The following is a 144,179-nucleotide window of genomic DNA, read 5'->3' as shown; positions in this document are numbered from 1 at the left end:
TTGTTTATATGAGTCTTCCAGGAGGGTGATTCTATCACTTCCTCTATACTTCCCCCCTTGATTAACAGTTCACGGCAGCGTGCAGCTGCGGAAGTTCACAAGATAAAGAACTACATTTTTTCGAAACACATGTTGTGACTCTCTACTTTGGATAAACACCCATCAACAACTTACTACCAATTCAAGAATGGCTGACCTAGGATTAGCTATTTGGGACCAATCGATCTTGAAGGTTTTGTGGTCCAGAAAAATGAATGGTTCGTTGCGTACTATGAGACCATTTACCAAAAGATGGCAAACTGATGACCACTACCCACTTCAAAGAAACATCAAAAAACTGCCTGCTAATGTACCAAAGCTTCCACCCCAAACACCTGCGGGACAATTTACCATATGGCCAATTTCTGCGGCTACGTAGAAATTGCACCGAGATCAGCAATTTCAAAACTCAATCAAAGGATCTCAAGAAAAAACTGGAAGCTCGCCAATATCCAAAGAGAATCATTGAACAGGCCTACAAAAGGGCAAGGAATAACTGCAGAGAAAGTCTCCTCGAAGATAAAATCCAAAAAGAGGAAGAGATAAGACCTATTTGTGTCACCACATTCAACACAAGCTCCAATCAGGTGACAAAAATAATAAACAAGAACTGGAAAATCTTGAACAGTGGCAATCTACAAATACCGAAACCGATTTTCCTGCACAAAAAGGCCCAGAGCATCCGAGACATGCTAGCCCACACTAGACCTAGGACTACTACCAGCAATCAAGCCAGAAATGTGAACTTTGTACATGGTCACCATCCCTGTGGTAATTGCAAAGTATGTTGTCTAACAAAAAAGAGCACATCCATCACATTCAACGATGGCACAGTGTAGGAGCAAAGAAACTTCAGTAACTGCAACAGCTCGAATGCCCTATATCTGATAAAATGTCCATGTAATATGGAGTACGTAGGAATGACCAGCAGAGCCATCAAGACAAGGATAGGTGAGCACAAGAGCACCGTCAAATGCAAAAAATCAAGCACAAAACTGACCAACCACTTCCTTGAAATGGGCCACAAACCTGAAGAAATGTCATGGACAGTAATTGAATTGGTCGCCAGAGAAGAACAACTATTGGAGAAAGAAAAAAGATGGGTTTTCAGAATCAAATCCCATAAGAACGGCCTCAATGATGACATACCCTGGGGCCGACTGTGATGCATTATTGAAAAACTAATGATCTCTCCCTCGAGAATCTGTTTAAAAAAACCCTTTCCATACATCCTAGCCAATGTCTTTTACCAACCTCTAACCCAAAAAAACACTTCCGGTCCAAAAAGGAAATGTTCCAAAAACAAGCGGCCATTTTGAGTTAGCAGACTAGTGGTTGAAAATAATACATACGCCGATGACAGTGCATTACCGGCATATGTATAAATAGACGAAGGTAAGGTGAAGCTGATGTTCTCCTTGGAGCGGCACGGGGGTAGGAATAAGGCACTGTCGAGCAGCAGTTACGTAAGTAAGATCAACTACGAACCATCAGCCGAGGCTGACAGACCTTCAGAATCAAAAAGGTAAAACAAGCTCCCACGAACTAAGCAATCTAACGAGAGTATGCGGTTCTATCTATCCCCCCTATCTTTAGTTGACCGCACCGAAAAACCCTCGTATCTGCCGGCTCATGAGGCACGCTTTCTAAACCGAGAAAGTATGTATACCATCCAAATATATATCTCTGTGCCTTTCCTATCATTTGCAATCGCAACTCAGAAAACGAGTAAACCAATTGCACAAATTTCCTACCAGTCAAGAGAACAGACACATTGGCAGAAATGGGTGTTAGTCCTTCTCTGTGAGTCACTGTTATATGTGTGTTGAGACTTTATGTATGTTTGTCTTAAAAAGAAACCAAGCTCTGCAACCAGAAGCACACTTAACAAAAGTTATCTTCAAAAATTTTTTTTGCTAGATATATATGTACTGTGAAAAATTCAATGACAAAATTGAGTCTAACCATGTGCTATGAATATTGTTACTTCAATCTGTTTTTTTCCTTTCTTTTGCAGAGACCATTGCGTCTTTTTTCTTCTTTTTTCACGCTTCACCATGAGCCAACTCAAGCTCCGAAGCACACACTGTTAGCCGATTTTTGCTATCAGTCTGTAGGACTCTAGTCTATACTACTTAGAACTGAGTACCTCCAAGTAGGGACCACCACTGGTCCTGATGATCAGACAGTAGGGGACTGTCTGTGAAACATGTCGACCCGGTAGTTGCTAAATAGCCCTACCACACAACCCCTTCCTAACATTCCCAGCTAGGGAAGCGAATAAAATTATTTTTTCCACTAGCCAGGGAATTTTTTAAAACCCCTTTTTTAATCACTTCTTTAGGTCCCTACACCTCACCACCTCCACTGTCACTGCACATATACATAGTCTTCCACCACAAAACTATAGTGCTCCCGCGTAGCTTGTAGGTCGCAGCACGCCCCTCCCCGTAGAGGGACGGGAAGACCCCCATGATGAAGCATGACACTAAGGGACTCTTAGTGTGTGAGGGGTATTTTAAAAGCACATAGTGCCTTCATCCCATCTGGTAGATGAAGAGCCAATCTCCCTTTCAAAAAAATAGAAACCCTTAAAAATAAACACTTGCACTTTTTTCTTGATAGAATCTCTTTGTTTATATATGTTCTTGTGACACCCCTGCACCCTTGAAAATATTCCCAAATTGCGATTAGCAAATTGCTAATCGCAAATTTCCCATTCATTCCTATGGGCCTCCTGGCCCATAGGAATGAATGGGAAATTTGCGATTAGCAATTTGCTAATCGCAATTTAGGAATGTTAAGGAATCGCTAAAAATAAGCGGTTTCCTACATACATACCATTTTGCGATTTCTAAATGGCGATTCCTTAAAAATCGCTATTTAAAAATCGCAAATTGGCATGATGATACATATGGCCCCAAGTTCGAAAACCATTAGAGTGTTATCTGACTTGAGGGTGTAGGACTGATACGAAAATGAACCTCCTTTTAAAATTACTTATATCACAGGTGCAATTTCTGTGGCAAACTTTTTTTGAGATCAGGTAATCTGCAGATTCCTCAAAAAAGGTATGATCTGCAGCAAAGCAAAGTTTGCGGCACTGTTCCCTTGATTGTGTATTTCTTTACTTTTGAGGACCATCATTCGTGGCATAGACCTACAGAAGCTTGTCTCTGAATGACAGGTCAATGACATCTTCAATGAATTTACCACAACATCGATCACTAATAGTCTGTCGGGAGACTTCCCGTTGCTCACTTAAACCAACTCTAGAGGTCTTCACACCGCCGACCTCCATGACAGAGCTGATAAACACGGTAAAATCGGGATCCCCTTTGGACCCCTGCCCCCCGCGCATCATTAAATCAGTCTCTGACCTAATAGCCCCAGTACTCACTAACATCTGCAGAGCCATATTTCAGACAGGCATATTTCCCGAAATTTGGAAAAAGTCTACTGTAACACCCCTCTTGAAAAAACCCTCACTAAATCCCCTAGAGCCCAAAAACTATCGTCCAATTGCCTCCCTCCCTTACCCTTCCAAAATTATTGAAAAGGCGATGAATCAACAGCTGTCAACCTTTATCGACCAGAATGACCTGCTGGACAATACGCAGTTCGGGTTCCGGAAGGGTCACGGGACGGAGACGGCCCTGATCAAAGCAGCTGAGGAGGTCAGGACTATCATGGACAAGGGTGGTACAGCGATTCTAATACTACTGGACCTATCCGCCGCATTCGACACGGTCGATCACTCTACTTTGATCGACCGTGTCACCGCCCTTGGCATCCAGGGCAGGGCCAGAGCAACGCTTGCTTCCTTCGTGGCCAATAGGATACAATCCGTGAAGATGGGAAACTTCAGTTCCCCTGACTTCACTCTTCCGTGCCGTGTCCCCCAGGGCTCCTCGCTAAGTCCGACACTCTTCAACATTTATGTGTCGGACTTGGCGAGGGTAATAAAGTCATTCGGCATAGGGCTCACATCGTACGCCGATGACACACAGCTGATCCTGGAGATACATAAAAACGGAGAAGCTGTGGCAGCTAACTTTCAGGCAGGCATGAAGGCAATCAGTACATGGATGAATCGGAACTGCTTAAAGCTAAATTCCGACAAAACGGAGGTATTGGTTTTTGGCGAACTAACTCCGTCTTGGTCTCCGGTCTGGTGGCCTTCTGAACTGGGTACACCTCCACTGCCAGTCGCCAAGGTGAAAAACTTGGGCGTGCTTTTCGACAGTAAGCTGACGTTCCTTGGCCATGCTAACGCCGTGGTCTCGGCCTCTTTTTTCACCTTTAGAATGGTGAAGAAACTGCTCCCGTTTCTCCCTCCCACTGCTGGCAAAACTCTGATGTCCTCCCTGGTATTATCCAAGGTGGATTATTGTAATGGCTTACTGCTTAATGCACAGGAACAAGTGGTGAATAAGCTACAGCTTGTTCAAAATGCTGCTGCAAGGGTCCTCTTGGGGATACCAAAATACGCCTCTATCTCCCCTATAATTAGAGAGCTTCACTGGCTACCCTCAAGAAGCAGGATAAAGTTCAAGGCCATGTGTATAACCTACAAGGCCTTGAACAATAACTGTCCTGACTTCTTCAAAAACGCCTTCAAAATTTACAAACCCAGTCGAACTCTGCGCTCATCCACAGCTCAACAGCTCCAAATTCCCCCAACAAAAAAGGTAACTTGGGGAGACAGACGATTTGTAGTGGCTGCATCCAAACTGTGGAACCAGATCCCTTCTCAGATCAAGGAACATACTTCGCTGTTTTCCTTTCGAAAACATCTTAAAACATGGCTTTTTAACCAGTAACATCTTCTCACAACCATGTAATCTGTACACACTAGCGCTGAGACACCGGAAGGTATTTGCGCGCTCTAGAAATTTTAAAAATAAATAAACAGCTACCTTTCCCATAATTTCTATTCTTTTATTGAGCTCCCTTCTGAATGTGTTTAGGCTCTAATGCATGCAATATACAATGTAAGCTGTAAAGGTCATTTAAGCTGAATCCTACACTGCTCTAGTGTGGGAACTGTAGAATCAGTTTTACATATTGAAAGTAATAGGGCTTGGGTATTGCTGTGCACGGGCGACACCTACAAAACTTTAGTGTGTGTCTGTGTAGTGCTTTGAGGTTGCTAGCCCCAAACGTGTTGTGCACTGCAACACTAGTCAACCCCAGGCTGTACGGTCATTCACGGAGAACAGTTGTGTAGTAGTTATATGGGTAAAACATTTAGCAGATAGTTATGAAGTGTAATGATTTATTAATATTAACCTAAAAACTTTGCAAAATAAACTTACTGCTCGTACTACTTGAGATGAGATCCAAAGTTTGTATCAAACATCGTTTAAAATAAGAAATGTGCATCACTACAGAATTGTGTTTGGGGGAGTGAAACTTTCTTTCAGCTGTGCAATTGTGATTAGAACCAAAATGGAACTTTTGTAAGATCTTTGTGTGACTTATGTTCAAGTAGCCGAAAAGTTTTAAGAGAAAACAACTTTTATCTGTTTTATCTTAAACTTGTTGGTTTCCAGACTATGTGAAATGTAAATGTTGGATTTAGATCTTCCTGTGAGTTATTCATTAATTATTTTGCAAACAAATCAGGAGTCTTACTAGACCATAAATTATTTTGCTTAGGAATCTAAAAATAATGAAGCCTATATGAAGAAGAAAAGCGGTTATTTAATTGCTATGTTTTCGCACTGGACATGTCCAGGGTTATTTTAAATGCACTTTTTCTATTAGGTTCATTTCTAATCCTGTGTTGTGAGTGTACATGCATGTCTACATGTATGTCTAAATTTATAGAGTCCAATCCTATTTTATAGGGTCTGAAAGATTTAGTAAAACCAGAAAAAAGAGGAGTGATGATTATATAACTGCAAGGCAATATAATGCCTTGCTAGTGTAGCTAATTTAAAATAGCTTATATGTCATGTTTAGCTTCTACCTTCAGAAGATTGTAATCCTGCACTTGGGGCTCACTCCTTAAGGGAACGACATGTGAAAGTGTATTTTCTATCTCACCCGCTTAATTTCTTTACATGACTGGAGGCTATTTTAAAAGTCCGCTTACTTTTTTACCTGAGTTCTTCAGGCACTAAGGAGGAAACATGGCAATATTATTACCTCCTCAGTTTTATGTGAATCTCTTTGTTAAGACTGGAGGCCATGTAAAACAATTATGTCACAAACATCAGAAAAATGCAGCCAGAATGTTGCCTTAATTTTGTGTGGTATGCCCACTTCAATCGGTATATTGTTTAGGTAAATTTCCCACTATATGTTCTTTCAAGATTCTAGTGAACTGTCATCACCTCTGCTGTGCTTGCCTGTAGTGCAATTCATGGATTGTATGTGTGTTCATATTGTGCAGGTCCAGTAGGAAGTATTTCTAAAAAAGGTAATTTCTATGACTTATTGATTGTCAACTGTAATCTGACAATACTTAATTCAGTAAGTGTGTTACATGTAGAAGTGTAAAAATGTGTATGTTAGCACACTGTCACAAATCCCAGCCAGCATGTGAAATGTGACAGGTAAATCTGGCATTATTGAGAAAAATATCTACTGACATTATGTGATATATGGGGTAATCGACCACCAAACTATGTCTGGTGTAGTTGATGCCTCAAAGAGACTTCTAGGTCTCAGTACAGTACCTATTCATCTACAAACTGTGTAGGTCGAAAAGGTTAACAGTTCCCAGTATGGGAACTATATCATCAAACTCCCAAACGTCACTCAAAAGTGAAAGTATTTGGAAGTGAAAATGCAGCAAATGCATTTACAAATATTTCAAAGAGGTATTCAGTGTGTGTGCAATCACCCTCTCTTCCTGTAAGGAACACATCTAGCAAAGAGGTACGTGTGTGACTCCTGAAATGACTCCTATCGCAATAGAAGTTACTTGTGCCATGTAAGCAAACTGATTCAATAAACATGAGATTCATACTCAGAAGTCAAATGGGAAATAACAATTCATTAGTCAAGTGCATAACAAACCTATACTAAATGTGGTGCTCCGTATTTAACAAGTAGGAGGTACCACAACTATTTCGCCAAATGGTCACGACATACATTTTTAATCACAAAATTGGCCTTTTGAGTGAGCAATAAGACACTACTAAAATGTCAAGAAAATTGGACCGCTGAATGCCAAATGTTTTCCAAACCCAGGGCCTCATTTACAATGAATTGGCAAATAGCAGTGCCGCAAGTCTTTTTGCTGCGTTGCCCTACGCCAATACGAAAAAGAAGGATTGCACCGTATTTATAAGTTACACTGCATTCACATCTTTTCTGCTACGCCGAAAACTTTGGTACCTAGCTTCAATGCAAACACCCTTGCACCATGGTGCAAGTGTTTCTGCGTTGTTGGCAAGATTGATTTTATGCAGTAAGGGTACCTTAGGTACCTTACTGAAGAAAAACAATTTTTATGTGTGCTGCAAAATGGAAAAGGATTAGGTCAAGTCTTTGCTATTTATGTGGATTGGAATGTGAGCCCAGGGCTCAACTGAGACAGAAAATAGGCAAAGACACAAAATAAAAGTGGCTTCCATTAGAACATAAGATTGTTAATACAGTGGTCCAAGTTTGCATATAGGGCATTAACATTGTACAAGGTGACTGCATGCATTTTGGCTTGCTACAGTCAATATTTGTGGTTATACCAGATAAATCAAGGATGCAACCCTGACCACCATTGTAAGTTCGGGCTGGACTGTTCCTATTTGACACTGGGTCAAGACTGATTTGCATATGGCTGGGTCCAAACTGGAATCTCATAGTGAGCAAAAAAAAATTATTTAGTCCCATATCTCTGTACGGGGGGTGAATGTATGACATTATTCTGCATTCTGTCCATCAATTGTTCTTTTTGCATTTGTCACTGGTATGCCCAGACGTTGGTCTCATGCTCTCCATGCCACTGGAGTCAAGCTATCCTGGCTGATGAGGGCTGAAAGCCCAAAACTGGTCCTAGGATGCTTGTTTCCAGTCCAGGGGAACCTGTACTGGTAGTTCGGGCTGGCCTGCTCCCACTGGGCGCAGGGTCAAGACTCATTAGCATATGGCTGGGTCCAAACGGAATTGCATGTTGAGTAAAAAAATGATGGATTTAGGCCCAGATCTCTGTACTGGTGTGAATGTATGACATTGTTCTGCATTCTGTCTATCAATTGTTCTTTTTGCATATGTCACCCGAGTGGGACGGGTATGCCCAGACGAGGGTCCCATGCTCTCCATGCCACAGGACTCAAGCTATCCTGACTTGATCAAGGTCACCTCATCCCAGTTGTTGATGGAGGGATCAACCACACTTCATCCTGTTGCCCTTTCAGCATCAGGATCATCCTTTCCCTGCATCCATCAGCATGAGGACCACTCCATTGAAGTCTGTGGCGGTCATCCTGTACAGATGAGAACTTGCTTATGAAATGCTCTGGTGGCCAGGTAACTGTACAAAGTAGCAATACTAGACCTGTGCCCTGCCAGAATTGGTTGCCCAACCCAGGTTGAAGTTTCTGAACTGTTTCAAACTTTTCAAAAGTTTGCACAGTTTTAGTCGACCAATGATTGTCTGTGGTTGCATTTAAAAATACTTATCCTTAAAAGAATTTGTAACTTTGGAACCTTCTGGTCGATTTTGATGGTCAAGGACTCTACAAATTAATCAAATTGCTCTGTCTCTTTCTTGTTGTGTGCCTTTCTTATTTCATTGTTTGGTGCTGGTAAATGTATCACATTAACTTAATTTGCCCAGCCTTACTTCTCTCAGCCCCAGATACCCATGGTTGAGCTAAGGTTGTGTAAATGATACTGACTTGACCCAAATGTATCTATGAATGTAGTCCATGATAAGGCCCCACAGCCATTTTAGATACTACACCTAGATCATCACAACCAGCTGATAAAATAGATCTACAAACATCCATAAAAACAGTCCACACACTCACCTATGAGCCCAGCCTCTCAGCCACTGCCTGATTAAACTATAGGTGTGTGCCTGACTAGTGTTTTTTGCAACACATTTCAGCCATAAAAAGTGGACTGATCATTTGTGGTCCTTTCTCATGACTTCGAGAAGTTACCATTTGGAGAGGTCCCATATGTTGACAATCCAAATGTTTCTGTTTCTGGATTGCACTATTTAGGAGTGTTTGTGACATGAATAGTTGCTTTACTTGAGAACAATGTGTGCTGCCTGGGTATGCAGCTTGTCCCATTATCAGTGTTTTTATTTTGCTATTTCATTTTGGGTTTTGCTGGATGTGGAATATATTAGTTTACAAATTTACATTTGATTGCTAGTGCCTAACACAGGTGTCTGCCACACTTTTGAGCTGCTATATGTTTTAAATAGGTGAAGAGCCAGACTAGTGCTGTTCACCACCATAGATAGTGGCAAATGGTTGCTTGTCATAAGAACGTGAAAGGCATATGTTGCATTTGGTTGGAAATGTAGCACCAATATTTGACATTTCTGAATTAAATAACAGAGTATCAAAAAAAATTATGCATTAATGTACACAAAGCAACATAACAATACAATTAAAACATACTGGGGCATAAAGAGTCTTTTCAGTAAAACGTGAAACAAAATAGTTAAAATACATGTGTGATATTAACGTCAAGACTGAAATGAAAAAATATGTTTAAAATTGTGCCAAATGTAGTAACTAACTACACTTACATGTTCTAGGCTTCAAACCTGTTTAAATCAATCAATAAATCGATCAATCAATCAGATTGTTTGTAAAGCGTGCTACTCAACGGTGAGGGTCTCAAGGCGCTGCTACTGTTTGAAGAGCCAGGTATTGAGTAGCCCCCTGAAGGTTAGTAGGTCCTAGGTCTGCCAAAGGAGGATGGGGAGGGTGTTCCAGGTCTTGGCGGGGAGGTGGAGAACGATTTGCCACTGGTGGTCGTTTTTCAGATGCAGGGGACGGTGGCGAGGGCGAGGTCGGCGGAACGGAACTGGCAGTTCGGGTCATAGAAGGTGAGTCGTCTGTTGAGGTATGCCGGTCCGGTGTTGTGGAGTGCTTTGTGTGCGTGGGTGAGCAGATTGAAGGTGATTCTTTTGTTGACGGGAAGCCATAGAGGGCGTTACTGTAGTGTTGTAGTGTAGTTCCTATATTCCCAATAGGCTCTGCCCATTGGAATAACATAAACAGCAGTGTAGACGTAGGACTGAGGTCATCTAGGTCTCTACTGACTATGTTAGACTTAATTAGTTTTGCCAGCTAGCTCAGAGGTCACTAGAAACTTTCTTGAATGTTCAGGAAAGGGTTAACCGTCCTGATTTAGACAAGAAGGGATTAGTTTCTGACAACCGCATAAACATGACAACTTTGCTCCCTCAGAATAAAGAGTGTATCTCTAGAGTCGTGTTAAAACAATAGACATGTATTTCACTCAGTCAATCGTGCATGCTTAATTTCACAAGAGTGCAGAGAAATTGAGAGACGGGCGGTTTCAATAAAAAGGTGTTATTTTATTGAGCAGTCTTCTTTCTCATGCAAGAGAAATGAATTGCCACAATTGCAATACTTGTTATAAAGTAAAGTGCGTACAGTAAAAGTAGTATTATGAAATAATACTGTAAAAGCATTTATATGGTTTCTTAGCCATATGATACTTTACAAAGGATAAAATATGTACATACATAAAAACATTGACAAACAGACTCAACTGATGCTTCTAAGATATGCCTACCCCGGTGTACCTGACCTAAGCCTAATACGTGGGAAGGAGTAAGTAAGTTGCAGTTTTAAGTTAAGTTAGTTTTTTTTCCAAGTATCGGAATAAAGAATTCTCTCTAAGGTTTTAATCAGCTCCGTACCTTGGTTATAGAATGAAGGAGGTCTTGTATGTCACTTCTCAGGACTCAATCTCCCAGCAACCCGCGAGGGTGACTTGGGAACGCCGGAGTTGGATTTCTCGGTGTGAGAAAGGCAGCTTCTCCAGCGCGTCAAAAAGGGAGGGGCGGCTTCCTTCGGCTCTGGCAACAGCTGGGCTCTCGGACAAGTAGAACGTCGCTCTGCTCCCAACCACCGTGTGTTTGCTTAAGGCAACGTTGGTATATTTATACCTGAAAGGTGCCGGGTTTGACGTAAGGTTGGACAAAAGACGTCACTAAGAACTAACAGTTCTTTCTGGACTTCAGGAGTTCTTGTGCAAATCAAAACAAAGGCAGGGGGAATTCCCGGGCTGCTGGAGGCTTGGTTTGTTTAAAGAACACGTTGTGCTTTCTAGGAGTCTATGGGAGTAGCCTTGCCGTGCTTTGGACTGCATTGGCTATTACTAAATATGGATATGATTCTTATGCCTTTATACGTATATTATTTATTATAACCACATAAGGGCATGAATCGGGAATATCGAATTAGGGTCCTAGATAGAAATACAACAGTGTAACCTGCTGCTGACGAGGACCTGGGTGATCATTCTTCTTGTTTCGGTGGGGATCCACCTGTAGATTTTGCAAAGTATGCAGAGGGTGTTGAAGCAGGAAGACGAGACGGCATTGACTTGCTTGGTCATGGCGTGTGTAGAGTTGAGGATGAACCCTAGGTTGTGTACGTGGTCAGTGGGTGTTAGTGCTGCTAATTGGTGAGGTGGGAGATAACGTTTGTAGGGTTTTATTTCACACACAATAAAGACATTAGGTCAACTAATGTATCTATGGCACTTACACACAACATATGAGGAGTAATTGAAAGCATAATTTGAAAACTACAGGGGTGGGTGTTTGGATAACGTTTAATCTAGATTAGTGAAAAAATACACACAGGCTAGGGACACAAAATACTGTTATGCCTGCATCCAATTACCATAATCAGCTTCAGAAAAGGTTACTTATCACTGTCAAATTATCCATTGCCATACATACATATTCATAAGCAATCACATCTAGTATTTTGCTTACATAAGTATACAGACAAGACGCTATTTTTATTCAAATTATGACTCAGTGCTTACTAGAGTACTGTTGCAACAAAGCGTGAATTTACATCCCCAGGCAAAAGAAACGAACACAGCTTGGTATTATTTTAGACCACCTAAGCCTATAGATAGGGTTAAGGCTTATGAAAACATTCTAAACTGCTTAATAAGGCCTATAGAGAAAGTATTCATCATGGCATTAGAGGGAAGATACACTATCATTATTCGTAGTAAGAATAGGTTGGAAGAAGTTTGAGAAATGTTTGCAAGTAGATAAGCTTCGGAACAAAATTGTTCTACCAAAGCTAAAATTTCATAAAAGACAAATGGATAACATATGTATTTATACATGAAGAACACACACAGTAGAATCAGACAGGTGGAAATTGGAAGTTCTGAACACAGATTTGAAACTATGGGAGGTACATGGCAAATTTTACAAGGAGAAGAAACAGCCATTCCAGAAGTTTCTTTTGTTTTTACACAGGATGCTTAACGCCAGTTACTTGCTAATTAGGAGGGTATCTGTTATTTAGCTATATTGTTTCCTAAGATGTATCATTTATATAGTTCAGATGCTTTAACAATGGCACTATCACCCAGACACACGCCTAGTGCAGTAGATGAAACTCAATAAGTGGGAGATGTTGTTAATGCAATTATACCACTGGTAGGGACCATAATAAATGATGAATAGATTGGAGGACTTTCAACGAATGTCAACAAGCAAGGGAACATCACTTCTAGAGCTTTTTTAGTTGTGAACACAGAATAAGTAGCTATTAATCCATGGTTTTTCAAAATCATTTAGCATTAGACATGTTGCTCACCAAGAAAGTTCAGCATTGCTGTACATTTATTCCAGACAAAAGTAAGAACATACAGTAATTTGTACAGAACATATCTGATTCAAAACCTGAATTAGAACTATTAAAAACACATAGTACTTTACAAAATGTGGAAAGGGAATTCCAACCATTGGAACTGCTTGAGGAGGAATAGTGTATGCTATGTTAATGCCAATATTAATAATAGGGTGGTACTTAATGTTCTTGTTTGCTTTATTTAAAAGCTGTATATATTGCATTAATAGACAAAAGAGTAGACACATTTGTGAAAGATTAGAGAGCAAGATTACATTAAATGATTGCATAATGAAAAAAACAGAAAATCAAAACAGCATAAAAGTTTAGAAAGGGAAAGAGAAGACTCAGCTGAAGATGAAAGTGACTGTTTGCGGTTCCATATATGTAAATGTGATGGTTGAGATAGCCATCAGACGGGGATGAACCCCTAGCCTGCTGCACCAATTCTCCCACTGTGCTGGTGAATTAACGATTGGGCGGGATTTGGAAGGCCCCCGCCTGTCCTCCGTGCACATACACCATGACGCCGGACAGAGGGGGCCGTCGGCTGCAATAAAGGGGTTAAAGAGGCTTCTTAGCTAAACGCAAAATAATGTAGTTAAAGTGTATGTGTGATCTTAACATACAGACTTAAATGAGCACAATACATTTAAAAATGTGCCAAAATATAGCAACCAGTTATACTTACATGTACTAGGCTTCCAACCTGTTTAAAGCACCTTTGTTTGGAAGTAGCTTGATCATGTTTTATTAAATAAAAGTTTCACATTCCTATGCATCAAGTTTCTTCCTATAGCAATGGAGGGGCCGATTCACAGAACTAGCTTACAACAAAATCCTAAACTTACTACTTTTGGTATTCACAGAGGGCATTTAGTAGTTTTAAATTGGGATTTTATCTTAAATTGGGATTTTCTCCTAAATTAGGATTTTGTCTCAAATTAGGATTTTGTCCTAAATTAGGATTTTGTCATAAATTACGATTTGGTCCTAAATTCGGATTTTGAGTGAAAGTTAAGTTTAATTTAAGGCAAAATCCCAATTTAAGACAAAATCCTAATTTAGGACAAAATCCTAATTTGAGACAAAATCCTAATTTAGGACAAAATCCTAATTTAAGACAAAATCCTAATTTAAGACAACTAAATGCCTTCTGGGAATACCAAAAGTAGTACGTTTAGGATTTTGTCGTAAGTAAGTTCTGTGAATCGGGCCCGGAGAGTTTAAAATTCTTGTTTAGAATTTTTTATTTAGTAAACAATTATCAAGAATAATCACTTAAAAATGAAAGCACATCAACTAAACTTGACCTCTTTTTACATGCCTGTTTTATTCCCAAAGATTGGACCTGTGAAAATATTGTTCTTTTGTTACTTCAGATGTTCTGATTTTTACGTAGCCCATTATTAGCTAACTTATCATTTGCTTTATTAGAAGGTTTGAAATGTAGTTTCAATCGTGGGAAAGGGTGCTTGGAATGGAAAAGCCACATGCATATTTTAGACAAAAAAAACAAAGTTGCACACTGGAAGATTACTGTCTGTACACCATTGCATTCATATGAGAAGACAAGGAGTGAACCTGTTCCCAGGAAGAACTCAGAAATATGATTGGACAAGAGGAGGAGAAGATGCAACATTTACTGCAACATTAGTTTTGACTGTTTATAATTGTACACATTCCTAGAGTAGACACACACAGTGCTAAATACATTTTCCCACCGATTTCCACACTGATTCTCCGGTTGCTATTCTTACTGCACACTTCACCTGTCTTATTACTTATTGCTTTGAGACTCTACTTAGTTTCAGGAACCTCCTCTTTACAGGAGGTTCTGCTTTGACTGATTGTTGACTTTTGAATATTTTGAGCTTTTTTGATTTATCTCACTCTCTTCTGGATATGAACTCTTTATGTGTTTCCTACTCACAATTTTTGCCCAATTAAGAGAATAGAGATTTTCTTCCTTAATGGAACACAGTTAATGCATTGTATTTTGATTGAATTAACCATCATTTCTTTAGCAAATCTGTAAAAAATTGATTAATTGGAAAATAATAAGAATACATATTATGATTCTGAATAAAGATGATTTATTAAAACTTAAAATAATGAAACCCTTAAAACCTTTACAAATAAAAATTATTGACTTAACTTAGGTGAAATTGTGAGCATTTATTTGCTCCTGATCTTTACAACTGCAATGGGAAAAGGTCAGTTGACCAGACTAGCCAACAGCACCGAAGCAGTATCACCCCTGGGTGTGGTTGATGGTAAACTGAGTTTTGTTTAAACTGATTCCCGCAAAAGAAGGCGCAACACAACATAACACTCAAACCGTGACCCCAAACCACAGCTGTAGTTCAACTCGACAACATTGTATTGCAATAATGCAGCTCAAAAGCACAACGGCATAAAAAGCAAAACAGCACATCACCACCACAATAAAATTCTAACAAAAAATGTGTACAAACATTCTAGTCACACACTAGCACATCAAGAAATTTGCACTCCTACTATAGTGGCAAAGGGTAATAGTACCAATCACTGCATTAATTTCCACCAAAGACATAAACTACCACCAATCAAATTGTTCCTTTGAGATCCGACCCTCTGTCTTAAAACATCTTTGCTCATGTCATTTTACATGCCTGACATTTTTAAGGACTCTAAAAGAAGGGTGAGGTTTTAAATGGAAGGCCCTGATTTACAAAGGTTTTATATCAGATATAAGTTATGTTTTTTTATCGCAGACATGAGGCAAAAAGCTTGAATTGTGAACCAGGATAAGGAGAAGGTTGAATTGGGGTTAGAGACCTAGCTGGTTCAGTACTCTTTGTACATAGTTAATGTGATAACATTTCCTTATCTCTTACATAATTCTGAAAGCAGAATGCAGAATCACTCTGGCGGATACCAAAATAGTGTCTGTCAGTTTCTTCAGTGTAGCATTCGAGTAGTGAGTTTAAGAAATGATCAGTTCTTGAGCAATCAAACAAAACTCTTAGATGTTGAAGTAGGTTTTAGAAGCAAATCTTGATTATTTCAGTTTAGGGTCAATATGTGGGAGAATGGTTAGCTGGAAATGTACCTAAAAACAAAGGTCAGAAAAACAGAAGTTTCCCTAGGATCTACTACTGACGTAGATGTGGTCTAAAGGAATTGGTTACCCACCATAATTGCTTAATGGCACAGCCACCACACACACCTAAGATGTCTTCCTTTTTTTAAAAATAATTTTTATTGGAAATTTTAATACAGTTTTACCCCCTCCACCCCCCTCCCCCACAGGACATTTCGATTTCATTACGGACAGGAACAGACATTATAAACATCTCATTAAAGTACAAATCGCTTAAAATAACACTTCAATGAGAAAATAAATATAAAGAATAAAAAGGAAAATAAGGGAGAAACAAAATACTAAATAGACCGTAGGGGGAAGCAGTAGGCTATAAGCAAGAACAAATAGGAATAAAACGGACAGATTTCTACCCAAAGAGAAAAGGGAAGAAAAAAAAACATTTTTAAAAATGTTATTTTAGCCCACCCCTTCCCTCCATTTAAGTATTGGGGCCCATATCTGCTGCCCCTTTACTCTCCCTTTTTTACCCCGCCTGGCATAGATCGCGTTTTCTAAATTACAGCTATGCAGCAGCCTGGCTACCCATTGCTGCATTGATGGTGGTATTCTATCTTTCCAGGCTGTCGCTATACATAGACAGAAGACTGCCATAGCTACAAATAGAAAATATTCTTGGCTCCGGCAAGGAGTCTCGCTTGAGACCCCTAACATAACTAGCAATGGGGTTAGCCTAACTTGCAATTTCAGTGCCCTATCCAAAAATACCTCCATAGCTTCTATTAAAGGTTGCAACTCTGGACAGGTAGCAAACATATGCATTATATTGGCCTCATTACTATCACACCGGGGGCAAGTAATTCCCTGCGTTCCCCCCCATTGAGCTATTTTTGCAGGGGTATAGTACAGTGTGTACAGAGTGTTGTAATGCTGTGCTTGCAAAGTTGACGAACAAAGAATTTCACATCCTTACCTTAGAGATTCTCAAACACCCCCGCTCTATCCCCAATCTGTTTATCCATTTCAGCTCTACCTTTTCTAGATCATCATCTCTATTCTTAATTAATTCTGCATTCAATCTGCCAATTGTACAGTCTTGCCCCTCCTCAATAATCTGCAATATTAAATTATTATCAAAACCTCTAGCTCCACCTTTCTTATCTAACAAAAAACTTCTTGCCTGCAAATATTTAAAGAAACTTCTTGAGCTCAGCCCAAATACCCCTTGAAGTACCGAGAATTGCGGCATACTCTCAGAACCCATAATGTCCCCCACCTTCTTAATCCCGAGCCTTACCCACTCCCCGAAGATTACATCCCCAAATATATCCTGTGGGAGAGTGGGATTGCTCGCCAATCTAGTGTGGGCATTGAATCTACCCAAGCGAAAGCTCTTCTTAAACGCCTTCCAGATCTTGTATGCCGCGTCTACTGTTTTGGATTTGTTTTTTTTATAGAAGCTCGGCTCCGTTTGTTTCAGAAGGACATTCTCTGCCTCCTCTCCTAATATCAAACCGTAAATCTCCTTGGACCCTGTATGTTGTATTGCTTCCATTTCAGCCCCTCCCAGTAGACTTGATATTTGTTGTAACGCTGCTGCCCAAAAATACAACTTCAAATCGGGCATGGCCCAGCCCCCTCGTTCCCGTGGCAGTGACATAAATCTCAGCGCCCTCCTGGTTTTACCATGGGCCCAAATAAAACGATTAAACATTTGCTCTATTAATCTAAACCAACCAACATTCAAAAATAAGGGAATTGATCTAAATAGATACAAAAACTTTGGGAGGAGGTTCATTTTAACAAAATTCACTCGGCCTACTATTGACTTATGAATATTATGCACCCTATCCAAATCTTTTTTAGCCTTACTTATTATTGGGCTAATATTTATTTCAACCAATTGGTCTAGGTTTGCAGTGATAGATACTCCCAGATACACCCCCTCTGTCACCACCCGGGAATCTGTGCATTCTGTATTTCTATTATGTATAATTTGTGTATTTGCTTTGTTTAAAGCGTACCCCGCAACCCGTCCGAACTTATCTGCTTCAGATTCTATCTCCCTAATGGCCTCTGTTGGCGTTGGTGTAATAACTGCCAAGTCATCCGCATATGCTAATACTTTACATGGACCCATCTTTGTTACCAGAGGTTGTATCTGTGCATTGTGTTCTAGCTTATCAATTAGTGGGTCAATATACAAGGTGCTCAACAGGGGGGAGCACGGACACCCCTGCCTGGTGCCGCGCGAGATATCAATTGATCTTGACCGTTCTGCGTTCACCCTTATACATGCCGTTGGGTTCTTATACAATGATTGTATCGATTTCAAAAACCTTTCCCCACATCCTACTTTCCTCCTTACTGCCCACAAGAACTCCCAAGCCACGCGGTTGAAAGCCTTCTCAGCGTCTAATAGGAGGACTGCCATGGGTCCCCATACCCCCTCTTGTGCTATCCCCTGGGCATCAAATAAAGTAATTACTTTTCAAATATGCTGTGTCGTCCCCCTATTTGGGATGAACCATGCTGGTTCCTGCTAACTAATCCTCCAATTACACTTGATAACCTAATAGCTAGTGATTTTGAATAAATTTTAACGTCCGAGTTGGTTAGAGTTATTGGATGATATGACCCAGGGTCACTCAGTATTTTACCCTTCTTGAGAATTATAATTATATCAGCCCCCACCCAACTTGCAGGGATTGATGCTCCTTCCTGAGCCGCAGCTATGAAATTCATTAGATCTGTTTTAAGTGTCCTAAAAAAAACCTTATAAAATTCTCCTGGAATCATATCCGGCCCTGCAGCTTTACCAGAGGGCAGGCTAAGCATAGCCTCCAAAATTTCCTCTTCACCCAGTGGGGCCCCCATCGCCTCCTTGTCTTCCTCTGATAATACTCTACTTGGTATATCCCCTAAGTAACCACTTATGTCCTCCGGTAACCTAACCTGTTCCTCTGTATACAATCTGGTATAAAATTGTCCAAAGACCTCTAAGATCTCTTTCTCTTCCGAAACTATATTACCACTTGTATCCTTTATTTCCCTGATTTTCCCTCTTGCAACTCTCTGCCTTGTTCTAACTGCAAGAGTGTGGCCCACTTTTTCGTTGTATTCGTAGCAGTTTTCCCTTCTCATGTTAAAGATCTTGGCAGCCCTCTTTGCTAGGCTCTCTTCTGCTGCCGCCTTAACTAACATAACCTTTAAAACCTGCTGTTCAAGATCTTGTCTATCCATAATGGCCTGTACCAATTCCTGCTCTGCTTCTAACACTGCTATGTTTAATTGATCTGAAGTTTCCTTTTCTTTTTTCTGTTTAGCCAAGCTGTAGCTCAGGGTCTCGCCGCGAATCCCTGCTTTAAAAGCATCCCATGCATTCCCTATTGCAGTACTACTCCTATTGATGTCCCAAAAATCCCTAATCCATACATGCATACGATCTACATAAACTGGATCTACCAGGAGCTCTCTTTCAAACGACCAAGCCCTATTTTTTTCTCCTAAAGCCATCTCCACAAACTGTCATGGTAAGAGGGTTATGGTCAGATACTATGCGTGGTAATCTCTCAATATGCAGGTTAGTGTGAGAAAAGCCGGCTGTGAAATAATAGTCTAATCTAACACAAATCTTATGTGGAGCTGAATAATAGGTATATCCAGGTTCCGAGCATTTTAACTGTCCCCATACATCACATAATGAATTATTACCAACCATCCTGCGAATTGCACGCAGACTCTTTTTTTCCTACCTACATAATGACCATTTGTGCCCAAACCTAACCCGTCAGCACCATTTATATTAAACTCACCGGCTAAGATTATTTTCGGTGCCCAGTTTGCCAACTCTATATCCAAGAAATCGAATACCTCCGGATCATCCTGAGTGGAGCCATATACTGATCCTAATGTGACCCACTCATCCCCAATCCAGTATTCTATCAAAGCCCACCTACCCCACTGATCTTCTAGTTTCTTCCTAGTCTGTGTCTCAAACCTCTTTGTAAGAATGGCCACCCCCCTTTTCTCAACTCCCTGGTTGGAGTAAGCTAACACACAAAACCCTAATTGCTCCAGTAAAAACAGCTTATTCCCTTCTATATGGGTCTCCTGCAAAAAAATAAAGTCTGCCCTAGTCTCTTTAAGCAACACAGCAACTTTTTGCCTTTTGCATTTATCATTGAGACCACACACGTTGAGTGTGACTAACTTGATATCCGTGTTGTTTATAGTGCTAGTACCCATAACAGCTACTGATATTCACAATAATCCTGCTTTCCCATGCATCTCCTATTGCATTCTTAATTACTCTCTTAGATGTCTTCCTAAATAAAAACATTCCATGTATGTAGGAAACCTCAAATAGATAACAACATGCAATTTGAACACTCACTAGAAGATGGTGCTATTTGGACTTGTGACAGCCTGTAAAAATACTGCAACAAATACATTTATGGCAAAACTGTATTATAGAATTAAACATAAATTTATTGCACTTCATAGGTTTTTAAAATAAATACATAAAATTACTTTGCAATACACAAAACATGATTACACAGAATACAATATGTTACACAATAAATAAAAAATTGTTCTTGAGAACAAGAGTCGACGCGGCGTTTCGGTAAAAAAACCTTCTTCAGGACAGTTTCTATAAAGAAACACAGAATTACTAAATCATAATAAAATGTAATGATGCGTACAGTACCTATGAACATACATTGATTTATCAATCTGTCACAAGTTTCATTCAGAAAAGATACAAATTACCCCATGGAACTTTATTGGCTAAAGGTTCTAGCAGTCCCTATGTACATTGATAATAAACAAACTTTATTTAATCTAACATTCATCCATGTTGAATAGCATGAGGTAAAACATGTTTTTATATATCTATGGCCTTCACTGGATCTATTGTATGCATGCATTAGTGTTTGCAGAATTGTTATAATTCTGCCCTCTACTTTATTGTGGCGGTTGTGCCAGAAATCACGTGGGGCTTTTTGGCACCAAAAATGTATTTGTTGTAGTATTTTTACAGGCTGTCACAAGTCCAAATAGCACAATCTTCTAGTGAGTGTTCAAATTGCATGTTGTTATCTATTTGAGGTTTCCTACATACATGGAATGTTTTTATTTAGGATGACATCTTAGGTGTGTGTGGTGGCTGTGCCATTAAACAATTACGGTGGGTAACCAATTTCTTTAGACCACATCTACGTCAGTAGTAGATCCTAGGGGCACTTCGGTTTTTCTGACCTTACTCCCCTGGTCCCAGATCTTTAAAATTAGGGGGCCTCCTTGATTTTCTTTCGCCTAAAAGCAAGGGAACTTTATTTAACAGGAAAGTTGAGATAAAGCTCTCAATGTGTATGTTTATTTTTGAAGTGTACTATCACACACAAGTGTATACAGGCACTGTACAGGTGTGTGTACTTAGCCCTGCCTATGGAGGGTTGGGTAATTGAAAAGCAAGGTTTTTAGCTTGAATTTAAGAAGAGAGGAGAGGGCTCTGATGTTGAGTGGGAGGTCATTCCATGCTCTGAGAGTGGTGTGACAGAACGTAAATGTCCCCCAATCTGGTTCAGTGTATGCTTGGGATAGGCATGAATAGGAGTCCTGTGGATGGTTACTGGAAGAAAATGTGAATGTTCAGGTAGATGGAGTCAAAGTTGTATAGTGCCTGGAATGTGTGTGTAAGGAGAAGCTTTCACTTTGACACTGAAGAGTGTGGCAATTGTTTTGTGTGTGCATACAATAAAATATCTAGTTTGTTTGGAAGAGAACATTATAAAAAAGGCATTTAGGGTCAATTTATGTGCATCGTTCCAAACAATTATAAATTATATCTTACCTGTTGAGACAGTGGTGCATTTCTTGGCTCAGCACGTAAGAGGGTATTGTTAATTTAGGAGACCTATTCTTTAAGAACGCACATCTGAAAGTTATTTCCTATAATAACTATGTTAGTTTGTAAATTAGCCAATGACTTATCACATCAAAGTGCATGGACATGTAGTAAAACACCAGCAATATACTAATGGCTAACATGTATGTGGTTTGACATTTGCAGCTAAAAGGTCATGGCAAATTAAAATCTACTTCCCAGGTTTCATTACAACAACTCTGTTTTATTTTATATAGTTTCTTTATTTGTTGTATCTGCATGTATATACCCTTCCAGATGGTCATTTTGCAATATATATACTAAAAGTAAGGTAATGTGCAGTGTCATCAAAATACCATTGTGTCCTGCCAGTGCTTTATAGGAGACAGCACAGATGTACCACAATCTCCCATCAACAAGGCTCTTCGATAAATCAGGATGGGCATAACCCTCAAGTGGTATGCCACATCATCTTCCTCTAAATATTGCTACAGATGCATCAAATATGTATGAACTTGTATATAATTTGTGGCTGTGCCCCTCACTGTAGGAGGCGTTGACTGCACTGATCTAGCAAATAAAAATACATCAGAAGCCCTTTTGTTTACAACTGCAAAGGATACATTATCTTCAACATCCTTTTCACAAGTGGTGTACATCTGTACTGTATCATATTCTTTGAACTCTTACCATGTTCCTGGCATCACTGCCCCATTAAGGAAACAAATGGAAATATTGGTTGGCTCCGTAGTAGAAAATGTATATGATTCCATGGTATGTCAGATAGGTACCTCACATTGAAGTGATATGAAGGAGAATATTGTAAGTTCCAAGGACAATTACTTTGATACATTTGTAATCTATTTAAAGATAACATTTGGTGTGGAACATAATGAAATTCAGAAACATAGATTCCGATTTGGGGTTCCTGATGGTGACATCATTTTCAAAGCTGGTCTCTCTGTGCCACCGGAATCAAGCTATCCTGGCTGAAGAGGGGTGAATCCCCGAAACTGGTCCTAGGATGCTTGCTTTCGGTCCAGGGAGGACCTGGTTTGGCAGTTGCTCCGTTGATTGGTTCAGATGCTCCGTCCATCACCGCCCCCTTTTGTACCGCTTTTTCGCCAAAAGTTGGCAGGGTATGCTCAGATGTGAGTCCCTTGCTCACTTTGCCACTGGATTCAAGCAGGCCTGGCTGAAGACGGCTGTAATGCCAGAAACTGGTGTAGGAAGCTTGTGTCCAGTCCTGGGAAGGCATGGCTTGGCAGATCTGGCTGGACCGTTCCCAAGAGTCACAGGGTCAGACTGATTTATTTATTTATTTATGGAGCTTATAGAGCGCGCAGCTACCTCCGAAGGAGGTGTCCCGGCGCTAATTTGCATATGGCCATGTCTGAACTGGGATGGCAGAGTCGGCTAAAGAACGGTGATGGTTTAAACCAAGATCTGTTGACTGGTTGTGAGTGTTTGATTGGTTCAGATGCTCCGTCCATCACCAGCCCCTGTTGTACCGCTTTGTTCGCCATAAGTTGGCAGGGTATGCTCAGACGTGAGTCCCTTGCTCACTTTGCCACTGGATTCCAGCAAGCATGGATGAAGACGGCAGTAATGCCAGAAACCGGTCCTAGGATGCTTGTTTCTGTTCCAGGGAAGGCATGGCTTGGCAGTTTGGGCTGGACTGTTCCCATGAGGCACAGCGTCAGACTGATTTGCATATGGCCATGTCTGAACTGGAGTGGCAGAGTGGGCTAAAGAACAGTGACTGATTAAACCCAGATATGTTGACTGGGTGTGAGTGTTTGATTGGTTCAGATGCTCCGTCCATCACCACCCCCTTTTGTACCGCTTTGTTTGCCTAAAGTTGGCAGGGTATGCTCAGACATGAGTCCCTTGCTCACTTTGCCACTGGATTCCAGCAAGCATGGCTGAAGATGGCAGTAATGCCAGAAACCGGTCCTAGGATGCTTGTTTCCGTTCCAGGGAAGGCATGGCTTGGTAGTTTGGGCTGGACTGTTCCCATGAGGCACAGGGTCAAACTGATTTGCATATGGCCATGTCTGAACTGGGGTGGTAGAGTGGGCTAAAGAACGGTGATGGATTAAACCCAGATCTGTTGACTGGGTGTGAGTGTTTGATTGGTTCAGATGCTCCGTCCATCACCACCCCCTGTTGTACCACACACATATTAGGCACATGTGTAGAACTTACCTGCATCTTTCTAAAATACCTCACATCTGTCCCACACTAAGTTGAGCTATGCTGCAGACATTTTTGGTACATTATACCCCTTCCATAGACAGAGGGTACTGTGCTTTTATGATTAGCTATTTTGTAACGTTCAGGAGCATAGTATCGGGTGAGTCAATTTTTAGTGAACACATTGATAAAAATGGCAGGGTATGCTCAGACATGAGTCCCTTGCTCACTTTGCCACTGGATTCAAAGAAGCCTGGCCGAAGACGGCTGTAATGCCAGAAACCGGTTCTAGGAAGCTTCTTTTCGGTCCAGGGAAGGCATGGCTTGGCAGTTCGGGCTGGACTGTTCCCATGAGGGACAGGGTCAGACTGATTTGCATATGGCCATGTCTGAACTGGGGTGGCAGAGTGGGCTAAAGAATGATGATGGATTAAACCCAGATCTGTTGACTGGGTGTGAGTATTTGATTGGTTCAGATACTCTGTCCATCACCACCCCCTTTTGTACCGCTTTGTTTGCCATGAGTTGGCAGGGTATGCTCGGACATGAGTCCCTTTCCCCCTTTGCCACCGGATTCAAGCAAGCCTGGCTGAAGACAGCTGTAATGCCAGAAACCGGTCCTAGGAAGCTTGTTTCCGGTCCAGGGAAGGCATGGCTTGGCAGTTCAGGCTGGACTGTTCCTATGATGCACAGGGCCAGACTGCTTTGCAATTGCTATGTCTGAACTGGGGTGGCAGAGTGGGCTAAAGAATGATGATGGATTAAACCCAGATCTGTTGACTGGGTGTGAGTATTTGATTGGTTCAGATACTTTGTCCATCACCACCCCCTTTTGTACCGCTTTGTTTGCCATGAGTTGGCAGGGTATGCTCAGACATGAGTCCCTTTCCCCCTTTGCCACCGGATTCAAGCAAGCCTGGCTGAAGACAGCTGTAATGCCAGAAACCGGTCCTAGGAAGCTTGTTTCCGGTCCAGGGAAGGCATGGCTTGGCAGTTCAGGCTGGACTGTTCCTATGATGCACAGGGCCAGACTGCTTTGCAATTGCTATGTCTGAACTGGGGTGGCAGAGTGGGCTAAAGAACGGTGATGGATTAAACCCAGATATGTTGATTGGGTGTGAGTGTTTGATTGGTTCAGATGCTCCGTCCATCACCATCCCCTTTTGTACCGCTTTGTTTGCCAAAAGTTGGCAGGGTGTGCTCAGACATGAGTCCCTTGCTCACTTTGCCACTTGATTCAAGCAAGCCTGGCTGAAGACAGCTGTAATGCCAGAAACTGGTACTAGGAAGCTTGTTTTCGGTCCATTGAAGGCATGGCTTGCAGTTCGGGCTGGACTCTTCCCATGAGGCACAGGGTCAGACTGATTTGCATATGGCCACGTCTGAACTAGGGTGGCGGAGTGGGCTAAAGAACGGTGATGGATTAAACCCACATTGGTTGACTGGGTGTTAGTGTTTAATTGGTTCAGATGCTCATTCCATCACCACCCCCTTTTGTACCGCTTTGTTCGCCATAAGTTGGCAGGGTATGCTCAGACATGAGTCCCTTGCTCACTTTGCCACTTGATTCAAGCAAGTCTGGCTGAGGACGGCTGTAATGCCAGAAACCGGTCCTAGGAAGCTTGTTTCCGGTCCAGGGAGGACCTGGTTTGGCAGTTGCTCCGTTGATTGGTTCAGATGCTCCGTCCATCACCGCCCCCTTTTGTACCGCTTTTTCTCCAAAAGTTGGCAGGGTATGCTCAGACGTGAGTCCCTTGCTCACTTTGCCACTGGATTCAAGCAGGCCTGGCTGAAGACGGCTGTAATGCCAGAAACTAGTGTAGGAAGCTTGTGTCCGGTCCTGGGAAGGCATGGCTTGGCAGATCTGGCTGGACCGTTCCCAAGAGTCACAGGGTCAGACTGATTTGCATATGGCCATGTCTGAACTGGGATGGCAGAGTCGGCTAAAGAACGGTGATGGTTTAAACCAAGATCTGTTGACTGGTTGTGAGTGTTTGATTGGTTCAGATTCTCCGTCCATCACCACCCCCTTTTGTACCGCTTTGTTCGCCATAAGTTGGCAGGGTATGCTCAGACATGAGTCCCTTGCTCACTTTGCCACTGGATTCAGGCAAGCCTGGCTGAACACGGCAGTAATGCCAGAATCCGGTCCTAGGAAGCCTGTTTCCGGTCCAGGGAAGGCATGGCTTGGCAGTTCGGGCTCGACTCTTCCCATAAGGCACAGGGTCAGACTGATTTGCATATGGCCATGTCTGAACTGAGGTGGCAGAGTGGGCTAAGGAATGATGATGGATTAAACCCAGATGTGTTGATTGGGTGTGAGTGTTTGATTAGTTCAGATGCTCCGTCCATCACCGCCCCCTTTTGTACCGCTTTTTCACCATAAGTTGGCAGGTTATGCTCAGACGTGAGTCCATTGCTCACTTTGCCACTGGATTCAAGCAAGCCTGGCTGAAGACGGCTGTAATGCCAGAAACTGGTCTAGGAAGCTTGTGTCCGGTCCTGGGAAGGCATGGCTTGGCAGTTCTGGCTGGACCGTTCCCAAGAGTCACAGGGTCAGACTGATTTGCATATGGCCATGTCTGAACTGGGGGGCAGAGGCGGCTAAAGAACGGTGATGGTTTAAACCAAGATCTGTTGACTGGTTGTGAGTGTTTGATTGGTTCAGATGCTCCGTCCATCACCACCCCCTGTTGTACCGCTTTGTTTGCCATAAGTTGGCAGGGTATGCTCAGACGTGAGTCCCTTGCTCACTTTGCCACTGGATTCCAGCAAGCATGGATGAAGACGGCAGTAATGCCAGAAACCGGTCCTAGGATGCTTGTTTCTGTTCCAGGGAAGGCATGGCTTGGCAGTTTGGGCTGGACTGTTCCCATGAGGCACAGCGTCAGACTGATTTGCATATGGCCATGTCTGAACTGGAGTGGCAGAGTGGGCTAAACAACGGTGACTGATTAAACCCAGATATGTTGACTGGGTGTGAGTGTTTGATTGGTTCAGATGCTCCGTCCATCACCACCCCCTTTTGTACCGCTTTGTTCGCCTAAAGTTGGCAGGGTATGCTCAGACATGAGTCCCTTGCTCACTTTGCCACTGGATTCCAGCAAGCATGGCTGAAGATGGCAGTAATGCCAGAAACCGGTCCTAGGATGCTTGTTTCCGTTCCAGGGAAGGCATGGCTTGGTAGTTTGGGCTGGACTGTTCCCATGAGGCACAGGGTCAAACTGATTTGCATATGGCCATGTCTGAACTGGGGTGGTAGAGTGGGCTAAAGAACGGTGATGGATTAAACCCAGATCTGTTGACTGGGTGTGAGTGTTTGATTGGTTCAGATGCTCCGTCCATCACCACCCCCTGTTGTACCACACACATATTAGGCACATGTGTAGAACTTACCTGCATCTTTCTAAAATACCTCACATCTGTCCCACACTAAGTTGAGCTATGCTGCAGACATTTTTGGTACATTATACCCCTTCCATAGACAGAGGGTACTGTGCTTTTATGATTAGCTATTTTGTAACGTTCAGGAGCATAGTATCGGGTGAGTCAATTTTTAGTGAACACATTGATAAAAATGGCAGGGTATGCTCAGACATGAGTCCCTTGCTCACTTTGCCACTGGATTCAAAGAAGCCTGGCCGAAGACGGCTGTAATGCCAGAAACCGGTTCTAGGAAGCTTCTTTTCGGTCCAGGGAAGGCATGGCTTGGCAGTTCGGGCTGGACTGTTCCCATGAGGGACAGGGTCAGACTGATTTGCATATGGCCATGTCTGAACTGGGGTGGCAGAGTGGGCTAAAGAATGATGATGGATTAAACCCAGATCTGTTGACTGGGTGTGAGTATTTGATTGGTTCAGATGCTCCGTCCATCACCATCCCCTTTTGTACCGCTTTGTTTGCCATGAGTTGGCAGGGTATGCTCAGACATGAGTCCCTTTCCCCCTTTGCCACCGGATTCAAGCGAACCTGGCTGAAGACAGCTGTAATGCCAGAAACCGGTCCTAGGAAGCTTGTTTCCGGTCCAGGGAAGGCATGGCTTGGCAGTTCAGGCTGGACTGTTCCTATGATGCACAGGGCCAGACTGCTTTGCAATTGCTATGTCTGAACTGGGGTGGCAGAGTGGGCTAAAGAACGGTGATGGATTAAACCCAGATATGTTGATTGGGTGTGAGTGTTTGATTGGTTCAGATGCTCCGTCCATCACCATCCCCTTTTGTACCGCTTTGTTTGCCAAAAGTTGGCAGGGTGTGCTCAGACATGAGTCCCTTGCTCACTTTGCCACTGGATTCCAGCAAGCATGGCTGAAGATGGCAGTAATGCCAGAAACCAGTCCTAGGATGCTTGTTTCCGTTCCAGTGAAGGCATGGCTTGGCAGTTTGGGCTGGACTGTTCCCATGAGGCACAGGGTCAGACTGATTTGCATATGGCCATGTCTGAACTGGAGTGGCAGAGTGGGCTAAAGAACGGTGACTGATTAAACCCAGATATGTTGACTGGGTGTGAGTGTTTGATTGGTTCAGATGCTCCGTCCATCACCACCCCCTTTTGTACCGCTTTGTTTGCCTAAAGTTGGCAGGGTATGCTCAGACATGAGTCCCTTGCTCACTTTGCCACTGGATTCCAGCAAGCATGGCTGAAGACGGCAGTAATGCCAGAAACCGGTCCTAGGATGCTTGTTTCCGTTCCAGGGAAAGCATGGCTTGGTAGTTTGGGCTGGACTGTTCCCATGAAGCACAGGGTCAAACTGATTTGCATATGGCCATGTCTGAACTGGGGTGGCAGAGTGGGCTAAAGAACGGTGATGGATTAAACCCAGATCTGTTGACTGGGTGTGAGTGTTTGATTGGTTCAGATGCTCCGTCCATCACCACCCCCTGTTGTACCACACACATATTAGGCACATGTGTAGAACTTACCTGCATCTTTCTAAAATACCTCACATCTGTCCCACACTAAGTTGAGCTATGCTGCAGACATTTTTGGTACATTATACCCCTTCCATAGACAGAGGGTACTGTGCTTTTATGATTAGCTATTTTGTAAAGTTCAGGAGCATAGTATCGGGTGAGTCAATTTTTAGTGAATACATTGATAAAAATGGCAGGGTATGCTCAGACATGAGTCCCTTGCTCACTTTGCCACTGGATTCAAAGAAGCCTGGCCGAAGACGGCTGTAATGCCAGAAACCGGTTCTAGGAAGCTTCTTTTCGGTCCAGGGAAGGCATGGCTTGGCAGTTCGGGCTGGACTGTTCCCATGAGGGACAGGGTCAGACTGATTTGCATATGGCGATGTCTGAACTGGGGTGGCAGAGTGGGCTAAAGAATGATGATGGATTAAACCCAGATCTGTTGACTGGGTGTGAGTATTTGATTGGTTCAGATACTCTGTCCATCACCACCCCCTTTTGTACCGCTTTGTTTGCCATGAGTTGGCAGGGTATGCTCAGACATGAGCCCCTTTCCCCCTTTGCCACCGGATTCAAGCAACCCTGGCTGAAGACAGCTAAAATGCCAGAAACCGGTCCTAGGAAGCTTGTTTCCGGTCTAGGGAAGGCATGGCTTGGCAGTTCAGGCTGGACTGTTCCTATGATGCACAGGGCCAGACTGCTTTGCAATTGCTATGTCTGAACTGGGGTGGCAGAGTGGGCTAAAGAACGGTGATGGATTAAACCCAGATATGTTGATTGGGTGTGAGTGTTTGATTGGTTCAGATGCTCCGTCCATCACCATCCCCTTTTGTACCGCTTTGTTTGCCAAAAGTTGGCAGGGTGTGCTCAGACATGAGTGTCTTGCTCACTTTGCCACTTGATTCAAGCAAGCCTGGCTGAAGACAGCTGTAATGCCAGAAACTGGTACTAGGAAGCTTGTTTTCGGTCCATTGAAGGCATGGCTTGCAGTTCGGGCTGGACTGTTCCCATGAGGCACAGGGTCAGACTGATTTGCATATGGCCACGTCTGAACTAGGGTGGCAGAGTGGGCTAAAGAACGGTGATGGATTAAACCCACATTGGTTGACTGGGTGTTAGTGTTTAATTGGTTCAGATGCTCATTCCATCACCACCCCCTTTTGTACCGCTTTGTTCGCCATAAGTTGGCAGGGTATGCTCAGACATGAGTCCCTTGCTCACTTTGCCACTTGATTCAAGCAAGTCTGGCTGAGGACGACTGTAATGCCAGAAACCGGTCCTAGGAAGCTTGTTTCCGGTCCAGGAAAGGCATGGCTTGGCAGTTAGGGCTGGACTGTTCCTTTGAGGCACAGGGTCAGACTGATTTGCATATTGCCATGTCTGAACTGGGGTGGCAGAGTGGGCTAAAGAACGGTGTTGGATTAAACCCAGATGTGTTAACTGGGTGTGAGTGTTTGATTGGTTCAGATGCTCCGTCCATCACCACCCCCTTTTGTACCGCTTTGTTTGCCATAAGTTGGCAGGGTATGCTCAGACGTGAGTTCCTTGCTCACTTTGCCACTGGATTCAAGAAAGCCTAGCTGAAGACGGCTGTAATGCCCGAAACTGGTCCTAGGAAGCTTGTTTCCGGTCCATTGAAGGCATGGCTTGCAGTTCGGGCTTGACTGTTCCCATGAGGCACAGGGTCAGACTGATGTGCATATGACTATGTCTGAACTAGGGTGGCAGAGTGGGCTAAAGAACGGTGATGGATTAAACCCACATCGGTTGACTGGGTGTTAGTGTTTGATTGGTTCAGATGGGTGCCGCTCGCAGTCGGACTTTTGAGGACACTGCTGTTGCTTTGAAGCCTGCCTAATTGTGCCCTTCCCATGACTTGGGAGCCCGTGTGCTCAGTCACCACTCGGGCCAAGGGAATCAAGATCAGAGACCCGGAGCGGGACTGCGAGGACCAGGAGCGCTTGCGGCAACATCATTCCGCGCACCTGGTGCCTCTTCCCGCCCCCTCCTCCCAGCGAGCTCTTAACGACTTGCAGCCCCCCCTTCGCGGGAGCCGCTCGCAGTCGGACTTTTGAGGACACTGCTGTTGCCCTGAAGCCTGCCTACTTGTGCCCTTCCCGTGACTTGGGAGCCCGTGTGCTCAGTCACCACTTGGACCAAGGGAATCAAGATCAGAGACCCGGAGCGGGACTGCGAGGACCAGGAGCGCTTGCGGCAACATCATTCCGCGCACCTGGTGCCTCTTCCCGCCCCCTCCTCCCAGCGAGCTCTTAACGACTCGCAGCCCCGCTTCGCGGGGGCCGCTCGCAGTCGGACTTTTGAGGACACTGCTGTTGCCCTGAAGCCTGCCTAATTGTGCCCTTCCCGTGACTTGGGAGCCCGTGTGCTCAGTCACCACTCGGACCAAGGGAATCAAGATCAGAGACCCGGAGCGGGACTGTGAGGACCAGGAGCGCTTGCAGCAACATCATTCCGCGCACCTGGTGCCTCTTCCCGCCCCCTTCTCCCAGCGAGCTCTTAACAACTCGCGGCCCCCACTTCGCGGGTGCTGCTCGCATTCGGACTTTTGAGGACACTGCGTTGCCCTGAATCCTGCCTAATTGTGCCCTTCCCGTGACTTGGGAGCCCGTGTGTTCAGTCACCACTCGGACCAAGGGAATCAAGATCAGAGACCCGGAGCGGGACTGCGAGGACCAGGAGCGCTTGCGGCAACATCATTCCGCGCACCTGGTGCCTCTTCCCGCCCCCTCCTCCTATAAAGCCCAGCCCCCGTACGCGAACGCGGGACGCGCGCGTACGAAGGCGCGGGCGAAGACCGGGCAAAGAGCGGGCCGTTTGAGGCCGTTCGAGTACGTGAGAGTCCGGTCCGGGCCCTGTCTCTTTTTCTTCCACATTAAGGTCGCTTAACCACCAGTGAAATGTGCACCAGGGAAACCAGAAGTAAAACATCCTCCCTAGCCGCGGCCGGAGCAGTCAAAGGTCCTATTGACACCTACTTTGCCAAAGCTGGCTCTCTCCTGATTGAGGAAATCGAGGTCCTGGAGCGAAGAATCTCCCAAGAAATAGACTGGGTAAGGAGATCCTCCATGGGCCCAATGGCCCAAGCCAGAACCCCAGAAGATAGATCCTGTTTACCAACTAGCGGTATTACTGACCAAGCAACATGTTCACTCCCTGGCACTTCAACTACCAATCCAGAGTTTACCATTGAGGTCCCGAGTGACTTTGAGGACATGAGCCTAATGGCTCCACCCAATACCCAAATCCCCCAACCGACACCAACAGAGAATACTGAGGCAGCTAAAGTCATGGAACCTAACACAGATAGAGATAGGGGGGCCAGAGAATGGGCTATACAAAAAAAGAAGCGGGGGCCCCAAAACAAAGAAGATAATAGGATTAAATCCCCCAAACCCAAACAACCTAGAGGTAAAGGGGGGAAAGGAGCCACCTCTGTTACCATGCTAGAGAAGTCGGGAATGACAACTCCCCCTAGAACTACTAACACAACCTCATTACCACAGTCTACCAACATCACGCCAGTGGATATTACCTCTGACGATATCACACTGGAGAACATAGGCACACTCCTTAGGTCCCTATTGAGTCCCCTCGAAGCTAGACTGATTAAGATCGAAGCTAGATTAGTTATCATCGAGAAAGCAACTGTGCAACTTGCCGATTCGAGGAAACTCGATAATAGTGGAACTAAAACAGTAAAAGAGGGACTGGGACCAAAGTCCACTAAGGGTAACGGACCACCTATAGCCACAAACAATAAGCTTCCACCCACAAACCCCAAAACTTCACAATCCTTACCAAATAATACTCCGCAACCCCCAAATGCCAACAAGGCCCCAATCCAGCAAACAGTAACTGCCTCTCCTAAAATAATCCCCCCACCGAAAGACAATGCTCTGCCTTCGACTAATGCCAAGGGTGACCCACCACTTACTGGAGAGAAATTAAACCCCAACCGCAGACAAAAGCCTGTAAACCTCCCCCCAGAAGCAGAACCCTACACCTTAGTTCTGGCGGGGGTCCCGGAATTAAAATCCTCTACATTTGAATCCACTACCTCACTTAGGAACAAAGTTATTAACTGGCTCTCCGTAAATAGACCACTCCCGAGAGGAACAACCAGTGATATCTCCATGGCCAGGAGGGCAACGTGGGTGGGTTACACCAGGAAATCCATTAGGGGAGACTGTATTCTGGTCACCTTCAGAGACCCGAATACAGCCGCATACATCTGCACCTGGGCTTCCGATGAGGATTTTGGCAGTAACATCCAACCACTTCCTCTTTCATTTTTTTACCCCTCAAGCCTTTATAACTTAGAGGACCAGAGATGGGGGCACCATCAAGAGCTGCTGGAGGACTGGGAAAACTGCCCTAGGGAGAGTAACGTTCCCCAACACCATAGGGGAAGACTAATAGATCAGTTCCCTCCGTATGGGGATGAGGCTGGCTGGGAAACTGTCACAAGGAGGAGGGGCGGGGGTGGAGGTTATAGGAGAGGAATCCCAGGGCCTCACAGAACACACTACCCAGCCTATCTACCCACCCATAATAGATACAGTAGTCTGGAAATGGTAGACTGACAGGCGGATGAAGAGGGGAGTGTTCTACTAGTATCTCCCAGGATTGAGATCAATACACTCCCAGCCCCAGATACATATACTAGGGCAATTAATATAGCTGAACTTAGTCTGGCTCCAAGTATGACGGACCCTACTGTGACCCCTTCTAATATAACATCCGACACGAATTACTCCCCCATAAGCCAATTGGCGCCCATAGAGCTCAACCCCAACAACTCTGTCTCTATATGCCTAGCCACTACCCAACTGTCTCATATAACTGTGATCTCTTGGAACGTGGCAGGCCTAGCCAATAAAATAGACTCCATAGAGTGGGGTTCTTACATCAGCTCCAAAAACATACTCCTTTTCCAGGAGACTTGGGCGCGCGAGGAAATATCATTTCCGGGCTTTGCCTCTTTTTCCAAACCCGCTAAGTGGGGGGGAAGGGGTAGGCCGTCGGGAGGACTCACAACCTGGGTAGCAACGGACCTAGGTTGTCACGCTACCTACTTAGAGACCGCCTCAGATGACATATTGGCTGTCTTACTTGAGTGGCCAGACTCTACGAAGTTGTTAGTTATTAACATTTATTCAAGGCCGGTACCTATGCATAAAGAATCTGGCACCATAGATGAATTAGCTGGGCTCCTAGAAGGCATTCCATGTGAACTCGCCTGCTTGGTGGGAGGTGATCTTAATTCACAGTACGAACCACTACCTGGACTACGCGATGGCCCTTCCTACGAGGAAGACTCATGTTGGTTTGTCCCAGAGACGGTGGCACCACCCCCTGGGGCCTGGACTCCTTTGGCCTTGCAGATAACTGCCCTTACTCTTAATCAAGGTCTAAGGGCGTGCAATGGCCGCTGCAAATCAGATATCCCTAGCATCCATACCTACAACAAAACAGGTAGCGAATCTAGACTGGACTATATTATGGTTAAACTGTTCATGTGGCCATTAATAGTCGATTTCAAAGTCACTGAAAGAATGGACAATGACCATAACGCCTTGGAATTGACTTATTCCCTGCCTGGGTGTGAGGTCACATCTTATGGAACGGATAAAGATAAGGCGGGGCTCCTACTTGAAAATAATCGGAGGAAAGTCAAGTGGGAGAAATTGGCCAATAGTCTAAATAGAATACCGCAGTTATATGCAAGGATCATCCCATTTTTGGAGAGAGCCTTCCAGATAGGAAATGAGGTGCAAGATGATGGTAACAGAGGAAAGCTTGCACAAATACACGCAGACATAATTAATACCTTAGAGCAGGATCTGTTTTCATCCTCAGGGAAAAGGAAAGGCCCCTTGTCCAAGACGTCCTGGTATAACGCCGCTTGCAGGGAAGCCAAGGCCCATTTGTTACTTGCTATAAAAGGACGCCATAGCAAGGAAGAAATCCGAGCCAGGAGAAGATCCTATAAAAAGCTCCTGGAGAATGCACGGGCGGAATGGCACCATGATTACTGGGAAAACCTTGTTAGAGCACTAACCAACAGAGACTCGCGCAAATTTTGGCGCTTAGTCGCCAATGGTACAGAGGATTTATCCTCAGCAATAGAGCCCAACATAGCCCCTATGATATGGCAGAGCCACTTCGAGGCGTTGTATGCTGAGGGAGGGGGGGACCAAAATAGAGCTGGTGGCACAAAGACATCTAGTCCCACGGGGGTTCCCTTTACTGAAAAAGAGGTGAGGGAGGCCATCACAGGTCTAGCTGCTGGAAAAGCCCCGGGACTCGATGGGGTGCCCGGGGACTTGTTCAAGCAGGAACCAGGGATATGGGTCCCTTATCTTACATTGATATTCAACGCCATTCTGGGGGGAATGGAGGTACCTGATACTTGGATGGGAGCAGAGGTGATTCCAATCTACAAAAAGGGATCCCCTCTGCTCCCAGCCAACTATCGTCCTATCAGTATTATCGACATATCCCAAAAACTCTTCGGAAGACTGATTTTGAACCGGCTTCAGGCCTGGATAGAAGAGATGGACATCCTGTCCCCCTATCAGGCGGGTTTCAGACAGGGTGTATCGACTATAGACCAAATTTTCAGGCTGAATCTCCTTTATTGGAGAACAGCTGTAATCGAGGGCGTTACTTTGTACACTATTTTTGTAGACTTACGTGCCGCCTTCGATTTGGTACCCAGAGCGAGGCTGTGGAGAGTTATGGAAGAGCTGAACGTCCCTGGTGATATCTTGGCAATCCTGATGAGACTACACTATAACAACTACGCCCGCGTAAGGTGTGGCAAAGGTGGCAAGTTAACCGAAAGGTTCCCCGTTCGCAGAGGGGTTAGACAGGGTTGTGTGCTTGCACCGACCCTGTTTTGCCTCTTTGTGAACGGGGTTGTTGCTCACCTGAACAGGATTGCCAACTCTGATGCCCCCAAGTTGACAGGCAGCAGGGTGCCTGCAATTATGTTTGCAGACAACACCCTGCTGTTGTTTAAATCCCCTATGGGGATCCAACGCATCTTGGATGGTTTTTTAGAGTTCTGCTCTGAACGAGGTTTGGAAATCAACCCACAGAAAACTAAATTCATGATTTTGAATCCCAACCCCCATAACCGAGCCCCACTTAGGCTAGGCACAGTCCAACTAGAATGTGTGCATGATATTGAATATTTGGGGATCACTCTAAATGAACATCTAACGTGGACGTCCCACCAGACTAAAGTGACCATCAAACTGGCTCAGTTGGCGGGTGGCACTATGCGTCTGGCGAATAAATCTTCCTATCGCCCACTAACCCCAATCATTCATATCTACAAAACTCAAGCCTGTGCGGGTGTCACATATGGGGGTGAGCTGTGGGGACACACTCAACTGTCTAAATTACAGTCAACTGAAAATAAATTTCTGAGACAGGTCGTTGCCCTCCCCCAGAGCACTCCACTACTTCCCCTTAGATTAGACTTGGGAATTTGACCGATAACGGAGGAGTTAGGTCTTAATCCCCTGACATTCTGGAGGCGTTTGTGGTGTAGCCCAGATCTAATAAACTACAGAGAGGAGCTACAGGAATTCCTGGAGTTACGGAACGCCAAGAGAATTCCGTGGATGACGTATGTCAAGGGAATGCTAGAGGAGATTGGTTACCCGGAACTATGGACGGATCCTTCAAACACCTGTCCAAAGACTCCAAAAAAGGTACTTGTGAGAGCATACCAAGAACTGAAGCTCACCAAAGCTATTGATGCCACTCGAGAAGGATCTTTGACCCATTTGTTCCTAAAAGCAAAAGAATCCTACCATCTCGAAAGTACTCTAGACGCCATGTCTCCTGTATCAACGAGGAAATTATTTTTGCAATGGAGATACGGAATTCTCCCTCTAGCATCATTCACAGCATCCTGGTCATGCCGCTCCTCCATAGAAACTTGCCCAGTGTGTGCACATCCGAAGGAGGATGACGTCCACGTTGTCTTCTTCTGCAAGGGCTATGAGAGGAGCAGGAAATACTGGTTAGCCCCTCTACTCAGGAAACTGGGTTTTAGATCTTTCCAACCTGCTTATAGAGTTTTAAAGACAGACCTCTCTCCCACTGTAGTCTTTGCCCTCTCGAAATTTTTAACCTCCATGTGGTACACTCGAAGCCGATGGGTTAAAAGACTTGTATAAAAAGACTCCTCGAAAGTTACAGACTGATCTTTCAGCACCCTTTTTTAACATGTTTTAATTATTGGATCACACTGTGTTTAATTCGTTTTTAATTTTGTATAAATTTCATGCATCTTTTATGATCTGTGATCGAAATAAAGATTTTTGGAATGGAATGGCATATGGCCATGTCTGAACTGTGGTGGCAGAGTGGGCTAAAGAACGGTGAACGATTAAACCCAGATCTGTTGACTGGGTGTGAGTGTTGGATTGGTACACATGCTCCGTCCATCACCACCCCATTTTGTACTGCTTTGTTCGCTATAAGTTGGCAGGGTATGCTCAGATGTGAGTCCCTTGCCCACATTGCCACTGGATTCAAGCAAGCCTGGCTGAAGACAGTTGTAATGCCAGAAACCGGTCCTAGGAAGCTTGTTTCCGGTCCAGGGAAGGCATGGCTTGGCAGTTCAGACTGGACAGTTCCTCTGATGCACAGGGTCAGACTGATTTGCATATTGCCATTTCTGAACTGGGGTGGCAGAGTGGGCTAAAGAACGGTGATGGATTAAACCCAGATCTGTTGACTGTGTGTGAATATTTGAATGGTTCACATGCTCCGTCCATCACCACCCCTTTTGTATCACTTTGTTTGCCATAAGTTGGCAGGGTATGCTCAGACGTGAGCCCCTCTCTCACTTTGCCACTGGATTCAAGCAAGCCTGGCTGAAGACGGCTTGAATTCCAGAAACCAGTCCTAGGAAGCTTGTTTCCGGTCCAGGGAAGGCATGGCTTGGCAGTTCGGCCTGGACTGTTCCCATGAGGCACAGGGTCAGACTGATTTGCATATGGCCATGTCTGAACTGGGATGGCAGAGTGGGCTAAAGAACGGGGATGGATTAAACCCAGAAATGTTGACTGGGTGTGAGTGTTTGATTGGTTCAGATGTTCAGTCCATCAACACCCCCTTTTATACCGCTTTGTTCGCCATAAGTTGGCAGGGTGTGCTCAGACGTGAGTCCCTTGCTCACTTTGCCACTGGATTCAAGCAAGCCTGGCTGAAGACGGCTGTAATGCCAGAAACAGGTCCTAGGAAGCTTGTTTCCGGTCCAGGGAAGGCATTGCTTGGCAGTTCGGGCTGGACTGTTCCCATGAGGCACAGGGTCAGACTGATTTGCATATGGCCATGTCTGAACTAGGGTGGCGGAGTGGGCTAAAGAACGGTGATGGATTAAACCCACATTGGTTGACTGGGTGTTAGTGTTTGATTGGTTCAGATGCTCCGTCCATCACCACCCGCTTTTGTACCGCTTTGTTCGCCATAAGTTGGCAGGGTATGCTCAGACATGAGTCCCTTGCTCACTTTGCCACTTGATTCAAGCAAGTCTGGCTGAAGACGGCTGTAATGCAGAAACCGGTCCTGGGAAGCTTGTTTCCGGTCCAGGGAAGGTATGGCTTGGCAGTTTGGGCTGGACTGTTCCTTTGAGGCACAGGGTCAGACTGATTTGCATATTGCCATGTCTGAACTGGGGTGGCAGAGTGGGCTAAAGAACGGTGTTGGATTAAACCCAGATGTGTTAACTGGGTGTGAGTGTTGGATTGGTTCAGATGCTCCGTCTATCACCACCCCCTTTTGTACCGCTTTGTTTGCCATAAGTTGGCAGGGTATGCTCAGACGTGAGTCCCTTGCTCACTTTGCCACTGGATTCAAGAAAGCCTAGCTGAAGACGGCTGTAATGCCAGAAACTGGTCCTAGGAAGCTTGTTTCCGGTCCATTGAAGGCATGGCTTGCAGTTCGGGCTGGACTGTTCCCATGAGGCACAGGGTCAGGCTGATTTGCGTATGGCCATGTCTGAACTGGGGTGGCAGAGTGGGCTAAAGAACGGTGATGGATTAAACCCAGATCTGTTGACTGGGTGTGAGTGTTTGATTGGTACACATGCTCCGTCCATCTCCAACCCATTTTGTACTGCTTTGTTCGCTATAAATTGGCAGGGTATGCTTAGATGTGAGTCCCTTGCCCACATTGCCACTGGATTCAAGCAAGCCTGGCTGAAGACAGCTGTAATGCCAGAAACCGGTCCTAGGAAGCTTGTTTCCGGTCCAGGGAAGGCATGGCTTGGCAGTTCAGACTGGACCGTTCCTATGATGCACAGGGTCAGACTGATTTGCATATTGCCATTTCTGAACTGGGGTGGCAGAGTGGGCTAAAGAACGGTGATGGATTAAACCCAGATCTGTTGACTGTGTGTGAATGTTTGAATGGTTCACATGCTCCGTCCATCACCACCCCTTTTGTATCACTTTGTTTGCCATAAGTTGGCAGGGTATGCTCAGATGTGAGCCCCTCTCTCACTTTGCCACTGGATTCAAGCAAGCCTGGCTGAAGACGGCTTGAATTCCATAAACCAGTCCTAGGAAGCTTGTTTCCGGTCCAGGGAAGGCATGGCTTGGCAGTTCGGCCTGTACTGTTCCCATGAGGCACAGGGTCAGACTGATTTGCATATGGCCATGTCTGAACTGGGATGGCAGAGTGGGCTAAAGAACGGGGATGGATTAAACCCAGAAATGTTGACTGGGTGTGAGTGTTTGATTGGTTCAGATGCTCCGTCCATCACCACCCCCTTTTGTACCGCTTTGTTTGCCAAAAGTTGGCAGGGTATGCTCAGACATGAGTCCCTTGCTCACTTTGCCACTTGATTCAAGCAAGCCTGGCTGAAGACAGCTGTAATGCCAGAAACTGGTCCTAGGAAGCTTGTTTCCGGTCCAGGGAAGGCATGGCTTGGCAGTTCGGCTGGACTGTTCCCATGAGGCACAGGGTCAAACTGATTTGCATAGGGCCATGTCTGAATTGGGGTGGCAGAGGGGGCTAAAAAACGGTGATGGATTAAACCCAGATCTGTTGACTGGGTGTGAGTGTTGGATTGGTACACATGCTCCGTCCATCACCACCCCATTTTGTACTGCTTTGTTCGCTATAAGTTGGCAGGGTATGCTCAGATGTGAGTCCCTTGCCCACATTGCCACTGGATTCAAGCAAGCCTGGCTGAAGACAGTTGTAATGCCAGAAACCGGTCCTAGGAAGCTTGTTTCCGGTCCAGGGAAGGCATGGCTTGGCAGTTCAGACTGGACAGTTCCTCTGATGCACAGGGTCAGACTGATTTGCATATTGCCATTTCTGAACTGGGGTGGCAGAGTGGGCTAAAGAACGGTGATGGATTAAACCCAGATCTGTTGACTGTGTGTGAATGTTTGAATGGTTCACATGCTCCGTCCATCACCACCCCTTTTGTATCACTTTGTTTGCCATAAGTTGGCAGGGTATGCTCAGACGTGAGCCCCTCTCTCACTTTGCCACTGGATTCAAGCAAGCCTGGCTGAAGACGGCTTGAATTCCAGAAACCAGTCCTAGGAAGCTTGTTTCCGGTCCAGGGAAGGCATGGCTTGGCAGTTCGGCCTGGACTGTTCCCATGAGGCACAGGGTCAGACTGATTTGCATATGGCCATGTCTGAACTGGGATGGCAGAGTGGGCTAAAGAACGGGGATGGATTAAACCCAGAAATGTTGACTGGGTGTGAGTGTTTGATTGGTTCAGATGTTCAGTCCATCAACACCCCCTTTTATACCGCTTTGTTCGCCATAAGTTGGCAGGGTGTGCTCAGGCGTGAGTCCCTTGCTCACTTTGCCACTGGATTCAAGCAAGCCTGGCTGAAGACGGCTGTAATGCCAGAAACAGGTCCTAGGAAGCTTGTTTCCGGTCCAGGGAAGGCATTGCTTGGCAGTTCGGGCTGGACTGTTCCCATGAGGCACAGGGTCAGACTGATTTGCATATGGCCATGTCTGAACTAGGGTGGCGGAGTGGGCTAAAGAACGGTGATGGATTAAACCCACATTGGTTGACTGGGTGTTAGTGTTTGATTGGTTCAGATGCTCCGTCCATCACCACCCGCTTTTGTACCGCTTTGTTCGCCATAAGTTGGCAGGGTATGCTCAGACATGAGTCCCTTGCTCACTTTGCCACTTGATTCAAGCAAGTCTGGCTGAAGACGGCTGTAATGCAGAAACCGGTCCTGAGAAGCTTGTTTCCGGTCCAGGGAAGGTATGGCTTGGCAGTTTGGGCTGGACTGTTCCTTTGAGGCACAGGGTCAGACTGATTTGCATATTGCCATGTCTGAACTGGGGTGGCAGAGTGGGCTAAAGAACGGTGTTGGATTAAACCCAGATGTGTTAACTGGGTGTGAGTGTTGGATTGGTTCAGATGCTCCGTCCATCACCACCCCCTTTTGTACCGCTTTGTTTGCCATAAGTTGGCAGGGTATGCTCAGACGTGAGTCCCTTGCTCACTTTGCCACTGGATTCAAGAAAGCCTAGCTGAAGACGGCTATAATGCCAGAAACTGGTCCTAGGAAGCTTGTTTCCAGTCCATTGAAGGCATGGCTTGCAGTTCGGGCTGGACTGTTCCCATGAGGCACAGGGTCAGGCTGATTTGCGTATGGCCATGTCTGAACTGGGGTGGCAGAGTGGGCTAAAGAACGGTGATGGATTAAACCCAGATCTGTTGACTGGGTGTGAGTGTTTGATTGGTACACATGCTCCGTCCATCACCACCCCATTTTGTACTGCTTTGTTCGCTATAAATTGGCAGGGTATGCTTAGATGTGAGTCCCTTGCCCACATTGCCACTGGATTCAAGCAAGCCTGGCTGAAGACAGCTGTAATGCCAGAAACCGGTCCTAGGAAGCTTGTTTCCGGTCCAGGGAAGGCATGGCTTGGCAGTTCAGACTGGACCGTTCCTATGATGCACAGGGTCAGACTGATTTGCATATTGCCATTTCTGAACTGGGGTGGCAGAGTGGGCTAAAGAACGGTGATGGATTAAACCCAGATCTGTTGACTGTGTGTGAATGTTTGAATGGTTCACATGCTCCGTCCATCACCACCCCTTTTGTATCACTTTGTTTGCCATAAGTTGGCAGGGTATGCTCAGACGTAAGCCCCTCTCTCACTTTGCCACTGGATTCAAGCAAGCCTGGCTGAAGACGGCTTGAATTCCATAAACCAGTCCTAGGAAGCTTGTTTCCGGTCCAGGGAAGGCATGGCTTGGCAGTTCGGCCTGGACTGTTCCCATGAGGCACAGGGTCAGACTGATTTGCATATGGCCATGTCTGAACTGGGATGGCAGAGTGGGCTAAAGAACGGGGATGGATTAAACCCAGAAATGTTGACTGGGTGTGAGTGTTTGATTGGTTCAGATGCTCCGTCCATCACCACCCCCTTTTGTACCGCTGTGTTTGCCAAAAGTTGGCAGGGTATGCTCAGACATGAGTCCTTTGCTCACTTTGCCACTTGATTCAAGCAAGCCTGGCTGAAGACAGCTGTAATGCCAGAAACTGGTCCTAGGAAGCTTGTTTCTGGTCCAGGGAAGGCATCGCTTGGCAGTTCGGCTGGACTGTTCCCATGAGGCACAGGGTCAAACTGATTTGCATAGGGCCATGTCTGAACTGGGGTGGCAGAGGGGGCTAAAAAACGGTGATGGATTAAACCCAGATCTGTTGACTGGGTGTGAGTGTTTGATTGGTTCAGATGTTCAGTCCATCAACACCCCCTTTTGTACCGCTTTGTTTGCCATAAGTTGGAAGGGTATGCTCAGACGTGAGGCCCTTGCTCACTTTGCCACTGGATTCAAGCAAGCCTGGCTGAAGACGGCTGTAATGCCAGGAAAAGGTCCTAGGAAGCTTGTTTCCGGTCCAGGGAAGGCATTGCTTGGCAGTTCGGGCTGGACTGTTCCCATGAGGCACAGGGTCAGACTGATTTGCATATGGCTATGTCTGAACTAGGGTGGCAGAGTGGGCTAAAGAACGGTGATGGATTAAACCCACATCGGTTGACTGGGTGTTAGTATTTGATTGGTTCAGATGCTCCGTCCATCACCACCCCCTTTTGTACCGCTATGTTCGGCATAAGTTGGCAGGGTATGCTCAGACATGAGTCCCTTGCTCACTTTGCCACTTGATTCAAGCAAGTCTGGCTGAAGACAGCTGTAATTCCAGAAACCGGTCCTAGGAAGATTGTTTCGGTCCAGGGAAGGCATGGCTTGGCAGTTTGGGCTGGACTGTTCCTTTGAGGCACACGGTCAGACTGATTTGCATATTGCCATGTCTGAACTGGGGTGGCAGAGTGGGCTAAAGAACGGTGTTGGATTAAACCCAGTTCTGTTAACTGGGTGTAAGTGTTTGATTGGTTCAGATGCTCCGTCCATCACCACCCCCTTTTGTACCGCTTTGTTTGCCATAAGTTGGCAGGGTATGCTCAGACGTGAGTCCCTTGCTCACTTTGCCACTGGATTCCAAAAAGCCTAGCTGAAGACGGCTGTAATGCCAGAAACCGGTCCTAGGAAGCTTGTTTCCGGTCCATTGAAGGCATGGCTTGCAGTTTGGGCTGGACTGTTCCCATGAGGCACAGGGTCAGACTGATTTGCATATGGCCATGTCTGAACTGGGGTGGCAGAGAGGGCCAAAGAACGGTGATGGATTAAACCCAGATCTGTTGACTGGGTGTGAGTGTTTGATTGATTCAGATGCTACGTCCATCACCACCTCCTTTTGTACCGCTTTGTTCACCATAAGTTGGCAGGGTATGCTCAGACGCGAGTCCCTTGCTCATTTTGACACTGGATTCAAGCAAGCCTGGCTGAAGATGCCTGTAATGCCAGAAACCGGTCCTAGGAAGCTTGTTTCCAGTCCAGGGAAGGCATGGCATGGCAGTTCGGGCTGGACTGTTCCCATGAGGCACAGGGTCAGACTGATTTGCCTATGGCCATGTCTGAACTTGGGTGGCAGAGTGGGCTAAAGAACAGTGATGGATTAAACCCAGATCTGTTGACTGGGTGTGAGTGTTTGATTGGTTCAGATACTCCGTCCCTCACCACCCCCTTTTGTACCGCTTTGTTCGCCCTAAGTTGGCAGGGTATGCTCAGACGTGAGTCCCTTGCTCACTTTGCCACTGGATTCAAGCAAGCCTGGCTGAAGACGGCTGTAATGCCATAATCCGGTCCTAGGAAGCTTGTTTCTAGTCCAGGGAAGGCATGGCTTGGCAGTTCGGGATGGACTGTTCCCATGAGTCACAGGGTCAGACTGATTTGTATATGGCCATGTCTGAACTGGGGTTGCAGAGTGGGCTAAAGAACGGTGATGGTTTAAACCCAGATCTGCTGACTGGGTTTGAGTGTTTGATTGGTTCAGATGCTCCGTCCATCACCACCCCCTTTTGTACCACTTTGTGCGCCATAAGTTGGCAGGGTATGCTCAGACATGAGTCCCTTGCTCACTTTGCCACTTGATTCAAGCAAGCTTGGCTAAAGACAGCTGTAATGCAAGAAACCAGTCCTAGGAATCTTGTTTCTGGTCCAGGGAAGGCATGGCTTGGCAGTTTGGGCTAGACTGTTCCCATGAGGCACAGGGTCAGACTGATTTGCATATGGCCATGTCTGAACTGGGGTGGCAGCGTGGGCTAAAGAACGGTGTTGGATTAAACCCAGATCTGTTGACTGGGTGCGAGTGTTTGATTGGTTCATATGCTCAGTCCATCACCACCCCCTTTTCTACCGCTTTTTTCACCATAAGTTTGCAGGGTATGCTCAGAAGTGAGTCCCTTGCTCACTTTGCCACTGGATTCAAGCAAGCCTGGCTGAAGACGGCTGTAATGCCAGAAACCGGTCCTAGGAAGCTTGTTTCTGGTCCAGGGAAGCCATGGCTTGGCAGTTCGGGCTGGACTGTTCCTATGAGGCACAGGGTTAGACTGATTTGCATATTGCCATGTCTGAACTGGGGTAGCTGAGTGGGCTAAAGAACGGTGATGAATAAACCCAGATCTGTTGACTGGGTGTGAGTGTTTGATTGGTTCAGATGCTCCGTCCATCACCAGCCCCTTTTTTACCGCTTTATTTGCCATAAGTTGGCAGGGTATGCTCAGACGTGAGTCTCTTGCTCACTTTGCCACTGGGTTCAAGCAAGCCTGGCTGAAGACTGCTGTAATGCCAGAAACCGGTCCTAGGAAGCTTGTTTCCGGTCCAGGGAAGGCATGGCTTGGCAGTTCGGTCTGGACTGTTCCCATGAGGCACAGGGTCAGACTTATTTGCATATGGCCATGTCTGAACTGGGGTGGCAGAATGGGCTAAAGAACGGTGATGGATTAAACCCAGATCTGTTGACTGGGTGTAAGTGTTTGATTGGTTCAGATGCTCAGTCCATCACCACCCCCTTTTGTACCGCTTTGTTTTCCATAAGTTGGCAGGGTATGCTCAGACGTGAGTCCCTTGCTCACTTTGCCACTGGATTCAAGAAAGCCTAGCTGAAGACTGCTGTAATGCCAGAAACCGTTCCTAGGAAGTTGGTTCCGTTCCATTGAAGGCATGGCTTGCAGTTCGGGCTGGACTGTTCCCATGAGGCACAGGGCCGATCTGATTTGCATATGGCCATGTCTGAACTGGGATGGCAGAGTGGGCTAAAGAACGGTGATGGATTAAACCAGGAGCAAAGTATCGGGTTAGTCAATTTTTAGTGTACACATTGATGAAAATGTGTTGCTGGATTTGAGTATCTTGAATATTTAGTGTTCAGTGGCCAAGTTTGTTACTGCGTGAGTGATCCTTAATCTTTTAGAAAAAAGCTGGGAAGGTGTAAGGTCATCTACGTCAGATTTATTACCATTAACCTTCCTTAGATTGTACTTATCACTTAACCTGCTCTTGCTCTGACCCCAACCTCCTATTTACTGCATTGTTTGTGGAATATATGAGGTCTTTGTAGCTTTAGTTTCATTTCCAGGGCTGGAAGTTAGGGTCTTTATCAAACTATGTAGATGAAAGAACATTATATTTGTAAGCCTTTTTAGTGCAAATGTAGTAGTCTTGGACACACATGGAACATATTACACAAGTGTCCCTAAAAGAGTAAGAGGCAGTTTAATAGCAATAAATGGTAAATAGCCAAGAACATATTTAACATAACCAGGTGATTTATAATTCCATGTAGATTCCAGATGGCAGTTCATATGGCATGTCATTTAAATTATTTAAATAGTTTCATGGAGGATTATTTCATTTTCTGATGGCAATATTCTTAACAGTTGCATTAAAATATGTGGGCAATCCCTTGTGGACATTTTTAGGTCTCGCGACCTATCGATGCGCGCAAGCGCATCGAGCGTAGCGAGAATTCATGTGGCGAAAACATCTTCAAACCAAAGGGCTTTCAGCCCCGCGGTTTTCATGCAGTGCCCGTGTACATGCACGCGCATCGCATGCAAGCCCAGCCTCTCCCGCCCCCATCCGGCATCAGGCTTCTCCTCCCCTAGCAGCACTCCTCCCACACCAGCAACTCCCCCCTCCCACACCAGCACCTCCCCTTTCTCTCCACGCAATCACAGCCTCCCCCTCCCACACCAGCACCTCCCCCCTCCCCCCTCCCACACCAGCACCTCCCCTCTCTTTCCACGCAATCACAGCCTCTCCCCTCCCACACCAGCACCTCCCCCCTCCCACACCAGCACCTCCCCTCTCTCTCCACGCAATCACAGCCTCCCCCTCCCACACCAGCACCTCCCCTCTCTCTCCACGCAATCACAACCATGCTGCACTGCCGAGCCTGGGCTTTTCCAGCTCTTCCCTCCCACTCTCTCACTCTCCCGCCCCAACCCGACTTGTTCTTGTTCTTAACTGCAGATGTACGAAGCGCCGAGCCAACTGCACAGAAAGAGCCAGTCTCTTTGAATAACAGTCAAAAAGAGCCACAAATGAAAAACAGATCCCTTGAGTCATCTGATCACGTGCAGACGAATGACCGCTTTGGTTTGAATGACCTCGCTTTTTTTGTTGTTCTTTTTGTGCGTAAATATTTGAAACAAAACAATGAAGCAATGGGAAATGGGGGAGAATTCATGTGCTCCATCGGATAGTCAAACCACCGCTTTTTTCCGTGGCGTTTTCTTCGAGTGCACGTACAGGCACGCGCATTTGGCCCATACACTTTCATGGCCATCTGTTCCTGTTCCTAATGGCCCTCCCCCCTCCCCCAGCACAGCGTGTACTTCTTCCTGTGTTGCTGTCTCCCTCGTGCTTTTCCCCCACCACTCGTGTTGCTCTCTCCCTTGTGAACCCAACCCACCCCCCCGCCGCTTGCATTTCCCGTACTTGTTTTTATTTTTGACTAAGAAGTCCACGAGAGTGCATGTGCTTGCCTGATGTCTCCCTTGTGTGCATCTCTCCTGTTCCTCCGTATTGCGCTCTCTCGTATGTCTACGTCTCTGCCCCCATTCTTTCCTTCACAACCAAATGCTTCTCTCCCCTACGCTGTGATGTTCTCTTGACTGTTGCTGTCTGCCATGTCTGAATTTTGCCCACTCCCTGTGTTGCTGCCTCCTTCGTGTACTTCTTCCTGTGTTGCTGGCATTTGGCCCATACACTTTCATGGCCATCTGTTCCTGTTCCTAATGGCCCTCCCCCCTCCCCCAGCACAGCGTGTACTTCTTCCTTTGTTGCTGTCTCCCTCGTGGTTTTCCCCCACCACTCGTGTTGTTCTCTCCCTTGTGAACCCAACCCACCCCCCCCCGCCGCTTGCATTTCCCGTACTTGTCTTTATTTTTGACTAAGAAGTCCACGAGAGTGCATGTGCTTGCCTGATGTCTCCCTTGTGTGCTTCTCTCCTGTTCCTCCGTATTGCGCTCTCTCGTATGTCTGCGTCTCTGCCCCCACTCTGGACTGCGCACTTCGAAGATCCTTTGCAGAGTGTAAACGAAAATACTTCAAACCACCGCTTTTTTCCGTGGCGTTTTCTTCGAGTGCATGTACAGGCACGCGCATTTGGCCCATACACTTTCATGGCCATCTGTTCCTGCTCCTAATGGCCCTCCCCCCTCCCCCAGCACAGCGTGTACTTCTTCCTGTGTTGCTGTCTCCCTCGTGCTTTTCCCCCACCACTCGTGTTGCTCTCTCCCTTGTGAACCCAACCCACCCCCCCGCCGCTTGCATTTCCCGTACTTGTTTTTATTTTTGACTAAGAAGTCCACGAGAGTGCATGTGCTTGCCTGATGTCTCCCTTGTGTGCATCTCTCCTGTTCCTCAGTATTGCGCTCTCTCGTATGTCTGCGTCTCTGCCCCCATTCTCTCCTTCACAACCAAATGCTTCTCTCCCCTACGCTGTGATGTTCTCTTGACTGTTGCTGTCTGCCATTTCTGAATTTTGCCCACTCCCTGTGTTGCTGCCTCCTTCGTGTACTTCTTCCTGTGTTGCTGGCATTTGGCCCATACACTTTCATGGCCATCTGTTCCTGTTCCTAATGGCCCTCCCCCCTCCCCCAGCACAGCGTGTACTTCTTCCTGTGTTGCTGTCTCCCTCGTGGTTTTCCCCCACCACTCGTGTTGTTCTCTCCCTTGTGAACCCAATCCCACCCCCCCCCCCGCCGCTTGCATTTCCCGTACTTGTCTTTATTTTTGACTAAGAAGTCCACGAGAGTGCATGTGCTTGCCTGATGTCTCCCTTGTGTGCTTCTCTCCTGTTCCTCCGTATTGCGCTCTCTCGTATGTCTGCGTCTCTGCCCCCAATCTGGACTGCGCAATTCGAAGATCCTTTGCAGAGTGTAAACGAAAATACTGCATTGTTTAAATGCATTATTTTCACATCATAGCAATACGGTACAGCACCATTAAAAGCGCATAGCAGGCTGGGATAGCTTGTTTTTTACTTGGGCAGCGTTACTTTCATTTTGCAGGTTTCAACAAGCATTCCCATAGCCAATACGACTCGCATTAGGAAAGTGTAAGCTATTGGCTTTGTAAATAACAATGCTATTAATTTCTATATTTTCAATGCCAACACATATTAAAAAAATAATTGTCATTTACAATACCAATAGCTCACACTTTCCTAATGCGAGACCTATTGGCAACGCCAGTGCTTGTTAGTGAATGCTAGCATGTATTATCCAGCAAGAACTAAAATGAGATGCCACTTTCAACAGAAAGTGTATGTACAATGCCTGTTTGAAATATGGCTCTTAAATATTTACTGTATGGTTCCATGATTGCAACAAAAGGGTGCACATACAGAGAAAAAGTCTTGCCTGGACAGTGACAACATGTAGCACACAGCACAATTGCTCACAAAATGTTTATGGGAGATAAAATCCATACTAATATAACAAAGAGAGAGTCCAAACATTTGAGGCGGGTAATCTCAGGAACCACAGCACCAATCACAACACCCAATACGGCGTTGGAAAGGGCAGTTTTAGCAGAAGGACATAGGCTATGCAGACACCCACCATATACATTTAAAAGGTAAAAGAACCGTGCCAGCAAAGTAGTCCCTTGTGGGCGTGTCTGCATTGTGCTGTGGGCGTGTGTTGGGGCCGTGACAAACGCTGGGGGCGTATGGTACGTTATGCCTTCATGCCATGTTTCATATCGGTTGCTAATCCCACCCTGCTCCCTTTAAATATCCCTGCACCCCATAATCATAACCCACACTTACTCCTTAAAATACCCCAACACCCTTAAACACATACCCTGTACCCCAAAACCCAAACCTATCCCTAAACCCTAAAAATACCCCTGTACCCCAAAACCCAAACCTAGCCCTGAACCCTATAAATACCCCTGTGCCTCAAAAGCCAAACCTACCCCTGAACCCTAAAAATACCCCTGTACCCCAAAACTTAAACCTACTCCTGAACCCGAAAAATACCCCTGTACCCCAAAACCCAAACCTAGCCCTGAACCCTAAAAATAACCATATGCCCCAAAACCCAAACCTACCCCTGAACCCTAAAATACCCCTGTACCCCAAAACACAAACCTAGCCCTAAACCCTAAAAATACCCCTGTACCCCAAAACCCAAACCTAGCCCTGAACCCTTAAAATACCCCTGTACCCCAAAACCCAAACCTACCCCTGAACCCTAAAAATACCCCTATACTCCAAAACCCAAACCTAGCCCTGAACCCTAAAAATACCCCTGTACCCCAAAACCGATACCTATCCCTAAACACTAAAATTACCCCTGTACCCCATAACCCAAAACTGTATCTGAACCCTTAAAATACCCAAACACCCCAAAACATATACCTCAGTACCCCAAAACATATACCCCTATACCCATACTTACCTTATCCAAACATTAAAAAAATACATGCTTTTACCATTCATGCATTTACAACTAATTTCGTTGTAAATGTATGCGGGTAAAAGCATATAAAATGTAATGCCATGCATTATAATGGCATTGCGAAGTCATGGTACTTTTGTAATGAAAGTATGCGGAGTGATGGTATGCGGAAAGAAAGTTGCGGAATAATGGGTGTTTACCCTCCCCCGGTAATTACATTGGTGGCACGGCGGCCCACTTCTCCAGCAACATACTCATATTTTTTCACCACCCATTTGAAAAATGCACAGGTCTCTCTCATTGATGGCCAGCACCGACATACACTTTTAGACACACCTCCGTTCGAATCTCAGCATCAGCTCAACATCCTGTGATTCCAGGCAAATTGCTTTGTCTCCCCATGCCTACCACAAATCAATGTGTTCTTCTGTAATGTAAATTGTGCTCATGCCATGTTGTCGAGTTCGCGCTATATAATATTGCAAGGAAAAATAAAGTAGGGAAACTTGAGTTCACACACTACTGAACGCGCACTCTTAAGTGCATCAGCAGTGCACTGTGAATCGGAGCGTTTCACAGGCCTGTCACAGATAAGAAATGCTATCAAACGAAATCCTACAAAACAATATACTACTGGCCGGCAGCTATTCATACCCGGACAACGTCGGGACGGGCTGCTAGTGAAATATATAAGGAAGGATGTGTGAATTACTGAAAGACATTAGAAGGTCCGTTTGTTCGCTGTGTGTTTTTTTGGCTGAGAGAATATAGTATAGACCTAGTATTTAGCACCTGGGTCTTGTCATTACACACTGTACCTACATAATAGGAGGCACACCTTTGTTTCAAGTGTTTTGGCATAGTATACAGTGTTCAAAATAGCATTTGTTTGGATATGCTAAGGTGAGAAGTTGCTTAGGCTTTGTTTGACAATAAATATGCATTTGGATCTTGTTGCCATAGCATCTAAAGGGTTTAAGCAAATGATCAAAAGGATGGCCTTAACAAAATTGAATGCTTTCAGTTTTTGGTGAAACCTATTCTTTATTATAGAATACCATATAGGCAGCTGTAGTAATTGGGTTTCACCGAATCAGAACAGCTGGATGTTGTTGCTTTTGAATCACCCAGTTTTGAACTTCTTACTCAGTGTGAGTCTCACTGTATGTTTTCATATCCACACACCTAGGTACACATGTGCAAGCTTTGAATGGGAGGCTGCTGTCGTACGCAGGCTGGTAACCGTGCACAGGTAGCCTCGTATCGAGGAGACTCTGCAGGATTAGATATGACCTAAAGTAGACCTTGATAGGTTATTATACACTCACAGGGAAAGTCAGTGTAGTTTACTGCCTTATCTGCAGTGACATTGTATTACACACATAGGGGTTAACTGCTTTGAACTGCAGTTTCACTTCCCTTTACCTTACCAAGTCCAGTGACATTTAAAAATGGGGTGGAACAAGTATGAGATAAACAAACTTGAGAATTCTGAAAGGATATCTGTAACTCTATTGGGTCATCCAGGATTGACATATTTCTCTGGCTCAGGTCAGGGCCTTTTGTCACCCTGTTCGACCAAGTTAATTACATTTCTCTCCAGCAGATGGAACAAAGGCTGCCCCATACAGGATGAGTAATTAACAGTGGTTCCCTCAGTTCCTGAGCAGCAAAGTTTGGAGAGGAAAATCTACATTTGTTAATTATTTGTCACATTGTATCAAGGCTGGGAACAGAGCACACTCACTGAACAGAGGGCAACCTTTTAAAGGGAACAGCCCTGGCAGCATCAGAGTAGGGCAGAGCTGAGATCACAGGAGCAGATATGACCAGTGACTCCTGGATGACATCATCTTGACTTGTCCTCCCATGCTGTGCAGGAGGCTTGAGACAGGAGCTGAGAGGTGAGGTGGCACCAGAGGATTGACCAGGGATGCCTGACTTGTAGAACGTTCTTCCCCATCTAAAAAGACTTGCACAAGGGGTAGACTCCCTCATGTTTGGTGCTGTTTGAGCATTTTTTTGCTGGACCCTGAGACTGCAACAGTGATGGAGAACTGGAAGGAGAAACCCCTAATTCCCAAAAATGACTAGTGACTCTAGCCCATTCGACCCCGGACCAGTGGGTTTCCCAAGGAGCCATTGAGGACGGCCTCCAAACAACTCACAAGGACTAGTTGAGGTCTGGTCTTCTGAATACAGAGACACAGACTAGAAGAAAAACTGTGTCAAGGGGCCCAGTGGAACCAACTACCTGTATAAACGACTTTGGGTTGTGGAGCTCTGCTAAAACTGCTACTGGTTGCTGGAGCTTGCCCCTAGGAGTAAAATTAGACCAAGATCGTCCAAATCGGCCCATTGAGGCACGAGTTAAAGCCCTTCAAAGGTTGGTGACTGTTGGACCCGGCCCTTTTGGCAGGTTCACCCTGAAACTTTTTGCTTTTTCCTAGCCTGTTTCTGTGACCTGGTGTTGGTGATTTTAGACCTCTGCGCACTTTTTCACTGTGGTACAGTGTAAAGTGCGTGAGCTCTCTGTGTATGAGTGGTGAGTGACCTGCCCTCCCATAGGAATGAATGGGAAATATGTATGCCCATGGTAGTTCCTGATGTGTGGGAAGTGCAGGGTCGAGTTTGGTATGTGCGAACTCGTGAGATTGAATGCTGCGCAATGGTATATGCGGCATGATTGTATCTAGTGTAGAAGTGCCACTTCTAGAAGTTGGCATATTTGTGTAATTTGTGTCTGGCGTGTGATTGGCTGAGGCTGGCTGGTGAGCCTGGCTCCAAGAGTCTGGGAGGGTCTGCCCCGGTGGTGAATGGAGTGTTTAGCATGCTGATGTGAGAAGAGGAGTAAGCCTGGGCCTGCTTGTGGATTGACCGTCTGGTTTGAGGGTCCTGAATGAGGCTGGGTTTTCCCCACACAATGCTGGCTCCACCCCCTGGGGTGCGTCTGATGTTCCTAGCCTGGCCAGTGAAAGGAGTTCCCTATAAACAGTTGTAGCTGGTTCTCACACTGCCTGCACCCTGATAGACAAAGGATTTCTCTGTATAAAAAGGGGCTGTGTCCCCTTACAAAATGTTCTTGTTTCTGACTTGAATCCTGCCAGGGGAGTGCTGCTGTTTGGGCTCAGGGGAAGGCTTGCCTCCCTGGGCCCTGCCCAGTCCCTGGATGCCTGATGGACTTGGAGGCTGGAGGACTTTCCTTTTCATGGAAGCTGCTTTTTGCTCTACCTTAATCCCTCCAGGATTGCTGGAACCATTTTGCTGGGCTGCTTGTAGCCCTAGGGACCTGGGGGGGGGGAGGGCGCTGCCCCAGCACCTTGGGAGTGCTGCCGTTGTTTTGAGATGCCCCAGGGTCTCTCTCTGTGCACTGGAGCGCTTTATTCTCATTTTCTGGCAGAGCGCTGTGGTTACCCCAGGGGGGAAGCGCTCCTGCCCTTTATGTCACCCGAGTGCCTCGTGTGCACTTTATTTTTATAAATTCGGGTGCTACCCCGTGTATGGTGCCTCAGCGAGTGCCCACCTTGCGTGTACATTTATTTTGTTAACTGAGGGTGCCCACCCCTCATTGCAGCCGTTAAAACACAGAGATCGCCGCGGCCTGCCTGGTTGTGGGCGGGGCCTGAGACGGAAGCGGAAGTGCGGCCGTGAGGAAAAGAGGAAGTGTGGGCTATTTCGGGGCTCCCGTGTGCTGAGGGAGCCCCGGGAAAAGAAGGGTCGCGGTTGCATTGGGCACCGGGGCAGGCAGGAGCCTACTCCGTGCCCCGGTGCACTGACCCAGAAGAAGAGAGGGGCAGAGGTGGCTGAAGAAGCAGGCGGGGCTCCGGTGTGAGAAGTAGAGCCCTGCACTGCTTGAACAGGGAGACCGGAGATGTGCCCGGAGATGCTGGTTGCCGCCTCCTCAAGCCCCCCGAGAAGAAGTGGCACCCTCTTGCGGCCCTGGGATCCCGGGAAGTGGTGAGAGCCCCTGGGCCTCCAACAGAGATGAGCGGAGGTGTTGCAGGGCTCCCGTGTCCTGGAGGGAGCCCCGGCAGTGAAGTCCCACACCGCCGACCAGAGGAGCCTCCCCCGCAGTGAATGGCCCGGTGAGTAGAAACAGGCTGGGGGCTCCAGGCGGGTGCGAGTGCCAACAAATGGCACCGTGTCTCGGTGTCATGTAGGGCGGTCCCGAATGGCAGTGGGCCGCCCCACCAGTACCAGAGCTGGGGGCATGTTTCTTTCCAGAGCCCACGAGAGGCTCAGGGGCTATTTGGTTCACGAGCCCCGAGAGGCTCACAGCGCCCCAGTTGTCGAGGAGCCCCCGAGGGGCTCAGGCGCCACAGTTGTTGAAGAGCCCACGAGGGGCTCAAGTGCCACGTTTGTTAAGGAGCTCACGAGGGGATCAGGCATTAATTAGTTTTAGAGCCCAACGAGGCTCTTGAGGGCCTTTTATATTTAGGCTCACCGCCCACATGATGTTAGAGCCCGGTGAGGCTCTTGGGGGACACAAGTGTTTTCAGAGCCTGTGTGGCTTCAACGTTCTGCGCAGTGTTGTGTCAGAGCCTGTGTGGCTCCAACAATTGGGCACAGTACTGTTCTAGGGTCAGTGAGGACCCTGTTACAGTTTTGATTCCCAGCTGCCCAGCAATTAGCGGGCAGCTGCACCGTTTAGGTCTTGTGATTGTTCCCAGGTGCCCAGCAAGTAGTGGGCACCTGCAACGTTTATGTTTTGCGCCGGTGGCGCACCCCTGACTGGCGCTGCATTGGCAGCGCTCCCTGACATTCTGGACACAGGGCTCTTTAGTCCCTTTATTAGATGGGGGCTGATATGTGATTTTATTTAGGCGCAATGTGATTATCTATGTGATGGTAATTGCCTAATGTGAGTTTTGCGCAATGTGATGTGGTGCTAGGAAATGTAATGCATTTAATATGATTACGCAACTTGATCTTACACCTCTGAATGTTTTTGGGCATCATGTGTTTTTGGCGCTATTGAGTTGTGGTCTGGCACCTCTGTATGTTTTTATGCATCATGTGTCGGTGTCTTCCTTGTTCTTACACCTCTGAATGTGTTTTTGATGCATCATGTGCCATGTTCTTACACCGCTGAATGTATGTTTTATGCATCATGTGTTTTCCTTCCCTACACCTCTGAATGTTGTGATTCATCATGTGTAATGTGTTCTTGCTAATACCCCTAATTGTATTGTGATACTTAGGTGGTTGTTCTTTCCAGTACAGGTGGTCGTAGTGAGGTCCTGGTTCCCTGCGTGACATTCTCCTAAGGTGTTTAGGGTTGCGTAGGTGGTACTTACCTGTTACCAGTAGTTGCTGGTTGTGAATTATATTTTCTAATTTGTGCTACAGTGATTTTATATCCTATATTCTATTTTCTACTAAGTGCTGATTCTGACAGGCGCCCACGTGGCCCTGTCCTGTGTAAATAATCCCTTGTGAATATTGCCAGTGCCAGTTGGCACAATGTACATGTGTGATTCTATCTGATGTGTTTTGACAATACAGAAGTTATTTTTATATAACCTTGTGTGGAGTTCCTTTTGTGGTGTGCCTAGGATGTTGTTGCTGTTGTGTGCTGGCGCAAATGCTTTACACATTGCCTCCGGGATAAGCTTGTCTGCTCGTGCCAAGCTTCCAAGGGGGTGAGCAGGGGTTATCTTGGCGTGTGACTCCCTTGCCCTGACTAGAATGGTGGTTTCTGCCTTGCTTTGGCGTCAGCCTTAGCCAACCAGAAATAGCCAGTTCTAACAGTGACATTTCACCTTTTTTATGAACCATAACAAAAAAACACACTGGTCCCTAGTAACAATACGTTAGATACAAAGAACCAAATGGTGACTAAAATGTAGTCAAACGAATTAATGAAAAACAATATCACAACACATATTGGTGCAAAATAAGCGTTATTGGTGCTCCCATTACAGCAAGTTCTCAACAATCATATAGTATCTGTGTTTTTAAGGCATTTTGATCCACATAAAAATGGCAGGATCATCATCAGAATTCGGGAGGCTACAATGACCCAGAGGGAGCTAAAATAATTATAGAGGAAATGTGATCAGAGTGAGACTAACAAAAAATACAAGTGAGCCAGTACAAGGCATAGGCAATACTTTTTAGACCATACTTACATTATGAAAGGTAATGCAGTTGCTAAATGAGGGGGTCCCCGGTGACAAGCCTTAGTAACAGGGTGGGCTGGAAGAGAAGAGAAGAGAAGAGAAGAGAAGAGAAGAGAAGAGAAGAGAAGAGAAGAGAAGAGAAGAGATGAGAAGAGAAGATGATTGAAACCCTGGAAAAGGGTAGAACTGGCGAGGAGAGATTGCACAGTAGTATGAGAGGTACTGACTGAAGCTGAAAACATGCTGGATATCAATAGGGAGCTCCAATAAGCCTGCAGTGGGAAGCACATGGGTGGGCTGGGTCTCAAGGTTGAGTGCAAGGTTCCTTCACTGGGCTCAAATCAGCTCAAAAATGGCAATGCATTGGTAGCGCTGACTGGTAGCATGGAGTCCTTTCAGTACAATGAGATCTTAAACTGGAGTTTGAGAGGGCAGCCTGCTGTTGAAAGTAGGCAATAAAAAGAGAAAAGGGACCAAGAAATGAAAATTAGGAAACTTTTCTAATATTTATATTTTATGTATCCTGGAAGTGTTGTTTTCTGGGGGTATATATATATGTATTTTATGTTTTATAGAACATCTCTATTCCGTTGATGTTCTTTATCAAAGTGTCTCGCGACTAGATATGCCTCTTCGCCTTTAGCTATCACCCTCATATGTTCTAGGACTCTGATTTGTCTGTCTTATAAAATCCTGAGTGCAGGCATACGAAGACATATAAGTAAATTCTTGACATGTGAAACACCGTATGTAGTCTACTGTCTCGTTTGCCCATGCGGCCTACGATATGTTGTCAGCACAATCCATCCTGCCAAAATTAGAGTCCTAGAACATATGAGGGCGATAGCTAAAGGCAATGAGGCATATCCAGTCGTGAGACACTTTGATAAAGAACATCAACGAGATAGAGATGCTCTAGCCTATTTCTGATTAGATCATGTCCCCGATAATCCCAGGGGTGGTGACAGGATTATAAGGCTTAGGAGGTCAGAGATGCATTATTTAATTGATCTGCAAACTAAGACTCCTCATGGTCTTAACAGTAGTGAAGAACTGGCCATAGATCTGGGTGAATAGGAGGAGTCTTTGGTATCTGCATTCGATGATCTTAAGTGTCTGGATCCTTTAACTGTTAATGTTTGATGATTTTAACTTTGTGATACATCTTCTGTGGTTCGTCCTCTTGTCTATGTTCTAATTTCTATTTCTTTTCTTCTCTTATCCCCTCTGAATTTTAGTTGAGTTGCATTTCAATGTTATCAATGGTGGAATGTGTCCTAATTGAAATATTTGTGATGATCTGGATTTTGTTGAGAGGCTCTAAACATTCTGCATTTATTCAACTGTGGATATATGCCCATCAAGGGCTTGATTGGTTTACATGAATTTAATAATGATCGCCCATCTTGGGCTTCATTGATTTTCTAAATTAATTCTCGGATGAATTATGCATGCGATAGTTAATCAGTTAGTCATTTAAAGATGGCGCTGGTTTAGAGGTACTATCAAGATAAATGTTAGTCCTCTTTTAATGTTCATGTAGGGGGGTGAAAATGTTTAAATACTGTGAATGCACAGCGCTTCGGTTAACATAGAGAAAGGTTTACTCCGAAACGCGTCTGTTTACTTGATACTTTGTTGCTGAAATGAATTCATGTTGACAAGTCCTTGCGAGTGCGATTCTTTCCTGGAGGAAGCTGTGGTGGAGAGAGAGTGGAGCTGCAATATTTATGCGGGAGCACCCCCACATGTATTCGCAACGCCTGAGAGTGCGCTTAATTGTTTTGGTGCTGTGGAACGTATATATATATATATATTCACAGAAAAAACCATAGGTTATAGTGGATATATAGTTAGGAATTTGCATTTACAAAACCTTGAAAATTCAATGAAAAAACCATTGGTTTTAGGCCATATATAGTTAGGGATTTGCATTTACAAAACCTTATTTTACTCGCATAAAACCATTGAAATTCCATATATAGTTATAAGCGCTAACTATATATCGCGCACCCGCAATCCACTGCTGATGATGTCACATATTACATCATTCATGACATGGTTAGTGACATCACTGATGACATCACTGATGACATCTCAAATGACATCACTGATGACATCACTGATGACATCATCCAGTGACTGTATGTTTCTGTAAAGTTAAAATATCTCTTACATATTGAAGAATGAGTGGATATATAAGTGTCTGGATGAAGGATTTAGTAGGTGCATGACTGACTGTATGAGTGAGTGATTAAATGTGTCTCACTGAGTGCATGGGTTAGTGACTAAACTGTCTTAATTTGTGCATCATTATGTCTGTTGTTCTGTAAACTGTTGCATGTGTTGATAAGTAGCTATATGAGTAACTATATGGGTTATTGATTGGTTGCCCAAGTATTTGTATGGGATATTGAGTGTGTGTGTGGGTGGCTGGGAGGTGTGTGAGTCTGTGCATAGATCTGTAAGCAGTTGATTCACTAGATGTATGGTTTCAAAAGTGCATGTGGAAACAGCTGTATGGGCGGTTGACTGTGTGCATGAGTGTATTGGTGAGTGAATGGATATCTCAGTGCTACATGTCAAAGTAAGTACATATGTAAAACACAGTACATGTGAGAGTTGACATATATAAATAACTGTGCATAAGAGCCAGTGAATGTGTGAGTGGCTGTATGGATCATTGTGAACTTGTATCAGGGATTGTATAAGAGAGTAAATATGTGTTAGTATATGTTTGAATAAGTAAAGTTTGTATAACTGTATATTTGAGGAAATGGAGGTGTGATTGATTCTTTGCATGACTGACTAGGTGTGTGAGTAACTCCATGGATGAGTGACAGTCTGTGAGTGTCTGTTTACACTGATTGTATCTAAGGTTATATTAGAGTCTGAAAAGGTTCATCGTATTATCACATGAATGATATCATCAGTGATGTTATCGGTCATGACAAATGAGATGTTTTCAGTGATGTCATCAGTGATGTCATTTGAGATGTCATCAGTGATGTCATCAGTGATGTCACTAACCATGTCATGAATGATGTAATATGTGACATCATCAGCAGTGGATTGCGGGTGCGCGATATATAGTTAGCGCTTATAACTATATATGGAATTTCAATGGTTTTATGCGAGTAAAATAAGGTTTTGTAAATGCAAATCCCTAACTATATATGGCCTAAAACCAATGGTTTTTTCCTTGAATTTTCAAGGTTTTGTAAATGCAAATTCCTAACTATATATCCACTATAACCTATGTTTTTTTCTGTGAATTTCATTGTTTTTTTAATAGCAAATATGAAAAGCTTTAAAATGTCAAGTACGTGATAGATAAAAACATTTTTGTATTTATGCACGCTGATGTGCTTTGAACGCTGCACCCCCCCCCTCCCCTCTTTTGTCTTAGTAGTACTCTCTCTTTGCAGATACTGAAGGGTAGTTAACGCAGGCCTTTACCCCCATTGTAATCCGTCGTGCCTGCTTGTCTCTCCATTTGATTGATTGTTGTCCAAGCATTTACTGTTTTAGAATTGGTTCTCTTTGGATCATTCTCTATTTACAAACAAGCACAAAGTCGCAATACTCTGTTTAGTCTTTGCAGATAGTGAAAAATCGTGTAAAAAAATAAAAGTAATCGAGCAAAATCAGTAGGCCACTAATTGGATCTCTTTTTGACCTCGCTAAAATAGAAATATTAGGAACAACCCTTCATGAGAAATACGAAAATAGTGAGATGAACTGAGCTCCACACCATGAGGGCTGCAAGACAGCTCGGCTCCGTCACCCATCCCGCCCAAAATAACGACAAACCCTATGCAAATATTAAAAATATAGACAACACACCAGCAAAGAAACAGGGTAAAACATTTTATTAAAAAACTATTTACATAACGTTGGTTTATAAGATGATGTCAGTAGTGGACCGATGTGTGAATAGGTCGAAAGCAGCACAAGGCTCCAAGATCCGGATGGCAAGCTCCTGGATGTTGGGTGCCATAGTTCAAAGTTCTGACTTTGAGCCTTTTTCAATGCCTGTGCTTTGTTGAATCAAAATGGCGGCTTGACACAAAGCTGACTCAAGCGTTGCTACTGATGCTATGCAGACCAAAACTGGTTTTCAGTTTGTACATTTTTCTAGATTTTTCAATCCAAGTTTGGTTGACTTTGTAGAACGATGGCTTCAAATTTTCAACATACGGTGTGGTGGCGCTGACTGGGAGGGGGCGCTTCGCTCCTGCCCCCTCCCCAAGTAAGATTTTCATACGTGAAAGTACGTTAATGGTTTTGGTCCCTGAGTTGCTTCGATGTCACTGCCATTCTCAAATGGCATAAGTTCTGGATGTTGGGTGCCATAGTTAAGAGTTCTGAGCAGCGCTTGTAACACTGTCTGAAGCTTATTTCCACCAACTGCAACTTCACTATTCTCAAAGTAAGTGAGTGTCGTTTGTGGACCTGACTGCATTAGAAAACAATGTGATATGTTACCTTCCTAAACAGCTTGACGGAGGCCCCTGAGGGGCGGTGTGATGGCCATGGACTCGGAGAAGACGCTTGGCTCCGACACCCTCCCCAAGTCTTATAGCACTGGTGTAGCCTGAGATCGCCCCCGAAATAGGCGGCCGGCTCCCGGGGTCCGGCGGAACTTTTTGCCTTATGATGACTCTTCAATTCTGAACCTTGTCCCATCCAGCTGAGTTGCGCCCACTCTTGCGGCTACAGCGTCTTGCCCACCATCCAGCTGAATTGCGCCCACTCTTGCGGTGCAGCGATAGGCGGCTGCCACAGGACTCTCAAAATGGCGGCCGGCTCTTCGGTTTTGGGCCTGGTCCACTAAAATGGCCCTGGGACACCTTTGAACTCGGACGCTTCCCTGATAGGGCTTGGGTCCCATTCTCGAAAAGCGTCCCCTCAGCCGTGAAGATTCTACAAAAGTCTTGGGGGCCCCCGACTCCCACAGGTTTCTGGTGGGGAGCGGCTGCCATGTCTGCTCGTGGAATGGCCACGACGGAGCTACGAGATGGTAGTGGTCTCATGCTGACGCCAGCTTTAGTCTGAAACATCCAGAAACACTGTAGACTACCAATTCAATCAGTTCCGGTAGCGCCCCAACATGACCCGGAAGAGAAGAACTTGCCCTCCCCTCTTTGACTGATGGTTCTTGTTGCCTGTCCCCTCTGTTGTCATTTAACAGAACTTTTTGGACTGCTGAAAGGAGTTGTGTTCCGAACGCTGGTTGGTGGAGACATTTTGACTATATTCTTGACCTACGTTGTCGCGTAATGCGTTATATGACACGCCGCGTTACCGCACCCGGAAGTGATCCGAGGCGCGGCGCGCAGCGCGTAACGTAAGCATAACAGGTCATGTGACTTGTTAATAAAACTTTTCATTGGTTCATTTTACTTTTGTTAATTTAATGATGAAAAGCTTGGTCATATGACCTAAAAATTACGCTTTTTATTGTTTTCGAACAATATTTTTTTTTCAAACATATGTTATAATATTCCAGGCTAATGTACTTTCCCGGAAAATTTACAACTGTCTTGTAAGTAAAATATATTCCTTTTTCGAGAAAAAGGGCGTTTCTTCCTTCCATGACGGAGCCGTTGAGTAAAAGAGATTCGGCCTGCTGTCTTAGTCGCCGATACGCCTGATTATCAGATTCTTATCGATCACTTTTGGAAAGGGGCGACCACTCGGTCCCCCCGAACGTATGGCAGAGTGCCTCGATCCCCCCGGGAAGCCATTTTTGGGCGGGAGGCGTGTCACGGCTGGTATGCCCGAAGCGGCGTAGCCGGGGCGCGCCTTTTCCCGCCCTAGAGTGGGCTGGCCTAGACACCGACGTAGCCAGCCCCGCCCTAGGGGCAGGCAGGGGCGGGTTCTCGCCCGCCCTGAAGACGGATAAAAAGAGACGCAAGACCAGAAGACGTCCTCTTGTTCTTGTGCTCCGAAGCTGCACCTCCTCGCTACTCGTGAGCTCGGGACAGAACGAAGAGCCAATTTTGAGCGTTTTGATCTTTTCTCTTTGTCTTTTAGATACTTCGTCGGAGAGATGCCCAAGAAAGGCGCAAAGAGAATGACGACCGACCAGATGGTGCGGGCTCTTTGCAAAGAGGTGTCCGACATAAAGAAACGGTTGGCGGAGCGAGACGGGGAGGAGGGTTCGGGCTCTGCGCCGGCTGAAGGTAGACCAAAGAGGCCGAGAAAGGTTCCAGCCGGTGGAGACGTCCCGGTTCCCTCTGCCCCGCTCGAGGCGCCGACCCCAGTACCGAGGGAGGGGAATCCAATCCCCGTTGTCGTCACCCCGACATCCAAGGAAGACATGCCCCCCGAGCTGGCAGCACAGCTTGCAGCTTGGTTGGGGGATAGTAGTGATGGCGCCACGGCCGCCGAGGCACAGGCATTGATAAAAGGGCTTCGTGAGAAGAGAGATGCAGCTAAAGGGGCTGCGCCGTCGGCAGAAGCTGCGTCCGGTGCAGGTAAGCGGCCATTGCCGATTGCAAGGGACGAGTCAGCACCCTCTCGTAGAGAGAGATTGGGTCAACATGTGCCTTTAGCTATAAAGGAAAAGATTTGGGCTGGGGAATACGTGAATATTTTCGCCTTGCTTGTTGATCATTATGAGGTGGAGAATGTTAGAAGTCAAAAGGACCTAATGCATCCGAGTGTTTGGCGCGCAAAAATGGCCGCCTTTAAGATACATGAGAATATTGGCAACTGGGGCAATGCGTGGGGAATTTTTACATCAATTCTGGGGGAACGTAGGCCCGAGTTGCTGCCTGAGTTTCCCATTTATCAATCAAGAATTATGGGTTACTCGACAGCGTATCAAGGTAACCATTGGTTTTGTTATGACAATCTGTTCAGAAAAGAAAAGGAACATAACAAAGGTTTGACTTGGGATTGTTACGATTCGGTAACATGGGATAAGATGAAAGAATCAGGAATGTTAAAGATGCCATTGGTTGGGAGCAATGTTGTAGATTACTCCCGCCAAAACGTGGGGACGCCCTTTCGACCAAGTACGAGCACCGACGATCAGTCGAGGCCCGCAGGTAATACAGGGAGGAAGGGTTTCTGCTTTAATTTCAACAAAGGGAAATGTACCAGACCTCCGGGAACGTGTAAATTCAAGCATGAGTGTAGTACGTGTGGGTCGTCCCATCCTGAGTCAGCGTGCAGAGCCAGAACGGGTGAGAACGGGGGTAAGGGAGGCGCCAAACAGGTCTAAACTAGTCCGAGGGGCGCCTTTACCAACCCCGATTGATACCTTGGCAATGATTCCCTGGCTCAGTGAATACCCGGATCGTACTTCTGCTGGGGTGCTACGGAACGGTTTTTCACATGGTTTCCGCATCCCGGTAGGGGACTTTCAGGGTGTAGGGTTTTGCAAAAATCAACTTTCTGTGTTACAACATACGTCTGTGGTGCAAGAAAAAATTCTGAAAGAGGTTAGCCGGGGACGGGTCGCTGGCCCGTTTAGTGTACCCCCGGTACCGGATTTTGTATGTTCTCCGTTAGGGGTGGTCCCCAAGAAGGACCCAGGTGAGTTTCGTTTGATCCATAACTTGTCGGCTCCACACGGCCTTTCAGTGAATGACGCAATTGATCCAGAGGTTTGTTCGGTGCGATACGCATCATTTGATGAGGCAGTAGCCATCTTGAATCGCCTGGGGCCCGGGACGTTGATGGCGAAATCAGATATCGAGTCAGCGTTCCGGTTGCTCCCGGTACACCCAGACGATCAGCGTCTTTTGGGATTCGGGTTCCAGGGGTCAATTTACATGGATAGGTGTATGCCGATGGGATGCTCTATATCATGTGCTTATTTTGAGCAATTCAGTACTTTCCTGCAATGGGTGTTCACGAAGAAAACGGGTTTCCGAAATGTAATGCACTACCTTGACGACTTTTTGTTCCTTGGTCCCGCCGGAAGTCCCGAATGTGCTCAGGCCTTAGCAGAATTCTGTGTGTTGATGGGTCATTTTGGCGTGCCATTGGCACCGGGTAAAACTATGGGTCCCACGACTTGCCTCGAGTTTTTGGGGATCGAGTTGGACTCAAGGGAGGGGTGTTTCCGTTTGCCAGATAGTAAAGTGTTGAAATTCAGGGCAACCCTCCAAGTATGTTTGAATGCATCTAAGGTTACACTGCATCAGTTGCAACAATTAGTGGGGAAGTTGAACTTTGCCTTGAGGGTGATCCCAATGGCTCGCCCTTTTTCCCGCTCAATTGCCCAGGCGATGGTTGGCCTAAAAGAGGGTCATCATCGCACGAGATTATCGGCTGAGGTCCGCCAGGACATGCGGATTTGGTTAGCATTTTTGGCGGACTTCAATGGCCGAGTCGTCTGGAACAAGCCAGCCGTGTCCTCAGAAGAGCTCGGGCTATGGACAGATTCAGCAGGAAGCATAGGCTTTGGCGCCATCTTCGGCACAAAGTGGTCTGCTCAAAGGTGGCCCCTATGGTGGCACGAGAAGGGGCTAACGAGTAATATTGCTTTCCTTGAACTATTTCCCATTCTGGTGGCCCTGAGAACCTGGCCAGAAGGGTTCAGAGATCATTCTGTCGTGTTCTGGTCCGACAATATGACCGTAGTAGAATGCATCAATAGTCAGGCAGCCCATTGTAAATTGATTTTGAGGCTGCTCAAAGAAATTGTCCTACTGTGTATGCAACTGAACGTGGTATTCAGAGCAAGACATGTCCCAGGGGTGAAGAATCAGGCTGCTGATGCACTGTCTCGTTTTCACATGCAGGCTTTCTCGGGTTTCCTTCCGTCAGCGGACCCGGAGCCGGCACCCTTCCCCGAAGCTCTCTGGTCTCTCGGTGCCCCGAACTTCGTCACCTCGTGGGAGAGAGTCTAGCACCCAGGACAAGGAAGGCATATGAAGGGGCGTTCCAGGCCTATTTAGCCTTTTTGGGGGCAGAGAGAGGGGGACTTTGGGGGCAGGAAGAGTGGGTTGTACTTTTTCTGTTGTCCTTACGTAAGGCTGGGAAGTCGGTGGCTACCGCCCAAAGGCATCGTGCCGCCATTTCTTTTGTTGCCAGGGCCCATGGCATCCTGGACCCAACAGCGTCTTTTACAGTTCAGAAAGCGCTGCGTGGGTGGCAACGCCTGGAGGGTCGCAGAGTAGACGTACGACGACCGATAGGTTTAGACAGATTGTCCCAGTTACTGGCCACACTCCCTAACACGTGCTCGTCCCATTTCGATACCTGTTTGTTCCGGACTGCATTTACGCTGGCATTTCACGGGGCTATGAGAGTTAGTGAGCTAGTTGCAAGGAACAAACGGGATGTGACGGGGGGCTTGTGCAGGGGACATGTTCAGATCAGGGGTGATGCGATGATTGTCTCCTTTCTCAGGTCCAAGACCGACCAAGATGGGAGAGGGGACTGCACGATCATTCGCAGAAACCCCGAGTCATCCATGTGTCCGGTACAGTGCTTAGAAGATTACCTAGCACGAAGGGCGGCATCATGGGGGGGGACATTGTTGAGGCATGCAGACGCTACCCCACTGACGAGGTTTCAGTTTCAGCGGGTGCTTGCAATGGCCATTGCCGCAGCGGGCTTGGACCCGGGCGAATTTGGGACCCATTCCTTTCGAATAGGGGCTGCCACTGAAGCTACAGCCAGGGGTCTTAATGTAGAACAAGTGAAACGTGTGGGGCGTTGGTCCTCCAATTGTTATAAGAGGTACGTGCGATTGCACATGTTGTGAAGCTGTAATCATGTACTCACGCTTCTTGTCTTTTGTTTGTTTGCAGTTGCGCAAGCCTACGCGGCAGGGCGAACTGTGCAGTCGACCCTACACCAGGCCAGCGGTCGCACGTCACCGGCTGTGAAGAAGGAGGTGTGGGTCGTGGGCCACTCATACGTGAGACGGGCCGCAGACGTATTCAAAGCAGGTGACATGATTCACGTACCTGGGGAATACGGGTACAGAGTGTCCTTCTACGGAAGGGGCGGTCTCTGTATTGACCAGTTTCAGGAATTTTTTGAGGGTTTGTTAGAGCGGATGAGGTCACCGCCGTCCATAGTCATAGTGCATTTAGGGGGCAATGATTTGGTCACCACCGGTAGACGACTTCTCCTGGAGGCTATGCTTTCCACAGTAAGTTGGTTAGCGAGGAAAGTTCCGGGGTGCATAATTGCGTGGTCTCACATGATCCCACGAAAAGTGTGGCGGGGGGCTATCTCGATCCCTGCTTTGAATCATTCTGTTAGAAAATTGAATAATAAAGTGAGTAGGTTATTCCGTTCCAAGACATTGCATTCGATCTCGCATAGTTGTATTAATGATGACAGTATGTATCTGGGGGATGGTGTGCATTTGTCAAGGGTGGGGAATGAGTTACTCATGGGTGACTTCTTAGCTTGGTTAAAATCGTTAAAACATGACCTTTAGGTAGGAGTTTTTTGTGGGGGGTCCGGATAGCCGGTCAACTATCCGGACCTGTGGCGGTAAGGTCATGATCGGTGAGCACTAATTGGTAGATCCCTATGAGTGGGCGTCACCCAACACGGATGGGAGCGCTCGGGAGAGGTGGCCATTGGCCCCTCAGTGGGGAGGCGGTCCCGTCTAAGGGCGGGTCGCCGGAAGTAAAGGAAAGGCGGTCAAGGCCCCTTCCTTTGTAGGAGGGGTTACAGTCCCCTCCTGGGGGAATTTCCCGGGGCCAGTGTCATCTGCGACGGCAGATGCGGTAAGTGTGTGGGGTGGGGGGAGGTCCACGATACCTTCTAGATACCACACACAAGTCTTCGAACGACCTTTAAATGGCGTCGAGTCTTAAGTGCCCCCGTCAAGTCAAGGGAAATTGTTTGTAGTTGCACTTGAGGTAAGCCTCTGTGCTGTCGCCCCTCCCAAGTGGGAGGGGTAAGTCTGGTTAGGGATCTTGACACCGGTTATGACCTTGCCGTTGGCCCTTAAACGTTAGGATGTACAATTTCAGTGTTTTTAGAGAATGTTTTTGTAGGATGCTAGTTCGGCTAGGAGAACCTCTGTATTAGAGAATATGTTAAGGTTAGCCAAACATCGCAATGTGATAATGAAATTGTACATAACATGAAACGTTTAATGTTTTAATTTTTTGTTTTAATAAATACGGCCGCGGGAGGGTCACTCCCTCCCACATCCAAAAACTTTAAGAACTGTTTCCGGTTTCCCTCCTTTTGGGGATTGTGTTGAGAGGGGGTGGCGGGTATCTCAGCCATATGGAAAGGGGCGACCACTCGGTCCCCCCGAACGTATGGCAGAGTGCCTCGATCCCCCCGGGAAGCCATTTTTGGGCGGGAGGCGTGTCACGGCTGGTATGCCCGAAGCGGCGTAGCCGGGGCGCGCCTTTTCCCGCCCTAGAGTGGGCTGGCCTAGACACCGACGTAGCCAGCCCCGCCCTAGGGGCAGGCAGGGGCGGGTTCTCGCCCGCCCTGAAGACGGATAAAAAGAGACGCAAGACCAGAAGACGTCCTCTTGTTCTTGTGCTCCGAAGCTGCACCTCCTCGCTACTCGTGAGCTCGGGACAGAACGAAGAGCCAATTTTGACCCACCCACCAGCCCCTGAGGACAGCAAGTCATCGTGCAATAAAGTGAATTTTATAAATTTGTTCTCGTTTCGTTTACAGGCTGTGAAAGTATCAGTTTGTTGTTGTTCCTAATAAAGTATGGTGAATATTGTGAAGTTGATACGATTAAAATGATTTGAGATAGTGTTGCATTTTTAAGCATGTTCTTTCGGTCGTAGCGACCAATGTTTTTCTTAGGTTTGAGTAAGAATTGTCGTATTTATTTTTTGGTAGGCGGTAAGGTCATGATCGGTGAGCACTAATTGGTAGATCCCTATGAGTGGGCGTCACCCAACACGGATGGGAGCGCTCGGGAGAGGTGGCCATTGGCCCCTCAGTGGGGAGGCGGTCCCGTCTAAGGGCGGGTCGCCGGAAGTAAAGGAAAGGCGGTCAAGGCCCCTTCCTTTGTAGGAGGGGTTACAGTCCCCTCCTGGGGGAATTTCCCGGGGCCAGTGTCATCTGCGACGGCAGATGCGGTAAGTGTGTGGGGTGGGGGGAGGTCCACGATACCTTCTAGATACCACACACAAGTCTTCGAACGACCTTTAAATGGCGTCGAGTCTTAAGTGCCCCCGTCAAGTCAAGGGAAATTGTTTGTAGTTGCACTTGAGGTAAGCCTCTGTGCTGTCGCCCCTCCCAAGTGGGAGGGGTAAGTCTGGTTAGGGATCTTGACACCGGTTATGACCTTGCCGTTGGCCCTTAAACGTTAGGATGTACAATTTCAGTGTTTTTAGAGAATGTTTTTGTAGGATGCTAGTTCGGCTAGGAGAACCTCTGTATTAGAGAATATGTTAAGGTTAGCCAAACATCGCAATGTGATAATGAAATTGTACATAACATGAAACGTTTAATGTTTTAATTTTTTGTTTTAATAAATACGGCCGCGGGAGGGTCACTCCCTCCCACATCCAAAAACTTTAAGAACTGTTTCCGGTTTCCCTCCTTTTGGGGATTGTGTTGAGAGGGGGTGGCGGGTATCTCAGCCATAATATTGCAGACATGAAAAACACAACTGCCCTTAAGCATTTATCTTTACTGCGTTCCTACATATTATACCTTTTATCCGTCATGTAATTGGACTGCTTTATTTCACTTGCCTTTACTGATTCGAAAACAGTGACTAAAAGTAAAAACTTTACCAATGTAAATACTACTACCGTGTTTTGTTTTAAAAACCTTTATTGTGAAAATGTCAGTATACAAATACGGGCCTATAACCACGTGGGCCGGCCACGGAGCAAACTGAAATCGTATATGAAGAGGAGACATTTACACTGTAGAATTTAATTAACGAAGCACAAAATGGCGAATTCCCGTTTCGCTACCAGTTTGCGGCCCAGTTCGCGGCCCGTGAAGCGCTTCTACCGTGAAAAATCATTTTTTTTTCTTTTCCCCACGGGACCCTTTAATAACCCCAACAACATTCCTAGGGGGTCAAGAAGGGGATACCTTACCCCCTTTCATTAAATTCCCCCTTCGTTTTTCACCTCTTCTTCTCTCTCGATCCTACCGAGAGACAAGATGGCGGCCGCTCCGGACTGTTTAGAATGTTGACAGACACCGGAGAGCCAATCAGCTTTCTGCGCGCAAAGTTCCGAAACGCGAAAAGTAAGCGGACCGGATCGCTGCCCGGAGCGCTGTTACAGATATATATCTTGATTTAAACGTTAATTTCTCAAAATCCACTGAAGCACATATATTGAGACCTAGCAAAGGCACATCGGGCTAACAGTCCCTACAATTTTACCAAGTTTCGTGCAAATCCATTCAGCCGTTCGAGCTAAAAGTGAGTCCAACCGCCCTATGGAAATTAACATGGGAAAAACGCGTTTTGGGACCCCCCTTTTTTCTCGGCCCCCCCTTGACGAAACCCCCCCAGATTTTATGGGGCTGCTCAGAAACAAAATGTGCCATTTTCCTGAAAATTTCAGCCGATTCCGTCCACAAACGCCAAAGTTATTAGACATAGAATTTTCAGAAATGCCATAGGGAATTAATCCTAACTATATATACCTACTGGCGATAGCCAGTAGGTAATATATATATATATATATATATATATATATATATATATATATATATATATATATATATATATATATATATATATATATTCACTGTAAAAACCATAGGTTATAGACCATATATAGTTAGGGATTAGCATTTAAAAAACCTTATTTTATTTGCACAAAACCATTGAAATTCCATATATAGTTAGTTGCACTAACTATATATCGCGGACCCGCAATCCACTGCTAATGATGTCACATATTACATCATTCATGACATGGTCAGTGACATCACTGATGACATCACTGATGACATCTCAAATGACATCACTGATGACATCACTGATGACATCACTGATGACAACACCCAGTGACTGTATGTTTCTGTAAAGTTAAAATATGTCTTACATATTGAAGAATGAGTGGATGTATAAGTGTCTGGATGAAGGATTTAGTAGGTGCATGACTGACTGTATGAGAGAATGATTAAATGTGTCTCACTGAGTGCATGGGTTAGTGATTAAAGTGTCTTAATTTGGCAATCATTATTTATGTTGTTCTGTAAACTGCTGCATGTTTAAATCAGTAGCTATATCAGTAACTATATGGGTTATTGAATGGTTGCCCAAGTATTTGTATAGGAGACTGAGTATGTGTGTGGGTGGCTGGGAGGTGTATAACTCTGTGCATAGATGTGTGAGCAGTTGATTCCCTAGGTGTATGGGTTCAAAAGTGCATGTAGAAACAGCTGTATGGACAGTTGACTGTGTGCATGAGTATATTGGTGAGTGAATGGATATCTCAGTGCTACATGTCAAAGTAAGTACATATGTAAAACACACTCCATGTGAGAGTTGACATATATAAATAACTGAACATAAGAGCCAGTGAATGTGAGAGTGGCTGTATGAATCATTGTGAACTTGTATCAAGGATTGTATAAGAGAGTAAATATGTGTTAGTATATGTTTGAATAAGTAAGGTGTGTATAACTGTATAGTTGAGTAAATGGAGATGTGATTGATTCTTTGCATGACTGACATGGGGCCCGATTCACAGAATGAACTTAAGACTCAATCCTAAACTTACTACTATTTTGGTATTCACAGAATGCACTTACTCATTTCGGTATTCACAGAATGCACTTACTCATTTCGGTATTCACAGAAGGCACTTACTCATTTCGGTATTCACAGAAGTTAGTAGTCCTAACTTTAGGACTCCTAAATGCCTTCTGTGAATACCGAAAGTCTTAAAATTAGGATTTTTCTCAATTTAGTAGTAGTAAAGTTAGTAGTCCTAACTTTAGGACTCCTAAATGCCTTCTGTGAATAACAAAAGTCTTAAAATTAGGATTTTTCTCAATTTAGTAGTAGTAAAGTTAGTAGTCCTAACTTTAGGACTCCTAAATGCCTTCTGTGAATAACGAAAGTCTTAAAATTAGGATTTTTCTCAATTTAGTAGTAGTAAAGTCAGTAGTCCTAACTTTAGGACTCCTAAATGCCTTCTGTGAATACCGAAAGTCTTAAAATTAAGATTTTTCTCAATTTAGTAGTAGTAAAGTTAGGACTCCTAACTTTAGGACTCCTAAATGGAGAAAAATCCTAATTTTAATACTTTCGGTATTCACAGAAGGCATTTAGGAGTCCTAAAGTTAGGAGTCCTAACTTTACTGCTACTAAACTGAGAAAAATCCTAATTTTAAGACTTTCGGTATTCACAGAAGGCATTTAGGAGTCCTAAAGTTAGGACTACTAACTTCTGTGAATACCGAAATGAGTAAGTGCCTTCTGTGAATACCGAAATGAGTAAGTGCCTTCTGTGAATACCAAAATGAGTAAGTGCATTCTGTGAATACCGAAATGAGTAAGTGCATTCTGTGAATACCAAAATAGTAGTAAGTTTAGGATTGAGTCTTAAGTTCATTCTGTGAATCGGGCCCTAGGTGTATGAGTAACTCCATGGATGTGTGACAGTCTGTGAGTGCCTTTTTACACTGAGTGTATCTAAGGTTATATTAGAGTCTGAAGATGTATTATCACATAAATGATATCATCAGTGATGTAATCATTAATGTCAAATGAGATGTCAGTGATGTCATCAGTGATGTCATTTGAGATGTCATCAGTGATGTCATCAGTGATGTCATTTGAGATGTCATCAGTGATGTCATCAGTGATGTCACTGACCATGTCATGAATGATGTAATATGTGACATCATTAGCAGTGGATTGCGGGTCCGCGATATATAGTTAGTGCAACTAACTATATATGGAATTTCAATGGTTTTGTGCAAATAAAATAAGGTTTTTTAAATGCTAATCCCTAACCATATATGGTCTATAACCTATGGTTTTTTCAGTGAATTTTCAAGGTTTTGTAAATGCAAATTCCTAACTATATATGGTCTATAACCTATGTGAATTTCATTTCATTGGTTTTTTAAAAGCTAATATCTATAGCTGTAAAATATATTCTTTATTAAGTGACGTATCACGTAGCCCGTGAGACGCCTCATGATGCATCGCATAACCGTGACGTATCGTCCCTGCAGCGCAAACCAAACCCAAAACGTAAGCGCGCCAGAACACGCTTAAAGATATATATATATTTTTTTAACCTTAATTAGACAAAATCCACACGTGCACATATCACAAACGTTCAAAAAACACAATATGTCGGACTCCCGTTACGCTGCCGGTTAGCTGCCCGGTTAACGTACCAGGAAGCACCTTTACCGCGAAAAATCGCAATTTTTGTTTTTTTTTTCACCCCCCAGGGAACTTTAATAGCCCCCTCATCAATCCTAGGGGTTCAGGAGGGGTCTGCCTTACCCCTTTCATTCATTTACACCTTTTTTTTTTCCACCTCTTGTCTCTCGATCCCACAGAGAGACAAGATGGCGGCCGCTCCAGACTGTTTACAATGATAACAGCCAATCAGCTTCTCCTCAGACTCCCGTTACATTGCCGGTTAGCTTCCCCGTTAGCTGCCCGGTTAGCTGCCCGGTTCGCGTACCAAGACGCGTCTCTACGGCGAAAAAATTGGATTTTTTTAATTTTTTTTTTTGGGCCCCGCGTGGCTTTATAATATCCCCCTCATCAATCCTAGGGGGTCAGAAGGGGTCTACCTTGCCCTCTTTCCTTCATTTCCCCCTTTGTTTTGGCCTCCTCTTGTCTCTCGATCCTACCGAGAGACAAGATGGCGGCCGCTCCAGATTGTTTACAATGTTGACAGCCAATCAGCTACTCCTCAGACTCCCGTTACACTGCTGGTTAGCTTCCCAGTTAGCTGCCCGGTTAGCTGCCCGGTTCGCGTACCAAGACGCGTTTTTACGGCGAAAAAATCGGAATTTTTTTTTTTTTTTTGGGCCCCCCGTGGCTCTATAATATCCCCCTCATCAATCCTAGGGGGTCAGAAGGGGTCTACCTTGCCCCCTTTCCTTCATTTCCCCCTTTGTTTTGGCCTCCTCTTGTCTCTCGATCCTACCGAGAGACAAGATGGCGGCCGCTCCGGACTGTTTAGAATGTTGACAGACACCGGAGAGCCAATCAGCTTAGCATCGCAAAGTTCCGTTACGCGAAAAGTACGCGAACCGGAGCGCTGCCCGGAGCGCTGTTACAGATATATATCTTATTTTAAACGTTAATTTCTCAAAATCCACTGAAGCACATATATTGAGACCTAGCAAAGGCACATCGGGCTAACAGTCCCTACAATTTTGCCAAGTTTCGTGCAAATCCATTCAGCCGTTCGAGCTAAAAGTGAGGCCAACCGCCCTATGGAAAAATGAATGGGAAAAACGCGTTTTGGGACCTCCCTTTTTTCTCGGCCCCCCCTTGACGACCCCCCCAAATTTTCCGGGGCTGTTCAGAAACAAAATGTGCCATGTTCCTGAAAATTTCAGCCAATTCCGTCCACAAACGCCAAAGTTATTAGGCATAGAATTTTCAAAAGTTCCATAGAGAAAAAATCCCAACTATATATACCTACTGGCTATCGCCAGTAGGTAATATATATATATATATATATATATATATATATATATATATATATATATATATATATATATATATATATATATATATATATATATATATTACCTACTGGCGGTCGCCAGTAGGTAGTTATAGTTAGGATTTTTTTCAATGTTAAATCTCAAAATTCTATTTGGAATAACTTTGGCACCGGTTGACGAATCTGCCTGAAAATTTCTTGAAAATGGCCTCGTCGAGCTCCGGTCCTTCCCTGAAAGTTTGGGGGGGATACGTCAAGCGGGGGCCGAGATAAAAGGGGGGTCCCAAAACGCATTTTCCCCATGTTAATTTCCATAGGGCGGTCAATTTCACTTTTAGCCCGAACGGCTGAATGGATTTACACCAAACTTGGCAAAATTGTAGGGACTGGTAGCCCGATGTGCCTTTGCTATGTCTCAAGATATGTGCTCCAGTGGATTTTGAGTAATTTAGGTTCAAAAAAATATATATATCTATAGGCGCTCTCCGGTGTGCGCACTTGAGTGCGCTCCTGGCGCGACACGCGACTTGCGCGCAGAAAGCTGATTGGCTCTTTGGTGTCTGTAAACATTCTAAACAGTCTGGAGCGGCCGCCATCTTGTGTCTCGGTAAAATCGAGACACAAGGGGTTTGAAAAAAAAAGGGGCAAATGACCATAAGGGGGAAGAGTAGACCCCCTCTGACCCCCTAGGTTTGATGTAGGGACTAAAATAGGGTCCTGCAGGGCATTAAATTTTTTTTTTCGTTTTGCGCGGGGGAAGCGCATGGTATGCGCACCGGCGAAGCACGGGGAAAATCCAGGACCATATTTATGAAGGCCTTGCGCTGTTAGTTTTGCGCCTCCTGTGCGTCAATTTTTGTGACGCACCAGCGGTGTAAAAAAATGCGCATTGTTATGCAATATTTAAAAAGTGACGCATCTATCTAGATGCGTCACTTTTTAAATATAGTGCAACGAGGCACATTTTATTAAACTGCTGGTGTTATGCGTCACTTTTCTGTGCGCACTCCTTATGACATTCCAGATGTGTCATATTTAATGTATGACGAATCATGTTGCAAGGAGTTACAGATACGTCAGTATTTCTGACATATCTCTAAACATAAAAGTGATGCGAGGCAGGTGCAAGATTTTGACGCAACAGCATCCTAAAAGTGACGCAGAGAAATCTTATAGATTTCAGTACGTCGTTATTACCAAGCTTTTTGCGGAGGAATGCCCCCTTTGCATACATTATACCTGACGCAGATATAATGTGGCGCAGAGTTTTAAAAAGTGACCCATGTACCTAGATGCGTCACTTTTTAAAAATAGCGTCAGGTATAATGCATGCAGAGGGGGTGTTCTCCCGCAAAAAGCTTTGTAATAGCGACGCAGTGAAATCTTTGAGATTTCACTGCGTCAGTTTTAGGATGCTGTTGCGTCAAAATCTTGTGCCTGCTTTACAGCAGGTGTTAGACTGAGGCAAGACCTTTCACATGCTGCTTTCCCCATTTGAAAGGACGCATTACTGGAGTTGCGTCACTTTTGTGACGCACTCCAGCAATGCGTTACTTGGAATGTCATAAGGAGTGCGCACAGAAAAGTGACGCATCGCACCAGTGGTGTAAAAAAATGTGCCTCGTTGCGTTATATTTAAAAAGTGACGTATCTAGGTAGATGGGTCACTTTTTAAAATCAAGCGCCACATTATATCTGCGTGAGGTATAATGCATGCAGAGGGGGTGTTCCCCCACAAAAAGCTTTGTAATAGCGACGCAGTGAAATGTTTGAGATTTCACTGCGTCACTTTTAGGATGCTGTTGCATCCTTTAAATATAGTGCAACGAGGCACATTTTATTACACTGCTGGTGTGATGCGTCACTTTTCTGTCCACAGTCCTTATGACATTCCAGATGTGTCATATTTAATGTATGATGAATCATGTTGCAAGGAGTTACAGATACGTCAGTATTTCTCACATATCTGTAAACATGAAAGTGACGCGAGGCAGGCGCAAGATTTTGACGCAACAGCATCCTAAAAGTGACGCAGAGAAATCTCATAGATTTCAGTACGTCGTTATTACCAAGCTTTTTGCGAGGGATTGCCCCCTCTGCATACATTATACCTGATGCAGATACAATGTGGCGCAGAGTTTTAAAAAGTGACCCATGTACCTAGATGCGTCACTTTTTAAAAAATAGTGTCAGGTATAATGCATGCAGAGGGGGTGTTCCTTGCAAAAAGCTTGGTAATAATGACGCAGTGCGTCACTTTTAGGATGCTGTTGCGCCAAAATCTTGCGCCTGCTTCACAGCAAACCTTTCACATGGTGCTTTTTCCATGTGAAAGGACACATTACTGGAGTTGCGTCACTTTTGTGACGCACTCCTGCAATGCGTTACTTTTGTGTTTACAGATACGTCAGAAATACTGACATATCTGTAAATCCTTGCGAATTGATTAGTCATATATTAAATATGACATATCTAGAATGTCATAAGGAGTGCGTCCAGAAAAGTGACGCATTGCTGTTTTCACGTAGCGATGCGTCACTTTTCAGAAATGAGGCCTCCAGTTTATTCACTGTGTCATAACTTTCTTTTCTAACACTCACCTTCTTTCATTCCTCATACTTCACTTCCTTTCACCTCTCATACCTTTCTGTTCTTTCTTACTCATTCTCCTTTCAATTATCAATGCACTATATTTCACTTACTCTTCATTTTTTAAGAATATAGCTCTTTGATGAGAATTGGAGGTAGTTCTGAAAAGAACTTTTGGTTTTCTTCTTTGAACTGAACAGGAACAAAAACAGGGAATGGAAACTGCTCAACAGGAGCAAAAAGAAAAGAAAAAAATTAGGGGTGGGAAGGGCAGCGATGGTTCTCCAATGCTCGAACCATGAGCAGGACACTTTGCTCCCCATAGGTGAGGAGTTGATTGCAGTATCTGCATTTGACGACCCCATGGTTAAATGCAGGTTGTATGTTTGCTACCTGCTCCTGTGATTGTTCTCTCCCAGAAGAAGTTGCTCCTCCTGTTGATGTAGAGGCCCCATCTCTGGGAACCTCTTGTGCCAGAGCCCTGACACTTTCCCGGGCAAAATTCTGGGGGTGCCTCCTCTCCACATGGCGAATCATGGTGAAGTTGCCAAAAGAGTATTTTTTTGGGGGGTTACCCCATGACAGGACCTGTTTGCAGATCCTGCATTCTACTTTTGGTGCATTCACCTTCTTCTGGTCTGCTGGAAACTTAAAAAATTTCCAGATGAAATGTTCTTTGACCTTCGGCTGAGGAGGCTCTTCATCAATGAAATCATTGGAGTCATCTTCACTGCTGGATGGTCTGGCAGCCATGATTAATCAAGGAATATGGAACAGCAAAAAAGGCAGGTCTTTCAGTCACAAAAGTGAAAGAAGAAGTGAAGGAAATGGGTGGGGATTTCATTCATTGTAAAAAAAAACTGTTAGCAACCAATGAAAAGTGTTATTTTAGGGTCACATGACCCGACGCGTTTACGCTGCGCGCTCCGGAGCACTTCCGGTGCGTTTACGCAGCGCGATCGTAGGCGCTTCCGGGGCGCAAACGTGGCGCGATCGTAGGCGCTTTTGCATGCGTTTATGCGCCGCGAACGTAGGCGCTTCCGAGGGCACTTACGTTGCGCGCCGAAGTGACGTCATCAATCTTTTATAGAAATGCATAATCATTTTCCTTATTAAAAAAAACTAATTTTATTTGTATGGTACGAAATGTTTTGCATTATTATTAACTTTTCATTCATATTTTTTTTCACGAACGACAGTTGCGCTCTGGGTGCGCTTTCAGATGAGCTCTCGGAAAAGCTTACCGGAGAGCTTAGCTGAAAGCTTCCCGGAGAGCGCACCCAGAGCGCAAAAGAAAAAAATTATATTAAAAAAATGAATACTTAAAAAAAAACAGCAAATTGTAAAAAAAAAAAAAGGTTAGAAACTCGATATACAAAGGAATTAGCATTTAAAAAACCTATGAAATTCACTGAAAAAACCATAGGTTTCACACCAGTTATAGTTAGGAATTAGCATTTAAAAAACCTATTAAATTCACTGAAAAAACCATAGGTTTCACACCAGTTATAGTTAGCTGGAAATTTTACTGATATAAAACCATTGAAATTCCCACGTTATAGTTAGATGGACTCACTATAACTTGCGCGTGCAATGCACTGCTGATGATGTCTTATTAAGCCAGTTAACCAATCAATTTTTAAAAACCATCCATTTAGACACTTATTTAAACATTTATTCTTCCATCAACTTTTACATATACATATATAAAATATATTTATTTTTCAGAAAGACACACATTCACTGGATGGTGTCATCAGTGATGTCATGAGTGATGTCACTGACCATGTCATGAGTGATGTAATATGTGATGCCATCAGCAGTGCATTGCACGCGCAAGTTATAGTGAGTCCATCTAACTATAACGTGGGAATTTCAATGGTTTTATATCAGTAAAATTTCCAGCTAACTATAACTGGTGTGAAACCTATGGTTTTTTCAGTGAATATATATATATATATAATCTTTATTGTTTGATTAACAAAAATCATTGCAATCAAAGCATCTTCACATCACATAATATTTAAAAACTGTACCACATATACTATTTAAAATGTGCCAATGCAATCATAATAGTATCCACACAAAAAAACACAAATCAAATCACCATACATCATAAATTACAACAACATAATATTGCACATTTTACAGTTTAAAGTGACAGTGTGCACAACATAGATTTTTCCCTGTATCTAAGAATAAAATATATTAAAAAGAATACTTTAGTTTCTACAGCAGAATATTACACATGTTGCATTTTAAAGTGCTAACGTGCAGTAATTGCAATGCCCATTATATTAAAACAATGATAAAGCTCATCAAACCTTACTGTAAAGGTGATACGTCTATTGTTTAATTTCTAGTTATCACCCTGGCAGCATACTCATTAAGAGATGCAGGATATAAGCAGTATGTAAACTATTAGGTTCCAGAGCCATTAAATAACGAAGCTCAAGCTAATTATATCAGACATTTTTCAGCAGCACTTAAAAATGTTACCAATTGACATAATAACGGAATCGATTCTCAAGATAGTGACATAACTAAAGCCTGACTAGCTGTTCTAACCCGGCTCCTGAAAAAATGTGGTTTCAGAACAGTAGGTCGAATGTTAAACAGCTTGGAGCACACACACACTATATGTACTAATGTTTCTTGTGGCCATCCAGATAGTCTACAATTATAGTTTGGCCACAGCTTGATCCATGATTGCGTGCCCTCTTTTGTTGAATTTATTCCCATACGTAACCTTAAAAAAATATTTTTAATCTTTGCTGAGAAATAAGCAGTCAAATAGTGCTGAATGCGTAGGGATTGGTATGACTTTATCACATACCAAGCATCTTTTTTCCCTACTAATGCATTTTTGTCCAGCTTGAGTGATTCAGCTTTGATAAGTTTTTTTTGTTTAATTAACTTATAATGGGGCATTTTCGGATCTTGCAGTTCGATTTGCAGACAAATATCGCCTAGGGAGGTTACAATATAAGATCTCTATTTAGCAGCATAGCAGACTTATCTATTTCTAACAAACAAATGTAACCTAAGGATGCAGGGGGTCGTGTAGACAAAGCAACTATACATTTCAGAAATGTTCCTTTTGATACCAGGCACTTTCTCTGGAGACCAAACTCTAATGTTAGTCCTGATTGGCACACTGAATTGGCAATCCCAAAGGTTGCTTTGAAGACCTTGACTACCAATAGATCCAGGACCTTCGCATCTTTCCCTCTAGTAATGGGTAAGCCATACAGGAGGGTTGGTTGTAATGTAGCTTTGATTACTTTAAGAATAAAATCATTTGATTGACACAATTCAGTGATTTTTTTTAAACAATTAAAAGCATGAATCAAGGTCACAGTTTTAGCCTTTAGGTCCTTAAGATGGAATTTGAAGGATACTCATTTATCGAGCACTAAAAATCTATACATTATAACAACTTCAATTGGGCCTGCTCTGGCCTTCCATGAATTGAACTTCTGTTTAACAGAACCAATTTTCATGACTTTGTTTTTTTTTTACATTCAGTTCAAGGCTATTCTGTTGTGTATAATCATCAAAGGCGCTAAGAAGTCTTTGTACGTCAATAGGAGTATGGCTCACAAGGATAGTATCATCAGCATATTGAAGGTAGCTGATTTGTACCCCAGTCATCCTAGGAACATGTGCATGAATAGAATTCAAGTGCTGAGAAAGATCTGAAAAAAATAAATGAAAAAGGCAGGGAGCAAGAACGCAGCCTTGCTTTAGATCATTATATGTTCAGATTTTCCTTGATCAGGAACTACCATAACCAACCTGACGTGAACCCAAGAATCCATATACAAAAGCATAATAGCCTTCAACAGTTCCCCTGGAATGCCCTGATCTAACCATTCTTTCCTTAACAGATTCCAAGGCATAGAGTCAAAGGCTGCCTTTAAATCAATAAAAGCAATGTATACATTTTGTTTATTTAAGACAGCCCACTCGGTGAGTCATGTTAGAGCCAACAGGTTGGTAGTGGTGGATTGGCCTTTCCAAAAAACAGTTTGATTAAATGGAATAATGCTTTCCTGCGTTGCCCAATTTTCCAATTCCATTAGCAGAATGGAAGCAAACAACTTTGCATCAACATCAGTCAACAAAATTAATCGATAATTGGCAGGATTGGCGAACGGGCCAATTTTATAAATGGGCTGCAATATGCTACCTTGACATGATTCAGGCACAATCTCCAATGTCAACACTTCACCGAATAATTTATACAAAATACCAGCCCACATACCAACATTGGCATGGACCTGGGCATTAGTTAGACTATTAGGTCCAGGAGCACCATTTGCATGAAGCCCACGTAATACAGTCAATACTTGATTACAACTTAAACCTTCTAAATCAAGGTTTGGGTCAAGACTAGAATAATTGATTTGGGCTGTGGTAGTCAAACCCGGACACTCACCATTCCCCAAATCAATTGTTGATATGCTATTTTCCTCATAGCCAAACAATAGGTCTGGTTGGTTTACCATCTGGTCCGATGAGCCATAAAACCTAGCAATAAAAGTTACCCAACTGGCTTCTGATATATTTACACAAAAAGCCCTACAGCCTCCCCTTTCAAGCTTATTAATTACTGCCTACATTTTCTTGGCATTATTTTGCTTTGAGGTGGATAATAAACTATTCCAAAGCCCAGATTGATATTTAAGTTAAGCTTTCCAGACATCTTGTATGAAAATCCTTTTAAGGTCCCTCAAATTTTCTTTACACACAGAATAGGTCTGATAAATCTATGAGCATACGCCACCTGAACAACTCTATTAAGCGATTTCTTTAACTTAAATAGCTTAGGGGAGAACCATATGCTCAGAGGGTTCAAATGGTTATTAATTTTTCTAGTCTGGCGGGCTACAAATTTCCCCACCATTTAACAATCATATTCCCATCCCCCTACACACACTGCTCACATTCCTTAATTAGTGCTTTGGATGCTTGTGTAATTTCCTCCTCTTTAGCTAAATGCCACACTAACCTTTTCAGATTATATGCAGAATGGGCCAAATTGGGAAGTTCGTTAGGTCTCGAATGACACTTCACCAAAAAGTTAAATGTTACAATTTGGGGGTTATGATCACTTTCAGGACAAGCGATTACCGTATATTCAGACATTTTTGATCTTAAGTTGTCTGATATAAATGTATAATAAATAATTGATCCTTGTTTCAAATTTTTTAACGTGGGAGTGAAAATAGTGTTTTCTTTTAACTGGCTGAATCCAGCCTCAGACATAATATTGCAACATTCTTTTGCAAGTCCATCAGTCTTACACTTTGCACCGGAAAAACTAATTAGTTGCAAATTAAAGTCACCTGAAATTACTATGCCAGCATCTGGGTGCTGGATTATTTATGTGCTTAAAACATCTCAAAGTATATACAACTGTGAAGAGTTATTTTCTCTGGCACTTAGATACACGTTGATGATAATTAAACTCGAATCAGTATTGTTTACCACAAGACATTGTAGCCAACCCAGATTAAAGTCTACCACATCCACTATTAAATTTAAGTCAACCGTAATGTAGCACATCAGCCCACATATTTCACGGCCTGATTTATTAATTCTTACTGCCGGGATACTATATTTATTAAACCCAAGTAAAGGAGCCATTTGTTTGCTCCATGTTTCTTGAAATATTAAAAATGTAAAGGAATTTAAAATATTATAGTATTGGGGCAATACTGTAAATGGTTCATTCCATGAACATTCAAGGAGCATAGTCTCATTTGATTTGCATTAGCATCCGTAGCTACGGATATTCAATTACTATCTCCTCGGGACACCTTTGCCAAAGTAGCTGGAAGCCATTTGCACATTATTTTTAGGTAGCCACTCACAGAGTTGACTCCCTGCTTGGAAATTGGTAATCAGCAGGCCAGGCCAGACCTGCAAGATTGATTAGCCGATGGGCTAAGTACTGGATTTGGCTTCTTCCTTTCAACTGTTTTGCCACCCCTATTCGCTTTAAGTGGAAATACCTCCAGTATCAGGGGATAATGTACACTGGTCCAGATCTCAACCTTAATGCCGCATTCCATAAAATACAGACTTGATCCTAAGGTCTAAGTAACAACATCATTTGAGGACCAAGTTGTAATAGTAGACTCTCTGTTTGGCTGTTCATGTTTAACCTCATGCACGCTAGCGGAATTCCGCTCCTGCGCTGAGATTTTTTAAATCGCATGTTACGTGACGAGCTGGGCTCGTCTCAAGCATGCGAGGAGGCTACGCCATGACGAGCCCAGCTCGTCATCAGCGTGGAAGGGGTTAAACTGTACTGACACGAAATCAGTTGATTTAATAAATGCTAATTCAGGAATAGTTGACATTATTTTCAAAATTAGACTCCGATTGAGACTATCATAGGACCCCTGAGATTCATACAGGGGATGCATTACTAGTTGTTTATCCCAATATTTAGAACTATTGTCCTGTCTGTAACTTAGAGAGCTTAATGGACCTGGTTTACTATATATCTTGAGCACCATTCTGAGTTAAACATTTCCTAATAGCTGGTATAAAAATCAGATCATACTCCTTAGGTTTAACTGCTTTTGGTACTGAAGGGACTGACCTCCTAGCCATATTCCGAGCTTGCCGCAATCTTTTCCTTGCTCGTTTGGATAGCGGGGGACTATCACTAGGACACCAGAGCATTGAACATGAGGGTTTAGCAATCATTGTTGACTTGAGTTTCTTGATTTAAACTCAGATACTTTGCTTACAAGTTGTTTTGTGTCCTTGATGTAGGAAGGCACATTTCAAACAAAATTGTTGCAGGTATATATCCTCTAAAAAAAATTCTGTCTGTGACCCTATGCCTGGTATAATAGGCCCACCTGGGGGAAAGGCAACTCGATGCACCAGGCAGGTTTCTTTCACTTAACTCTGTTCTATTTCTAAATGTATCTCACCTTACAAACTATATTTGTGTGTCCCTGCAGTGCATACTGTTGCTCTTTGGGTGTCAAACATCTGCATAAACTAAATTAACAACTCACACTCAGGGAAGCACTGCATGGTTGAATTTTCACATGCTCCCTTGAGTATTTCATTTTATTCTCCATGATAGGGAGTTCTTATTTAGGCAATAATTTGGTACACTGGACACTACTAATGACAAATTTGCTTTTTCTTTACACTATGTAAAATGTGTATTAGCACATTCTAAACAGGCCCCCGTGATACAATGACGATTGTTTTTCCTTCCTCTAATGCTCCCATCCTGTCATTGGTCCTTTTTTGCTTTCCATGACTTTTGGTAGCTATGTAAGTCGGTGCTGTTAGGCACATGTACAGGGGTTCCAGGTAAGCGCCGTGAGCACTTAGGCTTTTATTTATGTATACTTTGTTTTAGAATTAAATTGATTTTACTAGCAGAACGCATAGCATGAAAATACAGTACATTGGGGGGGCGGAGCTTGCCAGCAACCGCAATGGCCGCCTGAGCCTTGAGCTCCGCCGAATAGTGCACTATATCCTGAATTATCCTGACTGGTATGCGGATCCCGTGGGACACACACGGTCTCCTGTCGTGCAGAGGAGCGGTGGGCTTCCCGGCGAGCGGATTTGGTCTATCCAGAGTGCCCGGAGCTAGATAACAGCTTGCCCGAGAGTGGAGCATCGGAGGGCTGTGAAGCAGCGGGCTAAAGTAGCTGGCCGGCCCGCGTTACGTCGCTCTACGTGCAGCGTGCGTGGCGGACCGGCGCTGGAGAGGGCTGAGTCAGGTCCTGGGCGCGAAAGAGCCTTGAGAGGTGAGCCACGTCGGGCGGCTATAGACTGCCCCCTACTCTCTCCCCCCTCTGGTCCTGGCAGGGGAGCTTTTGGGTGGATTGAGACCTGCCCCCCTGGAGTTACGGGGTCACACCTGCTGAGGCCCGTTTTCGCCATTGGCAGCTATCTAATTTGACCCCTGAGGCACGGGCAACGTGGAGGACGGCTGTCCTAGGTGCGCTCACCTAGGGGCACAGAAGAGAAGCAGCAGGGTCCTTCCTGGGCCTCCAATCAACTAGGCGCACAGACTGTGGCCCCCAATTGCGCCTCACAGGTACACAAGATGGGCTGCTGTGGAGCCCAATTGAAGATTGGAAGACTAAAACGAGGGTGCTTGAGAGGCTGCAGATCGGACAGCGAGGGCACTGGGTGGAAGTCACCTGCCCCGTGCGCCGTCATTACTTTCGGTGCTCCGCCATTTTGGATATCCCCTGCCTCAGGGACAGCCCGCAACAGGGCAGCAGCATTTGGGGATGCTAAGACATTGGAGTGGGCTAAAGTATTTCTTTGTAAGAGGCTTCTCTGGTGTAATCCGGGCAAGAGAGGTCTGACTAAAAGCACCGCCACCCGGCCGCGTCATCTTGGGGGCACCAGAGTTGTGCGGTAGCCTCCGGTGCGGGGTCCCGGCCGGAGATGGGACCACGCATACCTGACTAATCCCGTCATACAGACCCAGAGGGGTGCCCTGGGTGGCAAGTGTCGCTTATCAGCCGCCCCACATGTGTTAGCTGAGTTGGGAGAGACTGAACCTGGTGGCATTCACAGTGAAATATGGGACGCAATGATAGAACACAACCCAAACTATCCTTCGAGCAAAAGCGCTCAAAATCTCATGACACGTCAGGAATGGCGCAGGACTCTGCACATGCGACTCCTCCAGGGGAACCCGGCTCGGACATCAAAAGCTTGCTCATTGCTATGGAGAAGGGCTTGCAGACTAGTATGGCGTCATTGGGCACCAAAATAGATGCGCTCACATCTAGGATGGACAGAATGGCGGAGCGCCTCGATAAACATGCTGAAAGACTGGACATGTCTGAGAGAAGACTCACCGAGGTTGAAAAGGCCCACACAGAGCTGGATTCAGGGCAACTCGGTAAACTGATGCAAACTCTACAAGACAAGACCGAGGACCTAAAAGCACGCTCGCGGAGATGTAACATACGCATTACGGGCCTGCCGGAGACAATTGCCACGGGGAGCATGGAACTGTTTATCGAGAAGCTATTGGTCACCTTATTGGGTGAAGGCGTCTTCTCTCCGATGTTCGTAGTGGAGCGGGTGCAGCGCTCGCTGGGGCCCATACCATGGCCGGGTGCTCTCCCACGCCCCATTATCTCGAAGTTATTAAATTACAGAGAAAGAGATGTTTCTCTACGCCTGGGGCGCGAGAAGAAGATGCTGCATTATGAGGGGTCCGAGATCTCGCTGTATCTGGACTTCACTACCAGGGTCCAGGAGGCCAGGAAGCACTTTGTCCCACACAAGCGGCAGCTGCGAGAACTAGGCCTGAACTACGCCATGCTGTACCCGGCCCGACTGAGAGTTAACCATCAGGGGAAATCGCAGTTGTTCACTGATCCGAAAGCATTGCAGCAAGCCCTCAAGGAATGGTCGAAAGCACACCGCAGAGAGTCCGCCTCTGCACCATCGGAGGAAGAGCAGGATGGGCACCTGGATGAATAGGACTGAGCCCTGCCACTTTGCGGCAGGGGTGGCAGCAGGTGGTAAGATGAGGGACGAGTCTGAGATCAGATATTTGATTATGGGATTATGACCACGATGTCGCGCTACACTGGCTAAGGGCTGGCTGGTACTTGACGTTGTTTGCCCAAGCGGTCCAATAAAGCGGGGGAGCGGGGATTGGCTACCATGTTCCTCTAATGGCACAATGGCAAAGAGACGATGAACCTTAAGGGATGCACGCAACTTGCTGCAAAGGGCCCTGGTTTAATATAGCTTGGGGCTGCTGTGAAATGTGCGCCCAATGACACTGAATAGCCAGGTGGAGGACAGTGGAAGGAACAACGGGATCGCAACGAGGCACAGATTATTGCACTATGTAGGCGGGGTGGAGGAGTAACAGGCATTTCCAAACAGGTTTAGTCTCGACTTGCTGTCAAACAACCGCTGCCCTTGAGTGCTGTGCACCTATTTCGTCCCCGTTCGGGATGAATTGCTCTTGCGGGATATGGAGGGGGAGAGGGGGGATCATTGTTACTGTCTGACCAGGTTGGGGGGGGTCAGCTGTGGGAGGGGGGAGGAAAGCTTGGTGATGAGGGAGTTTTGTCCAGAAGTTGGGGAGGGGGCCTAAAGACACACACACACAGCTTAGAGTACACACGAGCAGACGATTGTTGACCGTATCACATAGTGACTGCAGAAATGGCGGCATGGGCTAAAGTGGAACGCCCCGGTCATGAGCACGAACTCGGGGATGTCATGATGACTTGCCAGGGGCACAATGGTAATGACGGGTAAAGCAGCAGCCCCAAGAACACTAGACACATTTAGGGCACTCACGTGGAATGTCCGAGGTCTTAATGATCATCGGAAGCTTTGCAAAGTCCTGAGTTATCTACAATGACAGCAGGTTGATGTGGCGCTCCTGCAGGAGAGATGTTTAATCAAAGATTTATCATTTTCTTTAGTTATAACAATTCATAGAAATCGGTTTTCCAATATGTTTTTCAAAATGTTTTTAAGTTCGATCCAGAACCATCCTTAGAGGTGATTTTCGATAATGCTCCAATGCATTTCGGGCATGAATTGCCCTTTTTCAAGGAGCTCTGTGAACACAATAGCACGCATTTACTGTTTGAACCATAACTCAAATAAAACAACAAATCAGTTACTTAACATTACCTCAATGTGCAGCAGCATGCATGGAGGGCGTGTGTGGGTTCGGGAAGGGTTTGGTTACCTTATAGACCTGAGCGGGTGGCTGGGATATGAGGGAGGGTAACGGATTGCGAAACGGGAAAAAAAGTTTCGGGAGGCACTTACGTGTATGGCTCTAGAGAGTGGAATTGTCTGTGATAACAAAGACAGGTAGAAGAGCGGTGGAGTCTGTCTCTACATGACGAATCAATGGATGTGCCCAATGTCAAGGATGCGTTTACACCCCGTAACGCACTCAACCAGTAATTACCTACGACGTACTTGGACAGTTACGTCACTTGTTGGAGCACCCAAAACTTTAATTAATCTTTAAAAACTACATAAAAAATCTCTAAAAAATCTCAAACAAATACCAGCTGTGCACCACGCCATCAACCACTGCTCCTGTAGGAGACCCATATTCCTTCAACTAGCCCAATGCTGGGATGTAGGGCACTCACAGGTAACATTGCATCGGCGGGGTTTACGTCACATGCTAGGGGGGTACTGACATGTGTGAACCCCAAATCGCAATACACACTTGACTTGCTGAGCGTTGACACAGCAGGTCGCTTTGTCATATCCCGATGTAAAGGATATGGGATGGAACTAGTGCTGATTAATGTGTATGGGCCAAATGTTTATTGTCCGGAATTTTACAAAACACTAGAGACCATCGCTGGCGCTTACCGCCATGTGCACCTCAGATGGGGTGGGGACTTTAATCATGTACTAAACCCAGGGTTGGATAGGTCGACAGGACCCATCCGCAGACCCTCTGCTGCCGCGCGCCAGATAGACTGCACCATTACCAGCTGTGACCTTGAGAACGACTGGAGAGCGAGACACCCGGAACAAGGGGGTATACTCATTATTCAGCCTTCCATAATATCCATACCCGAATAGATTACTGGCTTACTTCCTCCTCGCTGATGGGCCAACTGAAGTGCTGTAAGGTCCTCCCGCGAACGCTATCGGACCACTCGCCGCTCCTGTTGGAGCTGGCTACCCTCAGGAGGGTGATTCAGCCTTTCACTGTGCGCTTCCCACCCTACTCTTTACTTGATCCACTGTTTCGAGGGGAATTAGCGGAGGCAATAGACACGTTCTTCAAAAAGAATGTGGGCTCAGTGGATAGCTTCCAGACCATATGGGAGGCATTTAAGGCCTACATTAGGGGCGTGGCAATGTCCAAACACTCGGGGGTACTCCGGTCCATTAGGCAACGCTTGTCCGACCTCGAGAGGCGGCTGGGTCAATTAGAGGAGCGGCAGAGGAGGACCGCAGACGAGGAGACAGGGCAGGAGATCATATCACTCCTCGCTCAGTATAACGAGGAAGCAGATAGAGAGGTGAAACATATGGGAAAGTATGCAACGGCGCGAACATATGGCGAGGGCGACAGGCCTGGCTCGGTTCTAGCAAGGATACTCAAGGAGGAGGCGGAAATCGCACACAGATTCAGTCAGTACTACAAAGATCTATACTCTTCAAAGAGTGGGGACATCGACAAGGAGATATTAGATTACCTAGAACATATAGAACTCAACACGCTTACGAACACACACAGGGAATTCCTGATGTGCCCTATAGAGAAGGACGAAATAATGGAGGCATTGACGAGCATGAGGGCCAGCAGTGCTCCGGGGGCAGATGGACTAACGTGGGGTTCTATAAAGCATTTCTGAACGTCCTGCTTCCTCACTTGCAGGCACTGTTTGACGATTTATGCGAGTCGGGTTGTATGCCGCAGACGATGAGGGAGGCAGTCCTGGTGGTGATCCCCAAGCCGGGCAAGGCGCTGGATGAGTGTAGCTCGTACAGGCCCCTTTCCCTGCTGAACGTCGACACAAAGATTTATGCTAAGGTGCTGGCAACTCGTCTATCACTCCTCGCCCTGACGCTGGTTGCCCCGGAACAGGCGGGGTTCATTCCGGAGAGGAACCTCACATACAATATTTGCACGATTCTAGGTGTGATGCAACATGTCAAGCAGGATGTTAGTGCAGTGGCAGTGTTCTTACACATGGAGAAGACCTTCGACTCAGTGGTTCGGCACTTCATGAGGCACTTGTTGACTAGGATGGGACCAGGGGCACCTTTTTTACAAATGATTGATAGACCCATAGCAAGAGTCCGCCTGGGTGACCTGGTGACAGACTCATTCCCCATAGGCAGAGGGACGCGTCAGGGGTGCCCTCTGTCTCCCCTACTGTATGCTCTTCTGGCGGAGCCACTGGTCTACGCTTTGCGAGAATACCAAAGCCAGGAAGTTATCAGATTCCCCCCCTACAGGATAGTGGTCTCCATGTATGCAGACGACGCGTTCCTGTATGTCCGCGAGCCCGAACAAAACCTGGGTGTGGTACTGCGCTAAATGGTGCATTTTGGTGCTCTTTCTGGTGTTCGGGTAAACTGGTCAAAGTCCCTGGTCTTTCCACTGACCCCCGCTACGCAGGAGTGCGAAGTCGACTACCCCCTGCAGTGGACAGCAGAACCCATCAGGTACTTGGGTATACGGTTGCACACTGATTCGGTCACGGTAATCCGAGAGAACTACGGCGTGGCTGTAAGTAAACTGGAGGATGACGTAGAGGCCTGGTGTTAGCTCGTCCTGTCTCTGATAGACCGAGTCTAGATAATGAAAATGGTGGTGTTGCCAAGACTGTTGTTTCTATTCACTAACCTTCCCATACTGCTGCCCCGCACGTTCTTCCAAAGACAGAATCAGTTGATGGTTAAGCTGGCTTGGGCGGGCAGACAGCCACGAGTAAAATGGAAGACGTTCTCACCCTCCCGTACAGCATGGGTGGTCTGGGTGCCCCAGACTCAGAACTCTACTACAGAGTAGCACAGGCGTCTCATCTCCATGCATGGATACATGGCAACCCGCAGATCCCGCACTTAAGAATGGAGAAACTGTTTGCGGCTCCACTCCCACTACCTATGACAATTTTTCAAATGGTTGATCGCAGAACGGGGATTAAAGATTCTATTGCATCTACTAACCATGCATGGCATAGTCTTCTGCGGCATCAGGGCGGGGCCTTGCTATGCACACCATGTATGCCGGTCGAATGGGCATGCTGGCTGACCCCCTGCAAGAATAAGGGAGTGGTCGCAGTGTTGCATCAGCTAGGTATCCTTAAGGCTGGGGATCTTTTCCAGGATGAAAAAGTCAAAACATGGGACCAGGGCGTGGTGCCGAAGGTACAGAAACAGTGCTGCAGCGATTTCAATTCCACAGGGTTCGGAGAGCCCTATTGGGGCTACTGGGAGAAGACCTAGCGGAGCCTCCCGAGGTTCCCGAGCTAACCTTTGTGGTACGAACTGAAACGCCGCCCAAGTTAGTTACCCAGTTATACAAGATTGCAATGTCTATAGATGATGACATGTGGCGATACTGCTGCGAGAATACCAGGTGTATATCCCTTAACGGCAAACACAGGCTGATTCATTTTAAATTCTTAAACAGGGTGTATTACACGCCTGAGCGCCGGCAAAGATACGGACTCCGCGAGGCGACGGAGTGTGAGCGATGCCACGCGCCGTTTGTGGACTTCCTGCATCTCGTTTGGCTGTGCCCAAGTGTACAGTCCTTTTGGGAATCAGTGTTTGCGGAGCTTAGCAGCATCATGGAGGCGGAGCTGAGTCCTGCCCCAGCGTTTGCGCTCTTGGGATACACGAAAGAGTTGCCTAGGTCAGCACGCAAATTGGTTGGAATGGGAATGCTAATGGCGAAGCGAGAAGTGGCTCTGTGCTGGTTGAGGGGGCCAACCCCCACGGTCCAGCGCTGGAGGCATGATATGCAGTACTGCTGCACACAAACCAAGGTTTATAATGAGCTGTTGCCACCTGGGAGCCGCCCGAAAAACTTCTGGGGGCTGTTTCAAACCTATATGGATAACAAAAGGAGGGGGAGCGAGGATGAGACCAGTGCCAGGGTAGAGGAAGACACTATCATAGAAGATATGGGGTGAATGCTACCTACCTGGGAACCTGAAAGCAGAACCACTATTGTAAAGGGATGCCCGATCTTTCTTACTGCTAGGGACGGCACTGCTCGCCGCCTGCCCGGCTCGTGGGTTGTTGGCTAAATGGCTGTGTAACCCAGGTAATGGGTGCTGTAAGGATGCAAAATTGAAATCTTGCACTGTGTGTGTGTGGGAGGAGAGGTCGGGGGGTTTGTTGCACATGGGAAGTTGATTATTTTTTCATATTTGTAAAACGCAATAAAATGTTTAATGAAAAAAAAAATTAAAAATACAGTACATTGTTGCCTACAACCCCTCGGGCCGGCTACATCAGGATTAAAAAGAAAGAAATGGAGCTTGTAGTTCATGAGCTGTCTGTGTGGCTAAGTAGCACAGCATGTCGCCTACTTCCCATCTTGGGCCGGCAGCGTTTGGAAAAAAATAACATTAAACAGTCAATGGCTCTATGAGAAAGAAACGAGAAAACTCTATTGCACGACAAGTATATATGAGACAATGCAACAGGGACACTCTATGGCCAACTTGAGACGACGAAGTCTGCATTTTAAAAACAGAAAAGGAAAAAAACCATATAACCCCAACTCATGAACCCTGTACTGGCCCCTTCCCCCACCCCTCCTCTCTCACAGCGAGTCAAAAATTACACTCAGACATACGGGTATAGCCCTACATTATAGTTGCTAATTCCTTTGTGACCCAACGAGCCTGTCGGGTACCGCCCACGCTGGCCTCCCTCTCGGCTCTCAGGTATAAGCTTCAAAATCCGCAAATAGGCAGGGCAGGATACAATTGAGATAAAAGGGGCCAGACCTTAGCATATTCAGATTTGTTCCCCAGAGTGGCCATAGACAATCACTCCATACCCATGAGGGACCAGAGTTGTGCAACCATTGAGTGTGATCTGGGGTTCTGTCCGTCCTACAACCCATCAGTAAAACCCGGTATGCAGCATTCAAAGCCAGGGCGATCTGCTTGCCTTTGATTGAACGCAAAGGGAATGTCAATGCATTGGGAAGTCCTAGGATAGTGTAAGTGAAGAATCTCGGATGGCAGTGTCAAAGGCCTTATCAATCTCATTGAGGTTCCTGTCCCAGTATCTTGTGAGCTTCAGGCAGTTCCATAGCAAGTGAAGGAGAGTACCTGGACTCCCACAGCAACGGCAGCAGAGGCCGTCGCACTGAGAATTCCACTTGGTTGAACGAGCCGAGATTTATTACCAGTAGGATATCATTTTAAATTCAGTCTCCTTGTGGCCCATGGAATGTGCAAAATGAGGGTACATATAGAAAATACCCTCTCATTCCTTATCTGAAAGGGTGCAACATATTTCTGCCTCCCACCATCTCTGTCCCGCAGTACGAGCTCCCTTAGCGCCCAACATAGGGAATGTATATATGGTCATCATTTTTCAAGAAAAGCCACTTCTCAAACGGAGTACAGTTAACAGGAGTATGACCCATATACCTGATTAGGACTGGGTAGGAAGGTATAAATAAAAAACAATGTCCCAATAGGAAATAATAAACAGTCAATTAATTATGCATGCACATTGCATTGCTAGCAAGGGAAAAAGGAGACTCTCTAATAAACTTTCAGGCAAGGTAGTAAATCATCTTGTTTTATGGTGAAATGTATGGTCGGAATAATACAGTTATAAGCAGCACTGCATATATTCAAATTAGATGACAACCAATGCGCCTATTAATAAGCTGTGTAGTCACAGCTTATTAATAGGCGCATTCTCTATATTGTGGTTCTTAAAAACAAAAATTGGAAATATAACATTGTATCTGTGATTTCACTGTGTCACATGATCCGAACCACTCACTGTAGATAATTTGCACCCTCTCACAGTGCGCCGTTTCTGCTGTTTCACTTCTTCACTTGCGTCGCCACCTGCACCACAGTCACTTTTTGTAGAGCACCAAGTTTCTTTTTGGTTGTCATCTAATTTGAATATATGCAGTGCTGCTTATAACTGTATTATTCCGACCATACATTTCACCATAAAACAAGATTATTTACTACCTTGCCTGAAAGTTTATTAGAGAGTCTCCTTTTTCCCTTGCTAGCAATGCAATGTGCATGCATAATTAATTGACTGTTTATTATTTCCTATTGGGACATTGTTTTTTATTTATAACTTCTCAAACGGAAGCATCGGTCAGCTGACCAGAGGATGCACCAGAGGACCAGAGGTCCAGTGCATCATGTGCATGTGAAGGAATAGGTCTGAACCTGCCAGCTTATAGTTCTCCCGGAGCTCCTCAAAGGGAATATGGCCCTGAAGGTCGAACAGTTGCCCTATGCACTTACATCCACCCACTGCGAGCCTGTGCCTTTATCCATCCCTGGAGGGAAATCAGAATTTGAAAAGATTGGAGACATGGGAGAGGGGAAAGTGGTAAGGTTGGCCCATTTAGACACCCTGTCGCAAACTAGCATAGTGGGGTGAGTGACCTTCGAGGATTAGAGTCCCCAGGAGTGCAGTGACCTAGGTAGCCAGGCTTCCCTTCAGATGTAGCGACCGGCCACTGTCTGATCCATGAATACCCAGTGTTTCTCCATCCTAGAACAGTTCCATTCCACTAGGTTATGCAACATCGAAGCCTGGAAATAGCGAACAAAGTTGGGAAAGGCCAGACCACCCTCCGTCTTGGTGTGCTGCAATAGAGTTTTCTGCAACTGGGGTGAGATCGGGCCCCAAATGAAGCGTTCAATCTCAGTTTGAATGTGCAAGAGCATATTCGATGGAGGCAGTAGGGGAAGGCTTTAAAAAAGATACAGGCCCCAAGGGAGGACATTTATTTTTATCAGGGCCAATCTCCTGAGCCATGACAGGGGCAGACGCCACCATTGGGCAAGATCTGTCCAGATGCAAGAAAGAAGAGTAGCATGATTCACCTCCACTTTCTTATCCAGACTGCTCTGGAGGACCAACCCCAAATGTGTTATGCCCCAGTCACCCAGTCAAAATCGAATTGGGCACGCAATGCATCCACTGGTTTGCAGTCAGGTTCAGTACTTGTGATTTCTGCAGGTTTATTTTAAACCCAGAAACCTGACTAAAAACCGGCAGGTCTATCATGATGGCCAGCATGGAAGTCAAGGGACGTGCAAACTAGAAAATTACATCATCGGCTTAAAGGCTAATTAGGTGGCAGTTGGCCCCAAACGGGACAACCTGTGCCTGTTGATTGTCCAAAAGCCGCTGGGCAAGGGCTCCAAATACAAGGTAAAGAGTAAGGGGGAGGGAGGGCAACCTTGTCTGGTGCCCCCTCTACACCGCAAAATCACCCTAGAGTACACCATTGACCCTAACAGCTGCAGATGGGGCCCTATTATTGCTTGCCCCCCACTTGCGATACCTGAACCCCACACCGAAGTGCTCTAGGGTGGCAAACAGGTACAGCCAGTGCACTCGGTCAAAGGCCTTCTCTGCGTCAACTGCCGGCAGTAGAGTCTCCTCCTTGGACCTGTGCACCTTGTCAATTAGATGGCAAATCCATTTGGTATTGTCTGCGCACTGCCTAATCAGCAGAAAGCCCGACTGATCCGGGTCCACTAAACTGGACATGTGAGGGTTTAGTCTATGAACTAAAATGCTAGAGAACAGTTTTGTATCAATGTCAAGCAGGGAAATCGGCCGGTAGGAGCTACTGAACACCAGATCCTTCCCTGGTTTGGAGATAACAGAAATTGTTGCCTGAAGCAAAGAAGCTGTGAGGGTGCCCTTTTCCGCAAAATAGTTGAATAATCGTGTGAGCAGTGGAGCCAGTTCCACGCAGTAGGTCTTGTAGAATAGGACGCTGAAGCTAACCGGGCCTGGTTCTTTTAGGGGCTTCAGACGGGAGATGGGGGAAATTACTTCTTCGATCCGAATGGGAGATTCTAGCCCATCCGCTTCGCTATGCAGAAGAGGAGTGACCGCTGCCCTCGTAGGTACTCACAAGGGTCCGCAAGAGTGGTGGGTTCAGTGGTATAGAAATTCACACAGAAGGACTGAAAAGTCAATGCTATACCAGGGTCGTCCGTCACTTCAGACCCCTGGACCCCGCACCGCCTTTGCCGCCTGGGCCTGTCATTGACTACGGAGTCAGTGTGCCAGCATGCGACCCCCTTTATTAGATCCCAAGTAATATTTATGTTTCAGCTGCAACACTGCATATTCAGCCCTATCATGGTCCAATCGCTTCAGCTGGAGAAGCTCTTTCTCCAACTGGCCCCATATTGCGGAAGTACCGGTTAGTTTGTGGATGGCCTTGAGTTCCCTGACTTTGTCCTCAAGATCTTTTCGCCTGGACTGCCTAGTTTTGTTGTTGTGAGCCACTTTGGCAATGAGAGCTTCTCTCGCAACTAATTTAAGAGCCTCCCAAATGGATGCCAGAGGTGTGGTGCCGTCGTCATTGAGTGCTAAATAATCAGTCAGTGTACGACGAATTTCCTCCACTACTTGCAGGGACCGCAAATGTGAGTCCCGTAGGTGCCAGTGTGGTGGGGACGGCTACGCTAGCTGTAGGTGCAAAGGCAGAGTGATATGAATATTGTCTGAGAGGGATCGTGCATTGATGGTAGTGGCATGGGTACATGTACAAGCAGGTTGGGTGACAAGGAAGTAGTCCAAGCAAGCATATGACTTATGAGCCGCTGAGTAGAAGAAATAATCCCTTTCATCAGGTTGTAAGGAACGCAATGCATCCCTGATCCTTCAATCGTCAAGCCACTCCCTCCCATTCCCCGACATAGCTCCCGGACCACCTGACCTCAGGCTGGAGCAATCCACCCCAGCATCCATAACTAGATTTAGGTCCGCTTCCACCACAACCAGGGTGTCGGGCATATGAAGGACCTCAGCCAAAGCGTTCAGCAAGAATTTATCTTAGTGCTCATTGAGGGAGTAGAGGGAGGCTATTGTGATGTTGGAGGGCCCTATGCAGAGCCGCAGCGTTAGAAGATGTCCCTTGATTTCTGCTACTGTACCCACTACAGAGCCTCTAAAGTATTTGGAGAGCAGGATGGCCACCCCACCCTTCTTATTTTTCCCTGATGACCAAAACTGCAAGGGTAACCCTTCTGTGCTTCATGCGGTGTGTGTTGCCGTGAAAGAGATGAGTTTCTTAGAGTAAGCACACATCCCCGTGCATTCTCGAGCAAGGAAAGCACCACCTTCCTCTTAGTGGGCTTGTTAATCCCTCTGACATTAAAATTAACGATCTGGACTACCATCAGATGGAGAGGAGTCACCGAGCGCTATAGCTAAGTGTTGGGACCAGCATCTGGGAGCGAAGCTCAAAGGGGACCAAGTGTGTACTTGCAATCCGACATGCCCTGACAAAAGACACTCACACCGAGTCAACAGATCTGGGTTTAATCCATCACTGTTCTTTAGCCCACTCTGCCACCCCAGTTCAGACACGCCAAATGCAAATCAGTCTGACCCTGTGCCTCACGGGAACAGTCCAGCCGAACTGCCAAGCCATGCCTTCCCTGGACCGGAAACAAGCTTCCTAGGGCTGGTTTCTGGCATTACAGCCATCTTCAGCCAGTTTTGCTTGAATCCAGTGGCAAAGTGAGCAAGGGACTCACGTCTGAGCACACCTTGTCAACTTCAGATGCTTCGTCCATCACCACCCCCTTGTGTATCGCTTTGTTCGCCATAAGTTGACAGGGTATGCTCAGACATGAGCCCCTTGCTCACTTTGCCACTGGATTCAAGCAAGCCTGGCTGAAGACGGCTGTAATGCCAGAAACCGGTCCTAGGAAGCTTGTTTCCGGTCCAGGGAAGGCATGGATTGGCAGTTCGGGCTGGACTGTTCCCATGAGGCACAGGGTCAGACTGATTTGCGTATGGCCATGTCTAAACTGGGGTGGCAAAGTGGGCTAAAGCACAGTGATGGATTAAACCGAGATCTGTTGACTGGGTGTGAGTGTTTGATTGGTTCAGATGCTCTGTCCATCACCACCCCCTTTTGTTCCACTTTGTTCGCCATAAGTTGGCAGGGTATGCTCAGACGTGACTCCCTTGCTCACTTTGTCACTGGATTAAAGCAAGCCTGGCTGAAGAGGGCTGTAATGCCAGAAACCGGTCCTAGGAAGCTTGTTTCCGGTCCAGGGAAGGCATGGCCTGGCAGTTCGGGCTGGACTGTTCCCATGAGGCACAGGGTCAGACTGATTTGCATATGGCCATGTCTGAACTGGGGTGGCAGAGTGGGCTAAAGAACGGTGATGGATTAAACCCAGATCTGTTGACTGGGTGTGAGTGTTTGATTGGTTCAGATGCTCCGTCCATCACCACCCCCTTTTGTACCACACACATATTAGGCACATGTGTAGAACTTACCTACATCTTTCTAAAATACCTCACATCTGTCCCACACTAACTTGAGCTATGCTGCAGACATTTTTGGTACATTATACCCCTTCCATAGACAGAGGGTACTGTGCTTTTATGATTAGCTCTTTTGTAACGTTCAGGAGCATAGTATCGGGTGAGTCAATTTTTAGTGAACACATTGATAAAAATGGCAGGGTATGTTCAGACGTGAGTTCCTTGCTCACTTTGCCACTGGATTCAAGCAAGCCTGGCTGAAGATAGCTGTAATGCCAAAAACCGTTCCTAGGAAGCTTGTTTCCGGTCCAGGGAAGACATGGCTTGGCAGTTCGGGCTGGACTGTTCCCATGAGGCACAGGGTCAGACTGATTTGCATATGGCCATGTCTGAACTGGGGTGGCTGAGTGAGCTAAAGAATGGTGATGGATTAAACTCAGATCAGTTGACTGGGGGTGAGTGTTTGATTTGCTCAAACCCTCCGTCCATCATCCCCTTTTGTATCGCTTCACTCCTTCATCGACCCATCATTTTAGGCTAATTCTTTGATATTCTCTCATGACCGATTGAATGCCATAACATTTTTTGCAACTCTATTTTACATTGCGCACTGTTGGACTTGGCCCGTTTGGCAGGTGCAACCCTAAACTTTTTGCCTTTTCTGTGACCAGATATTGGTAGTTTTTGGCCTCTGTGCACTTTAGCACTGTGGCCCAGTGTAAGGTGTGTGTGCACTGTGAGTGCATATAGTGAGAGTGGCCGGCCCTCCCATAGGAATGCATGGAATTTATGTGTGTCCATGGTAATTCCTGGTATGAAAGGAGTGCAGGGGCGAGTTTAGTATATATGAACTTGTGAGAATAAATGCTGTGCAATGGTGTGTGCAGATTTATGGTGACTGGTGGAGAAATGCCACTTTTAGAAGTTGGCATTTCAATGTGCTATGTGTCTGCCTGCCTGATGTGATTTGCTTGTCTGGCTTTTGAGTGACAGGGGCTGGTGAGATGTGAGTGGCTCCAGGAGGGGCAGGATGAGTCAGTGCTAGGCTGAATAGGGACATCTGCATTCTGAGTAGTGGAAGGGGAGGTCCCTGGTCCATGAATAGGGGTGTGTCTGCCTTAGGAAATGCTGACTCTGCCCCCCTGTGGTGTGTCTGATGACAAGCCCCCGCCTGACAAAGGGGAAGAGGAGCCTTGTAAACGAAGTACTCCAATTCCCCCCTGAACCAGTTGCATCTGGTTCTCCAAGCCCTACACTGCATACAAAGGAGGGAAATAGTATAAGTAAAGGGGCTGTCACCCCAAGAGTGTTCTTGTGCTTTACCTGACTTGAGAGGGCCTGCTGCTGCTACTGGGCTCCAGGAGGAACCACCACAAGGGAGTGCCTCCCTGCTGGAGGGCCCTGTGAGCTGGCCTGCCTGGGCCCAGCCCCTGCCCCCTTCCTCCTAAAGGGCATTTCCTGGACTTTGGACTACAGCGCTTGTGAGTGCCTTATATTGCATTTGGTAGAGCGCTTTACTTATTTTTACAGAGCGCTTGACTTGGGTCCTTGTGAGCACTGTGTTTCTGCCCAGTAAATCTGATGGTGGCCTGCAGCGTGAAGCTGCCTCATGTGGGATTCCCCCCTACTTGGCGTGGGGAAAGCCGGAGCCCACCCCACGTTATAGCCGCCATCTGTATTTCATTTACTAGCGTGTGCCCACCCGGCTAATTTTTGCTAAAAACCAAGCAGGAGCACACCCTGCATCAGTACCTTGAAAACGCGTGCCTACCCCATGTTTTGGGATTCTCTAGCAGGAGCCCACCCCGCTGTTTCTTGCCTCCATAAGCGGGTGCCCACCCCGCTGTTGTGTGCATGTGGCAGCGGGAGCCCACCGCACCGCAAGAAGAGACAAATTCGCCACTCCGGGAGCAACCCCGAAGCCAGGCAGCTGTGCCTGATTGTGGGCGGGGAAAACGAGGCCGCCAATTGCAGCGCAGCTACAGAGGAAGCATGACAGGAGCCTACCCCGCGCTCCAGTGCCCATGTACAGGGAAGGAGAATCCAGGTGGGAGCCCACCCCCCCTTCGGATTTCCAACGGGAGCCCAACCCACAGTGAGACGACTCCCCATGAAGGGAGACATCCAGACAGGGACCGGAGACTCGCAGGCTCCATTCAGAAGTTCCCCGAGGAGGTTGCCGCTAAAGCAGCAGAGAAAGGAAAAGCGACCAGGGAGCCCAGGTGAAGAGGGCTCCACTGAGCATCACATGTGCGAGGAGCAGCGGCAGAAGAAACAGGAGAAGTCCCTGCAACAGCCAGGTGAGTGTGAGCTACATTACAGGCATTAAGAGTGGCACCAGAAGCGCCGGTGGTTGGTGGTTGTCACAGCTGCCCCATTTTGTCAGTGGGCAGCTTCAATGTGGGGCCACAGTAATTTAGAAGTTTCAGAGTGGGACTTGGGGTAATTTCAGTTTGGGAGCCCCAGCGGGGATCCCCAGGCACAGTGGTGCCGAAGACAAATTTTCCAGCTGCACCGCAAGAGAGAGCGGGCAGCTGCAACGTTGGAACATTTGCTGATTAAGAAGCCCGAGTGGTGGTTTAGCAGGCCCGCTGGTGCCAATGCTCAGTTTTGTAGCTGCCTAGCAATTAGGGGGAGGCTGCCACGTTTAGGCCTGCGTAATTGCGCACTTTGCATTTGCTGCTTTGGCAGCCAGCCCTGACTTTGCGGTACAAAGGGCATTTGAGCCCCTGAGAGAGGCCTGTTCGCCTGGGGCCAGTTCCAGTGCATGGTGCCCCTGATTAGGGCACACTGCGTTTATGCTAATGTGATGCCCGATGTATTTATATAATGGTGCTTGTGAGTACAGGTATGGCATAATGTACTGATACTTGTGATGCCTACTGTGATGATGCATAATGTGTTTGTTAGGATGTTTAGGCCTAATGAGGCTGTGTCTGCAAAGGTGGCTTAATGTGTTTATGCTTGTTGCTATGCTATAATGTTTATGCATAATGTGTACCAGAGTACACTATTTCACCAGTAGTTACTGGTTGTGTTTTATATATTTACTACCTGCATTCTGATGGTTCTGACCGTGGCCTGATTGCCTGGTCCTGTATATAATCCCCTGTAAATACTGCCTACTGGCAGTTGGCACAGTGTACCTTGCGTGAATATGATCTAGTGTGTTCATGACAATACAAAGGCTATTTTTAATATAACCTTGTGTGGAGTTGCTTTTGTGGTGTGCCTAGTGTGTTGCTGCTGTGTGGGTGTTGTGTAAATGCTTTATACAGTGCCTCAAGGATAAGCCTGACTGCCTGTGCCAAGCTACCAAGGGGGTGAGCAGGGGTTATCTTGGCGTGTAATTCCCTTGCCCTGACTAGAGTGGTGGTTTCTGCCTGGCTTTGGTGCAAGCCTTAGCCAACCAGAAATCCCATTTCTAACATGCACCCTTTTGTTTGTTTAGTTCATCCCTACTACCTTTTTTGAGCTTTGCACTTTTCACGCATCGTTATAGGTTGGGTATTTCCCAGGACAAGCCGTTTGTTGTTCACAGATTATCTGGTGATAGTTACCGAACAGATAAACAATTACATTTGTTGCATACACATAATACATTCCATAGCAATTCAGTGAAAAAAAACAGTGTTAAAAGATCATTAAAGTGCATTGTTTTAAAATTCGCATTTAGACATTGCACTCTTTGATAGTTCTAAAGTACATTGTGCATCAAGGAGAACTGGAATAACGGGCGCTGTTTGTCAAAGCGGTTGTATATATGTTTCTATAAGGTGCTGTTGCAGAAGCTTGCCAGGACAAGCAGCAGTGATAGACCAGTCCAGCTATTTTTTTTTAATTTAATCAATGTCCACTTACGATGCATGTTTAAGTCCCCCAATTAATATGTCCAAAATGTTTTGAGCCGGCAGTTTAACCGTGTCTCAGCTGGATTAAAGCCCAGATTTACTGCCTGCCTGCAGGTCCTGATGCCGTTCTGCTTGAAGTAAGGTCGAAGTAGGGTTCTTCTTACGTGCTTTAGGTTGGGGCAGATGCAGACGACGTGCACTACATCCTCGTTTCCTCTTTCGCCTAGATGGTAGAACTGTGATCTTGATCTCCTTTCCCATTGCCATCTGGTGTGGGAGAATCGGTAAGATGGTCAGTCACAATCTTAGGAATTTTTCTTTTGTCCTTGTTTAGAATCCCACTTTCAAGTAGGATTGTGGTTTAAGCATTTCATAGTTACTAAGCACTGTCCAATCATGGGACCTTTTGGCTAGTGATGCCTTGTCTTCCAGACCAGATGCCTTTTTGTTACCTTTATCACAATCTTACTAAAGTTCTGATCATTTTTGGGTGTTTCCCAAATGTCAAACAGTCTCAGTAGCTTTAGGGAGTCAAAGAATTACTTCCTGGCAGGTAATTTTTCATGGCGAGACGGCTCTGTATCTTTTGCCAACTTTTTATATATGTGCCCCACCTTTCCACTGATTATTTTTGATTCCCAAACTCTAGGTGTATTTGAGTGGGTGTGATGTATTTTTGGAGGTGAAAAGTTTCTCTGTGTGTGTTGGCTATTACTTTGTCCAATGCCACTGCATCTCTCCCTTTTAGCGATTCGCTCCCGTTTGTTAGTGCTGGTTGTAGTTTGGCACGTAACACCTGCAGCAAGGGGTCAAACGTTAGATCAGGCAATATTATTTTTTCCAGGGGTTTCATTGCTACATAGGTCATGGTGCCCTTCCTACGTAGGGACTCCAGCTGAGGTTTGACTGAGCCTTTGTGATCCAGCAAGATTCCTAGAAATGTATGACTGTTTTTCTGTTCAAGACATTGCCCGTCTAGTACCAGGCGATTTTTTTTCTTCGGTGGTTGTTTATTGCCATGATTTTTGTTTTCTTAAGGTTTATCTTTAGGACATTGCATTGGGAGAAGCTGTTGGTAATGTTGAGGAGGTGTTAAGTCGATGGGGGTCTGATTAATCAGTCCTAAGTCAATCGCGTACAAAAGATTAGACAGCGAGGTGTTACCTAGTTTCGGCGCGTGTGAAGTGCACTTGTCCAAGTCCCCTGGGAGGTCACCTAGGAAGAGGTTAAAGAGTAGGGGTGCTAGGACACACCCTTGCTTTATCCCTTTAGAGGGGGAGATTCGCCTAGAGAAGTGCATCCGTGCTCCAAGTTTTACCCTAATCCAGGTGTCAGTATGTAGCAGTGTCAGCTGGTGTAGAAGAGGTTTCGGTATCCCCGAGCTGCCCAGTTTTTGCCATAGTTTTGCGGTGTCTACATGGTCGAAGGCTGCAGAGTAATCCACAAAGCAAAGAAACAGGGGATACTTTGTCACTTTGGCAACGTCCGTCAATAGCACAAGTGCCATGATATTAGTAGTTGTACCTTGTCCACGGCAAAACCCGGTTTGATATATTGGGAGGATGGAGTTTTATGAAGCCCAGGATGTTAATTCTTCGAGAATTGTTCCCATATAGTATTTTGCCTCCATATCAATTAGGGCAATTAATTAGTAATTGTTTGGGGCTTTCCTGTCGCCCTGTTTGAAGATAGGGCTAATTATAAATCCTTTCATGACTCCAGGATTGTGAGTGTGCCTGTTATGTTGTTTAAAACTGGTACTAGTGCCTTGCTCCAGTATTCTTTTTCGTACTTGTAGAGTATTGAAGGAATTCTGTTAGGGCCTAGGACTCCTGCAGGTCTGCCCCTAGATATTTGTCTCCTGATCTGCTTTACGATTGTTTTAAAGGAGTCTTTGTTTTTAAGTGATGGTAAGTCGGGGGCTGCTACCGATTCTACTCCCAGATTATTTTGTCTACTCCTAATGGAGTTGTTATGCATTGCTTGAGCAAGGGTTGGTCACATCACCCTCGTCGGCAGTGCCCCTGCTTTTTATTTTGACCCAGGGTTCTTTATCAATCTCGTCCCCATTGTGCAAATTGTTATTGAAGTAACGAAAAAGGTGTTCTACCAAGGCTGACTCTGTTACGTTGGAGTTTATCTCTGGGTGGTTTGGTGGCTGAATTCTGTTAGTTTCCTAAAACTTGGCACTGTTCTTTTGTTTAGCATCGTGAAGAATCTTAGCCCTTAATTTGTTGTTCTCCATCTTTTATTTATCACATTTCTTTCTTTTTATTTGTGCCTTCTGCTTCCACAGGTCACTTTGCAGATCTGGGTTATGGGGGGTTTTGCGAAGCCGTCGTAGTGTTTGGTTGAGCGTTTGTTTAATTTTTTTTATTCTAGGCTGCCTGCCCCCCTGTATGAGGTGGCCATGGACTTTCCTGGTTTCCTCTCTGTGGCATATTTCTCCCCAAGAGTTGTTATGAAATTCTCCCATGCTTTCCTGGGTTGTGCCAGGGTGGTTTTGTCTTGACAGTGAAGTATTTTTGCGGTGGCTGATATTTCCACGATGTTGCTAGGTTTGTACCTTATACATTTGAAATCTGAGGTCACTTCTAAGCCAATTGTTTTACATATCTCTAATGAGTGTGCTGTATTTGCTTTTAGTGTTACTTCCTGGGGTAGGTGGTAACTATGTTCATTGTCACCTAGTTTATGGGAATAGATTTTGTTGAACATGGGCAGTGTTGCGAAGGTAAAATCTAAATGGGAGGAGGCTTTTGTTGAATAAAATGTGGCGGCCTGCAGATTGTCCTCCTTGAAGTGGCCATTCAGTGCTCTCATATTTAGATGTTCAAGTTCTTGGAGCACGTGCTTCTAACATCTTGTTGATTTCCTAATGTTTTCTGGGCTCTTATTTGCTATTCCCCATGCGGTTGATAGGTTTTGGAGAAGATCATCCTCAGGTCCAGACCCAATAAGATGTAAGTGGAAATCACTTGCCAGGATGATGTGGTCTGCGTCCTGCTCTTCCATGACCCTTTCCAGCTCGTTGACCAACTCTTTTGCAGCCTTTGATTTTTGTTTGGGGTGCACTTAGGTATTAATTAATATGATTTGCTGGCATTCCGTGTTGTGGTTGAGTGTTATCATTGCTGCCTGAATTTCACTTAGGACTTCGATGTGTGCCTCTACTGGTAAGATACCCCCTTTTGTAGTAATTGAGGCAAGTATCATCAATCCCCCTGAGCAATAGCCAAAGTCAGATCCCTTCCTTACCGTAGCCAGGTCCAGGAAGAGGTGAGGTCCTTCCCCGGGCACACTGGGTGAGTACTTGAAAAATCTTGAATGCCTATGAAAATTTTACTATTGTTAACAGACCTCTGAACCTAATAGGGGTTCACACTTGTTTTTTGTTGTTTATAGATCACACCAGGAGCCAAGGAGGAGTAGAAACAGATACAGGAGAAATATATCCTTTACTGTTGTAAATTCACTTGTGTGTTTTTTATTATACTTTTTTCACACGTTTTTCACTAATTGGCAGTAGCATTTTTTGAGAACAGAGACCCTGACGAAAGCCTTGGGCTCCTTCCCAAAATAGGCTGAAACATGTTGGTCCTCTCGCAGCTATTTGTTTAAACTGCGCTTATGTTGTTGCACTGTTCTTGTTTTTAACAAGGAAGGGGCTTACACCCATTAAAGGAATCTTTGTTAAAGCTCCCTATCCTGTTTTAACCATCACCTTCACATTCATTTATTTGCACTGAACTTTCCCATCAGATCATCATCATTTGGTCTAATCTAGTGATTGAAGGTCATTACCCCAGGCCAACGATGGGGGTATGCCGTATGTCTCAATGATCAAGAGACAGAATACCCTGGCAGGATTACAAAATGAAAACATTGGTCCATACAAGTTATTGATGGGAATCCACAATGGGTTTTGACTAACAATTACAGGTGGCCCCTTTTTTGGTGATCTGGTCTGTTGTTCATACCTGTTAGCCACTTCTTTATCTTGATGTACTCTTTAGACATGAAGGTATTTTGAAAGTTATTCAGATTAGGTTTGTCTGTTGTTCATGTTGTTCCAGTAAGGGGATAGAACTTAGACTGGTCTTTAAATGTCCCTTTAGCCCTCCAATACCGTTTTGTTAGTTATACCTTTGTAGTAAATGCCTGTGTTCAGGTTGGTGGCCTTTATGCAGTTTGAGTTGGCTCCTGGGGTACTGCTGCGGGCACCTTTTAGTACTGAAGTGGTGGGTTTGGATTGTCCATTGATGGAAACATTTCGGAAAGGCGTTGGGTAGGGGTGTCTTGATTCAACCTTCAGGTTTATCCCCCATTGCAAAAACTTGTTTTGTTCTTTCATGATTTTACCAACAGTCTCATTGGTTTTCCATTTTGTTTTGGTTGCTTCTAGGCCATTGCGGGTTGTTGGTCGGTTGAAATTTGATTGAGAGTAGGTCTTCTGAGGTTAGGTTTACAGGCTCATGATGGAGTGTAGGAGCTGCATTATGTTCCTCTATTTAGTGTGTCCGCTCTTCCCTGTGTTACCTATTCAGGAAGAAATATTATGGTGGCCGTTCCCTTTACGTCTTTTTCCTTGGTTTCCTGAGGAGAGATTGCTTCATGAGGATCCAGCCTTGGTGGAAAAGGGTTCCTTTTGCTGGCTCCTAGTTTGGCAATTATATGGCAGGTTGTTGGGATTCGACTGTTGACTTATCTTAGTCCGTTATGCAGGTATTAAACCTGTTCTCCCTGTGCAGCCTCTGTTGAGGCTCCCTTAGTTTTTCCAGAGGACCATCTCTTAGTTTGGGCCTTAGTGTAGGTGCTGTGCTTATGACCTTATTGGGTTCTTGTGTTGTAATGACTAGGTTCTTGCTTGTCTGGTTGTTCCACTGTTTATTGTCTTCTATTGTGATGCTATGTAAAAGCGGGCCTGCGATTGGCGCCTGAATGGCATTGAAAGTTGTGGTAGAGTGGTCTGGACTGTCCTCTGTGTTGGGGGTTGCGGTGCGCCTGGTGTCCTTGAATTCAATGAGAGTTGCAAAAGGCTGATTTTTGCCACAGAGGCCCAAGTCGGCCAACTTCCTATTCCTTCCCTTCCTGTTTTTTTTTCATTGTGCTTTTGGGGGCGAACAGTTTTCGGTGACTGTACTGTCCTTGGTTGATGTTTTTATTTTGCTCACTCCTTGGGGGTGAAGTAGGCTGGTCATCGTGTTCCCCATTTTATGATACCCGGGTGTCGTTGTGTTTCTTTCTAGTAGTCTGTCGAATAAGCGATTGTGTAGTGAAGTGTTTTTTAAGTCTGATAGTAGGTCTCCTAGCATAGATGGCAATGTAAGTAGTTTATCGATTATTTGGGCACAAGTACATTCAGACTGTGATATTTGAGATCCTTGTACAGCTTCTTGCCCTTGTTTCATAAGTCCATTGAGTTCTTTCAGTTTCCTGTCTCTTCCTGAGGTAAAGTCTGCTGGAGTTTGAATAACCGTAAGTTGCAGGTCCAATTTGTGAGATTGGTATTGAGGGGCCTGTAGCTGAGTGTTGCATGCTTCTTGATATCGTTGCTCATATGGGTTCTGTGAGTGTTGATCCTGTGGGGTTGGTTTGTTCTGCGCTGGGCTCATTTGAGGGTGCTGTGGTGGAGTGTTATGAAGCAGGCTTAAAACTAAAGCTATATGAGGTGACGAGTTGCTCCCAATCCTGTGAGGCAAGGAAGGTCATGTTGCCCTCCGTTAAATTGAAGTCTTCATAAGGAGGCAGCAGCCAGCTCATGGTCCGTGTGTTATTTTGTGGTTTAATTGAAAGCTGACGAGCTAGAAGCTTGAATGCTTGATTACTGTAGGGGAGAGCTGTTTTTTGGCTGTGAAGAATTTGCCCAAGCAATTTGTTCTATATGTTTGCTCTGCTCTGGATATGAAGCTTGGGGGGCTTAGGGCCTGTTCGTTTGTTTTTCCCTTGTTTTAATGTGTTTGTAGAAATTGCGGGGTGTGTGGCCAATTGGCTTTTGATCTCTGGAATGGTAGTTTTTTGGTCTTTGGGAATGCTTATAAGGCTGCATTTTGGGTTTCTGGGTGTTTTTTCGGCAGTTTCTCTGTGGGCTTTGTCCTCTGACAGCTTGTTTTCCTTACTTTTTGTCCTGGTTTCTGCAACTATTTTGTCTATGTCTATTTTGTAGTGTTCATGCCCCTGTCCGTAGCCTTATTCGTTTTGTGGGGTTAGTCCTGTTCAAGTGGTTGCGGGCCTGCCAAGTTGCCAAAGAAACGCGAGGTGTTTTCAAGTTTTTCTGGTTGTAGGGGGATCTGCAACCCCTTAAGTTCCTTATTTTTGGAGTAAATAACTGTACCAGGGTCTTTCAAAAATGAGAATTGTGTGTGGATTTTTGGCTGGATAGTGCATGTTTTTTTGCTTTGGGGCGCCCCCTCAATATTTATGTTTATGAGCTCCTTTGTTTCCTCTTTGCCACTCCAATTTGGAGTGAACAGTGGGTTGATGACTGTTTATAGGTGCTGAGCCGCAGGTTTCCCTTGCTTCTGTGTCACCAGGGGGAGAACTGGAGCTGGTGTCTGTGTTACCCCTGTTTGAGTGATCCATTGTTGCATTGCTTTTAACCATTTTTTATTTTGAATTCAGGGGATTCTTCACCTTTGGCTTTTCTTTTTTTCTTTACTTTGGCTTGGGTTTTGTCAGTGATCTCCTTACTCTGCCTGACCTCATATCTTCCTTCTTTGTCTTCGTTTTCCTGATTTACTGGTTTTCCCCTCGGGTTGCTACTTAGTGTAGATACTTGTTCCTCTTTGTTGCCCTTTTGTCCTTCTGGACCATCATGTCTCTGACTGTTCGTTGGACTCGGGTTTGGTCTCCTTAGGGTCTCCATAGTTCCACTTGGGTTTGGTCTCCTTAGGGTCTCCTTAGTTCCACTTGGTTCCTCTGGAGTGGTTCTGGGGCGTTTCTTGTATTTATTGTGTGCGGTTGTATTGCATTGTGTTTGATTCCTTGTCTCCTGCTTGCTCTGCAGTAGTGAGGCAGGCCCCCAATCAATAGGCGCCAATTAGGGAGGGTGAGAAGAGGCCGAGCGGAACTGAGGGGCATATTATCAAGGGTGTTTATCTCCGCTTTTTTGGCTTTAAAAGCCAAGAAAGCGGAGGTAGAATTATCTCCCTATTACCTAGCTGTCGCTAACACCAGTTAACAACAGCTTGTAGGAGATAGCGACCATCTTGGGCCCCGCTTTGCATGTCAGTGAAATTTATCACTAATGACATGCAAAGTGGGCGTGCCAAGATGTTAGCGACTGGAAACAGTCGCTATCATTGCTATCTCCTATTACCAACTTTTGGAGATATTCGCGCTAAGCGTGAATATCTCCAAAAGCTAACACCTGCCCCTGAGCAGTTCTTAGACATGTTATCCAATGGTAGGTGGATAACATGACTAAGAGCATTAGCTCGGTAATGCATGAATATCGCAGATTTTTCAGCGATATTCATGCATTTCGGCCGATTTTTATCGCTTATGAGATAAACCTTGATAATTGCAAGGTTCCTAAGCGATAAAAATCGCCGCAGCTCGGCGATAAAAATATTGCCTCTAAGCCAACATAGCGTTAATTATCGCTAGTTGTTGGTAATATGCCCCTTTGTGACCACCGCAAGCTGCACCCAAGCCTAGCTGGGCCGCTTCTCTGACGTGTTCTGCTCATGCCTTTGAAGTCGCCAGCTATGCCTCTGCTCTCAGAGCACTCCACTCCACTCACGCCCCCCTCTCACCACTCGCCTCCACCTGCCTTCTATTTGCTACTGTACTATGCTCCTACTGCTGCTGCTGCTGGCCAGAGCAAATCCAGGTGAAGGCAGGAGAAATTCCAAAGACCGGTAGGCAGAGGACTTGCAGCACAGAGTAGGACACGGAGTAAAGCAGCGCCCTCAGTTCTACTTCTCGCTTCCGGATGCCCTCTGTGCAGTCGACTGGCTAGGGATCAAGGGCATCCACCACATCCATTAGCCACCATGGTCGCCTACCTGCCCACTCCTATGTCGGGTGCGAGGGGTGGGAGGCGAGGGTGGCCAGGCTAGACGGGAGGGAGTGAGGCAGGAGCAAGGCAGGTACAGAAACAGGACAGAAGAACTGGAGCCGCGGCGAGGAACGAGCGGGCAGCAGCACTGGTACCGGTGTTGTGTAATATGTGGTATCCCCTCGGGATCCTGTATCCCCTTCTCTTCGGCAGAGTCCGGAGGTCCTGCCTATTGGACAGCTCGGACGAGCCCTCAGCAGCCACGCCCACCCCAGGAGAGGAGAACCTCAGCTCCAGCAGGCAGAAGGAGAAGCGCGCCCAGCAGAGCTGCTTAAATAAATGCACAATGCGTGATTCTTAAACAACCACTGAGTCCCTTACGTCTTGCAGACAGGAGAGGAAATAATTCACGTAGCCGAAATTAGTTCATATTACAATTATTTTCTGGGCAATCTCCAACTGCTGGCTAAACGTTCTCTTATTACGTTACCGGATGCAGAGTTTTTTTTATGAAGCACGATTAAAAAGTGATTTACAGTAAAATCTTTATTGAAATGTTTTACAAGTTTATGTGCGCTGTCTGTGGTATGTGAGCATATATTTGTGTGTCTGAGAAAAATCATGTATGGCTTCGTGGCATTTTCGTGAGCTGTGCAGCGCACACATATTTGTATATCTACTTACTTTAGTTCAAGCACGTAGCTAGTTATTTGATTAATTATTTTTATATGACATACCTACTTATATAATTCATATTTATCCATCTGTAGTTACCATAAATGATATGTTTTCAATTTTACTTTTCATTATTATAATATTTCTCAAGTATATATTAACAATGTATTGCTCTTACCTATTCTGTTTTAACATGTACTTTATTGTAAAACTTAATAAAAAATGTCAACACAGTGATATAGGTGACATTTTCATAATATCAGTGTAATTATGAGTGACACTTCTATGACAATGAGGGACACTTTCTCGTGCCAAAATGAAGCAATGAAGACATGAAAAGCATGTAAATATCAGAAATCACTCCCATTTGAGTAGCGAGAACCTCTACGGGCCCCTGACAGACATTAAATGATGACGCCCAGTGGCAATACACGACTATCACAATTTCAGTGATAGTTGCATAGTGATGCAAGCAAAAATGCACAGGTTAAGGAACAGTCACAAAGAAGAACTAACAAGAAGAAATTATAAACTTGTATAGTATGAGAAACAGTACCAGAGTGATATGCATAGTCGTACACAATATTCACAATTGTATAAAAGGTCAATTTGTATTCCAGCTTTTGTTTGGAATGTTGAGTGGAAGCTATTATGCAAAGGATCTACGGCCTGTCACCCTAAATGCATTATACTTAAACACTTCTACTCATTCACTCTTACATTCTTACTCAAACTAGAAGGTTTTGTGCCCTTTAAATATTTTTTGATGAATTCATGAACATTTTTATTCCAGCGCTAGTTCAAGAAGTCCACTTTCTGCTTAGATTGAGTTTTCATCGCGTTGTAAGCTATCAAAAATGGTGCACTATAGTAGTGTCAACTCAATTATTACATTCAGCCCACTTAACAAAAGTAGTATTTTGCGCAACACAAGTGATATATGCGAAATACACAAGAACGAAAACCCAGCTCATACAGCTTAGCAGCTTGTAGGAGGCTGCTCTATTATAGAGAGAAGGTGATTGGAGGAGGAAATGCTGCTTGCATGACCAAAGCCGGGAGAAGTGGCTCTGGTTTACATGCCCTCACACAAAGCAGAATTTTTTAGCTGCAACAGGCAGGCGACTTATGAAAACGGAACTTATTAAAGATTGTGGTCACCATCGAATAATACTTTGCTTTTCTCTTGGGTGCCAGGGTTGGACAAACGTGTGGGGTAGTAAGGCAGCGCCAGAATGGCATTGGGGTACAAAAGGGGGTGGTGATGAATGGAGCATCTGAACCAATGAAACACTCACACCCAGTCAACAGATCTGGGTTTAATCCATCACAGTTCTTTAGTCCACTCTGCCAACCCAGTTCAGACATGGCCATATGCAAATCAGTCTGACCCTGTGCCTCATGGAAACAGTCCAGCCAGAACTGCCAAGCCATGCCTTCCCTGGACCGGAAACAAGCTTCCTAGGACCGGTTTCTGGCCTTACAGCCAGAATGGCATTGCGCACATGTTTTTTGCCAGTGGTGGAAATGGATGTGCCATGTTGTTTTTGCACTGTTGTAAAGTTATCACAATAAAGCCCTCGTTAACCTAAACAAGAACCCTCCCTTTGGGTAAATGCCAACCTTACGTGTAATAGTGACATCATTCATAGTTCCTTCAGTCATGTTTGTTGGGGTAAATAAGTTAGCATTTGCGGCACCATTTTCTATTCAGGTGCCATTTTGAATCATGATCAAAACTAATCCTTTGCTACTTCTGGGAAAAGACTTCTGTTAGGTTTCGTTTCTGCGGTTTTGGGGTTTAGCTTCAGTAATGAATAGACTGTTCATATTAGTGCATACCTTTCTTACTAGATAGAGGCCCTCTCCCACTTGCCTGGTGGCGGGAGCAGGGTGACACAACCTTGGGTTATATTAGGTGGTGTGAGATATGAGAACCAAAACTTTTTTTTTGATTTCACTGTCTAACTGCACCCGCCTGGAAAATGTCACTGTGGGTGTGCCTTCGCCCAGTCATGAAACTTACGTAATGTATCTTTTTGCTTGTTAATTTCAGTCCCTCTACAGCACTGAAATTAACAAGGCAAGGCAAGGCAGACTGGGCTCCGCGTGTGTTTATGAATAAACAGTTATTGTTTTGTATTCTCTACTGCCTGACAGACTCTTCATTTAGTATGGAAGGCTGAGAGGTGGACATTAGTGACCTGGGTGCCCCTAATTGGGCCACTTCCTTCACGTGGTATCTGTCAAATCCCCTCATAGGAACTGAATGTAAAAGCTTGTGGAATATTATCAAAAATGCAAACAAATACTATAATCTGCTATCAATTAAAAGGCAACCTTAGGTGGTCAATGGCTAAAGGGTAACCCATGAAAAGTAGGGGATTCAAGATGTTACAGCCCATGCAAAAGCTGTAATATTTTTATACATTAATATTTGGTATGCCCATAGTAAGAGATGTTAGAAAACTCAAGAAAGGGTGCCAGTTGGCAGAAAAATACTGTGCTCACTAATCCAACATCAGGCCATGTCCAATTGAACCCAGGTAATTTATAAACCTTGATGATACAAAATATTATAGTCGGTATGGGCCATTAAATCTGTTATTCCTCAAAGGAACCAGATGTGAAAGTTTGCGGGATGGAATAAAATCTGTGAAAAGAGACTGCAATCTGGTATCAAGCCATCTACAGTTGGTCCATGGCTAAAAGGTAACCCTTGAAAAGTAGGGAATACAAAATATTACAGGAACGCATGAGCCGTAATAAGTGGTATCCCCATAGTAAAAGGTGTTGGAAAACTCACAAAGGGTGCCAAATTGAATACTAGTAAATTCTAACCCAAGAAACACTTGAATATCAAATATTATAGCCTGCATAGGCTACTATATTTGGTAGTCCCTAAAGGAACCATATGTAAAACCTTGTGGAGTGGTGCAAATATTTTTAAAAGATACTGTAGTCTGCTGGCAAATAAAAGACAATTTAAAGTGGTCAATGGCTAAAGGGTAATCCATGAAATATAGGGGACACAAGATAGTACAGCAATGCATGAGCCATAATATTTGGTATCCCCATTGTAAAAGATGTTGGAAAGCAAAAAAGAATGGTGCTATTTAACATATAAATACGGTTCTCAACCATAGCACATAAGAACATGTCAAATTGAATACTGGTAAGTTCTAACCCCAGAAACCCAGGGGATACCAAATATTATAGCTGGTATAGGCCATTAAATATGGTATCCCCTAAGAGAACCGGATATAGAATCTTGTGGAATGATGCAAAAATGTGAAAATATACAGTTGACTGCCATCGTATCAAAGGCAACTTCAAGTGGTCAATGGCTAAAGGGTAACCCATCAAACGTAGGGGATACGACATATTACAGCAATGCGTGAGCAATAATATTTGGTATCCCCATTGTAAACAACATCGGAAAGCAAAAGGAAGGGTGCTATTTGGCATAGAAATACTATGCTCACCCGCCTAACATAAGACCATGCCAAATCGAATCCTGGTAAGTTCTTACCCAAGAAACACAGGGGATACCAAATATTATAGCCGGTATAGACCATTATATATGGTATCTCCTAAGAGAACTGGACATACGATCTTGTGGAATAACGTAAAAAATGTGAAAAGATACTGAAGTCCCTACTCAAAGAAAAGACAACTTTAAGTGGTCAATGGATAAAAGGTAACCCATGAAACATAGGGGATAAACGATATTACAGCAATGCATGAGACATACTATTTGGTATCCCCATTTTAAACGATGTTAGAAGCAAAAGGAAGGGTGCTCTTTACCATAGAAATACTGGGCTCATCCATCCAACACAAGACCATGTCCAATTGAATACTGGTGAGTTCCAACCCCAGGAACTCAGGGGATTCCAAATATTATTGTTGGTATAGGCTAATATTTATGATATACCCTAAGAAAACCGGACATAGAATCTTGTGGAATGATGTAAAAAATGTGAAAATATACAGTTGTCTGCTATCATATAAAAGGCAACTTCAAGGGGTCAATGGCTAAAGGGTAACCCATGAAACGTAGGGGATACGACATATTACAGCAATGCGTGAGCAATAATATTTGGTATCCCCATTGTAAACAACATCGGAAAGCAAAAGGAAGGGTGCTATTTGGCATAGAAATACTATGCTCACCCATCTAACATAAGACCATGCCAAATCGAATCCTGGTAAGTTCTTACCCAAGAAACACAGGGGATACCAAATATTATAGCCGGTATAGATCATTATATATGGTATCTCCTAAGAGAACTGGACATACGATCTTGTGGAATAACATAAAAAACGTGAAAAGATACTGTAGTCCCTAATCAAAGAAAAGACAACTTTAAGTGGTCAATGGATAAAAGGTAACCCATGAAACATAGGGGATAAAAGATATTACAGCAATGCATGAGACATAATATTTGGTATCGCCATTTTAAACGATGTTAGAAGCAAAAGGAAGGGTGCTCTTTGCCATTGGAATACTGGGCTCATCCATCCAACACAAGACCATGTCAAATTGAATACTGGTGAGTTCCAACCCCAGACACACAGGGGATGCCAAATATTATTGCTGGTATAGGCTATTATTTATGATATACCCTAAGAAAACTGGACATAGAATCTTGTGGAATGATGTAAAAAATTAGAAAATATACAGTTGTCTGCTATCATATAAAAGGCAACTTCAAGTGGTCAATGGCTAAAGGGTAACCCATGAAACGTAGGGGATCCGAAATATTACAGCAATGCGTGAGCCACAATATTTGGTACCCTCATTGTAAACAACATCGGAAAGTAAAAGGATGGGTGCTATTTGGCATAGAAATACTGTGCTCACCTGTTTAACATAAGACCATGCCAAATTGAATCCTGGTAAGTTCTAACCCAAAAAAACACAGGGGTACCAAATATTAGAGCCGGTATAGGCCATTATATATGTTATTCCCTAAGAGAACCGGACATGCAATGTTGTGTAATAACGTAAAAAATTTGAAAAGATACTGTAGTCTCTTATCAAAGAAAAGACAACTTTAAGTGGTCAATGGCTAAAAGGTAACCCATGAAACATAGGGAATACGAGCTATTACAGCAATGCATGAGGTATAATATTTGGTTTCACCATTGTAAATGATGTTGGAAGCAAAAGGAAGGGTGGTCTTTGCCATAGAAATACTGGGCTCATCCATCGAACATAAGACCATATCAAATTGAACACTGGTAAGGTCTAGCGCTAGAAACACAGGGGATACCAGATATAATAGCTGGTATAGGCCTTTGCATATTGTATTCCCTAAGAGAACCGGACATAGAACCTTGTGGAATGATGTACAAAATTTGAAAATATACAGTTGTCTGCTACCATATAAAAGGCAACTTCAAGTGGTCAATGGCTAATGGGTAACAAATTAAACGCAAGGGATACAAGGTATTACAGCAATGCGTGAGCCATAATATTTGGAATCCCCATTGTTAAAGATGTTGGAAAGCGAAAGGAAGGGTGCTATTGGCAAAGGAATACTGTGCTCACCCATAGCACATAAGACCATGTCAAATTGAATACTTTCAAGATCTAACCCCAGATACACAAGGGATACCAAATATGATAGCTGGTATAGGCAATTGTATATGGTATCCCCATAGAGAACCTGACTTACAATCTTGTGGAATAACGTTAAAAATGTGAAAAGATACTTTAGTCTCTTATCGAAGAAAAGACAACTTTAAGTGGTCAATGGCTTAAAGGTAACCCATGAAACATAGGGGATGCGATATATTACAGCAATGCATGAGGCATGATATTTGGTATCCCCATTGTAAACGATGTTTGGAAGCAAAAGGAAGGGTGCTCTTTGCCATAGAAATACTGGGCTCATCCATCGAACATAAGACCATGTTAAATTGAACACTGGTAAGTTCTAACCCCAGAAACACAAGGGATACCAGATATAATAGCTGGTATAGGCCATTTTATATGGCATTCCCTAAGAGAACCGGACATAGAACCTTGTGGAATGATATAAAAAATGTGAAAATATACAGTTGTCTGCTATCAAATAAAAGACAACTTCAAGTGGTCAATGGCTAAAGGGTAACCTATGAAACATAGAGGACAAGACATATTACAGCAATGCGTGAGCCATAATATTTGGTATCCCCATTGTAAACAACATTGGAAAGCAAAAGTAAGGGTGCTATTCGGCATAGAAATACTGTGCTCATCCATCTAACATAAGACCCTGCCAAATGAAATCCTGGTAAGTTCTCACCCAAGAAACACAGAGGATACCAAATATAGCCGGTATAGGCCATTATATATTGTATCCCCTAATAGAACTGGACTAAGGATCTTGTGGATTGATGTAAAAAACGTGACAATATACAGCTGTGTGCTATCATATAACAGGCAACTTCAAGTGGTCAATGGCTAATGGATAACAAATGAAACGCAGGGGATACAAGATATTACAGCCATGCTTGAGTCATAATATTTGGTATCCCCATTGCTAACGATGTTGGAAAGCAAAAGTAATTGGTGCTATTTGGCATAGAAATACTGTGCTCACTCATAGCACATAAGACCATGTCAAATTGAATACTGGTAAGTTCTAACCCCAGAAACACATGGGATACCAAATATTATACCCATTATAGGCCATTATATATGATATCCCCATAGAGAACCTGACGTACAATCTTGTGGAATAATGTAAAAAATTTGAAAAGATACTGTAGTCTCTTATCAAAGAAAATACAACTTCAAGTGGTCAGTGGCTAAAGGATAACCAATCAAACATAGGGGATACGAGATACTACAGCAATGCATGAGCCATAATATTTGGTATCCCTTTAACCATAGATGGCGCAAGCCCGCAGCGGACGCGCGCAGCGGGCGCGCCGGCATCGCGCCGAAGGCGCGCCAAAGGCAAGCCTGTCTGCATTCGTCAGCGCTAAGGTAGCGCTCAGCCCCAGCCATGCCGCCCGTTTGCTCTCCAGTGGTGCCTCTACGGTGGATCTGGGCCCTTTTAAATACTCCAGGGAGCGCCTCCTTCAAATTGGTGACTCTTATGCTGACAAAGGTTCCCTTGATCTTTCAGTCTCTGCAACTCCTTTTGGAGATTTCCTTAACAAAGGGTTGCTGATGTGCGGACTCCTCTATGTGAGGTCACTCCCTAAACATAATGTAGAAATTCAGTTGCTCATACAACTTCACAAGCTTGATGTATCATTCATGATTGAAACGTGGACTAGCCCCGACTGTGAGGTCGATTTGGGGTGGGCATGCCCACCGGGGTACAAGATCCATCATCAACCCAGGTCTCATGGGAGGGGGGCGGAGTTGGAGTCATTTACAGAGACTCCTGGAAGATTGTATATTTTAATATTGATGTGATCACAGGTCTAGAATTACTTGGTGTAACCATAAAACATGAACTGGGTTTGGTCTGCACAGGGATTTTATGCTACAGGCCTCCTGGGGCCTTTAGTGTCCAGCAGCACCATCAATTGCTTGAGTCCGTCACCAACCTGGCGGCCACCCACCATAAATTGATCATCCTGGGGGACTTTAACCTGTGGTTTAATGGCTCTCTTGACCATGGTATTTTCAACCTGCTTTATTCTTGTGAAGGTCTAGGTGTGCGGCTTTGTGTGTAGCCTTAGAGACCTGCTGGTAGAGACCAGCAGGTCTCTAAGGCTACATAACAAAGCTGGTCACCTTCTTGATCTAGTGATCTCCGAACCCCGCCTTCTTCAGATGGGTGGGGTCCTTCCTATGGACTGGACGGATCAATTCCTGATAAAATTCTGTGTTAAAGTTATGTTTTCTCAAACCCAAGTCCGGCGCCCTATGACGGAATATATTAGCAGAAATTGAAAGGCGCTTGCACACATGAGGAGTGATGGGCCTGTGTTTAAAATCATGGAAAGTTTCTCTCCCGATAATACTGTTGAGGAGATTTATGCCTCACTATCCCCCAGATTCATCAAAGTCATGTTTTGGGAGTCCTTAATAGCGAATTTTAAGGATTCGCTATTAAAGACTCGTAAATCGGGATGCATGTAGTAATTGCAATATTATTTGCGATTCCTACTGATTCCTAATTTGCGATTAGCTAATTGCTAATCGCAAATAAGGAATGGCTTTCCCATTCATTCTATGGGCCTAAAGGCCCATAGGAATAAATGGGGAGTCATTCCTTAATTGCGATTAGCAATTAGCTAATCACAAATGTGCAGCAATTTGAAGGGTGCCGGGGTGTCCAAAGGACACCTTGTTGCACCCCTGAAAAGGTAATGTTCACTGGTGTTGCGCACACACATGTCCCAAGGACATGTGTGTGTGTAACATAAAATTTAGAAAAATGCACTAAAGTGTAGTTTTTGCTATTTACCACGTAGTTTGACTTCGCGGTAAATAGCGGCCCCAGATTGCGAATTCGCAATCTAGGAATGGTTCATGCATTCCATTTAAGGAATCGCAAATTGCGATTCCTTAAATGCAATCGCAATTTGAGAACTCGCAATTATTATTGCGAATTCTTAAATTGGGAGTGCATGAACCCTTGATGCATCTCAAATGACATTTTTGCGGGCGCAAACGGCCGAATTTTGCGATTCGCACTGTTTGCACTCGCAAAAATGCTTGATGCATCTACCTGTATGTCTTAAGATCACTTCAACCCTGGACACCTGTGCCCCATTTAAAAAGCACAGAGGTAAAGGGAAAGTGTCTGCCCCATGGTTTAATGCCTTGTTGAAAGACTTGAAACTTGGATGTAAACAGGCAGAGAGGAGATGGAGGCACGGCTATAAGGAGACATATAAGATGCTCTGGAAACATAAAATTGAAGAGTATAAACTTGCGATAAAAAAGACTAAAGCTGACTATTTCACCTCCATCATCTGCAATGCATCAAATAGTGCTAGGAGTATTTTTAATATCTTGAACAGTCTTACCAGCCCTGACTGTTCTAAGAATGAGATAGTCCCCTCCCAAGACCTCTGCGAAAAGTTGGCTAGTTTCTTCCAAGAAAAGATCCAATTGATTAATAATGATCTTACGGGTGATCAGCCAGCCCCCGGGAATCCCGGACTTAAGGCTAAGCACCCAGGAGTCCCTACGGGGGAGGAGTTGAAAGGTATGGATAATGGCCCAGGGTGGAAATACTCTGAAATCTTATCCGAGTTTAGACCACTCTCAACTGAGGATTTTAATCGCATGGCACATGGCATTACTTCCGGCTCCACCTTGGATCCAGTGCCACATAAGATTTGGAAGGAGTATGAGGAGGATCTCCTCCCTACCCTTCGGCTAATTTGCAATCAGTCGCTGGTGAGTGGAATAGTGCCCAGTCAATGGAAACAAGCGTTAGTGTACCCGCTATTCAAGAAGCCATCTCTAGATCCGGAATGTTCGAAAAATTATAGGCTTATCTCCCTTCTGCCCTTTCCTTCTAAAATTGTGGAACGTGCTGTTGCCATTGCACTCTCCGAGCACCTTGAACAACACAATTGGCTGGAAGAGGCCCAGTTCGGCTTCCGGCCGGCACATGGGATGGAGACGGCCCTGGTGACCGTCATGGATGAGCTTCGAAGGCGAACAGACAGGGGTCAGGCAGTTGCACTGATTCTGCTTGACCTGTATGCCGCCTTTGATACGGTAAATCATGGAACTCTGCTGGAGAGACTTAACGAGGCTGGAGTGAGAGGCTGTGCTTTAGGCTGGTTTCACTCCTTCCTGCACGGTAGACAGCAGGCAGTATCCCTCACTCCTTTTCAATCCGCTTTTTCTAGTGTGCAGTTTGGTGTGCCTCAAGGATCGGCAATTAGCCCCATTCTTTTTAACATTTTCCTAAAACCTCTGATTGCGGTCACAAAATCTTACGACATAGACACAGTGAATTACGCTGATGATACTCAGATAATCCTCTCCTTTGAGGGAGAGGGTTCAACGTTTGTAGAGGCCTTCCATGACTGCCTGCAGGATACGGCTTGATGGCTTTGGGCCATCTCCCTTTAATTCAACGCAGGCAAGACTGAGGTGATTGTGTGTACTGCGAATAATATCCCCTGACCTCTTCCTGATAACTTTTGGCCTCCTGGTTTTTCTAAAACTGTGCAGCCAATAAAAAATGCTCGTAACCTAGGTATTATGTTTGACTGTAAGCTTTCCCTAGAAGCCCAGGTTACAAAAACTACAACCACCTGTTTCGCTATCATCAGGTACCTCCGCAAAATCTTTCCTCTTTTACCTTGTCAGGAGTGTGCCACTGTGGCGAGGTGCACAATTCTCAGTAGGCTTGACTACTGTAAGGCCATCCTTCTAGACTCCCCCAACTTTCTCTTGGATAGGTTACAAAGGATCCAATCAACGGCTGCAAAGCTGGTGTTAAGTCTGTCTAGAAGGTCCACTGCCTCAGCGGCCCTAGCCAAACTCTATTGGCTCCCCGTGAGACAGAGAGTGCACTTCAAATCGCGCTGTCTGGTTTTTAAAGCCCTTCATGGGGGCAGACCATTGATTCTGCAGAAAAAATTTGACTGGTACACTCCATCGAGATTGCTTCGCTCATCCTCGGCCAGACTGGTGAAAGTGCCAAGCTTCACCAGTCTGGCCAGTCTGGAAAGTCAGGTCAGGAGGTAGATGCTTTGGAGTGGCAGCAATTATAGGTTATGTCGGGTTTACGCACCCGTGTAGACGCGCACTGTGCACTTGGTGATATGCACCTTAACAATTTTAAAACATTCTACTCAACAATATACCAGAAAACAATAGGTTGTTTTAGTACATATTTGTATCCTTTAGTCTCTTTTGCGCACTTTCCTCAGTGCAAATTACTTCATCATGTTAACACAAAATTCATTTTTACATTTGATTATGCATTTACAATATATATTTCATTATTGTATTATCAGTTTTTAACACAGTATCTCTATTCTGCCCAATGCATTTCGGTACTCCTTGTACCTTCATCAGGGGCCAATCTGCAATGAAATAAAGAATGGAAAGGTGTAAATGTGATGTGATGTCAGAACGCCCAAGAGTGTGATATTATAGGTATTATGCACGCTCATACCTGTGTGTTTAATCACTGCGCTTGAAGTCAGCTGAAATCAATAATAATAAAGAAATATATATATATATAATTAACCTATCTTTGACTGACATGCAACCTCAAAACGAAAGATGCTTGGAACTTAATCCATCACTGCTTATCGCATTCCTGAACAGTGCCCTACTGTTGATAAGCTGCCAAGGTAAAATAATGATAATGGTAATTACACTCATCATTATAATGGTGCTTATTGCCATTAGTTCTTTCACATGATATGCCACTGATTTCAAAACAAAACATACCTGTGAGGCTGTCGATGTGTTTTTATACCCTGCAAAGATATAATGGGTATTATAGTGGTTTGCGAGCCAATCAGTCGTGATCTAGGATGTGCCAATGAAAAACATCCACATACCTCTGTTCAATCTATAAAACAAATCAAAACAACGCTGTTAATGCCTGATTCTTGCTTAAGGTTTAAAGTACTTAGAGCTTCTAAAAAAGCCACACGTTCTCCGTGTTTACCTGAAAATATTCCTCTGACCACTCTCACGATACCAATGTGCTCCAAAACGCTTTCGAAACCGCCGCCATAGCCAGACAGTTCTTATCGCGTGGGTGTGTGTGCAAGACCATAGAAATCGAAAACTGACTGTAGGAAGGTGGATATCTGACTATGGTTACCCCCAAACTTATTGCCTGGTGTTTAGCTGGTTTTTGACTTAGTTGGCCTGGGATCCTGCTATTCAGGGCCCCAGGCTGATTGCTCTCTCCTTAAAATGGACTCCATGTACCTTAGGTGCATAACACAATTGGAATTGGTTCACCTTATAGGCCCCTGTAACAGTGTACCATAGGTACCCAGGGCATAGGTGTAGCCAAGGCCTGCCAGGGGCTGCAGCATGTATTGTGCCACCCCTGGCCTGGCCTCCATATTTGACACAACTGGCTGAGCACTCAGCTGGGGTAAGTTGGTGTAATCACCTCTTACTTAGGTACAGTATGTCTGTGCCTAACCCTAAACTGGACACATATGTTCCTATCAGCCACTCCTATGGAAGGCCTCATCAATCCTGGAGGCAGAGTGCTTGGAAATATGTGAGATGGTGCTCTAGCATGAGCTGAGCCTGTCTGCAGCTGTCGGGAACCACTCCCTAAGCTGTTCCGGGATATTGCCATACCATATACTCTTAAGTGCATTATAATCCTCGCGGTTAAATGCTATCTTTGGTTTGGCTTTATCAAAACATGTCTAGTAAGGTGTCATACGAATTGGAATACTATCCCCTCGCCAGTTCTGGCGACGGGGATAGCATTCCACCCTTCTAGAGGGACACGACATGTGTGTAGCCTTAACCCTGGTTAAAGTTAAACAGAGCCTCAGCATCACAAAATGGATGCTGCCACCACAGACACATGCCTGACCTCCTGCTGCTGGGAGTCCTTCCAGAGAGGAGGGCCTGGACAAAGGGTTTCCTGCCTGGGGAGGTGCGAGCACCACCCCAGACAGGGTTTTGTGTATTGGGTAGGACAGGGCTGAATAGATTGAGACATGCCTGGGGCACACAAGGTGTCCCTGTGCATAAGTCAGCCCAAACCGGTTCTGGGGCTTTCCAGCCCCAGTCCTGGCGAGGAGCTGGACAAAGGAGAGGGGGTGTAACCACCCCCCTTCCTGGTCCCACCCATAGGGGAGGGACCTAGCAGGAGATCCACCCCTCAGATGGGAATAAGAGAGGGAGCAGTGCCATTGCACAGCAGATCATCCCGAAATCAACTTAAAACTAAGAAGAAGACTGGACTTCGACATTCTGCTGCACAGAAGACTGAAGAAGAATCTCCCTTGTGGCCAAGGAGTGACCACCCTGTGAACACAGGTACCAACCAGCAACTCGACGTCTGCTTTGCCGCCGCCTCCCGCCGGAGACCGAGCCCAGAGCCCGACAAGAACCAGACTCCCAGACCTCTCAGAGCCCGATCCACAGTCCCTGCGAAGAAGGGACCCGTGGAGGCACCGAGTGACGTGGGACCGGACCTCTTGAAAGACACTCGACAAGCTGACTGCGCAGCTTCTGAGGCATCCTCGACGTTGTGCTTTGGGGATTGAGAACCCCCACCACCGAGCAGCCCTTGCACCGAAGATCAGCCCTCCAGCATCTCCACGATCTGCGTGGGGCCCTTTTGCATTGTGCCACTCGACGCGCCATCCCGGCCACTAGCCACGCGGCCAGCGGCCATCTTGGCGACGAACCCGAAGATTTAAACAGCAGGTCTGGTTGCTCCAGACCTACCCAAGCTCCTGTGAAAAGGAGCACTCGCTCTGACCTTGCTGGTCCGAGTGAACAGCATCTTTCAACTTCTGCGTGGCTTGCATTTGCCAAGGCCTGTTTGCTCCAATCAGGTCGCCGACACCGCCAACAGCGAGAAGCCTACGTGGGACAGCTCGTGACCGACTCCTGGACGTCCTCGACCCCGGGTATCCACGTGGCTGCAGAAAGAAGCTACCCGACAATGCCTGTTTGCACCCGACATCGCCTGGTTCCAATCTGGTTCCACGGTAGTCACTGGCTAGTGACTTTGAACACTGTCCCCTCTGCTTTCAGGTCTTCAACTCTTCTGATCCACCCTTGGATCCACCGGAACTCTTCTCATCGAGCCGCCTGCAGCATCTTCAGCTCCAAGCACCATCGACCAGCGTGACGAAACCCGACACATCTTCGACCCTGTGCACCCGCTTCCTGTGGGTGAGGTAACTCAGCTCCGCCGGTGCTCCTGCACTGGTACACATCCCAAGGGCCTGTGTTTTAAGTTTCAGCTCCGTAAGTCACTCGGAAGGTTCCTAACTTTCTAACTTTGTGCTTTTTACGCACCATAGACTTTGTATTGAGAAGTGCGTGCACTTTGAACACTGCACCCGAGTCCCGTGGGCCTTTCCCGACTTGGTTAACTCCAGTCTCGAATAGCTCCAGCGATTCCCAAGGCCCTAGGCCTCTTAACTTTCCTCTTGGTATCTCTTATACCACTTTCTTAGTATATGGTTTAGGTGGCCCCTAGGGCTCATCCATATTGTGCAACTTTTGTGTATTTTAAACTGTCTTGTGATTTAACGCTTGTGCTTCTGTGCTCATAAAGAGTCCAGGGGATTTTAATAGTTAATAAATCAATATATATTTTCAATATATATCTGTGTGGTGTCCCTTTCATTTGGTATTCAAGGGGGTTGTGTATGGTATAACAGCTGGCTTCACATGCCTTTCAGAGTTTAGCCTAAGACTGCTTTGTCCACGTTACCACTAGGATAACTGGTCTACAAGGTTGAATTACAACCATCATCATAAGGGTTGCTTGGCATGGTACAAAGTGATCACTAGAATTAGTGAGCATTATATACCAGGCCAACTTCTCACATTGGTGAGCAGCGGATTGGGATCTGAGCTTGCTGTTGTTTTACCATTACAATCTTTGAGATTATCATTTGAAAGATCATACAGGTACCTGCTAGGTACATATAAAACAAGACTAGTATACTTAAGTTCTACTGAACTTAGTTGGTGTAGAGCAAAGGGAGTAGCACACCCTAGCTACAACTACTAGATAGGTTTAGTAGGTAAACACCAGTGTAGGTAGATTGCAACACATCCACCACACTAGAGCAATGTCTGGAACAGAAGGGTCCAGTGGACTTACTCCTGTTGAGAGTGACCCTCCAAGGGCACCATCCAAATTTGCTATTTTTTCCTTTAAGGAATTAAGACAGCTTTGTGTCTTAAGGGGTCTGAAGACAGGGCCTTCCCCTACTACAGACCACCTAAGAGAGCTCTTAGACCAGTCTGAGACTCTAAAGCCCTCTAAGGCAAACCCCACAGGGGATGCTGAAGGAGGCCATCCTTCAGAGGATGACACTGTAGACCCCCCTGCCCCTATCATCCTGGTAGATGAGGAAGCCTCCACCACTGGAGCTCCTCAGGTAGAAGAGGAGGAAGAGGAGGAGGTGGAAAGCAGTGAGTCAGATGATGACAGAAATAGTCAGGTGCTGGTCAGTAGACTGAACCAGGCTAACTTAAGCTTACTTGGGAATGAATCAGGTAACAACCCATTCAGACCCCCAGGTGGACTTAACCAGAAGCCTAGGAGGAGAAGGACTCACTCAGGTGACTCTGACAACTCCCATGCTTCTAGAGGTTCTCATGGTCACTCCAGAAGGGTGATGACTAGCCCTCAGAGAAGGGAACATGAGACCAAATTGAGAGAATATCAAATTAGAGAGGCTGAATTGAGGATCCAGAGACAAGAGTTAGAGGTTGCCCTGGCCCAAGAGAAACTTGCTAGAGCAAGACAGCCTAGAGAGAGTGGATTAGGATCCACTGGTGGCAGCAATATCCAGAAGGATAAAGACAGGTCCTTTGATACAAGAAACCTGAGTAAGATTGTGCCCCCCTACAAAGCTGGGGATGATATCCACAAATGGATGACTGCACTTGAGAGAGCCTGCATGGTACAGCAGATCCCTCAGGAGCAGTGGGCAGCAATCTTGTGGCTCTCCTTTGAAGGTAGAGGCAGAGACAGACTCCTCACAGTTAGTGATGAGGATTCTAGAAACTACATGGTCCTGAAGAGTGCTCTGATTGATGGGTTAGGCTTAACCACTGAACAGTACAGGTTAATGTTCAGAGATACCCAGAAGACACAGACTCAGGACTGGTCTGAATTTGTTGAGTGTGCCACTAAGGCTCTGGAGGGCTGGTTGCTGGGAAGTAAGGTTACTGACTATACAGGATTGTATAATTTAATTATGAGAGAGCAAATCTTAAGTAATTGTCAAAATCAGCTTCTACATCAGCACCTGGTTGACTCTGATCTGACCTCCCCACAAGAATTGGGTAGGAGGGCAGACAAATGGGTCAGAACCAGGATCAGGCCTAAGAACCAGGGTGGTGACCAAAAGAAAGAGACTACCAAGCCTCAAGAGAAGGGTGGGGATAAAAGTAAGGAAAAGACTTCCCCAGGGCCCCAAAACTCCAAGAATGGGGGTGGGTCCCAAGACACTTCTACAACCCAGAAAAAGCCTTATTGTCATACCTGTAAACAGGTGGGGCATTACAAAACAGATAGCTGTTGTCCCAAGAATGGCAATAAGGAGAATATACCTCCAGGTAAGGCTCCAACACCTCCTGTCACTGTTAGCAGTGGTCCCCCAGGTGGTGGGAGCACCCCCAAGAATTTGGGTGGGTTTACTTTTGGAGGACAGGTGGACTCTGGCCTATCCAGGTCCCCTAACTCAGATACTCTTGTCTATGAGACTGGCATGGGGTTTGCCAATTTCACTGCTTGCCCAAACACTTTGAGCAAGTATAGACAGGAGCCCCTCATCAATGGCTTGAAAGTTGAGGCCTTCAGAGACACAGGGGCTAGCATTACCATGGTGGCTGAATGTCTAGTCCCCTCAAGGCAACTTTTACCTGATGCCAGATATCAGGTGACAAACATTGATGGCACAGAAACCAATCATCCCATGGCAGTAGTCAATCTTAGCTGGGGAGGTGTCACCGGCCCAAAGAGAGTGGCAGTGTCAGCAAACTTGCCTGTAGATTGCCTACTGGGTAATGATTTGGAAATCTCAGCCTGGGCTGAGGTTGAACAGCAAACCCATTCTAGAATGGTAAATCTCCATGGAAAGGTTAGTGGGGCTGTAATGGCTACAGCCCCAATTCAAGATGTCCTTCCTGAAAAGGTTGGGAGGGCTGAGCAAACCTCAGCCCCATCTTTAGATAACCTCCCTCCTGAAAAGAGTAGCAGGGCTGTACTAGTAACAGCCCATACCCAAACTGAGTCTCCTCCTGAAAAGGTTGGTGGGGCTGTGATGGCCACAGCCCAAACTCAAACTGATACATGGGTAGTGAAGCCTGAAATGATGGATCACTCCACCCAAACAGAGAGCATTGAGGAGGAAGAGAAATCTCCCTCCCACCAGACTTTAGGAAAGGATCAGCCTCCTCAGGGAACTGATCTTACCCCTGATGAAGGAACTGTCCCAGAGGTTGTTAGGCCTGGCCTGACAGGGCCTCTGATGGCAGTGGACCCTTCTCAGGAGGGACCCAGTCTGGAGCAGGTAACCTGCCCCTCTCTACCTTGCCTTACTCAGCCCAGGGCTGCAGAGGACAAGAAGGACAGTGAGACCCAAAGGGCCCCCTGTCAAATAAAGCACCCCCATCAGCAGATTAGGGGCACCGAAACTAGTAGCCCTAGTGAGGTGCAAGCTTTAAAAACTCCTGAGGGATCCCCCTTAAAAGTAGTTAGGGACCTCCCCCAGATGGATATTGTTGGGCACAGCCAAACATGGGACCCTAAGGGCCCAAACCTGACCTGTCCCTCCAGTAAGCCAAACAGAGGGACCCAGCCTCCAGCTTTAGGTAGCCAGAGGTTGACCCTGAGAGCACAGTGCAACTCAGTCAGAGAAAGAAAGGCACACATGGTGGAGAGTGATTGGAGGAAGCTGAGCCCTACAGAGGAAACTCACTTCAGTACTCCATCTCAACACCAGCCTTTGACTTTGCAAAGACACACCACAGGTAGAGATTCCCTATGGTGGAGACCCTCCGATACCCTTAGGGTGAGGGATTGCTTAGTGGACCATGAGACAGGGAGTTACCAAGCCAGAGCTGGTACTTCCTTATATGGCCACTTAGGCAATATAGGCTTACCTGGTCAAGGATAGCCTTATCTCCTTTCGTTTGGGGGGGGGTTATGTAGGAAGGTGGATATCTGACTATGGTTACCCCCAAACTTTTTGCCTGGTGTTTAGCTGGTTTTTGACTTAGTTGGCCTGGGATCCTGCTATTCAGGGCCCCAGGCTGATTGCTCTCTCCTTAAAATGGACTCCATGTACCTTAGGTGCATAACACAATTGGAATTGGTTCACCTTATAGGCCCCTGTAACAGTGTACCATAGGTACCCAGGGCATAGGTGTAGCCAAGGCCTGCCAGGGGCTGCAGCATGTATTGTGCCACCCCTGGCCTGGCCTCCATATTTGACACAACTGGCTGATCACTCAGCTGGGGTAAGTTGGTGTAATCACCTCTTACTTAGGTACAGTATGTCTGTGCCTAACCCTAAACTGGACACATTTGTTACCAGGTGGACTTAACCAGAAGCCTAGGAGGAGAAGGACTCACTCAGGTGACTCTGACAACTCCCATGCTTCTAGAGGTTCTCATGGTCACTCCAGAAGGGTGATGACTAGCCCTCAGAGAAGGGAACATGAGACCAAATTGAGAGAATCTCAAATTAGAGAGGCTGAATTGAGGATCCAGAGACAAGAGTTAGAGGTTGCCCTGGCCCAAGAGAAACTTGCTAGAGCAAGACAGCCTAGAGAGAGTGGATTAGGATCCACTGGTGGCAGCAATATCCAGAAGGATAAAGACAGGTCCTTTGATACAAGAAACCTGAGTAAGATTGTGCCCCCCTACAAAGCTGGGGATGATATCCACAAATGGATGACTGCACTTGAGAGAGCCTGCATGGTACAGCAGATCCCTCAGGAGCAGTGGGCAGCAATCTTGTGGCTCTCCTTTGAAGGTAGAGGCAGAGACAGACTCCTCACAGTTAGTGATGAGGATTCTAGAAACTACATGGTCCTGAAGAGTGCTCTGATTGATGGGTTAGGCTTAACCACTGAACAGTACAGGTTAATGTTCAGAGATACCCAGAAGACACAGACTCAGGACTGGTCTGAATTTGTTGAGTGTGCCACTAAGGCTCTGGAGGGCTGGTTGCTGGGAAGTAAGGTTACTGACTATACAGGATTGTATAATTTAATTATGAGAGAGCAAATCTTAAGTAATTGTCAAAATCAGCTTCTACATCAGCACCTGGTTGACTCTGATCTGACCTCCCCACAAGAATTGGGTAGGAGGGCAGACAAATGGGTCAGAACCAGGATCAGGCCTAAGAACCAGGGTGGTGACCAAAAGAAAGAGACTACCAAGCCTCAAGAGAAGGGTGGGGATAAAAGTAAGGAAAAGACTTCCCCAGGGCCCCAAAACTCCAAGAATGGGGGTGGGTCCCAAGACACTTCTACAACCCAGAAAAAGCCTTATTGTCATACCTGTAAACAGGTGGGGCATTACAAAACAGATAGCTGTTGTCCCAAGAATGGCAATAAGGAGAATATACCTCCAGGTAAGGCTCCAACACCTCCTGTCACTGTTAGCAGTGGTCCCCCAGGTGGTGGGAGCACCCCCAAGAATTTGGGTGGGTTTACTTTTGGAGGACAGGTGGACTCTGGCCTATCCAGGTCCCCTAACTCAGATACTCTTGTCTATGAGACTGGCATGGGGTTTGCCAATTTCACTGCTTGCCCAAACACTTTGAGCAAGTATAGACAGGAGCCCCTCATCAATGGCTTGAAAGTTGAGGCCTTCAGAGACACAGGGGCTAGCATTACCATGGTGGCTGAATGTCTAGTCCCCTCAAGGCAACTTTTACCTGATGCCAGATATCAGGTGACAAACATTGATGGCACAGAAACCAATCATCCCATGGCAGTAGTCAATCTTAGCTGGGGAGGTGTCACCGGCCCAAAGAGAGTGGCAGTGTCAGCAAACTTGCCTGTAGATTGCCTACTGGGTAATGATTTGGAAATCTCAGCCTGGGCTGAGGTTGAACAGCAAACCCATTCTAGAATGGTAAATCTCCATGGAAAGGTTAGTGGGGCTGTAATGGCTACAGCCCCAATTCAAGATGTCCTTCCTGAAAAGGTTGGGAGGGCTGAGCAAACCTCAGCCCCATCTTTAGATAACCTCCCTCCTGAAAAGAGTAGCAGGGCTGTACTAGTAACAGCCCATACCCAAACTGAGTCTCCTCCTGAAAAGGTTGGTGGGGCTGTGATGGCCACAGCCCAAACTCAAACTGATACATGGGTAGTGAAGCCTGAAATGATGGATCACTCCACCCAAACAGAGAGCATTGAGGAGGAAGAGAAATCTCCCTCCCACCAGACTTTAGGAAAGGATCAGCCTCCTCAGGGAACTGATCTTACCCCTGATGAAGGAACTGTCCCAGAGGTTGTTAGGCCTGGCCTGACAGGGCCTCTGATGGCAGTGGACCCTTCTCAGGAGGGACCCAGTCTGGAGCAGGTAACCTGCCCCTCTCTACCTTGCATTACTCAGCCCAGGGCTGCAGAGGACAAGAAGGACAGTGAGACCCAAAGGGCCCCCTGTCAAATAAAGCACCCCCATCAGCAGATTAGGGGCACCGAAACTAGTAGCCCTAGTGAGGTGCAAGCTTTAAAAACTCCTGAGGGATCCCCCTTAAAAGTAGTTAGGGACCTCCCCCAGATGGATATTGTTGGGCACAGCCAAACATGGGACCCTAAGGGCCCAAACCTGACCTGTCCCTCCAGTAAGCCAAACAGAGGGACCCAGCCTCCAGCTTTAGGTAGCCAGAGGTTGACCCTGAGAGCACAGTGCAACTCAGTCAGAGAAAGAAAGGCACACATGGTGGAGAGTGATTGGAGGAAGCTGAGCCCTACAGAGGAAACTCACTTCAGTACTCCATCTCAACACCAGCCTTTGACTTTGCAAAGACACACCACAGGTAGAGATTCCCTATGGTGGAGACCCTCCGATACCCTTAGGGTGAGGGATTGCTTAGTGGACCATGAGACAGGGGGTTACCAAGCCAGAGCTGGTACTTCCTTATATGGCCACTTAGGCAATATAGGCTTACCTGGTCAAGGATAGCCTTATCTCCTTTCGTTTGGGGGGGGGTTATGTAGGAAGGTGGATATCTGACTATGGTTACCCCCAAACTTTTTGCCTGGTGTTTAGCTGGTTTTTGACTTAGTTGGCCTGGGATCCTGCTATTCAGGGCCCCAGGCTGATTGCTCTCTCCTTAAAATGGACTCCATGTACCTTAGGTGCATAACACAATTGGAATTGGTTCACCTTATAGGCCCCTGTAACAGTGTACCATAGGTACCCAGGGCATAGGTGTAGCCAAGGCCTGCCAGGGGCTGCAGCATGTATTGTGCCACCCCTGGCCTGGCCTCCATATTTGACACAACTGGCTGATCACTCAGCTGGGGTAAGTTGGTGTAATCACCTCTTACTTAGGTACAGTATGTCTGTGCCTAACCCTAAACTGGACACATATGTTCCTATCAGCCACTCCTATGGAAGGCCTCATCAATCCTGGAGGCAGAGTTCTTGGAAATATGTGAGATGGTGCTCTAGCATGAGCTGAGCCTGTCTGCAGCTGTCGGGAACCACTCCCTAAGCTGTTCCGGGATATTGCCATACCATATACTCTTAAGTGCATTATAATCCTCGCGGTTAAATGCTATCTTTGGTTTGGCTTTATCAAAACATGTCGAGTAAGGTGTCATACGAATTGGAATACTATCCCCTCGCCAGTTCTGGCAACGGGGATAGCATTCCACCCTTCTAGAGGGACACGACATGTGTGTAGCCTTAACCCTGGTTAAAGTTAAACAGAGCCTCAGCATCACAAAATGGATGCTGCCACCACAGACACATGCCTGACCTCCTGCTGCTGGGAGTCCTTCCAGAGAGTAGGGCCTGGACAAAGGGTTTCCTGCCTGGGGAGGTGCGAGCACCACCCCAGACAGGGTTTTGTGTATTGGGTAGGACAGGGCTGAATAGATTGAGACATGCCTGGGGCACACAAGGTGTCCCTGTGCATAAGTCAGCCCAAACCGGTTCTGGGGCTTTCCAGCCCCAGTCCTGGCGAGGAGCTGGACAAAGGAGAGGGGGTGTAACCACCCCCTTCCTGGTCCCACCCATAGGGGAGGGACCTAGCAGGAGATCCACCCCTCAGATGGGAATAAGAGAGGGAGCAGTGCCATTGCACAGCAGATCATCCCGAAATCAACTTAAAACTAAGAAGAAGACTGGACTTCGACATTCTGCTGCACAGAAGACTGAAGAAGAATCTCCCTTGTGGCCAAGGAGTGACCACCCTGTGAACACAGGTACCAACCAGCAACTAGACGTCTGCTTTGCCGCCGCCTCCCGCCGGAGACCGAGCCCAGAGCCCGACAAGAACCAGACTCCCAGACCTCTCAGAGCCCGATCCACAGTCCCTGCGAAGAAGGGACCCGTGGAGGCACCGAGTGACGTGGGACCGGACCTCTTGAAAGACACTCGACAAGCTGACTGCGCAGCTTCTGAGGCATCCTCGATGTTGTGCTTTGGGGATTGAGAACCCCCACCACCGAGCAGCCCTTGCACCGAAGATCAGCCCTCCAGCATCTCCACGATCTGCGTGGGGCCCTTTTGCATTGTGCCACTCGACGCGCCATCCCGGCCACTAGCCACGCGGCCAGCGGCCATCTTGGCGATGAACCCGAAGATTTAAACAGCAGGTCTGGTTGCTCCAGACCTACCCAAGCTCCTGTGAAAAGGAGCACTCGCTCTGACCTTGCTGGTCCGAGTGAACAGCATCTTTCAACTTCTGCGTGGCTTGCATTTGCCAAGGCCTGTTTGCTCCAATCAGGTCGCCGACACCGCCAACAGCGAGAAGCCTACGTGGGACAGCTCGTGACCGACTCCTGGACGTCCTCGACCCCGGGTATCCACGTGGCTGCAGAAAGAAGCTACCCGACAACGCCTGTTTGCACCCGACATCGCCTGGTTCCAATCTGGTTCCACGGTAGTCACTGGCTAGTGACTTTGAACACTGTCCCCTCTGCTTTCAGGTCTTCAACTCTTCTGATCCACCCTTGGATCCACCGGAACTCTTCTCATCGAGCCGCCTGCAGCATCTTCAGCTCCAAGCACCATCGACCAGCGTGACGAAACCCGACACATCTTCGACCCTGTGCACCCGCTTCCTGTGGGTGAGGTAACTCAGCTCCGCCGGTGCTCCTGCACTGGTACACATCCCAAGGGCCTGTGTTTTAAGTTTCAGCTCCGTAGGTCACTCGGAAGGTTCCTAACTTTCTAACTTTGTGCTTTTTACGCACCATAGACTTTGTATTGAGAAGTGCGTGCACTTTGAACACTGCACCCGAGTCCCGTGGGCCTTTCCCGACTTGGTTAACTCCAGTCTCGAATAGCTCCAGCGATTCCCAAGGCCCTAGGCCTCTTCACTTTCCTCTTGGTATCTCTTATACCACTTTCTTAGTATATGGTTTAGGTGGCCCCTAGGGCTCATCCATATTGTGCAACTTTTGTGTATTTTAAACTGTCTTGTGATTTAACGCTTGTGCTTCTGTGCTCATAAAGAGTCCAGGGGATTTTAATAGTTAATAAATCAATATATATTTTCAATATATATCTGTGTGGTGTCCCTTTCATTTGGTATTCAAGGGGGTTGTGTATGGTATAACAGCTGGCTTCACATGCCTTTCAGAGTTTAGCCTAAGACTGCTTTGTCCACGTTACCACTAGGATAACTGGTCTACAAGGTTGAATTACAACCATCATCATAAGGGTTGCTTGGCATGGTACAAAGTGATCACTAGAATTAGTGAGCATTATATACCAGGCCAACTTCTCACACTGACTATTATTACATATCCAGTTTTCAAGACTGCGTCCGAACCCCCCATCTTAAGCTGGGTCAATAGTCTCGTTGTGCTGTGATTAAAGGATAAAAATATGTACTAAAATAACCAATTGTTTTCTGGTATATTGTTGAGTAGAATGTTTTAAAATTGTGAAGGTGCATATCGCCAAGTGCACAGTGCGCGTCTACACGGGTGCGTAAACCTGACATAACCAATAGTTTCTAACAAGGAGTGACCACCCTTATTAGCCGCAGCACCGGTGGATTAATTTGTAGAGTGAGGCAATTATTGGTGTGCTCCTCACACCCCCATAACCTAATATTATTTACAGTCAAAAATTGGGGAGGCACCCAGAAGTTTAAAAATGCAGTTTGATGCAATCACAGGAATCACGGACAACAGAGCCAATACTATGGCCTACACAACAGAACAGGCTGATGAAATATATTCATTGATACAGGAGGTTATTTCAATGAACGCCCATGGGGGCTCAATTAGTCAACAGCTCAAACAACTGGAATATTTGACACAACGTCAGCTCAACCAAAAAATGCACGCATCAACACTAGTGCAGTACCACAAAGCAAAGCGCGTCCCCAGAGGATTAAGATTATCGATCAAGCCAATGCTGTTCCGTTTCAATCTAAATGCCAAGTTCATGGATAAGTGGTATAGCATTTTAAATAAGTGTTCGCTGGATCTAATTCTGCTGATTGTGGAAGAATTATCCAAGACCATACGCGAATTAGAGGATGAAATCTTTAATTTAAAAACAGAATTGGAAACGAGGATGGAAACTGATACGTGGAAAATAAATTTGGAAGGCATTAATCAGAAACTTGATAAATACAGTAAAGAATTGCAAGAGGGGAAGCTGCGCAAATACAAGCGCAATACAATCGATTATAAACTGAACGAAGTTTACACGTGGGCGGAGATCTACGCCTGGCGCCAATTCCATCCGAAAAAAAACACGCCAGCAACTCATTCATCTGAAGAGAGTCTGGTAACGGACAAAGAAACTTCGATCAGTAGAGGACCGGTAAGAATATCCACAACAACACCGTCAGCATCAACTAGTAGTTGTGTGGCTTTTTTGTCCCAGGCAAAGAATCAAGGACTTCCACCCATGCACCAGCTGGAAACTGCAGTAGGAAGCGCAATAACAGGAGAGGAAATGGCAGGAAAATCACTACGGAGCGGCAGGACAGTGGTTTAACTATCAACTTTTCTTCTTTAGCACTCACCCAACGGCAGTTAACAGTGTTGAACAAAGGGCTTTCATTTCTGCCTACAACAAAAGCTAATGAGATGGAAATAGAGGGAGCTGTTTACCAGTTTATGAGAAACTTAAGATTACGTCATTTTTTCACAAATATAGTGGACCCTACAGAACAGAATAAAGATGACCAAGCGCAATTATTCAAACCCAAGAGTGTCTATCAACCACCAGTGTCACACAAAATGTTGGACACCTTTGAAATTATGGCAAAAAAGGATATACAAACACTGGATTTCAAGAAAGATGGACAACGCAATCTTAACAAAGCAGAATTACATATAATCCATAACATTGTAAATAATCAAGACCTTACAATTCAACCAGCGGACAAGGGTGGAGCGATGGTTATTATGGACACTCATTTCTATGAACATAAAGTGAATGAACATGTATCAGATATCAATACATATTTACTGCTGGATTCTGAACCCACACTGAAATTGCAACAAACGTTAAGAATGAGGAAAATTGAATTTTATATGGCCAAGTATGTCCCCTATCGTGTACCCGAACGTTCAATGTATGTGCATGACCTCCATGCATTTTTCCTCCATGGCCGAAAATGAAGACGCATTTGCATTTGCGTCCAACGTTAACATGTCATCTACCAAGTCCTCCATGAAAGCAACATTAATTTGGTTCTTAAGCCTATGTTGCCAACGTCTTTACATGATACACGTTTAAAGATGCACACGTTTTTCTGGCTCAGCCGAGCCAGGCCCTGAATTGAGGCTCCGAGCCTCTTCTGTCTCAGAAAGCTGTAGTTTAGGTATGCATCCCTGACCTCTACCTTACTTCCTGCCCAGCGAAGCGGTGCCCGGCTCGGCCTGGCCTGCCTGCCAAGACGGTATTTTGCCTACAGTTATCTGCTCAGCCTCCGCAAAAACACATTCCAGTCTAGTGAAATAGGTAAACATATTTCCGGCTGCAGAGCAAAGGGCCTGGCCTTCCTGTCTCCTTACAAGTAATTTACTGCACCCGTTGCCATAGTAGGCCCATGGCCCCGCGCATTGCACGAAGACACGTATGCACCCACTAGCATTCAGTGATGTATGGCCTCTGCCCGAGAGACCTTTTACTTCAGACAATACATCCTCCAAACACAAGATACCAGATATGTTATAGGTGCAGGTCGTTCTGACATCCCAGACACCAGACCCCTCTACTAGTGCTAAAGTCAAGCCCCCCAGCTCTCCCCAGTTACACGTCAATAACACGTCATGCTCAGTTGCACACGCATCCAGGGTAAAGGTTTCTGCCGACCCAGCAGATTTCCTCTATGCATCCACCCACCTATGACACTTCTGTGACGTATCTAGCACACACCTCCGTGTACGCCCTGTACACGCCTTCTTTTACGCCCATATGTTCTTATCACTCTCTCTTTTCACTTGTCACGCCTACTGTATTCAATGCAACTGTTCAGTTTTACTATATATAATGTGTGATGTTAATAAAATGTTGAATATCCCTTCCTGAACCTTAGTGGTGATGGAACCCAATGTCCAGTGTCTCGAGGCACTTAATTAAAGCCCGTATGACTCAGATACCACGGACTCTGCCTCTCATTTTATTGAGATATCCTTATTGTCATTTAATGTATAGAAAAAAAGTCCCGGTAATTTTATTTACCACATAATCTGGCGCCCGAATAGGGACCCCTCCCCTTCCCCACGCGCCGCCGATGTAACGCAGGCCCCTGACCCCTTCTACAGCCGTGACGGACCCCTTCCTGTGCACACCTGCGGGTTTTCCTGCTAACTCCCTCAGGCCCACGGAGGAGACGGAGACTGCGGTCCAGCATCCAGACGAGGCGGTGAGGAATGCGGAGAGTCCCGACCAGAGCCCAAGCCGAGAGAGCAAGGTCCGAGGTATCCAGAGGCCCACCTGTTCCAAAGCGCATGCGTAGTGCGTAGTAGCAGCCAGACGCCGTAGCAGTCCAGTCCAGTGTCGAGTTTCCGAGGCCTTCAGTTTTGCTTCCCGGTGAGTACCGTTGTTGGGAACGCATCTAGACGGGTTCATTAATTTGTGCCCGGTCAAGACGGGTCTGGGTACACAGACCCGGTCAAGACGTGTTCACTTAGGTGGATACGGTATGACGTGTCTCTTTATGGGACCGGTATGTCTGTACTGTTTTAGCAGTGCATCCAGTAATTCAGTATTCTAGTATTGTTTCTCGAGATTTTCAGTATTGTGTTTTTCTATTTACCAGACAGTATCTGTGCGAAATGTTTTTAATGTGTTTAATGTCGTGGTATGAATGATTGTTTGCAATTCATTACTGTGTTTATTGTGTTCACGTTCAAGTAAGTTCAAATATGCCGCTGTTTTCGAAATTACGTCAGATAGGAACCAGGAAAGGGATACTCGAAGAAGCAGTTCCCGTCCCGCCTAGGGACACTCCCGGACATTTTATGTACCACAAGCATGGCTTAGATGCCATACTGTACTTAGACTTATGGGTGGACTATACCAAGGATCTGGAAGAAAAGTATAGATGGCCTGTTTCAGGGACATGGGATGCTGATTGCATCATGAGAGTAGAGGAAGCATTGTGGAAAAAGAAAGCCAGACAATCCCAGAAAGATGCCATAGAATTGTGGCGTAAGGAAGCGCATAGAAGAACAGAGAAAGAAATCAGGAAAGCTGAACTAAGTAGGGAAGCATCAGAAAAAGCCCAAGAAAAAGAATTACTAGAAGAAGGTGAACGAGTTAGAGCAGAACAATTAGACAGACAAAGACATGCCCTTATTAAAGGCATGTATCCCCTTCTCGCCGAGGGCCTGCCTAAGGCGACCCCGGAAGTACCCTGTAACTTACCGCCACCATTGGTCCCGACTAAGCTACGTCATAAACAGACCGCAGCGGAAATTTTCCTTTCTTCCTACTTAGACGACACTGTCCCAGAATATGCAAATACTAATCCTCCCCCAAATGTTCAACCTCACAGCCCTGTTAATGGCACGATTCCCCCTACTGTTCCTCCTGCCACTGGTCCTGGCAATCCTTTTTATACACCTGTAACCCAGGACCAACCTACTTTACCTACACCTACTTAACCAGCACCCACCTTTCCTCCAGGGCCAGTACTTCCTGCAAGCCCCGGTGGCTCACATCTAGGAGCCACGGGAGGTGGTTTCTCCACCCCTCCTCAAGTAAAACGATTATCATTACGAGAATTAGCACTGGAACAAACGCCAAAGGCAACATACGCAACCCTTAGAAAGAACCTTACTGATTGTATATATGATCCAGTACCGTGTGAGGAATCATTGGTCTTACACTCACTACGATTAAGGCGCGTTACAGATTATCTGATCACTTTACCAGGCATGAGAGAGAAATTAGACAAGATATATCACTTCATTAGAACGGGGGAGGGACCAGAAAGTATACAGGAAGCCATGGTACACAGAAAGGTGGAAACTCAACGTTTGCTTTTACAGTTCTTGATAAATTGTTTGATCAGGGAACAAGATCAACCACACAGAGAAATAACTAAACGTATGTTAAATTGGAGTGATAACATAGCAGTCGGAAAGCATGATAAGCAGACTAGTATAGAGTCAATGTACAGGAAAATCCGTAATGAAATTCTAGAGATACGTGAGAAAGAACGTGCCAACAAGAACGAAACCGAGAAAGAGGATGAAGCCTCAGAAGACGATGATATAGCAACTGAGAACGCAGATAGAATAGCGTACGTAGGTAGGGCGAGACCCTTTGACAAACCGATACGCCTAGAATGTAGGAAAAGTTTTCTTCCTCCCATACCAGAACAATGTTCTCTTGAGCATTCATTACACGCCACCGATAAAGTACTGAAACAACGAATAGGTTATAGTGAGCTTAGTACCATGCATGAACAAGAACTAGCCCGGTCAGCAGTCCAATGGGCTGGCAATTCTACCATATATAAAGATGACGTAGTAGCCCAAACATTTTTGAATCTTTCCCCAGACGAACAGCGACTAGTTGGTATGTACATGATCCAACATCTCATTACACTGTACGAAAGTCAGCATTCTGATCCAGGTCCCCTATATAATGTATTGGAAGAGTTACTCCTAAATAGATGGAGAGGCCTAGGTACCGATTTAATTAATGTCATTCTAGAACAACGACACAAATACAGGACTTTCCTGACTCCACATTTCGTTCCTGTTCCACCCCCAGTAAGGAAAACATTTTACATAGACAGACAGAATCCCTTACGTGAAGTTCATCCCGTTCGGGCAACAGGTGGTGAGCTCGAACGAGTATTTGTTTACACCCCCTTAACAAAAATAGAACTATTGGAAATGAAAAAATTAGTGCCCTGTCACGATAAAGATCCAGCAGGGTTTCACCGAGAATTAAAAGACATGCTCCGCATGGGAGAGTATACGTATCCCGATATCATTAAAATGTTAAAAGTTCTGTTGCCAGCAGGCATTTACGAAAAACTTAAAGAAAAAGAATGGGAAGTGGGAGAGAAAAAGATTGACTGGGCAGAATTAGAAAACGAAGATAACACACGAATCCCTGGTACTGGTCTCGGGGAAAAAGCCAGAGCTTTGCCCGAGTTATTAGTACAGGTCTTGCCAAGATTACTAGCCACTAAAAAGGAAGACTGGGATGCTATCTCAGCCTGCAAACAGAAACAAGACGAAGACACTAGTGATTTTTATTCCAGATTCGAGAAATGTTTCATTATTAATAGTGGGCTAAAAACAAGTAGTGAATCATACCCACATCTTTTTGTGACCAAATTAGTAGAGAACTCCCTACCACAAGTTAAAAATCGAGTACTAAAGGTTGAGAGTACCTGGCAAGCTAACACCCCTTCCCAAATGTTACAAATGTTACAGTACCACCAGAACCGAATTAGAGAGGAGCAAGAACACGAAAAGAGACCTATGAAAGACACGAAAATGAAAGTACTAGTTGCGCAGTCTGTCCCAGCTGATAGTCAGAAGAGGGGTACTACACCGACCAGTCATTCTGCAGCTCCTGTAAAAGGGACGTGCAATTACTGTAAACAGCCAGGTCATTATGTAAACGAATGTGCCGTTCTGAAACACAATATAGCTTCAGGCAAGACGAAAGAAAGACCGCGTCCTCCAAGACAGGAACATGTTCCACAGAACACGCAACCTCCTCAGAATACCCAACAGACAGTAGCCGTACCCCAGACTATAGCTGCCACACAACAAGTTACACAGCAAATGTACCAGTATGCACAGTCAGATTATCCAGATTATCAACAGTATTCATGAAACAGCCTAGAGAGGGAGGTTGGCTTGCCCCTTATCGAGGTTCCTGTAGATCAAGAGGGTCCCTATGTACATAGTCAGGTATTAGGAAAAGACAAAAATGTTTTGATTGACACGGGGCAAGCAGAACTACCATCAGTCATGACGATGTTCCAGGGGCTCCCCTCTCAGGCTCAAGAAATGTTTCCCCGGGTTTTTCAGGAAAGCCTATTGTTAACGAAGTGTCAAAGCCAATTTCCTTAGAAGTTGGTCCATTGTCCCGCACTACAGACTTGTTACTTACGAAATCATGTCCAGAAAACTTGCTTGGTATAAAGACATTGAAAGAACTAGGAGCAGTGATTTGTTGTTCTCCGGAAGGAGTGAGATTGTTTTTACGTGATTTTAAAGGACATTATGTGTTAGGAGATTTTGATCCAAGATTGCAGAATGTACCACAGTATTTATGGGCACAAGGTCCAACTGATGTAGGTTGCATGCACATTACACCATACCGTGTCACTCTTAAACAAGGAGTTGTACTGCCCCGAATCCGACAATACAAGTTACCACCTGAGGCTGTAGCGGCCTTACTGAAAATTATTGACAAACTCATTGCTCAAGGAGTGGTTGTAGAAACTGACTCCAATGTGTGTAATTCTCCTATCATTCCGATTCTTAAACGAACTGACCCGAATGCACCACCGGTCTACAGACTGGTGATCGACCTTCGAGAATTAAACAAATGCATAATACCCCAGTACCCAGTGGTCCCAGACATTTCTTCCTTATTGACTGCTATTGATTCCGAAGCAGCGTTCTTTACTGTGATCGATCTCAAGAACGCCTTCTTTAGTGTCCCCATTCATCCGGAAAGCCAGTACCTTTTCGGATTCTGTTTAAATGGCTGAAGCTTCAAATTTGCACGTGCACCTCAAGGGTTCACAGAAAGCCCTAGTATTTACAGCCAAGCACTGAAACGACAACTAGACAGTATTCACATGCCAACTGACACTGCCCTGCTCCAGTACGTTGATGATCTATTGATCACAGCCCGAACAGAACGTGACTGCGAACGTGCATCACTGACAGTCTTGTATTTTCTGGCCAAAAAGGGGCATAAAGTATCCCCTTCGAAGCTACAATTCTGTGCCCAGCAAGTGGTTTACCTTGGACACTTGCTGTCCAAGAGGGGTAGACAGCTGACACCTGACCGTATCCAGTTAATTGCACATCTGCCACAACCCAAGACACAAAAGGAAGTACGGGCCTTCATTGGCCTCACTTCTTACTGCAGACAATGGATTCCGCAGTATGCATATCTAGCCAAGCCACTCATACAGTTAACAACACAGGAGGCAGCGACTTCGACTGTCCTCCCTTGGACTCAGGAACATACACTTGCTTTTGACGAATTGAAGAAAGCCCTCTGTCAAGCACCTGTTTTAGCGACACCATGTTACAGCAAACCTTTTACACTTTTTGTCACTGAACGCGATGGTACAACATTATCTGTTCTCACACAAGATCAAGCAGGAAAACACAAGCCTTGTGCTTATTTTTCTAGTACATTGGATCCAGTAGTCCAGGCCTTGCCTGCGTGCCTGAAATCAGTTGCAGCAACAGCTTTAGCTATCAGACAAAGCGACTCCATAGTGTTAGGACATCCCCTGACAGTACAGGTTCCACACTCCGTGGAAGTTCTCTTAAACAGGACACAGACTCAGCACTTGACCATAGCACGATTGACAGGATATGAATTGACACTGTTTCAGCCACACATAGAGATCAGACGCTGCAACATATTAAACCCTGCTACAATGTTACCCTCGATTACAGCAGACCCTATGCCACATGACTGTGTGGAAGTCATTAACACCATGACGAAGCCAAGACAAGACTTGACAGACATTGCATTACCCGACCCAGACCTGACACTTTATGTGGATGGTTCATGTATGAGAACAAGTACAGGAGAGTTAGTGGCCGCATATGCAGTGACCACTGAAACTGAAGTCGTAGAAACACATCGTATTGACACCCTGTCTGCCCAAGCAGCAGAGCTCATCGCTCTGACCCAAGCCTGCATACGAGCCAAGAACCTGAAAGTAAACATATATACAGATTCACGTTATGCATTCGGAGTCGTTCACGACTTCGGAGTCCTCTGGCAAGAGAGAGGTTTCCTGACCTCTCACGGTGCCAAGATACAGCATGGTCCCCTCATTCAAGCTCTGTTAGAAGCAATACACTTGCCTACAGCCATAGCCATCATGAAGTGCAAAGCACATACGAAAGTTACTGACACCATTTCCCAAGGTAACGACCTGGCAGATCGAACAGCCAAGCTTACAGCTCAGACTCATACAGACATTCCAGCTGATACGACAAAGACTGAAGTAACTCCACTGACGCATTGCATGACAGTCAGGGATCCCACACAAGATGTACTCGACATACAGACACATGCTACTCCAGACGAAATTAAGAAATGGACTGAACAAGGAGGGGTCCAGACAGATCAGGGATGGATGACGAAGGGAAAAGCCACATGGTTTCTCCCCGACTCTATGGTTCAAGTTATCATTAATACAGCACATAGTCCAGCACACTTAGGAGAAAAAGCCATGTTAGACAGCATTCAGAACCTTTGGTTCAACAAACATTTACGTGCAGCAACAAAACAGAAAGTACGTACCTGCATGATCTGTTGTCAGTTCAATCCAGGCAAAGGTATTCCCGTGGAACAAGGTGGATTTCATCCTCCTGACCATCCTTTTGAAGTCCTCCAGATGGATTAAATCCAGATGGATCGATGTCGTGGATTTAAGTACGTCCTCGTAGTTGTATGTGCCCTATCCAGATGGACAGAAGCTTACCCAGTCCCAGATTACACTGCTGTAACCACTGCCAAACAGTTGGTCCGTGAATTTTTCCCGCAATACGGTTTGCCCCGTGTTGTGTACTCAGATAATGGACAGCCATTCTCGTCCGAGCTCATGAAACAGGTATCACTCCTGTTAGAATACCAGTGGAAATTTCACTGCGTACGACACCCCGAGGCAGCTGGCCTCGTCGAGCGACACAATCAGACTCTGAAAACACGTTTAGCGAAGGTCTGTGCAGAAAAAGGTGTAGATTGGATGGTAGCCCTGCCGGTTGCCCTCTTTTACATGCATATGGTAGCCCATTCCAGAACCGGATTGTCTCCTTATGAAATTGTTTTCGGTCGTCCCCCAAATATGTGGGGTACGCCTATGCCTCGTAAAATAACAGATGTCGATAGTAATATGCTGACAGATTACCTGGCTTCCTTGATGTCTGCACTACTCTCTTGTCGTTCACAGGTCGCGGCTGCCTTCCCGGACAACACCCAAGTGAAACCGCATGAAATCGTTCCGGGGGACTTTGTTTGGATACGTAATTTCGATCGCTCAAGCCCTTTGGAGCCCAGGTGGAAGGAACCAAAACTGGTGTTGATGACCACGAGGACCGCAGTGAAGGTGGAGGGACGAAAAGGCTGGCTCCATTCCAGCCACATCAAGCGTTTTCATGGACTGTGTCCAGAGACATTTCCCAAGGACTGCCCCGTTTCAGATACTGACACTAAACTCCCTCTGTTAGAGAAAACTCCGCAACAGGAGTACAAAGCTAAACTAAGGTCTAGTAAGTCAGACAGCGTTTAATTGTTTAAGTCCCCCCCGGGTGAAGCGGTTAGACAGGTTTCTGACATGTATGAGATAGACCCAAATAGTGAGAGAGATAGACAGAAAGTCAAGAAAATGAAATACTGTAAAAATCTGCGAAGCAGATGCATCATTACATTGCTTTTTATGTTTTTTCTGAGTCTTACGATCATATGTATAAGCTGGACGTTACACGTTTTCTTTCCTC

The sequence above is a fragment of the Lissotriton vulgaris genome, chromosome 8 (assembly GCF_964263255.1).
Source record: "Lissotriton vulgaris chromosome 8, aLisVul1.2, whole genome shotgun sequence".
Taxonomy (NCBI): domain Eukaryota; kingdom Metazoa; phylum Chordata; class Amphibia; order Caudata; family Salamandridae; genus Lissotriton; species Lissotriton vulgaris.
The sequence above is the reverse complement of the archived record's forward strand: the minus strand, read 5'-3'. Positions refer to the sequence as shown.